The 142,617-nt window shown below is 50.4% G+C and overlaps 1 protein-coding gene across 1 annotated transcript; it reads left to right on the top strand.

The window, feature by feature from the left end:
- Positions 1-3,384: 3,384 nt before the first annotated feature.
- On the top strand, positions 3,385-120,943 carry ZNF516 (zinc finger protein 516). Its single transcript, XM_078060165.1, is given in 7 exon segments — positions 3,385-3,457; positions 49,551-51,483; positions 101,558-103,012; positions 108,229-108,328; positions 109,120-109,192; positions 116,760-116,775; positions 116,778-120,943. Coding segments are annotated over 6 exon segments (3,444 nt in total). The 5' UTR covers positions 3,385-3,457; positions 49,551-49,724; the 3' UTR covers positions 116,819-120,943.
- The last annotated feature ends 21,674 nt before the right edge of the window (positions 120,944-142,617 follow it).

The following is a 142,617-nucleotide window of genomic DNA, read 5'->3' on the forward strand; positions in this document are numbered from 1 at the left end:
CGGGCGGCGAGGCGAGCGCTGGGAGGTGGTTTTTACCGCAGTGGAGGGGCGGGGTGGGGGCCGGGTGGGAGCGCGGAAGAGGCTCTGGCTTTGTACACTTCGTCAAAGGCGACGCGGGAGGAGGGGAGCTCGGATGCGCTCTCCATCCATTAGGAGACAAAGAGCAAATTGCCTTACTTTAAAGTAAAACGCTCCGGCTAATGAAGGTGGGTGATGGGGCTGCGGGGCCCGAGGAGCCGCTTCAATTATTAAGGGTTTGGCTGATGGGATCGATGCCTGTGGGCACCGAGCGCTGCTGCCTCGGGTACGTGTTGGCGTGTGTGTGTGGGGGGGTGTTTTGCCTCCCCCTCCCCTGGCTGCATGACCATTAGCTGGGAGCGTATAAGTGACCCTAAGATTAAAGAAGTGAGTGCGCCTGGAAGGGAAGTTAGGGCCGGGTGGGGGTGGGGGCGAAGGTTCTCTCAGTGATCGTGAGGGGTAGGGAGAGGGCTCAGGGTGGCAGGGACTCCTCGCAGATGCACGCAGCCTGGCGGGCGTCGGAGTGGGGGTGGGGGAGGTATTGATCGCGATATATACCCGGGTATATAGGAGAAAAGGAGAATGCTGTGGGGCGTGTGTGCTGGTGGGGGGGGGGCGGTGGTTGGAAAAGCGCCTCGTCTGCCATTTCCAGGGAGAACTAACGTATTGAATAGTTACGATCAGTATTTAGAATAAACCGCCTCGTCAAGTTTTAAAGAAACTTTGTATGAATAAGTTTGTTAAAAGCCAGCGGAGTTGGGAATTTAAAACAGCGGTTTATGGAGGAGGTTGGTGTGGGGTGACAATCAGTGGTAGTGGGCAGGGAAGCCAGTGGAGCCTTGCAATTAGGGACCAGAGAGACCCAGCCTTTTACCCGAAAATGTGGGTCTGTAAGTCAACCCCATTTATTATCCGCGTTAATAAGCTCCCCGCAGCAGACCAGGATCAGACCAGGAGCTTCTGGGGTTGGTGTGTCTGCATCTTACTCATTCTGCTGGCTTACTGATAAAGAATTACTTGGTCTCCGGGTGTGCAAAGATCAACTTGCTCAGCCCTCTTTTTAAATATATTCATTCTGTGCCTTATTTAATCCAGATGCACAAAAAGCCATTTGCTGCTTCATTGTTGGTTTACATTTTTTGAAAAGGCGACTGGTGTAACCTGTGGAATTTGAAATGCAAATAGAAGCCTGTGGGAGTTGAGGCAGAACAAATCAGCATTTATAAAGTGAAAAAGATTTAATGTCTTTGAAATCATTGCAGAGGAAAAAAACTGAAGGGGGGGTGATTTTTCAGGGAGTGAATTGTGACGTCAGGTCTTTTTGGAAAAGATGTTATTTTTAAGGTCTGAAACCCGGGTATGTAAAGTGCTTACAGGAAAAACAGATTACAAGATTAACATCTGTTAACATGATCGTTTATCTCCGGCCAAAAATAGGTCAGTTCTTTCTTAAGGAAACACGATTGCTGGCGCATGCTTAAATAATAAAATTAAAATAATGAGTTCACAAATTAGGACTGGCATTTGTTATAATCTGATCTGTGAAAAACATTTTTTAATTTCGAGATCAATAAAGGTCAAAGTCTTTTTTGGGCGTTGAGAGCAACTCTTCACTCTGCGTCCACCCCTCCGGATGACCCCCTCTTCCTCACTCTTAGCTCCTTCTCCGCCCCCACCCTGATTGCTAATTTCCCTTTTCATCCATTGTGGAAGTACAAAATATATTTAAATGGATATTGTCTGACGCCCCCGTCGTTAAAGAAAGCAAACTCTCCGCGCAGATGGTTAACTTCAGGGCTCTGCTGTTGTTTTACCATTAAATGAAACGGTAGGGAGGGAAGGAAAAAAAAAAAAAAAAAAAAAGGAAACAGCCTTGCAAAGTCTCCCTGCCCCCTGGGTGTGAGTGACGGCTCTGTCGGCCAATCCGCAGCGGCTTTCTCCATCCCGGAGGTAATTTGGAGTGTGAGTGTGTGCGCGCGCGCGCGTGCATGCGCCCATGTGTATGCACACTGTTAAGTGCTACTAGCCCCGCGCATCCGCAGGCTCCTGATGCGCACAGCTCTGTGCTGTAGACGTGGACACGCTTTTATCTGAGTCTGGGCCGCTAGATGGGTACGCAGCAGTCCAAACGGAGACCCTGCCTCCTCCGAGTTCTCCTGCAAAGAATGGGCGTTAAGAGGTGCTTTCCGATTCAAGTCGAAACCTGCAGAAGGGGAAGGAGAGAGGAGAGATACGGTTATGCTTCTCAGCAACCGGGGAATCGAAATGTGCGGTTCCTTCCGTCTCGTTCCCACGAGGCGGGCACGCCCTCGCGCGCTTGGGGTCCGGGGGACGGAGCCCACTCGCCAGGCGCAAAGCGTACAAAGAACGGGGATTGTTGAAATTGGTGTGAATCCGTAGAAAAGTGAAGGACAGCATGAACCTTACAACTTCATATTTTATTGTGTCACTGAAAGTTCATACTTAGTCCATGGCAAATTCTAGAATGTGACCCGCTCATGGTCAGTGAAAGTTCTGCCCACCCGACTTAAGAGTGCGGAGCGCCTGCCGGGTCTCCACCGCACAATGGGTACATTCACGGGCAGAGTGCGTCACGGGCCGCCCCACGCTTCGTACCGGCTTAATCTGGCACCAGCTTCCCCGGGAATATCAGTGGTGGTGTGTGGACGTGTATGGACCAGACGCAGTCACGTAGCATCTCTGTCGCGGTGCTCTAGATGCTGTGCTGCTTCATTCTGGGACGGATGCTGCTGCTGCATTGGACGGGTTAAGGACCCACGTGTGACTCCTCCTTCCCCGGAGACCCCTTTAGGGAGACCCCTCGGAGGGACCCCGCGCCCCGCCCCCGTCCACGCACGGTGTGCCCATCTGCCGGGCCGCACCAAGGTTACCCCGAGGGTCCATGGGCGACCCCAGGCGACCTTCGTCGTACCCCCCTGCAAGAACCTAACTCAGTTACAAGGTAGTGTCCGACCCCGATCCTCCTGCTCCGGCCATTTTCGGCTCCCAAACCGGAGTTCGATCCGATTCTGCGCCCCCCCCGCCCCCACCTCAGTGAACTCGCGGCGTGAGGAATGGGCAGCAGGGGGGAGGTGTCGCGGGATTAAATCATTCCTATTTATGTATCTCCTAGCGAGCGGCGCAGGGCCCGGGGCGCCGCTGGGGGAGGCGGGGCGGAGGCGGGGCGGGGGCGGGGGGATTTACCTGCCCGCCCCGGGGCGGGGGCGGTGGCCGCTTGTTGCTGGGCTGCCAGGGGGCGGGCTGTGGGCGGGGCGGGTAGGGCAGAGGGGTGGGGGAGGGCCCGACCCGCGCCCCCGCCCCCCGGCGCCCGCCCCCCGCCCCCGTCATGTGGAGCGGACGTCACTCGCCTGCACTGTAACCCAAGAAGTGAAAGAGACGGGGACCCACGGCCCAACTTCGCACCGTAACAAAGGCGGGGGTCCGTGCGGGCCGGAGGGGGACTAGCTGGGGAGGGAGCAGGCTGGGAGGGAGGGGTCGGGGAGTGGGGGGCCTGGCCGGGGCGGAGGTCTGCATGGGGCGGGGGCGGGGAGTGGGGGGCCTGGCCCGCGGCGGGGGTCTCCGCTGGGCCGGACGGCCGGGGTCTTGGCGGGGTGGGGGCGGGTCATGGGGGTCTAGCCGGGGTGTGTGTGTGTGGATCTCCGCGGGGCGGGGGCGTGGGGGGGGCCTGGCCGGGGCGGGGGTCTGCGCGGGGCGGGGGCGGGGGGTGGGGGGCCTGGCCCCGGCCGGGATGGGTGGGGAGGGTGTCTCCGCGGGGCCGGGGGGCGGGGGTCTGCGTGGCGGCGCGGGCCGCGCTCCGGGGGCCGAGGCGCGGCTGAGGCCAGGTAATTGGTTTCTATTTTAAACTTCACTTTGTTCTGGCGGAGGTGGGGCGGTGGGAAAGGCGTGGCCCCCGAGCACGATTACATAAGTATTCACACCTGATTCGGTCCGGCCGGGGCACCGCGCGGCTGCGGGTGGGCGGCGCTGGGGCGGCCGCAGGCCGTCCCCGCGAGGGGCTGCGCGCGTGGGTGTGGCGTCCTGCCTGCGTGGCCTCTTCCCGTCCCGGCGGCGAGCGGCCCGCGTGGATGCGGGGGGCTGTTCCTGGAAGCCCAGATGTGCCCGAGGGCGTGGGGCCGGGCCTGCTAGCGGGGTCCACTGCGTAACAAAGGGCAGGGGCTGCGGGACCCAACGGCAAGTCACAAAAGGAACTTTAGACGGTGGTCTTAGTTAAACATGCCACGGAAGGCATTTCCCTCATGAACCTGCCGTTAAGTCTGCAGTCCTGATAAAGATGATTTAAAAACTGGTGGGTCTCCGTCCTGTGGCCGTGTAATAAAATGCCATTGAAGTACTGACCCGAGTGGAAGCAAGGCTGGATAGTCCCCCAGCAGGGTCCTCTCCAGATTATTTTTTAAGCCGCCCTATTAATATGATTGGAGTATTTTGGTTTAGGAATGTAAGTGCTCCTTTAAGGAACTAGGCATGCCTGCTATTTGATAGGATACTTTCTACTGCCGCGTAAAAAAGCTCACTTCATCATTTTATCATTTGTTTGTTTCCTCCTTCATTTTCTCTTACATTCTTTGATTGTGGCGTCAAAATAGCTGTGCTATTTATGTTTACACAGACCCGCTAGAATTAAATATGCCACATGCCTCTGCTGGGCAGGATTGGGAGCTTCCCCCTCTTGCAGGAATTGGGGAGCAAGTTGCGCGAGCTGGCCTGGAGCCTGGCTCTGAGGGCTGGTCACCCGAGGAGGACATCTTTAGTTTCACTAGGCTCCCATGCCATCTTGGAGGGGCCCAGCCAGAAGCAGTCGCAAGCCTCAAGGACTTAGAATGTTGAGGTGCTGAGCCCCAAGCCTGTGGGTCTAGTATTTTTCTTAGTTCAGTAGGAGGACTTTGTTTTCTTAAATTAGCTCATTTGAATATACTGAAACATAGGGGCCACATTAACATTCTAAAAAAATAACAGTCCCAAGGGATGTGTAATAAAACCAGCCGGAGAGAGAGTGGGAATGTCTAAGATGAAACAAAGCATCAAAGCAGCATTTGTGGTAGGTGTGGAGTTCAGCGGGGAGAGAGAAGTTTTGCTTATTTTTATTTCTGAAAGCTTTTGCCAGAGTCCTCTTTCCCAAGTGGCCTAGTAACTGAGAGATACCAGATCAAGAACTTTGCCTTGTGTGACTGATACTCGTTGCTGGCGAGTAGAGTTTACATCTTTGGTGTTAATCCCATTGTTACTGGTAAACAGCCTTTAGAGTTGACTGGACAATTGAGAGATTCAGATTTTCCTGGAACTTTGAAGTCCTATGTGTCTTAACTTTGGAGGATGTTGTCCCAGAGACCTTCCAGGAGGAAAGAGAATGAGAGATGTTTTTGAAAGCTGGCCAATGGGAAAAGCATGTTGTTTCCATGTCCATAAATTGAACTTTACCTTCATTTATCTTAATTGCTCCTACATGAAGATATTTGAGTTTTATAGGTGACCCATTTGATGTGGATGTTGTGTCGCAACAATTATGTGGAAAAGAAAAGAGACTTCTTTAGAGGATACTTGAGAATGAGGTATGCTCTCCCAGATGGTTTTCAGTCTTACCAAATAGGGAAAAGTGGTAATGTGACCGAGGACGTGGAGTAGCGTTTAGTCATGGACTGTTCTTGAAAAACCAGCACTCAGTTTAATGGGTCATTGTGGATTTTTATGTATTCATTTTCCAGGATACCTAGTGGTCTTATTTGTAATTTACCAGAAGGAATCTTTTAAACAGGCATTTTGTGGGAGTGGCTCTATGTCTGGCTGGGGATTGTGTGTAGAGTTTCAGGGGCATTATACCTTAATGTCCTAGAATGGGAGACCCGGAGTACAGGCTGGTTACATCCAGCACGAAGGAGCTTGTCCAAATGCTTGCGCTTTTCTTTTATAATGTGCTTGTTTTCACTGTTCAAGACAGGACGCTATTTTGGGTTTTATTCCATTTTCAACCTCGGAGAACAGGGCAAGTGTTAATTATATAATTAAAAGTGGTATTTTGCTTGTAACTAGGTTTCTAACTGAATAAAGCATCTGTATTAAAGGTGCAGGAAACAGAACTTTTTCGTCGGTGTTTGAAGGCCAAATTTAGCTGGAGACATCCAGACTTTCTCAAGGGCATGGACTGAAGCAGGAGTAAGAGACATAATGGAAGAAAGCAAAAGAAAGTTACATTCATTTGATTACATATCTGCATTTTAAATATTTGAATATAGAAGTAACATTCCTTCCTCAAAGGCAGACATCTTATGGGCTGTGTTTATACATTTCAGTGCTTGCATAGAGCTCTTCTGACACGATCAAGTAGTTCTTTCAGAAGTGCATCTCTTTGCTGCCCTCACCCCTCCCCCTCAAAAGGTCCAGAGGCTGTGGGAAAAGTTTAATTAGCTCTCCTCTTCCTGACCGAAGTCCAGAGAGAGCTAGGGGCCGTGCGACACCCTGGCCCAGCTGAGTGCGCCTGAGCGGCCCTGACCCTCGGTGGACTCCTGCTTTGTGCTTGCACTGACCGCTGAACTAGCAGTCAGTACGTAGACCTTCCTGGATTGCTTACCGCTTGGCACCTTGGACCCTTGCTTCCAGAATTAGTGATGTCCAAACGTGCAGAGTGATTGTGTCACTTTGGCTCCCAGACCATGACTCCGTGGATAGGAAATGCCATGCCTTATGGCTTTGCAGTTTTCAGGTGAGGTGCAGAGTCCGGACGTGGGTGGTTCCGAGGTCTGATCAGACTGCATCTACCCGTATGTTGTGGGGGTAGATAGCAGGCCGGAGCGTCTAGAAGGCAGGTGTAAATGTCGGCTGCAGACAGGTGTCGGTGGGCTGCCATTCAGCTGGCCCAGGAGTTTGGGTACCAGCAAGTCTTCACCTCCTGCTCTGTGCTTGGCTTGGTGCTAACTGGTGGCATGGGCCAAGCGGTGTGACTGAGACCCTCTTCTCCTTCCTGTCCTGTCCTTCCTCTGGGGCTCTCACCGCTAGCCTTTCCACCCGATGGCCAACGGCCAACAGAGTGTTGGCGGCAGCCTGTTACGGGTCTGAATGCGTCTCAGGGCCACGTGAGTAACAGCATTTTTTGGATTCAGGCCTTGGCCTCAGTTCTCACTGGTCCCAGAAATAAGGGAGTTTGGGGTGGGAGAGGTGGGACATTTCTCTTTGTTGGAGGGGTGACCTCTGCCCGGAGTGGGTTGAGACCCCCCCCCCCACCTTTCTCACCAGAGTAGAGTGAGTGAGTTAGGGGTGGGTGGGGATACGGGACATCCTCTTTATCATAGGACTCTAGCTGGGATTATCTTAGAGTTCTCAGGAGTATTGGTGATGTCACAAACCCATTTTAAGAAAGGAATCACATCAGATGTTTATTTATGAAGAATTTGCTAATAAAATTAACCTTACGGGAAGAATAAAGAACAACTTTCACTATGAATTTAAAATGTCTCATCCAGTTCTTTAAAATGCATGTTTGTTTTAAAATTAATTTTCTTCGGCAGAGGACTATTTTAGGGGTATGACTTTAATAGCTGTGGGAGGATGCATGTACGGGCCCTATAAATGCATTGCTTGTATTTGAAATTTGTACCCCCCACTAAGGTATATCAAGTATATTTTAGACAGACTGGTAAAAATTAGCAGTTGCAACTGTCCGTTTTGTGTATTCCTTATCCCTTGCATCTGGCTACACGTGATTTGAACAGCTGAAGCTTTTCTTTCCAAAGCTGGAGCTGGTTGTCATATTTATGTCCAGAATGAGATGTTTTCCAGCGGCATACGTTCGAATTGTAAAGAAGTGTAATTTTGTGGCTCTCAACGTTCCTTAAAAGTAGTTCTCCAAAAAGATCTGGTCTTTATTTATTCTTCGAATCCTCTGGTACTGAAAATCACAAAGCAGGAGTAATTAGAAATGCAACTACTTTGAGAACGTAAACATGTAAACAGATGTAAAGTAATGAATAAAACACCACCCGGGAATAGAAAAAATAAATCATTTAGAAACTATATTGGGTTTAGATACATTTTACTGTTTATTTCAAATATGAGTTCATTCTGGTAGATTTTTTTTCTTTCTGGGTGTTTGTGTGTGTGTGTGTGTGTGTATTTGGTCAAGAATTTAATCAAGTTGTTTAATCGAAATTTCAGGGATAGGTATTATATGTGATTGTGAAGTTCAGACAGTTCCTCAGTGGCGTGCTGAACACAGGGTGAGATTTTTAATATATTTTATTTCAAGACAAAATTAATCTGGCGTGTTATTCCTTCAGAAGCAGGTAGACTGGTCTCTTGTGGATCTGACACCCCGGGGAGTTGCTGATGTCAGCTCAGCCTTTGGATACAGCTGTCCTGTTATTTTCTTGCTCATTTAGGGGATGGTGAGCTTAGGCTAACATGTGGTGTTAGCTTTCAGGACATCGTTAAAGAGAGACTCTTAAATGAGGTTCTCTGTTAAAACTCTGCAGTTTTTCCCAAATAGTCCTTAAGGATTAAAATAGAATTTTCAGCATTATTTAGCAACACTTGGAAACCCCTGTCTTCAGCTCTTCCCATGTTAAAGTAAAGGGTATTTGTTTAGGAATTTTCCCCTTTGTTTCAGAAAAGGGCAACATGTGTCTGTCTTTGCCATATGGCACTATTTAACCTATATTGCTCAAGCTGACTTGGCATGGTGTTAGGCATTGATTGATTTCAGCGTTCGAGAATGTTCTTTGAAATTTAGTGCAGTGAAGAATGCATCCAAAGTGGTGTGGAGAGGCTGCTCCTGGCTTTAGCAGCTTCCTGTTCGATTGACGTGAAAGGGTAGTGAGCAAGTATCGCTTCTTTCTTTCCTGAAATAATTTTTGTGGGAAATAGTTTGATATTAAATGTTGACTGATTGTGTCAATTCAGGGAAATACAGAGCCCAGTGGGAGTAGTTAAAACTTCTGTGGGTTGCAAATAGGCTGATACTCCCTGTTTAGTTCCTGATTATTTCAGTGATTTTAAGCTAGACCTAAAAAATGTGTTTCCCCCCCCCCCAAAGACTTGGCTATTTTTTTTTTTTAAATGGATGGTCGGATCAATCAACAGATGGACAATCCCGTTTCATAGTTTAAACTTCTGTGGTGCTGTTTTGGAATGATCTAGAGGCAGAACAGAGATGCTTTCACTTAGTGATTTGTTTACACATACTGCTTTTGAATTTTTGGATAGTCTTGGGTTTAATTCACCAGAGTGGCTTCTTAGGCGACATCCCGGGAATTTATGAACAGGGAACAGCATGAAGATTGTGCTTCCATTGTTAGCGTCCGGAGCTAACGCGTCTCTCGGTACCCCTCTCGTTGAATCTGTCTCCTTAGCTTTCATCGTACTGTTTTTCCCTGTTTTAAGGGAAGAAATAAACACGTTTATACTCTGTGTGTGTGTGTGTGTGAGTGTGTCCGCGCGTGCGGCGTCAGAGCTGGGCATCTGTGGGCAGGAAGGCGGGCCTGGGTGTCACCTCATAGCATTGCAGCTGCGTGCGCGAACACCGCTTTTGGTGATGCATAATTTATATTGACATTATCAGTGACACGGGGAGGACATTTTTATACCAGTTTGAGAAAATATCATCATTCACATTGATAATCATATTCCCACCAGATTTAGATTCATCATACCAAAGCTTTTCATGTCTTTAGCGTGACCATTAGCATAATGACGATAATTTGTCCCTTTGAGTAATACCACGCGTAATTTACATTAGTGTTATTCTGATGAGTACAGCGCAGCCCAGGTGTTCAAGGGCCGTCCTGATTCCAAAAATGGCTTTTTACTTTTTAAAGTAAGAGGCGAGGAAGATGATCTTCGTCCTAAAGCCAACTTAAAAAACATGACTGGTAGTAAATAAGTGAATTCCTCACATAAAAGTCCTTGCCATAGCAACGTAAACTTGGGGACAATTCTGTGGAGTCGTGGGATTAGTGGTTTAGCGGTAGGATTAAAATTGGCCTCCGTAAATTACCCTGGTGACAGAAAAGCAGAATCTGTTAATGGTTTTACAGGAAGATTGGCTTCTCCGTTGTTCTAGATTGATGACAGATCACGGGCTGCTGACACTCTGAACTTTGGGAAGGAAGGTTAATTTTTCTAACAGCTATGCAGTTTTAAGTGTCTGTAGGAATTGGTTAAAAAAGGAGGTTACTGCAGTTCGGATTTGGGATTTGGTTGGAGATGATGTGCAGTCCGTGTTTGAGTTTGGCTGCAAACGGTAGAAGGGCAGTCGTCTGCGTGCATTTCAAGCAGTCATATCGTGAGGTCTTCCGACTGTCTATGGACATAATAGGCCATTTTGGAAAGGGTGGTAGGTCTTCTGGGCCACAAAGGCACCTTTTAGAAGCTTACGGGGTGGTGGTTGATGAAGCTGCACCTCCTCGGCTGGAGGAGAGTTCACGTGGCTCCTCACTCCAGGGTATGGTTTCCATCTCGGTTAGGAGCGTGAGCGTTAAATCAATTCTATAGAATGACTGTGAAGGAAAACGTTTACTTTCATGACTGTTTACCTTTCTTTGTAAATTTATGTTATTTCTGTTTGGGCTTGTTTTAGAAGTTTCATATTGAGGGTTATATATGTGTTATAATTGGTAGGAAACTTGGAGGTGGTTTGGGGTGGATCCTGACATTTTATGGGAACTGAAACGCGGATGGATTTAGTGGTTCAGCCCTGGCCACGGCCATAGAGCAGAGCTCAAACAGGTTCCGGGATTCCCAGTTCCCAGTACGCGCTGGAGGTACACAGCAAGGGGAGGTAGACGCAAGCCCACTTTCGAGGTGACCTTATTGCGAGCTCATTTAGTGCTGCAGAGTGTAGACCCGGCAAGTGATGGGGTATTTAGGACTGTGGATAGTATACTTCCCCACTTCAATTTTACCTTCTGAGGCTCAGCTCTAGCCCCAAAGAGAAGAAAAAATATGGGCTAAATGTTTGCGTCTCTCAGTGGGGATAGCGTGTTAGTGTGAGAACTGGACGGGTCATCCCATTCCAAGGTTCCTGCAGCACTGCCGAGCTCAGACAAGGAGGGAAGGCCAGGTCACCAAAGACCCAGTGGCTGTTTGCACAGTTTCCAGCTCAGCGAGGGGCCAGGGTATAGATTTTCTTGGGAAATCCAGTGGTAGCACCAATAATAACATCCCTTTTTGTGAGACAGTAACTATAGAAAGTAAATGACAAGCATGGGGTAGAAAACCCTAAAAGAAAAAAAAAGAAGCCACCAGAAATTTCAGGGAAAGGGATCAGAGAAGACACATGATAGTTGCTGAGAGACCACCGGTTTCTCCTGGGCATTCTGTCCTAAACTGCAGCAGACGGTGGAGCGCAGGAGTGCTGGAGTGGGCATCTGCATGGTGGGTGCTCTGAGAGACAGGGCCGGGGACCGCAGACGCCCGGGGGGCACTGCTAGCTGGGGTGGGGTAGGCAGTGGAGCACCTCGCCTTCCGCACATCCTTGGTGCCTGTGGGCAACATGGCAACTGAGAGAAAGGAAGGTGGGCACAGGAGTGAGCCAAATGCAGGGAGACATTCATTTCCCTGTCCTCTCTCCGATGGCAGATGAGGCGTGAGGCCACACATGGCGGCCTGTGGTCCTGGCTGGCTGGTGTCTGGTCTGCTCCTGGTTGCTAAATGGGCTCCGGCAGACTATTACCAGTTTGTGGAGAGGTCTCCCTCCCCTCCGCCAGCCTTGGTTAACTCGGGAGCTGGGCCAGGACGCCGCGAATTTTACTTCATTATGCAGGAGCTGCTTAGAAAGCCTACCCGCTTTTGCTTTCTCCAGGTGAGCAAACAGGGCTGATGTTCTAGGTTTTCACTTCAGAGGAAAAATCAGGAAGTTGAGACCCCAATTTAGAATCTGTTTTTCCTTTTCTGAAGAAGATAGTACTGAATACTTTTTCATTATTTACCAAAAACTATACCCTAGGTAGTTTGCTGCCTTTCTAGAATTTTTTATAATATATTATGTCCAACATAAACTCAGAATTGCATAGATCTGTTTGATCAGTGTTTTACTTTATGGACGTCATCCCTTGTGTGAGAATTTTTGCAGGCTTGTTTGAGTATCTGGTAATTGAAATCTTGTTATTTATATGTTGGCAGTAAGAGTTTGCTGGTTTATACGCATCTCATTCCATAAACAAGACGAGGAGTACCTGGGTCACATGTTAAATATATAGTGAAACATTAATAAAAATCAAGAACAAGGAAATGAAATAATAGACCTCAATGAGGGGAAAATAGGATTGTATATCCAGATCACAACGGTCTTTCCAGTAGGTATACTGGAACCAGAATTTAGAATCTGAGCTTTCTGGTGACAAAAACAAGGAGTGAAACATGCCATTTATATGTTGAATTGATGACAAGGGCAAAACTCATCAATTCTCCTGTGGAAGGAAAGCCTCTTTTAGCCCAAACACTAAAGGAAACTTTTTTACGTTGATTCTGATATTGGCTGTTTTTATACAGGGTATGTTTTTTTTTTTTTAATGTGGACAGTGTCTTCAGTGATATTCTTGTGGTCAGTGCGTAGTGCCTTTTGGAAGGTTGTTCTCGTAGTGGCTGTTACAGAGAACCGGTGGCACAATGACAAAGTCCAAGGCACTGGGAGCTGTTTTTTGAATCACCATGAAAATATGATCCAAGTTACTGAGTATTACAGTTTCCCGTTATATTAGAAGTTTAATTTTTATTTCTAATGTCTTATTATAGACTTGAATCAAATTTGGTGAATGCCTGAATAAGCAGCCCCCCAAATAAATAGCTCATAAGTGCTCTGTTAAGCCTCATTTCCTTTCCACAAACATTGATCACAGGCCCATGGTGAGCAAGGGAGTGGCCCACATTCCTTATGGTATTCATAACAGGAGCTAGGGAGTCCTTTTAGCCCCTGTTCCCCCAGGAGCATGCTGAGACCCACGCAGGTGACTTGGTCAAAGCCCCATAGCTGGGCTATCTCAGTAGACCTCTTTTGGGCAGTCACCTTGAGTTTATAACCTTCCTCATGCTTGTTTAAAAAGCGTGTGGTTGGTCTGAGCCATCTGGAATTGTATCTCTGTAGAGATAGATCACTCTATGGAGGACCAGTCCCCCACCCTCCAAGCTCCTTCGCCTTCTAGATGGCTGGGGTTACCCAGGAACCACTGCAGAGAAGCTGGGAGCCAGTGTGTAGGTCCCATGAGTGGGACCCGGCTGCCCGAGCCTTTGGGGACTTAGAACATGGCAGACTCAGTATGTCATCATATCTGCTCTGAGGACAAAGATTTTGAGTCATCCATCAGGAAGGAGAAATTCAGAGGGTGGTCTGAGCATTCGAAGCAGGGAAGCTCCTGCACCAGCCCCCAGCGGTTCCAGCCAGCTGGTGGGGCTCCCCTTGCCTGTTCCCCAGGTCAGCTTCGGAAGGGGACGTGCCGTTGGAGCCCGCGGGGGCTTGAGCCCAACCCTTCCGAGCCTTGGAAACTAGAGGCCTGTATTTACAAGACCGCAGGGCAGGGGTCGGCAGACGTTTTCTGTGAAGGGCCAGATATTAGATATTTCGGGCCCTGTGGGCCAGCTCTTTTCTGTTGTAGCTGCTCTGTCTTGTAGTGCAGAGACCGCCCTGGACGGCAAGTCAGCACATAAAGAAGCTTTATTTATGGACACTGAAACTTGACATTCCTATGATTTTATGTGTCACAAATTGTTATTCTTCTTTTGGTTTTTTTCCAACCACTTAAGAATGTAAAAAACATTCTTAGCCCACAAGCCATACAAAAACAGGTGGTGGGCAGGATTTGGCCCGGGGCCGCTGTGCGCGCTGACAGAGCCCGGACGGCGCGGCCCGATGGAATTATGATGCATCTGTCGTTCCAGAGTTTCCAGTAACCACACGAGAAAGGTTAAAGAAATGGATAAAATCACGTTAATTTGTCTTATATAACCCAATCTGTACAAATTGTTACTTGAACCTGTAAAGGACATAAAAATTATTACTGAGATATTTTTTGTTCTGCTTTTACCCCGAGTCTTGGAAATCGGGCGTGTGTTTAACCCAGCTCATCCGCGTTTGGACTAGCCCCATTTGGCTACCACGTAGGATGGTGCAGCTGTGGGGGGCGACCCGCTCCGCCCTCAACCACGGCCAGTTGCTGAGGTGAGTCAGAAATCTTCACTCTGAAAGCTCAGCTGTTTTTCCGCAAGGACACTAAGGGAAGATGCTCTGGGAATGTCTGTCAAATCCTAGCAGTTTAACGAAAGGAAGAAAGGTCGTTTGTCATCACTCTCAAGACCTGTGCCAGGAACCAGATAGTGGTGGTGGGGCGCTGGGGGCTGAGGGGTACGTCCCGCGGGGGGCAGCAAGGATGGCCAGGAGGCTGGGGCCTGGCCCCGCAGCGTGTCCCTCTGTCGGTCCCCGGTATTTCACCGAGTGTGCTCTTGGGGGGACAGCGTGCTGTGTGTGGGTGTTCTCCCGTGTTCCTGCACGGTCTGATTAGACCCCCGTCGGGGATACGGCGTCTCACTGTTGTGTCAAAGGGAGTTTTGGTGTGAGGCGATGGAGCCTCGAATCCAGGATCCGGCAGTGACTAGTGGCCAGCGACAGAGCCTCGGTGTGCCTTCACTTCTTCATCTGTGAAGCGGGACGAGATGCTGGCCTTTCCCAAGGCCCAGCAGAGGGGGTGTGCGGTGCGTGACCCAGCTCCCGTCAAGACTCACCAGTTACAGAGTGGACTAAATAAGAGATAAGCCTGCTTACCCTGAGACTTTCAGAAGGCAGACGGAAGATTGTCATGGTTTGAGTTCATTTTCTGTCTCCTCTAGCGATAATTTTACATCCAGCATATCAACTGTGTGAGCGACTTGGTTCTTCCCACTTTCTGTACATCAAAAAACATCATCTGTTGTTGTTTTTCTTTTTTTTAGAAAAGAGATAATTATTTTATTCAATTAGGTAGATGTTATTTATATTGCCCCGTAAGATTTAAACCTGTTTTATCATAATTTGCCACATTTTAGTCTTGTTAACCCCACAGTTTAAAAAGCAAATTTATAAAATGTGGCATGGATTCGCTGCTTGGGCTTACGGTGCATCTGGAGTGAGAGCCCAGCTGATTCGTCATGTTGTCATTCATTGGTGTAGTGAGAGCGTATCCACCGAATGCGTTCCTGCGGAGGGCAGACTGTTTCACTAAGACGATGGTTCTGCAGCGCACCCCCACCGTCCTGGTCGGTCCCCTTGCTCCCCCGAGCCCCTGATGGGGTAGGAGTCCCTGCACTTGGGGCTCTGCACCAGAGCTTACCAAAGTAAAATAAAGCGCCTCGCGGAGAGGCAACGCTTTTTTTCTTAGGAAGGGATCTGGAACAAATATATTCAATTAGTCCTTTTTAAATAGGTCATTTAAATATAATAATGTTAATGATAATAAAAATGAATATTTCCCTCTGAAATGGGTAGCAAGAATGGTTCAGAAGAGCTGTTTCTCGGAAGAAAGAAGTCATTCACTCAAAGCAAACGGATCTCCTGTAAGAGGATGCTTCTCTTTAAGGGCATGGAGGTGAGACGCTGCGTCCTGCGTTTTCGGTCCTTCCTTCCGACAGTCCGTTTGGAGTATGATTCCTGTGTCCTGTGCTCCTGGTGGGAGTTCAGGCGAGTACCGAGAGGACTGCGACGTCCCAGCCCTGAGGGACTGCACAACAAGCCATTCTGTGAGGGCTGGCCGGTGTCTTTTTTGGGGGGGGGAGGGGAAGGGTAAGGGGTTGACAAGTGCGAAGTTGCAGGAGGATGTTGGCATACTTATCATGTGCCACACGTAGGCACAAAACCCTGCCTTGTGAGGAGGCAGAGCTAAGCTGGTGTTTATCCCCAGGTGTCCTAAGATGGCTGTTCGATTTGCTTATTCCATTTTGTCACATTTTCAAGGTGAGGCACAGTTAAATTGCTTCGTCATTCTGGGGCCGGTCCTGTTCTTCGTGGCTTACCTATTGTTCCTTGCCTGCAAATCCAGACATTCAGGTCAGCGCGTTTATTATTTTGACTGAGGGTCAAGTTCCATTTCTTGTCCTATCAATCACAGAAATGCTTCTTTTGATAGTTAAATGTTGTTGAGGCACACTAGGATTCTATTTACTATCTTGTGTGTGAATAGCAGTATCAAAGTTAAGAAAACTTAATACTTTAAAAAAAAATAAGACCGACCAGCAGTCAGGTGGAATAACAAAGTCCAAGTCTACATTGTTCCACTGTGATAAAAAGTGCTACTTATCTGTTTCTGTTTCAGAGGCCCAGCAGAAGAGTGCTTTGGGTGTGTGCAAATTTAGGCAAAGGGGTATTTCCGCCCACAGGAGAAATGTAAGTCTTCACTGTTAGGATCACCATTTGCTAGTGTGCGGACCTAAAATTCTTTTAAAGGTTTTGCGAATGCACATGCATCTCGGTGAGTTAGATTTTATAAGTGGACCCTTATCTTGAAAACGATTAAAGCCTCCATAGCTGGTCAACCCCTCTTGGCCATGCATCTGGGGGCTCAAGAGCTTAGGCAGTTTCTACCCAGTCATGTGAAATTTATGTGTGTTCGCTTGCCTGAGGATCTGCTGGGTTGGATGGGATTTCAGTATCGCGATAAAGCCTTCTGATTAAAACACCCTTTCTTAGATGAACCATGGCTGGTTTTGGAGGTTGGTGAATAGATACAGAACTATAGGCTTACATGGAATCACTGAGGGCAGAGTTTCTTTTATATTTATTTGGAAGTCACTTTGTTTAATTCACTTTAAGAAGTCTGAGGTTGGAGGGCGCCTGGGTGGCTCAGTCGTTAAGCGTCTGCCTTTGGCTCAGGTCATGATCCCAGGTTCCTGGGATCGAGCCCCACATTGGGCTCCCGGCTCAGTGGGAGGCCTGCTTCTCCCTCTCCCACTCCCCCTGCTTGTGTTCCTGCTCTCGCTCTCTCTCTGACAAATAAATAAATAAAAAATCTTAAAAAAAAAAAGAAGTCTGAGGTTGGAGCTAAGGATATGGGACTACATCCTACTTTGAGTTGTCAGGGACTGCAGCGGGCTGGGAGCAGGTGCGGTTCCTTTCCGTAATCCTGTGATGCTGATTTTGTGTCTTCTGGAGAAGTCCCTTTGCTGGCAAAGCCTTGATCTAAACATTATTATTCCAGGGAATTAATAGGAAGCTACACGTTAATTATTTAATTACACAGAATTAAATATTGACAACTGGTACCCAATGTCTTACACTATTTCTCTTGCATTAGGGGATGAAGAGAGACATAAGCGCTTTGCTTTTAAGATACATACAGAGATTTAAATAAATAAGTTACATAGAAGTCCACAAAATGGTATGAAGATGCATACTTTCCCTTTAGTGCTGTGAAGGGGGCGTGGGGTGGGCGGTGTGGAATTCACAGCAGGTAACACATTACTTGATTTCTCACAACGCATTTGAGCAATTTAGTTAGAGCCAAAAATGTAGGGTAGTGTTCTGCTTGCCCAAATTAAACTATATTTTTGAAGATAATTATACAAAATGCATAGTTTGGAGACTACAAAGTTTTCATCATTTTTGCCTTCAGGATATTTACAACTTAAAGAGGAAATTGAATTTTGAGAAACAAGAATATGTTAGCCATTTCACAGCGCAGATGATTTTATTGTGTGCCAGTTACTGTTATTGAGTGGCTTCTCTGTGGTCAGCACGGTCTTAGGGCTTGAAATACATGAGCTTAATAAATGTATTAAGATTTTTAATATATAGACTTCAATTTAAAACATTAAAATGGGGCCATATGTGAGTTTTTCTGCAACTCATTTTTTTTTTTTTTGAAGATTTTATTTATTTGACAGAGAGAGACACAGCAAGAGAGGGAACGCAAGCAGGGGGAGTGGGAGAGGGAGAAGCAGGCGTCCCGCTGAGCAGGGAGCCTGATGCGGGGCTCGATCCCAGGACCCTGAGCTGAAGGCAGACGCTTAACGACTGAGCCACCCAGGCGCCCCTGCAACTCATTTTTTTAACGGTTTATTTATTTGAGAGAGAGAGAGCTTGTGAGCACATGCATGAGCGGGGGGAGGGGCAGAGGGAGAGGGAGAGAGAGAGAATCCTCAAGCAGTCTCTGTGCTGAGCCCAGAGCCCAACCTGGGGCTCGGTCCCAGGATCCTGAAATCATGACCTGAGCCGAAATCAGGAGTCCAGCATTTAACCGACTGAGCCACCCAGGCACCCCTTCACTCATTTTTTTTTTGTATAGCATCACAACTTATTCTTTTCAAGGGATGTGTAGAGTGCAGTTCTTTGCACACACCATACTGATTTCCAAATGCCCGGTGCCCAGTGTGGCCCAGCTCTGACCCATCCGAGTGGGCTGTGCTGTGTGGAGCCAGAAGGGACAGCCAGCACCCACCAGCTGGACGTCTGCCGGAGCAAGCTGCCCCTCCTATGTCCTCTCCCCTGTTGCTGGACATTTGCATTGCTCCCATTCTTTCCTAGGATGCAGGAAACCTCTCTGATAATACAGTTTTGTGTACTTGGGGGAATATTTCTTTAGGATCAGTTCCCTGGGGTGGAATTTTGGTCAAGAAGGGGCATTTCATTTCATTTTATTTTTTTTAGTAAGCTCTGTGCCCACTGTGGGGCTTCAACTCACAACCCCAAGACCAAGAGTCGCGCGTTCTACTGCATAAGCCAGTCAGGCTCGCCAAGAAGGGGCATTTTAATTGATATTGTCAGATTTCTCAACAAAGATCAGAATGCCATTTTCCATCAGTGTGAGTGATGGCTTTCTCTTTGTTGGCGCTTGATCTTATCAGTCTTTTAAGTCTTGGCCAACTTGATTAGGTAAATATCTTGTGATAAAAAATTTAAGTATGTTGAGCATTTCTTCATGTTTGCTGATCATTTTATTTCTCCTTTGAATTGCCTGCTTATTTTCTTGGTCAGTTTTCCACCGGGTTATCCACACTTTGTTGCTTTATTAGGACAGTAGCCTTGTGCTTTGTGCTGCAAGTATCTTTGATTATCCCTTTTATAGCTTACACTCTACGTAAATTTCTTCTGCTCCAGCAGCATTGAAATAGCCCCCATCTGAGTTGTTTCTCAAAAGATGTGTGAATTTGACTGATTTTCTTGCATTGGAGTTGCTAGAGGAATATAACAGATCTTTTGATTTTTTTTTTTTTTTAAGATTTTATTTATTAGAGAGAGAGCACAAATAGGCAGAGAGGCAGGCAGAGGGAGAGGGAGAAGCAGACTCTCCCCTGAGCAGGGAGCCTCACGTGGGACTCGATCCCAGGACCCTGGGATCATGACCCGAGCCCAAGGCAGACGCTTAACCGACTGAGCCACTCAGGCACCCCCAGATCTTTTGATTTCTCACATGATTATTGGTCTGGTTACTTTTTCTGTCGACTCCTGAGTAAGTGTTGAACGTTTATATTTTACTAGAAAATCAGGCATTTCTTTCATCCGTCTTATCAAATGTATTCACCCAGAGTTTTGAAAAACTTTGTAGTATTTTAGTTTTCATTCTTTTGTTGGTCCTTACACCTAATTCCCCCAAATCCTGCCTTTTTAAAATGTCTAAATTAGGTTGGCTAGTCATTTAACTCCTTCACTGGGCTTATCGGAAGGATAGTTATTGATTTTATTTATCAGTTTTACTGTTTTTTTTTTCCTTATTGCTACTTTTTAAAATTCAAATTTAAGAGGTTTCTGTAAGAGGTTACTTTTTGAATTGAGTGTTTCATTTGTATATTTTCTTTATTTTTAATTGCTGTAGCTAAACCTTTAGCTTTCTTTGTGTCCCAGAGATTTTGACACAGATTAGTTTCAGGAGAGGTTTTGGGTTTGAGCCTGATTGTACCAGCCATGGCGTTGTTACGGAGACGTCAAAATTTTCCAAACGGCTGCACTTCTGTTAGTTTTGGTTTTGCTCTTACTTGCTGGTGTTTGGTGTCGTGGTACCGTGTCATTCTGGCGCTCATGAGCTCGATGCTGCCGAGTGATGGGACCCTCTGAGGCCCTCTTTGTGCTGGCAGGGGTCCCCCTGTGCTCCTGCTCCTCTGGCAGAGCGGCGAGTGTGGGGGCGGAGCCTACAGAACAGGTGCACCTTCCTCTTCGCTTCGGGTCCTCTATTATTTTTCCTTTTAAATCCGGGTTTTAGAGAGTTGTGTCATCTCTCCCACATCTATTTTCTCCTGCGGGTCTTTCCATATACTCACTGGGATGTGTGTTTTAGATATTTTATTCTGTGTTATTTGACTTACAGCTTTTAGACCACTGTCATCCTTGTGCTTTTTTTTATCCCTTAATAAATATGACTTTTGTGCCATGCAGGGCCTTTTTAAACCGTGAATTAAACTTCTAATGATAGTCTCATTTTCACTGTTGCTCTCGTTTGCATTTTTCTGGTGTAGTTTGTCTCCATGCCTGACTTTTGTTGTGTGTCCCGTAGTTTTCGGGGTCTCTTTAGAGAGTATGTGTTAGATTTTTGTTTTTCACCCTATCATGGAGTCTTCCTTAATAAATTTGTTCCGTTTATAATTTTCCTGGAACAGATGTCCTCTTTTCTAATTAAAAAAAAAAGTTTTATCTTCTTTATGCTTTCTTCTTTTTCCCTTTATTTTCTGTTCATTGATCTGTGGATTATGTTTCCTTTAATTCTTGAAGTCAGGAGGAAGCCTGCAGAAAGTCCAATGTTTTTAGTTATGCTGGTGGTTATATTTATAACTTTTGCTTAACCCGTGTTTCTCAATTTATCAAGTTTAGTAACCATATAATTGGACTTCCTCTTTGGCAAAGATGAAGAAATGAGTTACTTCTATTACCTTCCTCCTCTTTCTCCATCTCCTCCCCTCTCCCCATGTCGCTCTTGCAATTCCTTTTTGGGATGTTGTTTTAGTCTAGTGTTGCTCATTTATTATTTTTACATTATTTTACTTCAAGACATGTAAGAATTACATGTTTATTTTCTGTGTGGATCGCAGTTACTTAGGCTTGATTATATTTATACTTCTGTGCTTATTGGGTGTAGTGATAATTGTCAGACTTCTTTCATTCTTATTTTTTCTGAGTTCTTTGAGTCATCTTTTATTTGGCCCAGTTGCCTTTCCAAGTAGATTATAAAGGACGTGTTGGTGAGGACGCTAGAACCCTGAGCAGGGAAGGGGGTGATGGATGAGAACCAAGCCCGGGAGAAGTTTGGTATTGCTGGAACCTTGAGGTGTGCATGTGTGTGCAAGCATGTGTGTATGCACGTGCAAACACGTATGTGCACGTGCATGTGTGCAGCCGTGTGCAAGCATGTGTGTATGCATGTGCAAACACACATGTGCACGTGTATGTGCGCAAGCACGTGTGTATGCATGTACAAACACGTATGTGCACGTGCATGTGTGCAGGCGTGTGCAAGCGTGTTCATGCATGTGCAAACACGTATGGACATGTATGTGTGCAAGCATGTGTGTGTGCATGTGCAAACACGTATGTGCACGTGCATGTGTGCAGGCGCGTGCAAGCGTGTTCATGCATGTGCAAACACATATGCACGTGTATGTGTGTGCAAGCATGTGTGTATGCATGTGCAAACACATATGTGCATGTGTATGTGTGCAGGTGTGCAAGTGTGTGTATGCATGTGCAAACGTACGTGCACGTGCATGTGTAAGCATGTGTGTATGCACGTGCAAACACGTATGTGCACATGCACGTGTGCAGGTGTGTGCAAGCATGTGTATGCATGTGTGTGCACGTATGTGCATGTGTGATGGATGGCGGGTAGCCAAGGGGCGATGTTTCAGAGGTCATTGTGGGCAAATAATCATGACTCTGGATCATCTGGAAGACTTTGGGCTCTGTCCAAAAGGCAGTGGATGTTAGAGGCGCTGTCCCCAGTGGGCGGAGTGTGTTCTGCATGACCCCTCAGTGGCCTGCTGCAGGGGGCTCCCCAGTGCGGAAACTGAAGAAGGGGCGTGTTCAGGGCAGATGATCCAAGGAGGCTGGTGCCTGGGGCTAGTCCAGAGGCCGAGAGGCAGGGGAAGAGGGGCCGAAAGCGAGTGGTTCCCATCGGAAGGTGAAGTCCTGGGGAGCTGGCCATGAACCAGATGCTGTGAGGCTGGGGGAGGCCCGCATGGACCCTGGATCTCCATGTGCACCTGTAGGAACAGTGATGCCCTCACCAGGTAGGTGGCCCTGTGGGAGGAGGCCATGGGCGGAGATGCGGTGAGCGTGGGGCTGGGAGACGCAGGCCTGGTGTCCTGGGCTGGCCCTGGCGGCGCCCTCTCCTGGACGGGGGTTACAGGCCACCTTCCAAAGCCTGGCAGGGCTGCCGGGTGCTGGACCAGGACTCGGGAGCCCTGGTGGACTTGGGGATCTCCTGTCAAATTCTATCCCACGAAAGAGATGAGGCCACTGAGCCGTTGCAGGAAGAGGCCTGGGTGCCAGCAAGGCCTGGCCTGCGCCCCCGCGGAACTGGCTGTCCAGCCAGGAAAGCCTTGCAGGCTGCCCATTACCAGGTGTTCATTTCCCTGCGGAAACAGTACAGGCCACGGATTCAGATGACACGTCCGAGGCCACACATCCAGTCCTGGGGCGTGGGAGTAAGGCCCCGGGAGAGCTGCGGCCAGAAGTGATGGGAGAGGTGCAGCCCGACCTCGCCGTGGCCCTGGGCAGTGGCCGGGGACTCCTTCCTTCCGAGTCCTGAGGGTTGAGGATTTGGTGAATGTAATAGTATGTGGACTGACAATACGTCGTGCATTCTGCTAACTTTTTCTTTAATAAGAGTTTTTAATAGTATTCTTTTTCCTGTTTCTTATTTCTTCTGGCCAGTAGATTGATTAGGAATAATGTAAATTGTTATCTTTGATGTGGGTGGGATACAGCTTCAGAAAGGTGTCTTTTAATTAATCAGCTTACAGAAATACTTTTAAAGAAGGATACTGCTCAGAGAAGTAAGGAAAATAGAGGGAATTTCTGAAACCAGGCTTCTTGAGCTTTGTGGAAACATTTTCCGGGGCAGGATAGGCCCAACAGTACGTAGGGTTTATCAAAAATCATGTAAGTCGTTCTTAATGTGAACTAAGTCAGAACTTTAGCACTTTTGGCTAAGGCTGGCTGTGAAATATTTGTAACAAAAAATGAAATGGATTAAAATTCTCAGAATAAACCGGAGAGCACAGAATAGGATTCGTATGGAATTTCTAGGCAGGAAGAAGTGGGACATTCCAAAGCTGATTTATAAAAGGGCTCCTTGGATCCAAACGCTACAGTGTCGGTTAAATGCTGCATCTAAAATAACGTGAACTTGGAATTTCTCAAGCAGTGAGTATAGAGCGTGGCCCTGGTAAAACACAGTGACGTGGGATTGAGACACGCCCTTTATGTTCTTTATGTATATGACTTAGAATTGTGTCATGAAACTTTCAGCGTGTTCCAGAGCTCAGTTAAAAGTTGAGGGGAAAAAAAAAAAAAGCAACGCTTTTCTGTAAGTCTGTTGGTGCAGAGCATGCGGAGTGTTACGGGGTGACCCACAGACAGCCCGCTCCAAATCTGGCACACAAAAAATTGGCGGCCTCATCTAGGGGAAAAAAATCTTTTTTAAACAGTCTGTGGATTCTGGTGATGACCTCGGACATCTAAGGATCCAGTCATCATTTAGGATAATGCTGTTTCAAGATTAACAAGATTAGTTCATGTAAGTGTAACCATAGATTAGATGCCTGTAAATAGTATTAATATTTTGTGTTGTGATTTTTTTTTCTGGGAATAGAATATGAAGGCATTTTAAGTGACTTCAAGCGTTTATAATCTCTGTATTTTTATTTTGCATTTTTTATTGTGGCAAAGTAGATATACTATAAAAATTGGCATATTAATGATAATTAAGTGTACAATTCCGTGCCTGCATCGGTTTTTTATAATTAATGATTATCAGTTGAGAGGAACCTAAGTTGACCGTGTCTGGTTTTCTGAGGACAGCATGACTTAACCTGTCATACTCCAGAGCTTTTGAGTAGAAGAAGATAAAAATAGGAAGTGAAGTCTCTGTGTCATCCCAACATTAAATTATGTTTTTTAAAAATATTGAAGTTTCTGGTCAGTTCTCCCCTCACCACCATTCCTTTTATCTGAAGAGTGAATGTCCTCCCTTGGCCCAACCTGGTAATTTTATTTAATTTCTTGTTAGACTGAAAGAAAGCACTTTTACCCTAAATGCGGTAGTGGAAACTATTACCAGGTTTTTGGTTATTTCAATGTAGAAGGGAAAATATGTAACCTAAAATCATGAGTACTTCCTTGTAACTGTCCACTGGGTACAATACATACATTCATACATCTTCACTGAAACGTATTTTTAAAGAGCCCTCTAAATAGAAAGATAGAATGAGCGTCGCTTTCTTGGTAATACGAAAAACAGGACAGCAAATTCTTAATAATTAAGTGTGGGTGTAATTTTGGGCGGGTGACTTCACCGCTCTGCACGGTTTACTAATTTTACGTTTTGCTGGGAGAAGGCGAAGACTTTTTTCTAGTCTGGGGAACGTCAGCCCAGCCGATTCGGACTACGACTGGTATTTCTATTCGGGCATCCAGAGCTGAACCTGTGGGAGCACTAGAACCTCATTAAAAAAACCCCAAGTGTTCAGGAATGAACTTAAACACCTTTATGCGTGTTGTGGGAGCCTTCAAGTGAGGGTGTCCAGTGCATCAGCAGCTCAGTGACCGCGGGCCTGCCCCACATCACCGATGTTGAAGGCCATCGCCAATCTTAATCTTCGTGTCTCTCACTTCAGATAAATTAAACCCATTTCTGTGAAAGTGGGAAGAAGAGCTTCCCCGTTTCTCGACCTTTCTGCTTTCTGACCCGTCAGAGCTTGCTACCGCCAGCCTCATGGTCGGAGGGTCCCAGCGGTCCCAGGACACGGCGGCCGCCCTGTAGAGGATGCGTGCGTGTCCGCGTGGGCCCCCAAAGGGCTGTCTGCGCTAGGCCTGCTGCTGCCGTCTCCGGGTGGGGGTTTGGGGTGCGCTGCCTGTCCGTCCTCTTGGGAAGGCTGTCCCGCACCGCACGGGGAGTTAGAAATCCTCAGCCAGTGGTCAGAGGCACTACTCACCACTTTTCATCCGTGAGGCCACTTTGGGAGGCCGGCAGGCATGTGGTTCCTTTCTACGTGGAAATGCATTTATCTGGTAACAGAAAAATCAGGAATTGAATGTCCTTACAGTTTGAATGTGTCTGCAAATGCAGGAAGTTACCAAACTTCTGCTTCAAACACGAGGCCATCCAGGCACATTGCAAAAGGGCCTTGGGGCTCGGACTCTATACATTGATTCGACGAGCCGGGTCTTTCTCAAGATCACAGTGAGAGGTGGTCCAAGGCTCCAGTGCCCTGGGCTCTGGTTCCCGTCCTGTGTGTTCTGAGCCATGTTGTCACCTGCGGCCGCCAGGGAAGACGTGGCCGTTCCTGCCTCTGAGGTGCTGACTGTCTGGGTGGGGCCAGGGAGAGTGTCACCTGGCTGGGCCGTGACCTCTCTGCTTTTGCCACATTGCCGGTGCTCTGAGGCGAGAGGGGCCAGCCATCCTCAGGTTCGTCCCAGCCCAGAACTCAGAGGCGATGGGCATCCACAGACCCCCGTGTGTCCCGGGGCCCCGGCTCCAGGGCTCCGCCCCACCTGCCAGCCCTCCTGCGGACCTTGAACTTAGCCTCTGTCCTTACGCTCCCCTTGGGAGGGTCTGAGGTTCATGGTCCCTGCCTGTCTCCCTCCCTGTCTTTGCTGTGGGGCTCTCAGGACAGGCTTTCTGGCTCCTCGTCACCTCCTCATGCCTGGACTTTGGTGACTTCCCATGTCCTTTTGAGTCTGATGGAAGGTGTCTCGGCAGTGAGGGCCTTCCTCACGCTCGCCTGGTTTGACTGCCTGTCCCCTGGCCTGTCTCCCTGACTGTTCAGGACCCCCATCCTCCCTGTGTGTGTGGGGGGTGCGCATTCCTGCAAGGACGTCTTCACCAGCCCCATCCCCCTGACTTGGAGTCCCCTCTGCCCTCCGTGTGGCCTGTCTCTAGATCAGCCCCCTCCCGTCCCTGATCTCCCGGAACCCCGCCTCCAGGTGGATTGTCCTCTGGAACTCCGCACGGGTGCAGATGACTCCCGCGCTGTCCTCCGCGTGTGCTGGGGTGTGGCTGCGATTGGCGCTCTGAACCGTGTTCTTGTCTGGTGGCCTCGCTCCCATGCTGGGCTTCCGCTCCCGGAACAGGTCCCGTGCTGAAGAGAGGGGCCTGCACGCCGGGCGCACCTCCACCAGAGGAGGTCACCGGAACCCGGGGGGACCAAGGGCTCTGGCTGAAGTGTCTTCCATCCGTGCTTTTACCGCCTCCTGAATTGTCCCAGAGGCGTCCGGGCCGGCGGTGGGTGGCGGCGGACACACACGACTTTTCGTGGGCCCTCAGGATGGAGCTGGGGTCTCAGCAGGGCCCTGAGAGTGATGTGAGTGATGAAGGCATCCATGTCCTCAAGAAGATGTATTACAGGAGCTGGAATTAATATTCGCTCCCGCGGGACCTTGGGAGTTTCCAGCAGGGCTTGGGTCCCTGGGGACGTGGGAGGTCAGAAGGGGAGTCGGGCCTCAGTGAACACGGGCCCAGGAGCACAGGGGCCGGTGTCCCATTCAGAGGTGGCGCCTGTGCTCTTCTGAGCTGGGGACTGGGTGCTGCGGAGAGCAGCGGAGAGCGAGGGCCGAAGCAGGGGGTTTTGCCTCTTCTTCCTTCGTCAGGACTCTGTTCCTGGCTCTAGGTGTTCTTCCTGCTGGTCCTCCGCCGGCCGTGCCTGCCGCCTGTCTCCCCGCTCCGTTCCACCCCCTGTTCTGCGGGGTGGCGCCTGAAGCGTCCATGTGTGGGGCTCTGCTCCGCTTCCCCCACGAGGGGAGCATGTGCAGGCGCACCCCGGTCCCATGCCCGTCAGAGGGGCCGGGCACCGAAGCCCGCCGTGCAGCTGCCTCCACGCTGCGTGACCTTCGGCAGCGTGCCTGCCCTCTCTGTGCCCGTTTCTGTGTTCTGGGGAGAGGGTGGCCGTGGTCACTGCACTGGGGACCGGGGCACGTGGAATGTGTGCACACGCACAGAAGTGTTGGACGGCACCTGGCCCGCAGGACGCACCGTTCCCCGTGTGCCTAAGTGGCCGCCGCCCGGAGGGGCTCTGGGGGCGCGGGGAGATTTCGGAGCGAGGCCACCGGGCCCGCATGTCCCTGCACCAGGGGCAGCTCCGTGTCTTCGGTTGGCTGCGCGGCCCCACAGCATCACGAACCTTCCTTTGTTTGGGGACTGCTCTCTGCCCCTCATGCGCTGGTCTGGTCTTTTTCTGTAATGTTGTTTCATTTACTTATTCTTTTCTTTAAGATTTTTATTTATTTTATTTATTTTATTTTTTCTTTTGAGGGAGAGAAAGGGCGAGCACGAGTCGGGGGTAGAGGGAGAGGGAGAAGGAGGCTCCCCGCTGAGCAGGGAGCCCGATGCGGGGCTCGCTGCAGGACCCCGTGATCACGACCTGAGCCGAAGGCAGACGCTTCACCGACTGAGCCACCCAGGCGCCCCTCATTTACTTATTCTTAACAGGCAAACACTATTTTATTTAAGGAAGGCAAAGAGCTCTTGTAAAAGCAGGTTACTAATGTTATATTATTTGGATGACATTGGGGGTGTTTGCACAACATCCAGGGAGTGTCCTTTCACTGTAGTTTTGCAATAATTCAGGGTTCCCACAGCCCCTTCGCGCAGCGTCCCCGCGCTAACGTCTTCAGGCAGAGCGTTCGTCGGATCTGGAAGGTGGACATCGGTGCCGCAGTGTCTGTGTGCCCCGGGCCTTGCCCGCGTCCCTCCACGTTTCCCGCCAAGGCCCCTCCTGCCCTCCCAGGACCCCCGCAGATGTCCCTTGCTGTCCTCGCCCTGGACACGTGGAGGAGGCCTGGTCAGGTGTTCTGTGGAGTGTGCGTCCATCTGGGGAGGAAGACTTGGAGGTGAGAGGCTCTGCTCGCCAGGTCCGCCCCATGGTTCTTCTGTTGACTTACGCTTGTTGGTCGTTCCAGCTCCGCTTCCTTCGCCTTTTATGGCTTTAGTGAGTCTGGGCAAGGAGGTGGAAGGTGGCTCTCCCCAAGGCGCCGTCCCTGACATTCCTTCTCTTCCTCCTGCATATCATGGTTGATTCTGGAATTTTCCTCCTGTGCGTTGTCTGGAAATGGGCATCAGAGTGTTTCTCAGACGGACGTGGGCTCCTTGGCCCATGGGGGATGGTAAATAGAGTTTTTCAAAGCCTTCTTTCTCCTGAGAGTTTCCTGGACTGAAGAATTGCTGCCAAAGAATAAAATCTTTTCTGTTTCTTCTTCCTTGTTCCGCCCGAGGTGTCCAGAGGCAGGAAATGGTCTCTCAGCGCTCATCACTCTGAAATGTTGGTTTCAGTCAAGGAAAAACTAAGTCAGAAGAAAGTTAGTGCTTTGTTCAAAAAACCCAAACGCCAAAGACCCGCTGTCCAGCAGGTGGTTTTTATGAGACGGCCCATCGTGCGCGTCGGACTCTGGCATCCGGCACGACCTTAGGCACCCGCAGAGCTCTGGGGCCGGGCCTGTCCTGGGGGTCACCTGCAGGTGTGGAGGCGGCTGTGGCCCTCCAGGCATACACGGCTGTGGTCACATCCCTCCAGTCCAGTGCGGTGTCCCCCTCCACCCCTGACCCTGCCCCTGCCCCAGTGTCCTGAGGGATCCATGATGCATCTCAGGTCTTAAAAGACACATCACTAAATAGTTCTTTAAAAATGGGAAAGATAAAAGGAAACCTCTGAATCTCTCTGTAAGTGAAGTGACCAGGCATGGGGTGAGGAGAGGCCTTGCAAGGCTCTGGAGGCTGGCACGCTCCCCCTGGACCCCACGTTGCTGCTGGGGCTCTGCACTCCTGGTCCCAGGGACCTGGCACCTCTTAACTGTCCTCTTGAGGTCCCCAGCTACCAGCGGGAGACACGGCCAGGGGCTCCAGGAACGCGCCACGATGCTGTCGTGAGCTCCAGGTCCTGAGCCTGGACGTGAAGACACGTTGCATGACCACGTGAAGAAAGCCAGCATGAGATCCGACTTCGGTGGATCTCTACCCGTCTTTACCCTTTCTTAGAAAGTATGTGTCCCTTTGGGTTGAGAGGAAAGACTTCCCATGCACTGCTTATGGCTCCTCAGCAGAAATACTTTATTTTAGCCTCGAAGAGATGTTTGCAAGTGTCGCTGTCGCATATCTGTGGAACGCCTTTCCGGTTGGGTGAGCACAGCGGCGCGCACACTGAACACGCGAACGGCGAGGAAGCTGAGATTTCAAGGAAATGCTTCTTCTGATTAGCACAGCCGCTTGCTGGACAGGTCAGCGTGGTGGTCACAGTCAGCCCTGACCCGAGGGTGTGCTCCGCGAGTTCCGGCGGTGCAGGCGGAGGTAGTGCTGCTGCCCTTCGGATCCATGGTCCAGACGGAAGACAGAGCCATCCGCGGGGCCTGGTGTTCGGGTGGCCAGGGGCGTGAGCCGTGTGCGGAGCGGAGCGCCGCCAGGAGGAAAGCGCCGTGGCTGGTCTTAGCTGTGGATGTGCTGCCGCCCCGTCCAGGCGCTCAGACCCGATGCGGTTAGACGGCCTGCGTGCTGTCTGGACCGGCCGCTGCGTGCAGAGTGGGGAGAAGCCTCCCGTCTGCCATGCTGTGAGCTACCAGAGCTGCCCGAGGTGCTTTTCTCTCTCCTGAAAACATCTATGTCTGTGCATTTGCAGCAGTTAATTTTTTTCTTAAGAGCAATAGCGAGGGGCGCCTGGGTGGCTCAGTCAGTTAAGCATCTGCCTTCGGCTCAGGTCATGATCTCAGGGTCCTGGGATCGAGTCCTGCATCTGGCTCCCTGCTCAGCTGGAAGTCTGCTTCTCCCTCTCTCTCTGCCCCTCCCCCTGCTTGTGTGCGCTCTCTCTCTCAAATAAATAAAAAACTTTAAAAAAAAAAAAGCAATAGCAATTTTTTTTAAGTGTCATCACTTGATTAAAAAACTTAATAAAAAACCAAAAATAAATAAACTGGGAAAAAATAAAAAATAGATAACATCTCAAAAGGAAAAGTGTGATCACCTGAAACCAGAGCTTTGGAGGAGTTCAGGCTCTGGGAGAGGCCTGGGTGGGGGGCAGTTTCAGCTCCTTTCCTGGGAGGAGCCATGGTGACGGGTGCATCAGGAGGGTCTTGTTACTTCACTGACTCCCTCACAGCAAAGTCATATTTGGGTCGATGAGGAGACCTTCCTGTTTAATCCGTGGGACTTGTGTTTTACAGACCTGGGATTGAGAGCGTTTAAGCTAAAACAATAGTTTTCAGTTTGACCTTGGCGTGGGGTCGCTTTTCCTGGCATAGCAGGAAAAATGGCAAAAGGCATCTGATGGTAAATAGGAAAAGAACTCAACAAGAGCACCTGTTTTTCAGGGATCAGGGTGAAGTGGAGCAAAAGCTCTTCAAGGATTTTCCCTGAGCTCGGCTGTGTAGGTAGATCTGTGGGGCACGGGCGTGTGGGGAGGGACGCTTTCGTTTTGTTATCTGGGGAAGTGTTGCTCGAAGGACGCTGTGTGCATGGGAGTGGGGCTGACTTTTCCGCCCACGTTTGCACAGCGTCTGCTCCGTGGTGTTTTGGGCAGCGTGCTTGGGGGTGGCAGGCAGCTGCAGGGTCCCTTGTGGGAGGCGATGCTGCGGGCAGCAAAGCCCTAGTGGGGATCAGTGAACTCTGAACTCCTGGATGTTCCTTTCTTCCATCACTCGTGGAGGAAATGTCCATCTGTGTCCGCGGGGAAAGAGGTTTCGTTTTCACTGGGCGGTTCTGCCACGAGCAGATCCTAGTCTTTGTCTGCCTGCCGTGTGCTGGGACATGCGTGGACTCAGGCTTCTCTGGTGTCTGTGTTTTACCTAAAGGGACATTCTAGAAGCTGAAGTGTGTTAGGCTCGCATTCCTTATAAGGAGATGTATTGTAGTGCAAACTCTTCTTTCTTTTTCTCCGATAATTGTGTGGATTGTCATTTGGTTAAAGTTGTGAAATGGTTTGATTTGAATTTGCTGGGAGGAGCCTCCCAAATTTGGAGAACTGAAGCCCCACGTGAAGTCCCCCTCCTGTGGGGACCCCAGGCACACCACTGAAGCCCAGGGAGCTCTTCTGGGACAAAAACACTTTGAAAATAAGTTTAAAAGCCCAAAGGAAAATACTAAATTTGATTTTAATCTGAAAGATATTTTGATGCCAAATAGGGTGGAAAAGGAACGCTCCATAGGTTTTTATCTCTGGATTTGGGGGAAATCATTTGGCTGGAGTGTCAGAGGAGGGGCGTTTCCTCAGCATCTCCACCTGAAGTGGTGAGGCCAGGACCCTCCCTTTGCAGGCACAGATGCCCAAGTGAGCCAGAGACTTGCCCAGGTGTGAGCAGCATGTGGGGGCCGCCCGGCTTGAGGTGGGCACTCGGTGACTATCTGAGTAATCAGACCTAGGATCGGGCCTCGGGACTCCCACAGCAGAGCCGCTCCTGTGTGGGGACGCGAATCGGGGTTGGGTTCCTTGTGGTTATGACACTGCAGCTGAATTTTGGAATTGGGGCCTCACGGGGGAAGGGACGCTCCCCTTGCTGAGTGCCCACCAGGGACCAGGCATTGGGCTAAGGACTTTATGTACGTTTTTTACTCTACGTTTGGAATGCAAGATGGCGAAAGATCCTCTGAATACGTTTCTGACAACTGTAGAAACTGTATGTGACCAATGACTCGCCCCCCCAGATCTCCATTAAAGGCCACAAGACATAGGGTGATCCAGGGCCCCTCACACAGTGTGGTCCCCAGGTGCCCTTGGCCCCCTCGGTGGTGAGGAGGCTGCAGTTGGCCTCGTCCGCTCACCCCCATGTGCCGTCCTGCTTGGGGTTTGCGGTGGCACGGGGCGCCGGGCACGCAAAGGCAGATCCCCGAGGACACCGTCAAAGTTAGCCGGGTGCATAGAGACGGGGCCTGCTGGTGGTGGGGACAGTTGTCCTGTTAGGACAGGTGCCTCTCCCTGGTTCTGTGGTTGCTGTAAACCATCACGGACTCCTCGAGTTCAGTGGGTTGTAAAAATCAGTTCCTGCCCCTTCCAGAAAAACGGAGAGGGAACCAGCCTTCCGTGCAGGTGTCTGGTTCCGCTTGATGTCCTGCTGCGCTCCAGCCTGAGTGTCCGGCACGGCCCGCCCACGTGCGCACAGCCACCCTCTCAGTCCACGCGGGCCGTGGCCGCCCCCCTCCAGCGGGTCCTCGGGGCTGGGGTTTCCGTGGGGAGCCCCTCCGTGAGAAGAGCCTCTGTGGGCGCCCACGTGCGCGGGGCGAGGCTCCGTGCCTGGAAGGTGGAATGTGTCGCCGGTCTGCGCGCTGGTGAGGAAACCATGAACCTCTAGGACAACGCGACTCAGATGCTCTTCCTGCCAGTGTTTCCTTCTGAGAGGGCTTTTCTGGAAGAGCTCGGCCATGGCAGGGATGGGGCTGCAGGTGGAGGTTAGCTAAATGGGTGATTGTTACGTGCATCCTGCGACAGTTGGCGTGTGCACACGGGAAGCTGCAGTGTGTGTTGGGCACCAGGCTAGACCTCCACGTGGGTGAGAAGCTCACCTCCCCAGAAGGACAGTGGTATTTTCCATGTGTTTCCTAGTGAAGCTGTGTTTTCACTCTGTGAAGAGCGTGACATTGGTGGGAATTATCCCGTGACATGGCAAGACTGGATCAGCATGGTCTCCTGAAAGGAACCGATTTGTGTTTAGAGCCCTCTACTCTAGGCCCCAAGTCAAAGCCTGTGCATCTCTCCCGAAAGCAGAGTTTGACTCTTGGTCCTAATTTGGAACGGTTTCCCTCAGGAGATTTTAGAACTAGCTGGAGGAAACTGTCATTACCTGAGAAAGCCAGTATGGTGTGCTTATCTCAAATGCAGGTAGGTTCAACTTAGGGAGAAAAAGCTTAGAATCGTTGACAAGTCCTGTAGCACCTTTTTGGGAACTTTCTAATAAGCAGGAGGTTAACATGCGAGGAACTCAGGCAGATCTTTGTTCTTGGCCACGTGCACGTGGTGTAATGTAGGGGCTTACCTATGAATGCTTAGAAATAAGCGTCTTTTTGTTTTCTGTGTGTGGTGTCTTCCTGGCAGGGCTTCTGACCCCTTCCCATGAGCTCCGAGCTTCATTTAGGGGCGTGACAAATGTGAAGCGCTGAGGGTGGTGTTTTCCCTTTCTGTGGCTTGCACTGTTGCACAATTAACAGCCAGCACCATGTGCACAACTCACCAAGCCTCCCGGTGCTCTGTAACCGGGCACCTTCCATGCAACAGACCAATTTTGGAAAAAACAAAACAGTGTAAATATAAAGAAATCGAAAGCGATTTGTAGTGTATGTGTGTGTGACTAGCTCGGTATGATTTTAAGGGTAGAGCTGAGAAACCCGTATTTGTAGTTAGGATTGCAGTCACAAACCCCCCACAGTGAATCAGTGAATGGTGCCTTTTCATTGCATCAAACGGGTAAATATGCAGTGGTGCAGTTTAAACCAAATCCTGAGCTCTGAGGGTCAGGGTTTGATCATGTGTCTGGTGAAATGTGTTGCGTGCACTTTCCGGGGTTGGGGGGGTATGGCTGTGTGCAGTCACCTAAAATTATGATGTATGTTGACGACGTGGTGAGAGTCTAGAAGCTTTGGGTCGGTTCCTCGGTCGGTTCCTCCCTAAGTGGAGGTGGTGGTGCCCACAGAGGCTTCATGGGGCCGATCTCTGCCCAGAGAACGCGCCAGGTTATGGGACTCGGCACTGGGAATCTTGTTTGATTTTGTGCATGACCAGATTGTGCTTAGTTATTTATGGGTCCAAAGAGGCACGATTTTGGGGGCCTTTAGTTGAGGAAGGTCTCGACTGTACTTACTCCTTGGCCTGCGTTTCTCAAACAGTAATCCGCGTTTCCCCGAAGAGGTGCGGGTGTTTGTACCCCCAGGGTTCGGAAAGGCAGAAAGGTTGTGCGTGGACAGCGTGAGCCGCCCGAGGAGTCTGGTAGGGAGCGGAGCCGAAGGGAGCATCTGTTGTCTCCCGTAAGTGGAGAGAGGAGTCCCACTGTCCTTACCTGCGGTGACAGAGTGTCTGCTTTTAGGAGTGAGTGCCTTTCATGGCATCTCCACTGGATGGGCCCTGCCCTTCCTCCTGGAGCAGGAGACGGGAGGCCCTTCTTGGGTCGCGGGATGCGGAGGTAAAGGTAGCCTCTGGTCGTTAACCGTGACTACGAAGTAATGGAATAGGAGCTCATTCAGATAGCTGAGTTGGAAACATACTTCAGAGCGATTGTGTTTTGATTTTCCAGTACTTTGTGTATTGGGTGGGTGAGCCCCACACGTTCCCGTTTTCTCTGTCCCGTGGAGGTCTGTGCTCATGGGGGACCCGGCTCGTGCGGCGCAGGTGCGCTGTCATTCGGCGGCTCTGCGACAGCCTCCTGTTGACGTGGGTGTCGTGTGGGTATCCCACAGTGAGTTTACAAGTAACTGTCCCTTTTGCCGAAGAGGCGTTTCTAGAGTTGGTCTCCGTAAACGCTAACTCCTGAGTAATTTTCGTGAACCAGTAGCCCCAACTCGGATGTCACGGTCCCTAGAACACAAGAGCAGGCCCCCAGGCCCTCGGCCCCCTCACCCGGGGCCACGCCTGCACTGAGCCGAGCCCTGGGCTCCCACCTGGGCCCATGCGGCCCTTGGGAACCTTGGTCTGTCGCCTCGCACTCCGGGCCTTGCTCTGAACGGATGGAGGAGGCATCTAGAGCTTGCTGCTTGGGTTGAAAAGAGACAGAGAAATGACCGTCTGACAGAATCAGCATACGTCGGGTTGCATGGGCCCGCCACCATTCTGACTCTAGGTTTCAGTGTGGACTCTGCGGGAACCCAACGCAAGATTCGGTGGAGGTGGGCCCTGCGTCCACGTCGTGGTCTTCGGGTTCGTGGACACCGTCCGCAGCCACTGGTGGGACTGCTGTTGTCTGTGAGCACCAGGGGACAGTGCTGTACCCTTTCTCCCCTCCCCAGGCCGGGGGGGTGGCCGTGGGGCCTGCGAGCTCTGGAATCCCCAGACCTGCCCTCTTGTATTTTTTTTTTTTTTTTTTTATTTGAGAGCGAGAGAGAGAAACAGCATGAGAGGGGAGAGGGTCAGAGGGAGAAGCAGGCTCCCCGCTGAGCAGGGAGCCCGATGTGGGACTCGATCCAGGGACTCCGGGACCATGACCTGAGCTGAAGGCAGTCGCTTAACCAACTGAGCCACCCAGGCGCCCTGCCCTCTTGTATTTTATATTCACTTTTCCCCAAAAGCTGCTGCTGGGTAAGATGTTTTGGCTTGGAAAACATCCCGTCCTCATTTCTGCAAGATCATTTATGATCACTTCACATACAGCATTTCCTTAACTTCCGTGGCCGAATAACATGGTAACATTCTTCTGGGGAGTTAGAATGGGATTTTGCATGTTTATCCTTTTTTGTTCCTTGCAAGAAAGGTAGAGATGGTCTTTTATCTCCAAAAGTTAGAACTTGCAGGGATGTGTCATTAAGCGTGCTTGAAAATATATTTTTAGACAAGCAATGCAGGATAAATCCTAGGGCAATGTGACATCATGTTCTTGTCAAGAATTGCTCTTTGTAAACATTCTCTGATAGATCACTCTTCTTAAGAGGCTGAAATGCTCTCAGAGGTGCTGTGTGTGTGAGTGATAAACTAGGTCATGTTACAGTAGTTATTAGCAGTAATGGATCTGGAAAATTTAAACTGGTTCGACTGTATGTGCCTTAGATACTGAAGCATTTGGGGAAGATTTGTCCTTTTCTAATTTTGATCCTCTTGAAGTATTGATTGGTGTTTGTACAAGGGCCAAGAAAGTCTTAATTTCTTGCATGATATGCCTTTCAGCTGTCCTACCAAAATAAACTCCACTCAGGGTATCTTTACAGAAAATGTTTTGTATGCAGTTACTTAGAATTCAGTAAAATTGATCACTGAAGTGTTTATTTTTCCCGTGCGCTCTTAATGAAGGGATTTTTGGGGGCTAACTTCTGTGCTCAGCAGTCCTACTTCGGAAGGTAATGTTTAACAGAATGTTTTATGGCTTACCGCACATAATTATCTCTCTTTGTATTCTTGGGCACAGTTCTTTATTTGATGGTGGAGACTTCCAGGCTGTTCACAAAAAGCACAGAGGAAAGCGATAATGTCAGATAGGTATTCATTGCAGTCTGTGTTCTTACACAGGGAGAAAAACGTTGGTTTTTGGTAAAAGTCTGGAAAATAGGTCACTGTCAATGGGTTGGGGGGCAAACACTGTCCTTTGTTCTTGGTTTACTTGGAGTAAAATACAGCTTATTTGTAGAAACGAATTTCTGTTAAAATATGTTTTGCAATCCACTAATACCGATTTCAAAAACGTACATCCAGTCGACCAGGAAGTGTGACACAGCGAGAAAATACGGCAAGTTTCTACATGGGATTATTTTGTTTTCACTGTTGATAATTTCTTTAAAAAAATTTATATTAGGCACTGAATTGGTGTACACTTTTGAGTTTAGGCTCAGTAAAAACTTACCAGCCGCTCGTAAATGGGATTTTCCCCTGCAGTGTATCTAAAGCCTTCGGATCTTCCATGTCTGTTTTAAAGCTAGAAATTTATGAGTCTTGATTTTCTCTGGGATTCTCCAGGTTTTCAGTATTTCTGAATTATTCGGAACTTAGGCTTTCATCCTCTTGAGGCAGCATGGAAAAAAGTCAGAGTGAAACTGGACTGCTTTTGTGGTTCGTGTAATGAAGCGAGTGATTTGCTCTCTCTTTTTGTAAAATGCCGAGCGGCCCGGGTTGGGGGACATGGTCTCTTAATGGAAACGTTGACTAGATCATTAACTACGCTGGCCGTGCGGGCGGCTCCAGGGCGCTGGATGGACCCCCAGACCCCCGTTCTTTGTGGCCGACCAGGGGCCCCAGGAGGACATTTATCTGCAGAACATTACAGAGCAAGCCCTGGCTCCTGTTAACTTTTCTTTTTTCCCATCTTTCCTTCTCCCCCCCCCCCTTTTTTTTCCAGTTTAGAGAAGTTCACTTTTTTTAGGGACAAATAGATTGATAAAGTCAATTTGTAATACAAGCCTTGGAAATCATAAATGGCCAGCAAGAGTGATGCATTGATTTTGGAGAGCAAAGGAAAAAAAAAAACTAGTAAAAGGGTGCGTCTTTCCTTTTGATCTTAAAACACCCAGCCCCTGCTTGTTTTCACATGGATGCTTCCGGATGAAAGTCTCCATGCCTACTTTGGATTTTTCTGGATCTGTTATTAGTGACTGGGGAAGGAAAATTCCTACATCCTCCCTCATCTATTCTAGGACGTTCCTGAATGTAATCAATAATTAGATGGTGTATTCATCTGCTTTTTTTGTTCCCCCGGAGGGTCAGGTTTGACTTACCAGTCTTTCTATTTCAGTCAGAGGACGTATGGGCAGCTGTGATGCTGATGTTAATTCATATTTTCTTTTGGAAATATGTCGGCAAACGGTCGTTACTGTTCTCTTGTTTCCGCCTTCTCTCTGGAGGTGAAGATGGGTTCTCTCTTTTCCGGGACCAGGACTTTATTTGCGTGTGTGACAGATCGTGGTAAACAACTTCATGAACGGGAGCCTGCTTGCAGAATCACAGCGAGGTCCTCAGGCGTTTCGGCTGTAAATGGAGCCCCGGCCGCAGCCGGGGTCTGAGCTGCTCATCGACCCGGGTCTTGCTGAAAGATCGTGCAGTTTGCATAGTAAAACCTTATTAGGGACAGTTAGTTACATTTGGGGACTACTAATGTGTTGGCTTGATTTTTGGGGGGTTTCTAAAGATATTTAAAGGAAACCTTTGTTTGAGAAGGTGGGATTTTGTCAATGTTGCGTTGATGGTTTTTTCTCCTACTCTGTGTTCTGAACAAAGCCTGTTTGAGACGTACCTTTAAAATGAGTGCTCTTGGCAGCAATCTCTGAGCACATTGTTCTTGGCCGTTTGGAAATAGGGCCTGCCTTGCCTGTGGGCAGTTGTGCGTTCCTTACACCCGGGGATACTGGGTTTGTGTCCTTTTTCCCCTAGTGGGGGAGGTGGGGTGGGGTTTCTTGTGAATGCTGCTGATTCTGGTGGCCTTTTATTCATTTCTTCTTATTAGAGTGGAAATGTAGTTTGCTCATAATGGATTATTGATTGGCCTGAGCGAGGGGGCCTCAAGGCCTTGTCAGCCTGGGTCCTTAACTCCCCAGCAGTGAATGCATCAGTTCATGGAGCAGCTCGGACCCGGGCTGCGGACTATAAGCCGGGAATTGTTAATCTGGGGCAGATTGGTGTGTGCAGAGAGGAACTCCTCATTGTTGTTACGGAATTTCTCCCCATTTGTTCAAAGAATAGGCTTTTTGTCTCAGCCGTAGATAAGCCTGTGCAGGATGTTAATGATGTATTTTGATTCATGGCCCATAATACTACAGTGTAAGGAGTAAAGCCCATTTCATTGTCTGCAGCCGAACAGACGGGCAGTATACTGCGCCGCCCGGCCCGGCCCCCCAGGGCCTGTGTTCCCGGGCATGCCCTGGAGCGCTGGGCAGCACCCACGGCCCGTGGACAGGCCTGCGCAAGTGCCCCGCCGGGCCAGCCACTCTTCTTCTCATTTGGGGACTTGCCTTTTGGAGCCACAAGACTCCCGTAAATACCCACAGCGTGTCTGCAGAGAGCTGTTTTCTTTGTAAGGGCATCCTCCCAGCCTGCCTGACTCTTCAGATTTCACAAATTCTCCCGTTACCAGAGTTGCACACACAGGCTGGGGGAGCCCCCGCTGCTCCCGCCTCCCTCCCGGAAGCCTGGGGCTCCCCCAGAGGGTGGCCAGGGGAGACCGGAGGCGGGGCCCCAGTGCACCCGAGGAGAGCAAACCTACTTCTTAGGAGCGTGATATGGCTAATTAATGAACCAGAACTGAAAAAGAACCCAACTAGAGAGTTCTTTGAAAAACAGGACGAGCTCCGGGTTCTGCTTCCCTAAACTGAAAACTCTCCCTGAGAGCAGGAAACGCCCCGGCCCGCTCTCCTGCAGCCCTCCGGAGCCTCTGATGCCTCCCGCTCTGGTTTGGGTCAGTTTAAAGAAACTTGCAGAGTTGTTTTGTTAGGCAAGTGGCTCAAAATATTAGAGGTTACTTGAAAATTAGCCTCGGGATTCCTTGTGCACGATAAGATGTTGATAGAATTATTTTTGATAGTTTTGGGGAAATCAGTACAAAATCATTCGGCTTCTGCTTTGTGTTGATTTACTTCACAGAGCAGAAAATGGCAAGATTTCCTGTAGGTTCAGAGAGATGCTTACTGTTTAAAAGGCAGGATATTTTACCTTTTCCCCCTGGCAATGCCATAGTTAACTGGTTAGGAGATGGGTGTTTAAAATGTGGGAAAGAAACCTCAACTGCATGACCAGTTTTTTTGCCTTGGGAAGCGGTGGACTGGGGTCACCAGGAGCCCCAGGACGAGCTCGGGCAAGTTCATCTGGCTGGAGAGGCCGCTGCAGGGACTGCAGGAAGGCTGTGACCACGCTTTGGGTGGATTCCTGAGCTTCTCAGCATCAGTGAGCAGTCTCTTAAGTACTGCTTTTCATTTGAACAGTTTATTATTCAGATGATTTTTTTCTTTTTTTTTTTTTTTTTTTGAATTTTTGAATACTAGAATTAACAAAAAGTAATGTTCTCAAACTGCATTCCTTGGAGCCTTCTGAGCTTCCTCCAGGCCTGGCGAGCAGGACTGTGGGGGAGGGGGGAGGGGGAGGAAGAAGGAGAGGGAGGGAGAGGGAGGGGGGAGGGGGAAGGGCCCACCAGAGCCCCTCTTTCAATTGTGTTCCTTCCTGGGGTTGCAAATGGGAGGTATTTTTTTTTTTAAGCTTCTTTTGTGAAAAACTTCCAAAATCCATAAAATTTGGAAGAATAAGAAACACACATACATTCACCATCTAGATTCAGTAATTAACATTAAAAAAGTAATGTTAAGGTGTTTTATTTATATTAATTTATTTTTATTTGCTTCCTTTTGGCTGAATAATATTCCAACGTTCTATTTTTTTTTAATGAGGTGCAATTGGTCCATAACGTTCTGCAAGCATCACGTGTCCAACATTATAACATGACCTCTGTATTCACTACTCTGTGATCGCTGCCAAAAGACTAGTCACCATCTGTCCGCATACAGTGACCCCCATTTCGCTCACCCTCTTCCCCTGGAGCTACCACTGATCTGTATCTATGAGTTTGTTTTAATATTGTTTTCTTTTTTTTCAGATTCCACAGGTGAGTGGAATCGTATGGTATTTGTCTGTCTGACTTACTTCACTTGGCCGATGCCCTCAAGGTCCATCCGTGCTATCGCATAGGCAAGATTCCGTTCCTCTTTAGGGCTGCGTAGTGTTCCGTGTGCATGTGTATATACACCACATCCTCTTTATCTGTTCATCCCTCGGTGGACACTCAGCTTGCTTCCGTATCTTGATCACTGTCAGTAATGCTGCATGAACATGAGGGGTGCAGGTATCTTTTTGAATTAGTGCTTTTGTTTTCTTCAGGTAGACACCCAGAAGTGGAACCAGGTGGGTCATATCGTGGTTCTGCTCTTAGTTTTTCGAGGAATCTCCATACTGTTTTACATTCCCACCAACACTTGTTATTTCTTGTCTTTTTGATAATTGCCATTCTAACTGGTGTGAGGTCATATCTCTGTGGTTTTGATTTATAATTTCCTAATAATTAGTGATGCTGAGCACCTTTTCTGTACCTGTTGACACCTGTGTGTCTTTGGAAAGATGCCTCTTTAGATCCTCTTCTCATTTTTTAGTCAGGTTGTTTGTTTTTTTATTGTTGAGTTATAGGAGCTCTTTATATATTTTGGATATTAACCCCTTATTGGATATAGGATTTGCGAATATCTTCTCTTAGTAGGTTGCCTTTTTGTTTTGATGATGGGTTCCTTCACTGTGCAGAAGCTTCTTTGTTTGAAATAGTCCCATTTGTTTATTTTTGCTTTTGTTTCCCTTGCCTTTGGACTCAGGTTCAAACACACTGCTAAAACCAGTGTCACGGAGCTTTCCACCTATGTGTTCTTCTGGGAGTGTTATGGTTTCAAGTCTGACATTCAAGTTTGTAGTCCATTTTGAGTTAATTTTTGTTTATGTTAAGATAGCGGGCTAGTTGCATTCTCTTGCATGTGGCTGTCCAGTTTTCCCGACATCATTTATTGAAGACACTGCTTTCACCATTGGATGTTCTTGGCTCCTTGCTGTAAATTAATGGTCCGTAAACATGTCAGTTTGTTACTAGGCTCTCAGTTCTTTTCCATTGATCAATGTGTCTGTTTTTATGCCAATAGCATACTGCTTTGATTTACTGTAGCTTTGTAGTATAGTTTGAAATCAAGGAACATGATGCCTCCAGCTTTGTTCTTCCTTCTTAGGATTGCTTTGGCTATGTGGGGTCTTTTGGATGCCATACAGATTTTAGAATTATTTGTTCTATGAAAAATGCCATTGGAATTTTGATAGGGATTGCATTGAATCTGTAGTTGCTTTGGGTAATATGGATGTTTTAGCAATATTAATTCTTGTAATGCATGAGCACAGGATATCTTTTAATTTATTTGTGTCTAAACATTTGTAATTTTCAGTGTACAGGTCTTTCATCTTCTTGGTTAAATTTATTCCTAGGTATTTTATTCTTTTTGATGCAATTGTAAATGGGATTGATTTCTTTTTCTTCTTTCTTTCTTTATTTTTTAAAGATTTTATTTATTTATTTGACAGAGAGAGACAAAGTGAGACAAGGAACACAAGCAGGGGGAGTGGGAGAAGGAGAAGCAGGCTTCCCGCCGAGCAGGGAGCCCGACGGGGGGCTCGATCCCAGGACCCTGGGATCATGACCTGAGCCGAAGGCAGACGCTTAACGACTGAGCCACCCAGGCACCCCTTTTTCTTCTTTTTTTAAAGATTATTTATTAGATAGAGTCCATGTGCATACATGCACAAAGCGGGGAGGGGCAGAGAGAGAGAATCTCAAGCAGACTCCATGCTGAGTTTGGAGCTTGACGTGGGCTTGCTCTCATGACCCATGAGGTCATGACCTGAGCCGAAACCAAGAGTTGGCTGCCCAACCAACTGAGCCACCCAGGCGCCCCTGGGATTGCTTTCCTAATTTATCTTTCTGATAGTTATTAATGTATAGAGATGCCACAGATTTCTGTATATTGATTTTGTATCCTTCAACTCTACTGAAATTGTTTATTCTAATAGTTTTTTGATGAGTGTTTAGAGTTTTCTTTTTTTTTTTTTTTAAAGATTTTATTTATTTATTTGAGAGAGAGAGAGAGAACGAGAGACGAGAGCATGAGAGGGAGGAGGGTCAGAGGGAGAAGCAGACTCCCTGCTGAGCAGGGAGCCCGATGTGGGACTCGATCCCAGGACTCCAGGACCATGACCTGAGCCGAAGGTAGTCGCTTAACCAACTGAGCCACCCAGGCGCCCGAGTGTTTAGAGTTTTCTGTATATAATATCATGTCATCTGCAAATAGTGACCGTTTTATTTCTTCCTTTCTGATTTGGATGACTTCTTTTCCTTTTTCTTGCCTTATTGCTCTAGCTAGGACTTCTAATACTAGGTTGAATAAAGGTGGTGAGAGTGGACATCTTTGTCTTGTTCTTGATCTTAGGAGGAAAGTTCTTAACGTTTCCCTACTGAGTATGATGTTGGTTGTGGGTTTGTCATATATGACCTTTATTACGTTGAAATATGTTCTCTCTATACCTGCTTTGTTGAGTTTTTATTATAAATGGGTATTGAATTTTGTCAGCTTCTCTTTTTGCATCTATTGAGATGATCATGTGATTTTTATCCTTCATTTTGTCAATGTAGTGTATCACACTGACTTACTTGTGGATGTTGAACCATCCTTGCATCCCTGGAATAAATCCCACTTGATCATGGTGTATGAACCTTTTAATGTATTGTTGAATTCAGTTTGCTAATATTTTGATGAACATTTTTGGATCCCTGTTTATCAAGGATACTGGCTTGTAATTTTCTTTTTTTTTGTGGTGTCCTTGTCTGGTTTTGGTATCCGACAAATAAACATACCTGCAGCTGCTATCTAGATCCAGCAGTTGTTAACATTTTTATATATTTGCCTTTCTCTTTTTTGTAAACCACCTCCAAAATATTTCATCAACATTGCTAAAAACTAAGAATGTTCTTCTGTATTACCAACCCAACAAAATAGCAGTTCTCAAATATTATTTAATGTTTAGTCTGTTTCAAAGTTTAGTTTTTATGAAGAGTTTGGGAGCTAGAATATGTTTGAGCATGTTTGCTGTGGATGGTTGTAGCTGGTGGAAGGCATTATAGTTGTATTAAATAACCTTTCGTAGTGGGCCTGTGAGAGCCCACTGAATACATAGGGGTCACTGGTGACTTCTAATTTAGTTTCCTAAGCTTCTATTATTTTGTCCTTTTGAATTTTTTAAACCAAATACTGTCACTCTCAGTGAGTAGGTGTCCTTGGGTCCTGCAGTGACCTTTCATTTACTTATTCAGCAGTTATTAATAATAATATGTAACATGTTAACCATTTACCGTGTGTTAAACATTGTACCTAGAATGCGTTAACTTAAACCTCACAGAATTACTATACTATAGTTCTCATTACTATCATTTACATTTAAAAAGTGAAATGGGGGGCTTCTGGGTGGCTTAGTCATTAGGTCATGATCCCGGGGTCCTGGGATCGAGCCCCGCATCGGGCTCCCTGCTCAGCAGGAAGCCTGCTTCTCCCTCTCCTACTCCCCCTGCTTATGTTCCCTCTCTCACTGTCTCTCTCTGTCAAATAAATAAATAAAATCTTTAAAAAAACCAAAAAATGAAAAGTAAAATTGGCCGGGGAACAGCGAGGTTAAGACGGGTCACACCGCTGATCCAAGTGAGTGGCAGAACTGGGTTTTGATCTCGGGTCGTCTTGACAGCACCACGATGCCCAAAATGTGCTGGGCTCTGTGCTAGTGGGGAGGAGTCTTGTCCTCTAACGCCCAAGTGACCAGAAAAAGAAGCAGTCCAGAGGTGTGCTAGGATAGGGCCAGGGCCATGCAGAGAGCTAGGGGAGGGCCCCAACCGAGTCACAAGGCTGCCAGGGGTCAGGTAAGATATCGGGTGCGTAGGTGGGTTGGGACCTGCATGCGTGAGTCCCGGAGGCAAGAGCGAGCTGTGTCTGCCTGGGCCTGGAGCAGAGCACACAGTCATAGAGGTGGTCCATCCTGGATAGTAGGTGTCCGGGTCTTGCCCCTATGGGAGTCACTGTAGGGCAGGGGACTTGACCCCCCGGTCCTCGGCCTCTCAGGGAGCTGCTGCAGCAGGTCACCAGGGCATGCTTCCAGAAGTGACTTCCCTGCTTTGTATGAGGTCAGAGATGCAGTCCCCAGGATCCTCACTTAGAGAAGTGATTTATGAGTTGGAACATTTACCCACAGAGTAAATTTGCCCCAAATCCAGTGACTGTAAGCGGTCTTGAGAAGGTTGTGCCGTGCAGGTGACAGAGACAGTCTCTGAAAGGTAAGGCAGCAGCCTTGCATCTGTGTATTCAGGCCTCGTGGTTTATTTATTTCTGTGTTCCCACGGTTGCATTTTAAAGTTTAGCTGCATATTTTATTTTCACAGCTTTTACATATTGCCTCTTAAATCCTTCCCCATCTCCGCTATAATGCATTTTTTACATTATGAATATACACTTCTGTTTTCTTAAAAACATTTTATCTTTACCTACTTTTTTATAAACACGATTAAATTACCTTTTACGAAATGCCATCTCTAAAAACGTAGAAGGCATTTTTAAAGAGTAGCTTCAAACTGTTCTCTCTAGAGAAACATGCACACACAGTGAGCGATCCATTGGAAATCTATTTTAAAACCCTAATCAGCAAGCCGTTTTATGCATAAACAATTAAATTACTTGCCAGACAAGTTCCCAGTTGCCGCCGTGGACAAAGTTTGTGATACAGTGACAACAGAACCGGTTCATCATGGACAAACTGTTCAGGTGGGGCCGTGCGTTGTCGTGGGTCGGCTAAAACACATCCGTGTGTCTGCTGTCCCGCCACGTCCCCCCCGCATCCGTGTTCCTGCTGCTGGAACCCCGCGCGCTCTGGGCTGCATGAAGAGCTAACATTATTCACACATTTTATAACACTAGTTATCTTTAGGTTAGCGTGTTATTGTAGGAAAAGTTGGAACAGCAAATCCCATGTGGTGCGTGCTCGTCCGTCTGGGAGAGTAAAAGGCCGCTCAGGACGAGAGCGCATCTGGCCAGAGCAGAGCGGTCTGACGCTTTGTCCCGCGGCGGCGGCGCGTGACCCGCTCCCCACTGGGGACCGAGATGGGTGTGGAGAGACCGGTGAGACCGTCCAGGCTCAGGGGCGCTGGTGGGTGGTGGTTTTGGTCTCGAAGCTAGTGGTGCTGGAGGGCTGCCGGCGGCTCCGCGGGCCTCCTCCCTGGGCCGCCTCTGGTGCGTTTTTAAGGTGAGAGTTCTGATGACAGCATTCCTGTTCTTTTTTGGAAAAGGAGTGATGACCCTGTCTTACATAGCAGTTTTTGCCTGTAGCTAAAAAGAATATCACCAAGATCTGTTGATTGGGCTGCGGACGAAGGAGGGCCAGTGGCTGGGAATCACTTTCCCACTGTGGCTTTAAAGGTTCGCAAGAAACTTCGTTAGGGGACCGTGGGCGTCAGGAAGGGGCCGCTTGGTGGAGCTTTTTCACGTGGAGCCCGTTTTGTTGATGTTGTGATTTCCTTACGATAGTGGTGTTTGGGGCTTAAATAGTTAGTACTGTTAGAGCATTTTGTCCATTTCTACATTGATCTCTTTTCCCCTTGGTAATATCTCTAGGTTCTTGAAAACGGCGCCCCACGCCGCTCTGCCCGGCATTCACAGCGGGGCTTCGTTTTGAAAGATGGGGGTGGGCAGAGAAGAAGTGGAAAACGAGAGAAAGAGGAGCCTGTTTGCGGATGGCGGGGGCGCTCTTAACGGCCTTCCTTGAGAAGCCGCCTGCAAATTGCAGGGCCCCGTTGGCCTTGGGGAAAGCTTTTCAGCTGGTTTTGGAGGAAGCCCGAGGAAGAACACTGTATTCTCTGGCGTTTGGGTTCTTGACGGAAGGTGCCCAGGCCTGGGCTGGGGTCAGGGGCGTGGGGGAGGCGGACACTCGAGTCCAGGCTGTGAGGAGGAACGTGGATTTCTCAGCCAGCCAACATGGCAGCGGCCTGCAGTGTGCAGAGGACTGAGGACCCCCCTGGAAAGAACGAGAAGTGCAGCCGCATCCCCTTGGCCCAGCAGCCTAGCTGCTGGATGCTCTGGTGGCCTGGGACCGCCTGAGCCACTTCCTCCCGTCCCCGCTGTGGTGGCCAAGCTGCGGGCACCCCTGCTCCCCCCCTTTGCAGCTCACCGGAGCCCGTGGGCTGCAGGGCAGGGCGCCGTCTGGTGTTACATGTGGGCCCGGACCGGGCAGGTGTTTACTGTGTACAGACGTGTGCAGGGATCTGGGGGCGCTCCGAGGACAGGCTCTGCAGGGGCTTACCTGACGCTAGGCTCCTGAGAGATGAGGAGAGGAGCCTGGGCTGTGAGGGTCGCCCCCTGAGACCCACCTGGCTGGTTAACGGGGGACCAGGGCTCCTAACGGTGCATCACTCCGTGCTAGCGCTGGGGTGGAGACCCCCGACCTGCCACACCGCATCCTTGGAGCTGCCCCGCAGCTTGGGAAGCATTTGACTTTCACGACCCCTGGGGGTGCTGAACACGCAGTAGCAAAGAAGGAGGGTATAAACCGGCCACAGGGCATGCATTGGTGATGGTTTGAACAAGTCTTCTCACTTGAAAAATCCACTTTTATTTCCAGGTGCATTTGTAAGTTGCCTCTGTGGTCCTGGACTGGTTGAGCACGGGTACTCCGTGAACCTCGTCTTTGTGGCTGTTTGATCCCCTAGAATTGGAGAACTGTCTGACTTTAATACTCTTCGTCGACCAACTGAGAGGTCTGGTGGACTTTGTAAAATTATTTCAGAGCCGCCAATTTCCAGTTTTTTTCTTCATAAAATTATTTCTTTATGATTCTTTAAACTCCTAAGATCTTTATGTCCAGATTAGATCATTGAGCTAAATATGAATAGTATGTTTCATTCATACTTTTGTATAGTATTTCACATTCATCATTTTGAGGGGATGAAATAAATCCTGGGATAGAAGGGGATGCATGCAAATCATTTGCAGTATAACCCATAAGTAATGTACAACATACACAACCATCCAAAACTTGTGCCAAGACCAAAGCGGCCTGAAAAGATGATTTAAATTAGCTTAAATCATCATTAAGAGGTGTTCTTGTTAACCCAATTTGTCCATTTTTATGGGGAGTTTTTATTTATGTACTTTATTGGAGTCCTTGATTTTTGGAGGCTCTCTCTCGGCAGGAGGAACTCTGTGCACCTGTTAGCGTCGAGAGTAAAGATTACCTGTGTGCCCCTCTCCTTTCTGCCTCTTTCCAGACTTGGCTGCTCTCACTGCATTGGTTTCTTTAGGTGCCTGGGAACCCCGCTAGCACGGGGCTTTATCAAAAGATGTTTCAGAATACATAATTTTAAGTAAGATTTCTTCTAACAGTCTGTGGGAGGAGGTGTTTGGAGAAAGCAGGAGGTGTGTTGTCTGTCCAGAGGGCATCTATCACGATGGCTTGTGCACCCCTGCCTCCAAGTGGAGGACAGGCCGTGCCATGCGCCAGAATCCCTCCTGGTGGGCAGGTTCCCCTGCGCTCTTCACTTCCCTGTCCTCTTGTCAGTACTCTTTTCTGTGTCTGCTCTGGTGAAGCCGTGTCGGGCCAGACGACCAGAGCAGACAAGGAGTCGCCGCCCAGGGTCTTTTGGGAGAGAACCTTTCATTTGTGAGCAAAAAGTGTGTATTAGTACATTGGTTCAAAATCAGAAACCTATAGCTTCTTCATGTTTTGTAAATTTTATAATACGGGTTCTTAGTGTGTATGAGGTTGTGAGTTTGTAAAAACATGGCATCCTTTATATATGTCATGGCTATTTTTAAAGAAAATCTGCCCATCTGGGTGCCTCTCGGTGCAAGTCTGGAGCCCCCCTCCCATCTGCGCCCCCGTAGGGAGACCCTCAGAATCCTGTCTCAATTACTTCAGCTTGGAGGTGAGAAGGATAAACAGACCGTGTCCCAGGGGAGTTGTGGGGCCGCCTTGCCTCCCTTTCTAACCCATCAGAATGCTATTCTGAAAGATGCCCTATCTCTCTCCCATTCTTTCTAATTGGCTCACTGTTTTGTTTATTCTACTTATCACAAGTCAGATGGAAATTCCTGTTTTTACTGCAGATAATTGCTTTTTGGTGTGTGCTGTCTTGGGCCCGTTTGGCGGCTTGCAGGCATTCGGGTTGGCTTCCCTGCTGTGTGGCTGGTTGCCCGCATGTGCCAGGCACGGCGCTGGGCACCTCCCTTGTCTGGTTTGTCTTTGCCTGTGCACAGGGTGCCAGAAACAGCCGGACACCTGGAGGAGTGGCTCTGACAGGGCCTGGAAGGTGTGACAGCTGCTGTCACCAGGGAGAGGCATACCCAGCCTCCCTGGAAATGCACCGTGGGGATGAGACCTGTGCAGAAGGGTGGGGGGTGACGCGTGACGCCCGGGGTCCAGAGGGTTTTCTGCACTGGGGCTGGGACTTAGCCCTACAACCGGATCCTAGGGGGCCTTTTGGGGATTGGGGTGGGGTGGTGGTGCGGGAGCGAAAGGACGGGATGGGCCTGGGTTGGGGCTTTTCTAAGAGGCGGTGGTTCCATGGCCCTGTGCACCTCGAGGTGGTGTCAGCTGGGGCCGCCGTGCTGGCCGTCGGTCCCGAGCAGCCGGCTCCAGGCATAGACCTTGCATGAGCTCGGGGTCAGTCGCCTGCGCTCTTCGCTGAAGACTTGTTTCCCTGGCATCTCAACACAGGGCACATTTGTCAACTGCCTTTGCGGCTCACTTGGCCCGGGCACGAGCTGTGCCTCTCTGTCCCTTACCAGCCTCTCCCTGGCCCTTTCTCCTTGTTCCTGATCCCCACCCGCTCTTCTGGTCTGTGGCCTGTATTTTTCACACTCCGCAACTTCACTCACCTCAGACTGTCCTTAAAGATTTGGTATCTTTTTGAGAAAAATTATTCTAGCGTACAATCATGTAAGGTTATTTGTTTTAATGATTGAGCACACAATTATCAATAACTGTTTAAATATTGATCTCTTAGAGGAAAGCAGCTGCTAGTACATCTACTTGAATTTGTGTTGGCGTCTCCTTTGATGTGGACTGGCCTGCTGTTTTTCAGGAGCGTGCCCGTCGCTCCCCGTGGAGGTTGCTGGTTCCCTGCGGATGTGGGAAACCTCGTTCCTAAGATCTCCATGTCTTTTCTGTTTCAGGTGCTCTCTGCCGTCTGCCATGCTTTCCAGGTAGGAGATGCCGGTTGTCCTGGCAGGTGCGTCCGTGCAGCTGGGAAGCAGAAGCCTCTGAAGATGGAGAGATAAGACGTTGTCAGGCAGGCCTGTGCGACAGAAAGCCGTGCCCGCCCCGGCCAGGGAGCCCTGGTCCTGGAGATGGATCGCAACCGAGAGGCCGAGGTGGAGCTGAGAAGGGGCCCGAGCCCCAGCAGGGCAAGCAGGAGCCCCGAGGCGGACGGAGACAAGGCCATGAGCCACAGCTGCTGCATCTGTGGCAAGAGCTTTCCCTTCCAGAGCTCCCTGTCCCAGCACATGCGCAAGCACACGGGGGAGAAGCCCTACAAATGTCCCTACTGCGACCACAGGGCTTCCCAGAAGGGCAACCTGAAGATCCACATTCGCAGCCACCGCACCGGCACTCTGATCCAGGGCCACGAGCCGGAGGCTGGTGAGATGCGCGTGTCCGAGGGCCTGGACGGCTGCACCAGCCCCACCAAGAGCACGTCCGCCTGCAACAGGATCCTCAACGGGGCCACCCAGGTGGACAACAGCAAGATCCTGCTGAGGAGCAGCAAGAAGGAGGCCGAGGGGGCTGCCTGCGCCCCAGAGGAGGGCAAGGCTGCAGCCCAGTGTTCCTTCTGCAAGTGCAAGTTTGAGCGCAAGAAGGACCTGGAGCAGCACGTGCACCAGGCCCACAAGCCGTTCCGCTGTAGGCTGTGCCGCTACGTGACGCTGCGGGAGGAGTCCCTGCTGAGCCACGTCGAGAAGGACCACATCACTGCGCAGGTGCCCGGCGGGGCTGAGGCCTGCGTGGAGAACGGCAAGCCGGAGCTGACCCCCGGGGAGTTTCCCTGCGAGGTCTGCGGCCAGGCCTTCAGCCAGACCTGGTTCCTGAAGGCTCACATGAAGAAGCACAGAGGCTCCTTCGACCACGGCTGCCACATCTGTGGCCGAAGATTCAAAGAGCCGTGGTTCCTCAAAAACCACATGAAGGCGCACGGCCCCAAGACGGGGAGCAAGAACAAGCCCAAGAGTGAGCTGGACCCCATCGCCACCATCAACAACGTGGTGCAGGAGGAGATGATCGTGGCTGGCCTGTCCCTCTACGAAGTCTGCACCAAGTGTGGGAACCTGTTTACAAACCTGGACAGCTTGAACGCGCACAACGCCGTCCACCGCAGGGTGGAAGCCGGCTGGACGCGGGCCCCCGCCGGGGAGGGCGCGGTGCAGGGCAGCCCCCCGGACTCCCAGCAGCTCTTCCTTCAGTGCCTCAACCTGCGGCCCGCGGTGGCCAGTGCGCCCGCCCACGGGCAGGCGGGGCGGCGTGTGGCCGAGCTGGACCCGGTCAACAGCTACCAGGCCTGGCAGCTGGCCACGCGGGGCAAGGTGGCCGAGCCGGCTGAGTACCTCAAGTACGGGGCGTGGGACGAGGCGCTGGCCGGGGACGTGGCCTTCGACAAGGAGCGGCGCGAGTACATCCTGGTGAGCCAGGAGAAGCGCAAGCGCGAGCCGGAGCCCGGCGCTCAGGGGCCCCCGCGCAAGCGGGCGGGCGCGCCCGGGGACCCCGTGCCTGGACCCCTGGACCCCAGGCCGGCCGCACGGCCCAGCCGCCGCGCTGCCGCCCCTGCTGGCCACGGCAAGTCCTCCGAGTGCTTCGAGTGCGGCAAGATCTTCCGCACCTACCACCAGATGGTGCTGCACTCCCGGGTGCACCGCCGTGCGCGCCGAGACCGTGACGGCCCCGGGGATCGGGGGCCCCGTGCGCGCTGTGGCTCGCTCAGCGAGGGCGACTCGGCCTCGCAGCCCAGCAGCCCGGGCTCGGCCTGTGGTGCCGCCGCTGACTCCCCAGGCTCGGGCCTGGCAGACGAGGCTGCGGAGGAGAGCGGAGAGGACAGTGCAGCCGACCCTGCACCAGGTGAGCGTGCGCCTGGGCAGCTGGGCTCAGAGAGTGAGGGCCAGAGGGCTCTGTACCTGGGTGACCCGTGCCCAGGTAGTCCCGGCTCCGTAGCCCTGCACCCAGCTGATCCCCTGTCCGGATATCCCAGAGCCCAGGTATCCAGGTAACGCAAGTCCAGGTAGCTCTGTGCCCGTGAGGCCTTCCCGAAGTATCCCTGAGCCAGGGAGGTCCAGTGCCCAGGTAACACATGCCTAGATAGTCCAGGCTCAGGTGGCCCACTGACCCGGTAGCCCTCAGCCCAGGAGGTCCAGGCCCAGGTAGTCACGGCTCAGCCCTGCGCCCTAGGGGCCTGGTTTGCAGACCCAGGCAGTCCCAGACCCAGGTAGACCCTGCATCCAGGTAACCCTGTGCCTGGATAGCTCTTGCCTGTGTATCACTGGCCCAGGTAGACCCTGCATCCGGGTGACCCTGTGCCTGGATAGCTCTTGCCTGTGCATCCCTGGCCCAGGTAGACCCTGCATCCGGGTGACCCTGTGCCTGGATAGCTCTTGCCTGTGCATCCCTGGCCCAGGTAGACCCTGCATCCGGGTGACCCTGTGCCTGGATAGCTCTTGCCTGTGCATCCCTGGCCCAGGTAGACCCTGCATCCGGGTGACCCTGTGCCTGGATAGCTCTTGCCTGTGCATCCCTGGCCCAGGTAGACCCTGCATCCGGGTGACCCTGTGCCTGGATAGCTCTTGCCTGTGCATCCCTGGCCCAGGTAGACCCTGCATCCGGGTGACCCTGTGCCTGGATAGCTCTTGCCTGTGCATCCCTGGCCCAGGTAGACCCTGCATCCGGGTGACCCTGTGCCTGGATAGCTCTTGCCTGTGCATCCCTGGCCCAGGTAGACCCTGCATCCGGGTGACCCTGTGCCTGGATAGCTCTTGCCTGTGCATCCCTGGCCCAGGTAGACCCTGCATCCGGGTGACCCTGTGCCTGGATAGCTCTTGCCTGTGCATCCCTGGCCCAGGTAGACCCTGCATCCGGGTGACCCTGTGCCTGGATAGCTCTTGCCTGTGCATCCCTGGCCCAGGTAGACCCTGCATCCGGGTGACCCTGTGCCTGGATAGCTCTTGCCTGTGCATCCCTGGCCCAGGTAGACCCTGCATCCGGGTGACCCTGTGCCTGGATAGCTCTTGCCTGTGCATCCCTGGCCCAGGTAGACCCTGCATCCGGGTGACCCTGTGCCTGGATAGCTCTTGCCTGTGCATCCCTGGCCCAGGTAGACCCTGCATCCGGGTGACCCTGTGCCTGGATAGCTCTTGCCTGTGCATCCCTGGCCCAGGTAGACCCTGCATCCGGGTGACCCTGTGCCTGGATAGCTCTTGCCTGTGCATCCCTGGCCCAGGTAGACCCTGCATCCGGGTGACCCTGTGCCTGGATAGCTCTTGCCTGTGCATCCCTGGCCCAGGTAGACCCTGCATCCGGGTGACCCTGTGCCTGGATAGCTCTTGCCTGTGCATCCCTGGCCCAGGTAGACCCTGCATCCGGGTGACCCTGTGCCTGGATAGCTCTTGCCTGTGCATCCCTGGCCCAGGTAGACCCTGCATCCGGGTGACCCTGTGCCTGGATAGCTCTTGCCTGGGTATTCCTGGCCCAGGTAGCCTTGCACCCAGGTGGTCCCACCCCCAGGTATTAGGTAGCCAGTGTATACTTAGAGCTCAGGCTGGTGGGTGCGGACACAGGTGCCTGTCAGCTCTGCTTCAGGCTCCTTTCTTGCTAATTTGCCCGGATGTGTTTGCATTAATTAACACCTTTGGCCTGTTGAATTCACAGTTTCTCTGGGGCATCAGTCATTTCTGAGCAAAGGACAGGTGATGGGACACCTCCGAGGTGTGCCCTTCTCTTTCTCCACAGGCCCAGAGCCTGCTCCGTCCCCAGGCGGCAAACGCATGCACACGCACACTTGCCTCTGCTCACCTCCTTTGCACCAGACAGCTGAGTAGAAGAGTAACTTCCAGTCGGTGTGCGGTTATAATTAATCTCCTCGGATTCAAATACCCTGTGGGTTTAGAGACGGCTCATTGGAACAGATGACTCTCCGAATAGCAGCTATGTAAATATTTAAAGATGCTTGACTAACTTTGTTTTCGTCATTTTCCTACTTTTTAGAAGTCTTAAGCGTTTTGATATTTTATTCATTATTTTTTGTTTTGGGTAATTCTTTTTAGTAGAAGGTGATGTTCCAGTGACGGAACTTGTAACATTCTCCGCATCACCGGGACTGTTTTTCTCTTCTCCCTGGACACTGGTTCGTGGATGTTGCTTTTACCTGAAAGGCCAGGGGTGTAGGGGTGTAGAAACCCAAGAGCTTCAGCAGGGCTATTTATAATCTGTAGTAAGGAAAACGACCGTAGTGCAGTCCTCCAAAACAAAACACAGATCTGTGTCCTTTTTTCTTTATGAGGGGTTTAGCCAATCCTTTGAAACAAATGATATTGAGTCAGTAAAAGTATGGAAGAAAGTTGTTTCTCTAATCCTGTAGAGAAGCCTATGTTGACCCTGCGCATACACTTTGCAAGGGTCCATATAGATAGATGAGCAGTGACACATTATGCACTGACCCTTGTTGTTTCCCATTTCATTTCTTACCCATTAACCTGTGGGAAGGAGCAGGGGAACACGCTACTCTCTGAAAATACACTGCTCCTTCTCTGAGCTCAAGATTCCTGCAACAGTTTATCGTCGTAAAACTTGGCGAACCCAACTGTGACCTTTGGTTGGCATTTTTGAAGATTAATTCTTGGTTTTTCTCTTTAAAAAGTTTTGATAATTACAGATTTTACTGATGATATTCCAATAATACTGTTTTTGGAGCTCATTGGATAAAATGTTAGGTTAGAACTAAATCTTTTTTCTTTTTTTTGAAGATAAATATTTTTAACATTTGGAAAAGCTCTTGAGCCTTTCCCTCATCTATGGTGATGGTGGTCAAATGATAATAATCTAATTCAATGGTACTTTGAAAATGTTGGAAAGAAAAAATGTTTTTCACTATACATTGGAATTTACTTTTTTTCATCTCAAATTCATTAAATTTGAGATTATCATTTACCTCCTAATGAAATTATATGTATTTTCTATATGTGATGTTTTTTTGAGAGACTTAATACATCAGATTTTTCTGTAACAAGTTCATGTATCCTAGTTGAGTTCAACAAGTTGACGGTAGAATTAACAGAATACTGTAGCTCATTGAGAGACCGGAAAAGGAAATTTGTCATGACGGTGGCATAAAGTGTTGAAGAACACTGTGGGTCTGCATGGGTACCTTTTGTGACTCTGTAGGGCAGAATCTTTCCTTCTAAAACTACAGACTTCCCAAGCTCAGCAGGCCTTTAATGGTCTAGGGTGGGCAATAAACCACTGCTTCATAGATATTCTTTAAGGAGTGAGATGTGCATTATATACATGTAATACTCAAAGGCACTCCCATTTGCAGGGTTTGGCTAAGGACTTTGGAAAAGCAAATGAGTATTTTGAATCCTCTGTTTCGATCTGCAGCGTGCCTTTACTATTACTAAAAGATGAATTACGTCTTTATGCATATAGGCAACTTAAAATTCTTACAGAACTCTGATGGGATGGCTGGCTAAAATTGTTAAAGGAAATATGTGGAGATTCAGAACAAAGCACCACAGTAGGCCCCATAAGAATGAATCTGGCTTCTGGTGGAAGCAGGGTTGGCATTAGAATTCTATCTTTGTGACCTTGCTTAGCAAGCCCCCATTGTGCCGTAATTTTACCCCAAGATTTCTTGACGTCTAGGAATGGATTTGAATGCTGCTTTTGGCTCTAGAGAAACTCTGCATTATCAGATTAATTAAAAGAAACTTTTTTTTTCATGAAAAAAAGCTCTGTTACATTTGTTTAGAAAGCTCTGTTTAGAAAGCTCTGTTGCATTCCCTTTATTTCCATGGAAAACTGGGTCTTACCAAAAATGGGAGAAGAGCAACCTTGTGAATAAAAGTCAGTCAAATATAAAATATGTTACTGAGCTAGATTTCAGCCCTCCACCGAGAAGGTGACATAGCCCTGATAGAGAAAATACACTTTTGGAGCTCACGAAGAAATGAAACCTTTTAATTAGGGAAGAGAGGAGCATTGAAAGGGCATGTAATTCAAGTTTACAAAAACGAGCATTTCCAAGCACAAAGCAGAGTCAGGGTGCTTCCAGGTCATCATGAGGACAAGGGAGTGTTATTTCACAATAAGCTGAAGCAGGATTCTGCTCAGAAAGCTTGTAGGCGATTTAGGAATGAGGGACCCCTGGTGAGCATGTCTTGAAGAGGTCGGTTCACAACCCGTGCGATTGTGAGAAGCACCTTTGGGTGGCCTGCCTTTTCTCAGGCCGTGAGAGGTGTGTCCACCTGCCTTCAGGCAAAATGCCAAAGACCCCATTCCCACCATTTATCTGCATATCGTTTCTTTGCAGAAACTTATGTGACTACCTAGGTTTTGACTACTTCTTGTTATTCTCAAGGCTGCTATCACATTAAATCCGTGTTCTATTGAGCCTGCCTCTCAGTACATCTTTGCATATTCAGTGCAACTTAAATGATAGTAAAACCACAAGTTTTAGTTGAAGTCCTGTGAAATTGCAAATATTTGTTTCTGACCCACAAAGATGTTAGACTGCTCTACCGGACAGAGGAACAGGTTCTTAGAACAAGTGGCACAATATTACATGCAGTTTGGAGAATTAAGGAGAGAGTTTCCAGAACTGAACAATATCATTGGAATGGAAAGGCAATTGAAGGAAGAAACGGATTTCCTTCAGAAAGTGTCTGTTTTCCCTGCTTGGCCACAGCCTCGTACATCGTGGCTCATCTTGTTTCCATCCTAGTTGAAGGAAGGTCCCCCATCTCTTCACCAAGAAATGGTAGCTGAGCATGCGCCTTGAGACAGAGCGGCGGTCAGCGGCGGTGCCAGGGTGGGTGAGGAGTGCCCACCGTGGTGGGGCAGCTGGTGCAAAGCTCCAGCAGCCCTTCTGCTTTCTGTTTCTTAGAGCATGGACAGTCATTTGGATGGATCGGGAAGAACATGTCCTCAGACGTCCGCCCACTGTAACAGGATTTCGGGTGAACCTAGCTAACAGAGATCGATGTGGAACATGGGGTGTGCTGGGGAGGGGCATCTGTCCCAGGCTGGGCCTGCTGAGACAGGAGGCTTTTATTATCACTTCTGTTAGAGTTTGCTTCGGTGTGGATCCGAAGGGGTGCACCCAGAGCGCTGTGTCCTCATTGTGCTTCTGGCCAGATGTGCTCGAGATGCTGCAGCCCCCGTGTTTCTGGTGGCCACAACGATGGAGTGGCAGGAGGGCCTGCAGCATTGGCCCCAGCCAGAGGCTAAGCATGAGCCAGCACATCAGGGGGGTGTGGGTAAGGGCAGGGAGAAAGCAGGGGGGGAGACGGGAGCCCCAAGTGCAGATGGGCGGTGACAGGATGTGGTTTGCCCGGGAAGCAGAGCACGCGCATCTGGGGACAGTTCCACCCAAGCACCAAAGCCTTGCTGGGCGGAGCTACAGCAGGTGTCCTGGGGGGGCCGGGGTGGTCGGGCGCCCTCTGTCACAGATGAGCCTGTGGAACTGGTATCAGGAAACCCCAGGACCGGTTTTGAGTCACCGGGCAGTTCGCTCAGGCTTGCTTTGTCCAGTTTCTCTGTCGCTCTGGCAACCTGGAGGTCACTGCCAGCAATATCTAATAAATGTCCACACACAGACTGATGTCCGCTCCGGAGGGGCCCCCGGGGCACGCCCCGACATTGGTGTCAGGTGCCACACACAGACTGATGTCCGCTCCGGAGGGGCCCCAGGGGCACGCCCCGACATTGGTGTCAGGTGCCACACACAGACTGATGTCCGCTCCGGAGGGGCCCCAGGGGCACGCCCCGACATTGGTGTCAGGTGCCACACACAGACTGATGTCCGCTCCGGAGGGGCCCCAGGGGCACGCCCCGACATTGGTGTCAGGTGCCACACACAGACTGATGTCCGCTCCGGAGGGGCCCCCGGGGCACGCCCCGACATTGGTGTCAGGTGCCACACACAGACTGATGTCCGCTCCGGAGGGGCCCCAGGGGCACGCCCCGACATTGGTGTCAGGTGCCAGGCTGTACGCGCAAGATGCTCTCCGCCGTGTGGCCGGTGCCAGGCCCTGTTTCCACCAGTGCCAGATAATGCCCGTCACCTTAGAGCCGGAGATTAGGGAAGAGCAGGTCTTTTCCAGGTTCCGGAAGAGAGCCCTAGAATGCCCAGCAGATCAGCGCCACGCGAGTGGAGGCATTTCTGAATACTGAGGAATCTCAGAGTTGGAAACCCTCCTGTTAACGTCTTACTTAGTATGGAAACGCAGTGAAGGTCTTTAAGAAAGCTGTTCAGATGTACTTGGCAGTCGAAAGCTGGACGCCCTACGGTTTTAGCCTGCGTCTTAGCAACCAGAACCCGCCGTGCGTCTGCGCAGGTAACACATACACCTGTGGGGTGACTCTTCCCGGGGCACCCCGGCACCCCGCTACGCTTTCTGAATTATCGGAGGACAACTGAATTACAACGAGAAGGGCGTCTTTTAAGTATGTTTTCTTGTATTTTGATTCTTCAAACATTGGTATCTCTGCATGGCACGCAGGCTAATGTTTGCTTGAGCGGGATGCCCATTCCCTGACCTCCCAGAATGAATTTATTATCGCACGAAAGGCTCAGACTCTGGAGATTAGACTCTGGGGTTTTCTTCCTTTCACTGAGAGACGCGTACGGGTTATACGCACCCCGACCGCACAACAAACACCGCGCAGACATTTGGGTTTGCTAGCATCATCCACACACTTGATTCGATCTCTCTCTCTCTTACTTTCTGTCACAAGATAGGATCACAGGATTTTAGAGCCGGAAGGGAGCAGGAGGTGTTGTCTGTCCCCATTTTATGCGGGCAGGGACTGGGGTACCAGCAAGTACTCTTAGTTTGCCGGAAGCGGTGTGGTGTGTGAAGTGGGGGGCAGCATGGTTGGCAGATGCCAGGTACCAAGTCACCTTGTGCACTGAGGCGCAGCGTGCTGCCCGCTCTTGATCTCCGCAAGGGTCCAGTCCCCCAGCAGCAGCATGGGGCCGCGATGCCCCCGCTCACGGGCTGTCACTGCTGCACTCCTCTGGTGCCTGGCATGGGGTCGGCATCCTGTGGCCCACATCTCGTGTTGGGCCTAGACTTAGACCCGAGCCGGGGCCTCAGCGTCCAGTTTCCAGCCTAGGAAGGTGTCCCCGTGCTGTTCTGTCACCGAGGCACAGGATGGCCTGGACCCCGTGCGGGGTCTGGATGCCCGGTCTGCACGGAGGCTGGCTCCGAGGGAGGGTGGGTGGAGGCTGCCCAGCCGCATTCTGCGGAGGCCGAGCACCTGTCACACAGGAGCCTGCTCAGGGCGAACACTCGGGGCGTCCTGTACCCGCAAAATCAACCGTGTTCCCGCATCTGATAAACAGTGGACGCGCTGTCCCTGCAGAGTCTCACTTGATGTGTAACCGCTTTTCGACCTTCTCTGCCATCGCTTCACATCCTAAGTTCTATTTCAGTCCTTGCCCTGCTACATGGAGGGTTTCTCGCTCTGCCGGAGGGAGGACGCTGCCCGTGGTTTCTGGCTCCGCCCTGGGGTTTCAGCGTCACCTTTGCCATTTTGTCACGAAGAGAGGCTCTTGGTCTTCTCTAGTTCAGACTTGACCTTGTTCAAAGGGCTCCTTTTTATGGCTTTTATGCGTCGACGGGATAGAAGTCATTTTGGCTTCTTCCGCCCTGGTCTGTGAGTTGTGGAGGTCCACGGGAAGGCGTGGATCGTGCCCCGTCTGGGAGCGTCTGCAGAGCAGGCTGCACTGAATTTGCTTCCGGACAATCAGCGTTGGCTGGTTGCGGTGGGGTAGTTCTGGTCAGCTCTGGAGGAGGGGTTCACCCCGTGGGTGGGGGGCAGCACCTGCTGGTGTGGTGTCGCCCCGAAGATGTCGCCTGTCTCGGGGCCGTCCTGGACACGTGCCGGGCATCCCTGCTCCCCCCTGCATCCCATCCCTGCCGAGTGTATATCCTCTGCAGCCACCAGTCATGTGGCACCTGTCGCCGTGTCCACTTCTTCACACCGTTACCAGGTATTTGTTGGAAGCACAGGTCCCGCCAGGTGGCGAGTGGAAGCGTGCAGCTCCTTAGGCGGGCCTTCCCGGACCACAGTCCCCGGTTGCACCTTCACTGCACCCCCACCCGCCCTCTGTGTGGCCTGAGCGTGCCCTGGATCCTGGAAACCCCTCCCTGCCCCCTGGCCAGTGCCGTCCTCCCTGCTGGGTCGCCCCAGAGCCTCAGCATGTCACTCCTGCTCCGTCCTGGGAACTTCTGCCCCGTTGCTGTCCCGTGCTGCTCGTCTTGTGCCAACGTCGTCCTTACCACCCGCGTCTGTCCCTGTTGTGATCTCATCGAGGGCAGGGTCTCCTTGCCCAGCCCGCCAGCCCCGCGGCATGCACGACTCCAGCCGTGCACGGAGGAGCAGGTGCGCCTCGGTTTGCAGTGAGCCACACTGAGAACTGTCTCCGTGGGGGAGATTTTCCGGAGCGTGTGCGCACCGGCTTCTAGATGCCCGTGACCTGTGGTAGCGGCCCGGACTGACAGTGAAGGCTCGGGTGAGAGCGGATATTCACACAAACCTGTGCCTCGAGGTTTTGAACCGTGTGCACACGGCCCAGCGCTGTGGCCTCTTGGCATGGCAGGAGTTGGCTGCTTCTGCGGCCTTTCCGGCCAGCGTCAGGCTTGGGACCGGGACTTGGGATGTTGCCTTGCTCAGGACTCCGGCCCTCCCGTCCCAGGCTGGTGGCCAGCGTCCTGAGTGTCGCTTCTGTGCAGGGGGAGCAGAAGCGGGCTGGCCTGTCCGGTTCCCAGCACCCAAGGACACGCAGCTCGTGGGCTCCCCCGGACCTGGCACAGCTCCTGGCCCGCGTCTCGGAAAGCAGGGACCGAGGTCACCACGTGGTTCCTGCCTCCCTGCCTCGTGTCCCCAGCACTTACCACTCAGCGCAGGTGGTGGGCACAGCGCCCTCGACCCAGCCCCTCCGGGGCCATCCTGTGCCTGTAGGTGGCGCCTGGGCAAAGCACCGCTCACCCGTGTGGCCCGGGACAGGCATGGCCCTCCTGTTCCCCCACGGTTCCACCACGGAGCCATGGTTGTCAGGAATGCCCGGGAAAAGGATGGCGCGGAGCCCGCGGTGGCCCTCCCTGCGGGGCCTGCGTTCTCCCTCCCCGCGGCCACTGCTCGGTCGGCCTTCTCCTCTGCGGCCTGTGCGTGGTGAGCACACCGAATTACTCAGTGAGTTTAGCCTGTCTTTCTTCAAGCATTTAGTCTTCATTTGTAAGTGTTTTTGTTGTGTGCCCATCTCTGGCACGGATTCGTAATGTTTCACTTATAAGTTTAGTTTTTCTTTTCTTTTGATGTTTCTTAATATCCTGTGTGCTGGACCTAATCTGAGGCCAGTTCTTGGTGAAACCTTTGTAGGCTGCTGATAGGGTCAGGATTTGCATACCCAGTTGGCATAAGCCTTTGCGTGTTCAGACAGATTGCAGTTTTAGGTCTATATTTTACTAGAATTAAGAAGTGAGGCGTGGTCTTCTCCAGATGAAGGTCAGAAGGTCGCGGTTTCCTTCGTGGAGTCTTACCTGACTCCGCGGGAGGCGAGGGCAGTCCTGTCCATCTGCAGGCTGCCTCGCCTCCTGTTTTATTTACCAAGGCAGATGTTGATTTGAGACAAGTATTTTCACAGATTAGTAAGACATTTGGGCTGACTGCAAGCTGCCAAATACGTTCTTGTAAAAGTGTGTCAGATCTGAGTCTTACTCCTATTCTTTCTTCTGATTGCAGAATAATTACTTTCAGCACCGTGATTAACCGGTTCCAAATGTACTGTGATCGTCCTTGTCATTCAGGGACCTCACTGGCTATTGAGATCTCCCATCTAAAATGATCACTGAGTGGTACCCTCTGGGGAGTTGGCCATCTTACAGAGAATCTGGTGTGTGCCCGAATCTAGCTCTGACACCTGCCGAAGGGCGTCAGCTTCCTCCCGGGTCACGGGATCAGGCTGTTCTGCGCATGAGCATCCAGTGATGGATTCCAGGGCACGAGCACCATGGGAATAGTTCGTTAATTGGATTGGACACCTGGAGAATGTTGTTTGTGATATTGAAATGATGATCATTTCCGGTTTTCACTTCTAGTTACCATAGTTCCTTTGATACAAGACCCGTTTATAATGTTGCTGGGTTTTAGAACATTAATGATTGCACAGTTCATGGCATAGGACTTACACAGATGGTTTCGGTATTAGACTAGAAATTGATAGAAGTGGGGTGGATTGAACATTTCCATTTTAAGGAGATATCAGGTACTGTGTTTTCAAAAATGACGAAGTGCGGTAGGAGGGGTCCGAGAGGTGGAAAACAAGGCATAAACCCTTAAAAGCTGTTTTTATCGTAAACCTCCTTTATTGGTGGTGAAGTATCGGTGAAAGCCTCAAGAAGCAGTTCAATGTGTCACCTAAGGATGACTTGCAAAGTTCCTGAATAGGTGCTAAAGGAATTGCAAAGTTCTGACAGGAGATTTTTGGAAACTCTGAACATGAAGATTCTGGACAGGTTGTATGCAGAGTATCTGCAGTTTCCATGGTGATAAGCCTACACACCACTTAGAAACAAATTCTTGATATTGTTTTGAAACCCAGTTACAAAAGGGCATCATGCTTGCAAGTTAGTTATGAATAGGATAAAATTGCTTTTGCAGAACTGCCTTGCGAGCTGGACAGCACTTGGCAGACCACTCACGTCTTCTAAATAGGCCCTGTTCTGAACATTTCTTTTCTATTCTAGGTCAGAATTAATTTTTCTTTTCTCTTCTATCCTCTCCTCTCCTCTCCTTTCCCTTTCTTTCTTCCTTCCTTCCTTTCTTTTTTTCTTTCATTCTTTTTTCTTTCCCTCTCCCTCTCCCCCTCCTCCCCCTCTCCTTCCTTCCTTCCTTCCTTTTCTCTCTTCCTCTCTTTCTCTCCCCTGCCCCCATCTTGAGTGAAAGATCTTTTCCTTTGAATTTTAAGATCCCATGAGGGGGTTGCTGTGGATGTTTGCAGGCGTTTTCAGAGCTATGCCGCAGCTGTGAGGAGCAGAGCACGTCTGGGTGGAGATGAGGCGCTGGTGGTGACTTCCTGTCACGCACTGGTCCACTCCCACCCACCCACCCACACGGCTGGACACTGGTCGTGGTCTCCCCCTTCCCGTTCAGCCCCTCTGCCCCTCCTTCCCTCCTCTTTCAGTCAGAAGGGTGAAGGGCAGTGTGGAGACAGGGCATCATATAACACCGAATACCTAGCCCACAGGTAAGTCATGATGTTGGGGAGCAGTGGACCCTGGGGCTGTAAGTCTGATCTTGGAGGACAGCTGTGCTTGCCTTCTTTTTTCTGTCCCAAGGCCAGAGACAGAATCCCAGATGGTGGCCATTGGCCATAGAAACACCCAAATGGAGCGCCCGGTGAGCTGCCTCCTGGGAAAGCCCACCCCTCTGCCCTGGCTGCAGTGTGGACTTGTCACATCTCCGCTCCTTCTGGTGCCCTTGCGGGGGGAGGAGGGTCTTCTAGGGCAGGGTTAGGGCCCCTGGACCCGGTTTCCTTTCCTTAGCACTGCTCAGCCCACACTCCCCAGGCTCTCCCTTCTCCCGAGGCTGCCTCCCTGGCCCCGCGTCCCTCACGGGCACAGCGGTGGGAGTTGGAGGAGCAAGGACATGGCCTGGGCCAGACCATGCTAGGGCTGTGCTGCTCGTTTTAGAATTCTGTTCCATCTTTTGAAAATCGATGGGTCTCTCATGGACGACACATGCTGATTGCAAATAATCCACCTTGTCTGAAAGTGCATGAATGAGAAACCATCTTGATTGCTCACCCTCACCTGCCAGAGAGACTTTGACTTTGTCCTCTTCGGTCCTTTTAAATGTGTTTACATATGTTAGGATATACGCACACATACGTACATTTTTCTTGTTTGGATACCTAATTAGACTATCCTCTTTGTTCTGTTCTGAAACTTGCTTTTTCCATATAATGTCTTGGAAATCCTTCATGTCGATAAAGGTACCTGCTTCACTCTCGAACCGCCTAAAAGGGGAATATGATCATATTTTATCTGCCTGTTGATGGGCGTTCAAGTTGCTTCTTTACCAAAAATGTTGCAGTAAAGCTGCTGGTAACGTGGATAATTGAGAACGCTAAGGAGTTTTTCAAGGCGGATTTCTTTAAGTGAAATTGCTGGTTTGCAGGGGGGTTTGCACATGTTACATTTCAGTAGATGTTGCCAGGTAGGCTGTAGTAATCCCCTTGTCCACCAGCAGCTCGTGAGCGTAGCCATTGTCCCACACCTTCAATAATGCCAGGGATTATAAATTTTCTACGCACTTGCCTTCCTGAAAGAAGAAAAATGTTATTTATTTTTTTATTGCTTTATTTTCCATCTTTCTGGCTTCTGTGAGAGTGAGCATGTTTTCATGTTTGCTGGTCATTTGCATTTCTTGTGTGATTTACCTGTTCATGTACTTTGTCCATTTTTATAATGTGGCATTTGTTCTTTTTTTTTTTTATTTTTAAGATTTTATTTATTTATTTGAGAGAGAATGAGAGACAGAGAGCATGAGAGGGAGGAGGGTCAGAGGGAGAAGCAGGCTCCCCGCCGAGCAGGGAGCCCGATGCGGGACTCGATCCTGGGACTCCAGGATCATGACCTGAGCCGAAGGCAGTCGCTCAACCAGCTGAGCCACCCAGGCACCCTGTGGCATTTGTTCTTATTAATTAACAAGAACTCGGTACATCGTGGGAATGAATCTTTTGTTGTTCGCTTTATTTTCTTCTCGCTTTCTGTTTGACTGTATGAAGTCTTCTATTATACAAGTTCTAGAATGTCAGAACTGTTCATTTTTTCCTTTATGGTTTTTACACATGACTTAGACATTCCCTGCCCTACTGTTAAAATATTTTCATTGAATAGAGCGAGTTTGCTTTATTCCATGTGCTTATTACTCCACATTGCATGAATCCACATGGACCATTTGGTGGATCCTGTGAGGCGTTTTTAATTTTTTCCCATATTGCTATCCAGTTTTTCCAACATTATTTATCCAGTCATCAGTCTTTTTTCTACTGATCTGAAATAGCAACCTTACCATATATAGACGTTCATGGGTCAGCTTCTTCACCCAAACATTTAAAGGCTTGGTAAACCCAGCAGGTGTAGGTGTTAGTCTTAAAATACAGATAGGGTATCTGAGGTTTAGACTTTCTCAAGATTGTGCTGATAATCGTGTTGAAGCTAACGTGTGAGTCCCGGGTCAGTGCTCATTCCGTTGCAGTGTTCAGGCGGGGAGGGAAGGCAGGGAAGAGGTTTCCAGGAGGGGAGGACGGGGACGTGCCCTGTGCTCCTTGAGGTGTACCTGGTCTCTCTTAGGCTCCTGGGCAGTCCTGACCAGCCTCACCTTCCCCTTTGCAGCCAAGCGCTGCCCCAGAGCCCTCCCAGCCGCAGCAGGGCCTCAAGCAGGGCTCAGGGATGGCTATCTGTGCAGCTTGCCCAAGGAAGATGAAGGGGCATGGCTGGGTCCTGCAGGTGGACCCTTGCTTGCATGCATGGGACCTTGAGAGCCCCAGAGGATCCTGGAGGCCCCATCCCACTGCAGTCATTAACGGCCTCTCCTCCGTTGCCTGTGACTAGAGTCACTCTTGTCAGTGAGTTAATGACACCGCGTATGAATGAAAAATAATTTTTCTCTTTGTACATGATGTTTCCATGAGCATTTACACATTTTGGACCGTGTGTCTCACTCACATTGTGCTTCTTTTGAAGTAATTCATTCAGATAATGTGTTTCAGATAAGAACAAGTCAGAGTTGCCAGATTCAGTAAGTAAAAATAGAGGACACCTGTTAAATTTGGATTTAAGATAAGCCATGAATGGTACTTTTTTAGTCTCTGTGTGTCCCGTGTAGTATTTGAGACATCCTTGTGCTAAAAATTACTTGTCGTGTATCTGAAATTCGGGTTACCTGGATGCCCTGTGTTTCTTCTGGAGAGTGTCTCTGTGATAAATCTCTTTGGGCAGGATGCTATTTTCATGCATGCGGGAGATGTGTAGTCTCGTTTCCCAGCCTACTGGTTGGCTGGTTCAAGCCTGTTTAGCAGCTCTCTGTTTGTTTACTACGAGACAGGGATGCTGGTTTCCTCACACCAGTGAGTGTTCCAGGAATAATTAGCTGAGGAGGAGAAGGAGAGGACCCCGCAGTGGAGTTTGCTGTCTTTCAACAGTTTACACTTCTTGATGATTTAAGCACATGTATTAGGCCTCTTGAGGGTCCGAACAGTGCTTGCAGAAAATGGGATTCAGGAGCAAATAAAAATTAACCTTAGTCTTTCGGCTTGATTAAAAAAATAACAGCAGTTTCTGACAAACACAGTTGTGTCGTTTCTCGAATCAGAATGGTTTGCTGTATTTGAGCATAGCATGTGGTGGGAAGGGGCGCCGGGGGGTGGAGTTTCCTCCCAGGGTCCGATGCCCTGAGGGACAACGCCACAGACCGCCTCTCTGACACAGATGTCCGTCATCGGCCTGGAAAGTTCTGTCCTGTTTGGAATTTTGTAGGTGACGTTTCGGTGCCAGGGCCCCCTGGCATCCCTCGAGTTGGCACTGTTGGTGGGCAATGTCAGGATCCCTGGGGTGGTGTGGGGCCTGCAGGCTCTCCCTGGCTCTGGGGGGCTTGGCGAACCCAGTGAGGGTTACACTGTTCTTAAAAGACCCGAGCCCTAAACACTGAAACTGAGGTCACATGTATGGGCCTCTCGCATTAATTCAAAATAAAAAGAGACACGAGAATCCTTTATTCAGATCGTGCTTGAGACATAGAGGGATGCTTTGTGATCACGGTGGTCCATGATCTCTAGGCTGTGATTTTCTCGAGTAATAGTGAGTGAGTGGTTCAGGGTCGACTCTCTTGCCCCCAGAGTCGTATGAGGAAATCCGTGTGGTGTGGTTCATTTAGTGGACATATTTCCGCTGGTTCTAAATTGATTTTGTCTGTGTATGATCTATCCTTATTTAGGTTTTTTATCCTTATTTAGTTTTGGTTTAAACAAATACTAAGTAAATATGTGTGGAAAAAAAAAAATCCATGGCAAATCACCGTTCCCTTGGGGATTCCTTGTCCCTTGTTGAACTGTGAAGAATGACTGACATCAGCTGTGGATTCCACGGCACAGAGCACAACGTTGCAGAAACTCTGGCCTCCTCCCGTGCCTCCAGCTTCATGGGACACGCAAAGAGATCTTAAGTTTATTTTAAAGAGATGGGTCTGTCATTGACATAGAAGGTTTTGGAACCTGGTGTTCCTTTGAGATAAGGCCTTTGTGAGTCGGAGGCAGGTCCTCACTTCCCCTGAACGCCTTTCGGAGGTGAGCCTTATTGCCTGCCGGCATGCGTCTTCTCCGGTCCTGTTGCTCACAGGGCGTCTGAGCCCAGGTCCTGCCGGTGCGCACCGAGGACGGACTAGCGGGGACGTGTGTGCAGCAAGGGCCTCGTGCTGTCTTTCTGTCCCCGGCGGTTGGTCTGGGCGACTTTCCTCTTTTGAGCTTATTAAAAAGCCTGCAGTTAGTCGTTTTCCTTCTGGGGACTCGTAGGCATCTCCTCCCTTGGAAAGGCCGCAGGGAAATGCTGTCGCGGGGGTCGTGTTGTGATCGATCGCGTCCCGTCGGTGCTGCTTGCCGTCGGGATGGGAGCCTGCCGTCCCGAGTAGTCCCTGGACAGTCTTCCTGTGCTCACGGCGGGCGCAGGCTTTCCGTGCGGGCTCCAGGCAGCCAGATGATGAAATATTTAGAGTTGTAGAAGTCAGTCGGATTTTGGGAGGACATCTTGTCTTTCAGTAGCTAAAACTCCACGAACCAATTACAGAAATGAATTATGTTTGCTTTTTAAAGAAGATCCATGCAGAGGAGAATTGCTATCATTTGTTTTTCTTATCTCTCCCGGTTCGTCACTTGTCCCGTAACACAGGCTGAGATTTCTTTCTCGCCTTTACTGCTGCGCCTGAAACCTTGTGGCTCGTGCCTTCCTTGGCGGAGCTGGGAACATGTCTCCTCTCTGCACCCCTGGAGGTCGTCCCACTCATCCTTCTGGGCCCCTGGCCGTGCCCTCCGCGTATCCGCCTGTCTGCTGGGTGTCCCCGGTCCTGCGCCTCCCGGACGCCTGGAGGCCCATGCTCCTGCAACCTTAGAACGGCCCCCCAGTTTGTTACTTTAGTTCGCGATCGTGCGTGCCTTAACCATTGCAGTGACTGACATGTCTGAATCCTGGGTTTCCAGGAAAAGCGGCTGCCCAGTCTCGTATTCTCAGGTTGGGCCCTGCTTCTGTGTGTTGCCCACACTCTGAGGGGTGGACGGACAGTCCAGGCCCTCGAGCCGAGCCGGGGAGTTGCGGGGACACAGCCCCGCGGGTGGAAGACAGCTCTCGGCGCGGCGGGGACGGAGCTGTCTCCGTCCCTCCGTCCGTCCGTCCCACCAGGGGCAGCACTGCCTGAGCCTCCTTCCGGGCGTCCGCTGCGCATCTCCAGCTGACTCGCTGAGTTAGTCTCACTGAGTTTAAGCAATGCCACCAAAGACTGATTCGGCTTTATTAGCATCGACAGTAACTGGGCTGAATTTTGCTGGGATTTACTTTAAATTGCTCACGTAGTCTTAGCTTTACTTAAAGTGACCCTAATAATCATCGATAGTCTGCTGTATTAATCAATTTTCATGATTAGAAAGGCCTTAAAATGGCCAGAGTTCTATAATTTGATCCGCGCATGACACAGAAAAGCCCCTGGTGACTTGGGTGCCAGACCCTTGTGTAACTAAGATCTGTGGAAATTTCTTCCCTATGGAAAAATCCTTTGTTCTTTTAAAATACATGTTCTGTACTTCTGTGCTTGTTGACGGTGAGTAAAATCAAAGAAATGTGAAGTGTTGCCCAAATATGAACATTACCTCATGCAGCTTCTAGTAGTCCTTTCTGTGCCCGTGAGAAAGTACGTTTGGGAAGTCTCGGCGGGCCCGTGTGAGGATGTGCTCGCCTCTCCGTCCTGCTCCGTCTGGCTGGGGGCTGTGAACACAGCAGCGGCTCAGTGTGGGCCCGGCGTGCCCAGCGCGTCCTTCAGGCCAGCTCTTGAGCCGTCGGGCAGGTTCTTCCCGGGGCAGAGGTTTACCAGTGGCTCAGACGAGCCTGCCAGCCCAGGACAGTGCCCGGGGACACGTGCCCTGCTTTGTACACCCCGAAGCCCTGACCGAGGACCGGCCAGCTTTGTCTCCATCACCCACAGGTGCCCCTGATTTCCTGCTTGGACGGGGGGACGGGCTGTGTGCACGGGGTGGCCAGGAGCCCAGCGGCTGGACCAGAGCTGTCCTGCTGGCATTTTCCTGTGGCCCCTCCTCTGTCTTTCAGGGCTGATGATGACCTGATGTCACCTCCGGCTATGACTGCAGCTCCCTTTCCTGAACTTTTTTTTTCTTTAAAGATTTTATTTATTTTAAAGAGAGAGCACATGTGTGGCCGGGGGAGGAGCCGAGGGGGAGGGAGAGGGAGGAGGGGAGAGAATCTCAAGCAGACTCTTCACCAAGCGCAGAGCCCGATGCTGCCTGACCCTCACCACCCCGAGACCGTGACCGGAGCCCAAACCAAGAGCCGGACGCTCATCCGACTGAGCCGCCCAGGTACCCCTTTCCTGAACTGCTTCCGAATCACCCTCCCTTCTTACACATTTCTGAGTCCGTAGTCGGCCCAGATTGTGGGTGGCGCACGGGAGGAGAGCGGGGCTGATGCGTGTATGTCCGGGAAGGGGACGGGGAGCTGTCAGACGCTGTCCGTGGCCAGCAGCTCTGGTCGGCGATGGAGTGCTCACAGAATCTTGCCTCTTTGTTCTCTTTGGTTTGTCTCCTTTGGGAGCCACCAGCATGCGCAACTTGTGGAGCAAACCTATGTGCTGACCGTTCTCGGTGTTTTCCAAAAGATCGCCGTCTGTGGACACGCAGTGACCCTGTGACGCTCCTGTGGCGCAGGTGCCCGTCTGCGGGCTAGTCTGGGAACCTCACTGCAAGGTATAAAATCTTCCGATTAAGAAAACGCGTTTTTATTTTTGAATAACTAGCTTGTAAATGCTTTTTTAAGGAAAGAACGTAACACATCCAGGAGGTGTAACCACGTGAACGTTCTAAGGTGCGTAAGGCTCGGGAGGCGCAGACTTTCTAGGCTCAGGAACTGACTTTGTGGCCAGTTCTCCGATCATCTGTCAGGTGCAGAACATGGTTGCAGGTATCCAGGGTTCTCCACGATGTGACACGAGCCTTGTGCCCCGCCCCCCACTGAGTCCCCCCAAGAGCGTGTCCTCACTTCAACTGAGAACTGCGCGTGACCCTGACTTGGCGGGTTGCGCTTCCTCCAGTGTCTGGCACTTTCCCGCCGTTCGCAGCTCAGCAGGCCACCTTTCTGGAACTCACGTGTGTGGCTTATGCAGCAGGGGGCGGGCCGAGGCGGGAGGCTCCGGCGGGAGCGCCCTGGCTGCTGTGGGGTGCCGCCGGGAACACGCATCCCCAGCAGGCTCGCTTCAGCTCCAGCCCACCCAGGTGTCAGCAAGTGGGAGCAGGGAGAGTGACCGCTAAGAAGGGGAGGCTGAGGACATGCCGGGTCTGAACAGATCCCGAACGAGACCGTAGCAGCCCCTGGAGCTGTGCCACGTCCCTGGGCCCCTGGCTGGGTTGACCTTCACCAACAGCTCCCTTGTGCCCCGGGCCTTGCACCCAGCAGCGATGCCCTGGCATTCTGGTAAGGAACGGAGGTGAACAGGTCAGCGTTTATGAGATGATTAGTATTTTTATTGTGCATGTTCCCATGGGCATTGTGTATAATTTAATCGTTGTGGAAGATGCAGATAAGGAAGAAGAAAGGGATCCCACTACTCAGAGATGATTGGGCTTGATGTTTTGGTCTAGCTGTTCCTTTCTAGGCACATCCGTAGTCTGTGTTCTTCACGTACATTCAGCCCCTTCGTATCTCGCGTGTCGTGTGTTACACGCACACCTGCAAGTGTCTGGAGAATGGTGGTTTCACAGACCTTTGTAGAACTTCCTGCGTTACGAGCCCCTGTGTACCGCCCAGCGTGCAGCTCTGGACACTGGACTCCCCGGGGTCTCAGAAAGCCGAGACGTCACTGATCGATCTCTGGTGATCAGAGAGCGAGGTTCACGGGGCAGGACGGCTGTGACCTAGTGGCGACTTCTCCCAGAGGATGGGCTTTTTTCGTGAGGCTGTGTGAGATGCACGTCATCAGGAGCTGGGCAAGCGGGGTCCCCCGGGTCCCCACCTCCCTCTGCCGTACTCACGTGCGTACGGCGTGCATCTCTGTGTTTGTCTCCAGGAGGAAGGCATTTCTGTCCTCAGGTGCTGGCAAACTGGGCCTACCATTATTTGTTCGATTTTGGCTTCACAGCTAAATTTTTTATATATTGTCAAGTGATTGTTCATTTTCTTCTTGCTCAGCACTGTGCTATAGGTTTCCAAGGGGAAAGTAGAGATTAATTACATTTCAAATGAAGCTGTTGCTGAAAGATTTTTGTTTCCATCTTGATTTTTTTTTCCATGTGTAGGGTGAATCAGGAAACATCATCTTTTTTCTATTTTTCTTTTCATATCTTAGTTTATTTTAATCCATGATCGGGTGTTACTGTTAGTGAAAGATGTGATGCCCAATGGTGAAATATTGGGGACAACCCTCCCAAAAGCATTGAGAAAATACTGTACTTTACTGAGACATTTATTTTCCCAAGAAACTGTTTATAGTTTGATTTTAAGAATTCACAGTCATATTTGATTGTTAGGCTGATCTACATCTTTTTAAAAAATATTTTATTTATTTATTTGACAGAGAGAGACCCAGCAAGAGAGGGAACACAAGCAGGGGGAGTGGGAGAGGGAGAAGCAGTCTCCCCACGGAGCAGGGAGCCCGATGCGGGGCTCGATCCCAGGACCCTGGGATCACGACCTGAGCCGAAGGCAGACGCTTAAGGACTGAGCCACCCAGGCGCCCCTATGCTGATCTACATCTTGATAACTAGCAGAACTGTAGGATTTCACGTTTAATAGGTGACCACCCTTTGTCTTTTGTATATTTATATATCACTCCTCCTCAGAGGTTGAGCTTTGTAAATTCTGACCAAGGAATTTCTGACACTTCTGCAGAAAATCAGTGATGTCAGTAATCATAAAAGGGACTGTGAATTTTTTTTTAGGAATAATAAAATGTTTAATGCAGTATTCTCTCTAATTGAAGGCTACCAAGTTAATATAATGAATTACATCAAAAAAGGGAGAAAAAATCCTTTCAAGTTTTATTACTTCTTGGCTTGCAAGCAGCAAAGAAATAACAGAGATAAATCTTGAGGTAATAGAATGCAGATTATTTAAGGTGATAGCTGAAGATAATGAAATTGTCATCAGATCATGCTAACTATTTCGACAAAGCACGTCCGGAGAAATTGATGCATTTTGCTCACAGATATGCTTGGGAAAGACAGAAAGTCATGAGTGTTTTCAAATTTTGTGAAGACAGAAGAGTTTTCAGATTTTAAAAGTTTCTTGAGGTTCCTGGAGTCGTCCTTATGGCTCCGGTCTCCACATTTTCACGGGTTAATAAGATGTTGAAAGGGCTGGAAGCGTAGAATAAAAGGTTTCAGGCTAAAATCGTGGCCCTGGATGGGTGCCCTTGGGGGACGAGGGAGAGCCTGATCTTTAGAGTCGGGAACAGGGACCAGACGAACCACACAGTACTTGTACTGGAGCGTGGACGCATTCCGAGTTCAAAGGCGCCTCGCACAGAGCGGTTGCCAAGTTCCATCAAATGGTTGCAAGCTGAGGAGCGTTGTGAAAATCTGTTTATTTCTTTGTATCACAGACCGTCCTGACCCTGTATTCTCCGAGTTATTTATGGAGGCCTTTCGGGCTGTGTTCGCTGAGCATGAGAATGGCTAGAGATTTCCTTTTCTTCTTTGTGTGCTTATTCAGGGCAGCTGTAATTGAGATTAAAGCCCACCCCTCTCCCCCTTTAATCTGGAAGAGGGAGAGTGGAGAAATGAAGTTTGATCTATCTATCTATCTGTATTTGTCTGGAGTCAACCTAGGAGGGAGGCAGTATTTAAGAAAAGGAGGGAAATGGTTTTTTTCCAAGTTTTTTTTTTTTTTTTTTTTTTTTTTGCCAGCAATAAAGTTAAGTTTCATATGAGACTTTAAACCTTTGTCTCAATTTCAGTAGAGGTTCAGGTGTGTGGTTATGACTTATTAAAGACGGCCTTCCATTTACTTTTCAGATGTTCGGATGTTTCAGGTGACCAAGTCTGAATGGTACATTTTGGGAACTCTTGGTTTCGGTTTCTTGAGGTCTACAGAACAATCTAAATTGCAGTGTTCTAATCTGGCATTTGGGCTTGGGTTACGTTTTAGGATTTGAAACAGGATTAAATATTTGACTAAAAACCAGAAATCTGCAAACAGTACGTTTGGATAGCTTACGGATCTTGTCCGTGGTCGTGGAGAGGTAAGTTTATGGCTCCTGACCTAAAGCAAGAGCACCGCTCCACGATGGCCGTGCCCAAGGATGGACGCGTGGAGACATGACCGTGGATCTGGGCAGCTCACCAGCTTTGCCTGAACAGAGGAGTGGCGTGGTTCTTTTCTAACGTGTGATGCACGAGAACACGTTATTCCTGCGGAACTGGCCGCCTCCAGCGCGGCTCAAATGTGGTTTCCAACTGTGACGTTTTTAGTACTTCCATAAAATGTCTTCCTGCAGAGTGCCTTTCACTCCTGAGTTAGCATTTGTCTTTTTCCGTAGTCTTTCCTTCCCTTTCAGTAAGATGTAGCAATTCAGTGTGCACTGCTAGAAGGTGACCTTTTATTCAAAATAATCCCTCATTTAGTGATAGGCTGTAGCGGGGGAAACAGTTTATTCTGTTTGTATAAATCAGTGAATTTAATTTCCAGTTATTGAAGAAGGTTGCTACCAGTATATTATTGACTCATTTGCAAACTGACCTGGTTGGTGGTTGGAACTGAAGCGACTACTTAAAACCATACCTTTTTCGGTTGGATGGATGCTGGCTTTCCTAGAAGTGCTTTTGTTCAAGGCTTCAGGTTTCACTTTGGGCGTGGAAGCCGAGCCAGGAGAGTCTGAGCTGAGTCAGAGACTCTGAAATGAACTTGGTCTTTAGGACAGAGAACGCACGTTCCTGTGGCTCTTTCAGCCAGTTTCTCTGAAATGAGAGAAATACACTTTCCAATAAGCCCACCAAAGCATTCTTTCCTGGGCGTGTGGAGGTCCGTTGGCTCCAAGGGTCCAGCAGAGGCTGTTCCTTTTGTAGCGACTTTTCCCGACCAGCCCCGACTCCTACCAGGAAGCCTTCCTCCGAGTCTGAAACCTCAGGGGCGGCCCCTGCAGGAGTCGCCGCCCGGATCGCATGGGTCTGTGCCGCTGCGGACGCAGGCCCTGCCCCGTCTCCCTGTGACAGCGGCGGATCCCTCTGCGGTCCGTCCACGGCGAACTCTGCCCTTCCTTGCCGCGTACAGTCCTGGTTCCCAAAGCCGCTCTTAGCACTCGGGACGCTGATGTTGAGAGACACTAGCTAGTTTGCTGTCGTCAGGGAGGCGGTGAGCACAGGGCTGACTTGGCCTGCGTCCTTTCGTCTCAGACTCCTGACTTCACGTTTCTTGATCAGTTTTGCTGTGTCAGAGTTCCACTTAGCTAGCTCGAGGTTGTGTGTTCCTAGTCGGTCACAAAGTTGATCCACCTCGGTGAAGCATTTCAGAGCGTGGGTGTGAGCCTGTGTGTGTGTGTGTGTGTGTGTGTGTGTGTGTGGCATGTGAGGATGATCGTGATTATTTGTGTGTGTACATATATGTGTATGTACATGTCATTTCATTTGAAAAATGGATCAAGGGCCAGATTCACTGTGGGTTTAATACGGAATGTTTACTGGGAACATGAAGAGTACATGTGGTTTACAGCATCCTTCTCATGACATGTCGTTGAAAAAAAAATTAACACTGTAATTTAAGAACAAAAGTGGAATTTACTAACTCATTTTACCTTTCACTTAATTATTCTAAGCCAATTTAGCAAGCATTCCTTAAAAGTCCTTAATTCCAGAGTCCTTAAAAAAGCTTCAGTGCTATGAAGTAGGTAGTCTTTTTCGTATGAAACAAATCTGAGAAACCCTAAAAAGAAAGTTCTGATTGATGGGACTCCATCAGTTTGGGCAGTGGGCTGTGACGCAAGCCCTGAGCCCTTCTGAGAGTCGCCACATCACGGAGGCTGATCGCCGCACCCGTGCCGCCGTCTGCCGGTAGAGACGGCGCGAGAGCATTTGTCCTGCCATCAGCCAACTTGTAAAACCTTACTTAAACGTCCCCAAAAATTCCCCAAGTGAGGAAAATCACCACTATTATGCCAATTTCAAATTAGATTATTTTTCAGTGAAATCCCACTTAAGTACATGCTAGTAGGCTTCTCCAGGAAAAAGCACAATGACTTGTTTCAGAATAAATAGGATTTTACACAGCAGAATTGTAAGCCATCAATTAGTAATGCCAGAAGCCAAACAATGAGGAATGATCTAGCTTATTTAATTTAAATATTTAACAATACGTGTGCATATGTACACAGAAGTCTTTAAACCCTGTGAGAAATAATTTTAAAGTGAATTTGTTCAGAGTAAGGGCAAAAGATAATACGGTTTTGATGGCATTGGGAGTTTATCGAATAAACCTTCCTGTTTCAGTGTTTCATTTTTTAGAAGTAAAAGTTAATATGAAATCCTTTAAGTGACTTGGTAGTTCTGTTAACTTAAATATTGTGTCAATTTGAGAAACCACATAATGAAACCTTATAAATAGGCTGATTTTCCTGGTTCCTGGCTGATTCAAAATTGTGTTGGAGCGTTTTTGTTCCTGGAGTTTCATGAAGACTTTGACTTGCTCACTAATATTGTGTGCTTATGTCATTCTTCAAAGGCCCGTTTCAGTTTTAGTTCTATCCAGTCATACTTAACTCATGCCGGAAGTGAGTTAGATTAGGGAAACATTTTCTGTCTTAGCATAAAATCAGTTTCTGGGGGCGCCAGGGTGGGGACGTGGGTGGGTGGAGTACTTGAGAGCATAAAATCAAACCTGAGTCACATGAAAGGATAAATAACTCGGGAATGCCTCAAAAATTGTTAGGAAATAATAGGATAAAAAGGATAAAAAATCGAGGCAGTTAGAAATCCCAGTCATCCTGCAGTTTATTTTTTTAGAAACTTGCCCTCTATCCTGTCCACACAATCCTGAGTTTAGCTCACTGGTACGCATGTGATTGTATAGAAAACATGGGTTTTTTTCTTACTCTGGTCTTAGGATCTGCCTATTGATCGATCGATCGGTCAATCAGTTGATCCAGTGACCCCTCATTGGCCTTGGCACTGCAGAGAATCAAAGGCGAATGAGGTCCAGTGCATACTGTTAAGGAGCTCTTGACCAGAAGTGAGGAGTGTGCCTGTATTTATCCACAGAGTGTCCACCTCACACTCACACAAACACACACACACACAGATGTAAATGCACGATTATGTTTTACGTACCTTATGTTCTATGTGCACATACGTATATGGAATTTTGAAGTCACGTAATAGCAAGATTTAGTTACTAAATTCTATTTAAAGGACTTGAGAAACAACTTTTTGATTTGAGGTGATGGGAGAGGGCAGAAGGGAGCCCTCCACAGGAGGAAATCTCGTGCATCTGAATCTTTGGCCCTATTCTATAGCATGGCAGTTCCTCAGTCCTTCTCGGAGGACCTGGGTTTGGACGCGCTTGGCTTCCCAGATGCGGTCAGAGGAGGGAGCAGTCCTCCCTGGGCCCCTGCAGAGCGGGGCATGTTGGGGCCGCGGGCATGCCTGACCCCCGCTTGACCACTGTGTCGCTGGCAGGAGCCCAGAGACGGGGCTGCGTGCAGATAAGGGAGACGTTGGACTCAGCTGGGGCTTTTCACCACGACGCAGAAGACTGGGAAAGAGGCCCAGAGTTCTTAGGAACACCCGTGAACCGAATGCAGCCCAGGCCTTTGTGGTCATCCCGAATTGCATGAAGGTGTTGAGACAGAAGGATGCCCTTGTCCCTGTGTCACTGCACCTGCCCCCAGGAGTGGGCCCACTCGGGGATCAGTCATTGGAGTTGCTTCTTCCAAGGATAATTACTTGGTGACATCTGGCTGCTTCCGTGCCCCTGTTTACCGCTCTGTTTGGTGGCCTTCCGGCTGCTGGCGCATTCTGTCCTCTCAGAAACTCTTGGGTTTGATGCCCTCAGGTTCAGACGTTTTCATTTCAAGGTTATTTTGAGGCTAAGCTGGTCTATGTGCTTTGCCAGTTTCCTTATCTCAGTGTCTGATAATCGAAAGTGATAGCTAAGATATTTTCTTAAGCGTTTTATGCAGGAAGGATGGGGCAGGCGCTGTTCTGCACTTTGCCCGAGGGCAGGGACACCCGGATATTGCAGGAGGTACACAGCGGCGCCCCTCGTGCACCTGACAGATGGCCTAGAGCTCAGAGCAGACTCCTCATTCGACGGATGAAAAATGAAGTGCAGGACTGGGTTTTTGGGCTCCTGAGACCAGAGTAAGGAACGGTCTGAGAACTTGTATTTGGTGCTTCTGGTTTTTCCATTTTGTAGGTTGATTAGAGTTACCAACACCTTGCTTCTCCTATTCTGTCCTTTCTGTGGATCAACAGCCTGTGATAATGGTTCTGTGATTTGCTTCATCTCCTTCCTCTTCCTGCTGTTTTGCACTGTCCTGGAACATGGTCTTGTACGTCAACTCTGATATCCGTGATCCCAGTGAAGAGCTCGAGCTTAGAATTACTCTTTGGTTAACATGTACTTAATTAAAGCAAGGCCCTGCCTCCTGCATTGTTTGGAAGTGTTCTTGTGTGAAATCTGGGGTGCTGGGGGAGGTCTGTTAATACTTGTATTTTGGACGATACTCCTCTAGAATCAGGAGGAAGGGCAGTGCCGTCCGTAGTTGGCACGCTGGTGGATGTTTATCTCGGGGGCATTAGGAGGGTGGCCGAGCATGTGTGTTTACCCAGGATGACACGTGTCACATCCAAGGCCGCTCTGTCCCCCGTGCGGGTGCTTAGCCCCTGGAGGCTGCAGTGCAGACCGGCAAGATGACGGCGTTTCCACCCCGGGAGAAAGTTTACTGGATGGTGCTGACCCACGGGATTCAGCGTGCTTCTCGGCTGTCTCAAGAACACAGCGCGTCACAGAGGCGAGCCTGTTACAGGATTCTAGCTGCTCTTCTTTGGTCTCGACGCCTGACAGCGTGTGTTCCTAGCCGCGCACGCTCCTCTGGCTGATGTGCCCAGAGGGCCAGGAGCGCGCCTGGGCAGGTGGGTGGGGGTTGGCGCGGGGCTTGGCGCGGGGCAGGAGCCAGTGGGCCGGCCCTGCAACCCCTGGGCGATGTCTTGCCGCGTGGGTGTGAGTCGTGCGGGGTCGCTGCCCGATGAACGTTGGCAGATGCGCGGGCCTGCCCAGGAGCCCCGAGTGGAGAATCCCTCCTCCCTCCCCGTCCTGACTCACACAGCACCCAGCACCCATTTCACTGATTCCAGTGGTGAAATGCAGAAGAGTTTCTGTTCTCTCAGAACAAGCTGAAGTTTTCAGAGGCATCGGGCTTTTCCTCTCTTGCAAAGCAAGGCATTTTACCTGTCGGGGTTCAGGCAACGGGAATTGCTGTCCGTATCTTAGGCAGGAGCATACATCGTGCAGGGCTTTACAGAATCCTTGGGTGGACTGAGAGGGCCTGGCACGAGCTGGGCCTTCTGGGGTGGCCCCCGGAACGTTCCAGAATTGTCTCCCTGCAGAAAGCAAGAAGCCACTGTTCCCAGTCCTAAAACTGCTCTTGAAACCCTGGACGCAGGAGAATGGATGCCTGGATCTGAGACCCGAGAGCGGGAGGCTCTGTCCAGTTACCGCTGTGGCCCTTCTGGGACAGGCAGGGGGCCGGCTCCGGGGACCCACGCGCCCCGCCGGCCTGTCCACAGTGCCAGCCACATGCCGCCCCTGCAGACCCGGGCGGGGCCTCTGACCAGAGGACGCGGGGCTCACACCAGACCCGCCGTGGGTCCGCTGCGGGGGAAGGGTCTCCTGCCCAGCTCCCCGGAGCAGCGGGAGGCCGGCCCCTGCACCCTGCACAGACACCAGCAGGTGTCTCGGGCCCGCGGGGAGCAGAGTTCCGTCGTCCTACCCCTGTAATTAATTCTGGTGTGTGCATGGCGGTGTTTCTACCAGCACAGTAATCTTTCCTGAGGTGAAATTCAAGTGCCTGCTTTTTGGTTTTTGGTTTTCAAAATCAATTTTTACTGTTTACTTCAAAATCTTCATTTTTTTTCTTTAAAATTTCATTTGGCAGAAGTGTCATGTGGGTGGTAGGCTTTCCTGCAATCTTTTGGGCACAAGTTGAAGACCTTAGGGTTTTATTAATTTTGATAATGAAATTTTTGTCATTAATTAAATTTCACAGTGGAACGTTGGTCATCCAAGAGTTCTTCTTTGGGATCCCTGATCTTACAAAAATAGGGTTTTTGTGAATTTACAGTAGATACTCCTGCAGGGAGCGAACACGGTAAGGACGGTGTTAATTCTCCCGGAGCCTTTCCTCTTGGCTCCCGTCTTCTGGCTCCGTGTCTGTGTTTGCTTGTGTTGGGAGTGTGTATGTGCACGTTATTTCCGGTCACTGGCTGGATATGTGTCTGAAATGGTAACTTCTGTCAGCTTCTTATCATACAGCTCTCCTTCGTGTTCTGATGCACCAGGATCAGGATGTGTTGGACTCTCTGTGGGTTTGGCTTCGGCTGGTGAATGGGAGGTGAGGCCTCTGTTTAGCCGAGCTCTGTTCAGGGTCTTCGGGCCCAGAGTTTTGTAGATTTCTGTAAGTAGGCTCCAGGCCCGATGTGGGGCTTGAACTCACGACCCCAAGTTTGAGAGTCGCACGCTCACTGACTGAGCCAGCCGGGCGCCCCTTGAGGCCCGGAGTTTAGGTTGACTTTGCTTCAAAGTGTTAAGGAGATAAACATCTAAGTGTTGGCCCTAAACTTGTACAGGAACGTTTCTGCACGGAGGCGGTTCCTCACTGGGAAGGCAGGGACGGCTTTGTGGAGGTTGTTTTCTGTGAATGAGAGAGAACAGAAAATACTCACCATGCACACATGTGCACTTACCAGTTTTGCAAGGCGCCCCTTCCATTTCCCGTGTGCCCCCCACCCCGCCGTCTTGTTCCCCTGGTTTATGGGGGTCACATTGGGCACATCCTTGAGAGCAGCGTGCCTCCCCTTTCCTACTTGTGGTCATGAACGCGTACGCTTCCCGCCGTGGGACTTTGAGCGTGTCAGCTCTTGGAAGCCGCCGTTTCTGTCTCGCCGCGTACCGAGTCAGAGTTCTTGGTTGTCCCTGGCGGCTGGTGGACGCGTCCCAGGAGGGGCGTTGGTGTGGGACCAGAGGGAGGCTGCTCGCGCAGCCCGACCTGAGTGTGCTTACAAGCGTGTTCCCCTTAGAGTAATTGGTCCAACTGTGCCTTGGTTTTATTTTCTGAATCTGTGTTTTGTTTTACTGTAAAAAGGCCATGGGAATGCAGGGGAGCTGTAGCACTCTCTGGGATGGCATTTCCTGCTCGCGGGGGGCCAGCGTTCACAGGGCCGCTCTGTGCGGGCGTGGTGGTCTTGCGCTCGGTTGCGATTTATTCTCAACTTCACAGCACAGGCTGTTCGATAGAGGGGTTAACTCAGAGTTTACTAACCCGTCCTCCTCGCTTGTAAATGAGAGCACCAGGGTTCCGACAGGTGGGTCTGGTGAAGCCAGGAGAGCCCCCCTCCGGCTTACACACCTGAGCCCGCACCAGGCAGGTGTGAGGTCGGACCGGGAGGAGGTGCTGTGTGCTGTCTGCGCTCACAGGTGTGCTCTGTGTCTGTGTGCCCAAGGAAGGGAAGACCCCGTTTATTCCTGGGTTTCTCTGTGTCTGTGTGCCCAAGAAAGGGAAGACCCCGTTTATTCCTGGGTTTCTCTGTGTCTGTGTGCCCAAGAAAGGGAAGACCCCGTTTATTCCTGGGTTTCTCTGTCTGTGTGCCCAAGAAAGGGAAGACCCCGTTTATTCCTGGGTTTCTCTGTCTGTGTGCCCAAGAAAGGGAAGACCCCGTTTATTCCTGGGTCTCTCTGTCTGTGTGCCCAAGGAAGGGAAGACCCCGTTTATTCCTGGGTCTCTCTGTCTGTGTGCCCAAGGAAGGGAAGACCCCGTTTATTCCTGGGTCCCTCTGTCTGTGTGCCCAAGAAAGGGAAGACCCCGTTTATTCCTGGGTCTCTCTGTCTGTGTGCCCAAGAAAGGGAAGACCCCCTTTATTCCTGGGTTTCTCTGTCTGTGTGCCCAAGGAAGGGAAGACCCCGTTTATTCCTGGGTCTCTCTGTCTGTGTGCCCAAGGAAGGGAAGACCCCGTTTATTCCTGGGTCCCTCTGTCTGTGTGCCCAAGAAAGGGAAGACCCCGTTTATTCCTGGGTTTCTCTGTCTGTGTGCCCAAGAAAGGGAAGACCCCGTTTATTCCTGGGTTTCTCTGTCTGTGTGCCCAAGAAAGGGAAGACCCCGTTTATTCCTGGGTCTCTCTGTCTGTGTGCCCAAGGAAGGGAAGACCCCGTTTATTCCTGGGTCTCTCTGTCTGTGTGCCCAAGGAAGGGAAGACCCCGTTTATTCCTGGGTCCCTCTGTCTGTGTGCCCAAGAAAGGGAAGACCCCGTTTATTCCTGGGTTTCTCTGTCTGTGTGCCCAAGAAAGGGAAGACCCCCTTTATTCCTGGGTTTCTCTGTCTGTGTGCCCAAGAAAGGGAAGACCCCCTTTATTCCTGGGTTTCTCTGTCTGTGTGCCCAAGGAAGGGAAGACCCCGTTTATTCCTGGGTCCCTCTGTCTGTGTGCCCAAGGAAGGGAAGACCCCGTTTATTCCTGGGTCCCTCTGTCTGTGTGCCCAAGGAAGGGAAGACCCCGTTTATTCCTGGGTCCCTCTGTCTGTGTGCCCACGGAAGGGAAGACCCCGTTTATTCCTGGGTCCCTCTGTCTGTGTGCCCAAGGAAGGGAAGACCCCGTTTATTCCTGGGTCTCTCTGTCTGTGTGCCCAAGGAAGGGAAGACCCCCTTTATTCCTGGGTCCCTCTGTCTGTGTGCCCAAGGAAGGGAAGACCCCGTTTATTCCTGGGTCTCCGTGGAGTTGTTGGGACTTGCCGCGAAGAAGAAAGTTATCGTCCCCTGGGAATTTGTGCGTCTCGTGGGTGTACAGAAAGGTTCTGCCCGAAGCCTAGAAACCCTGCGTGATGCACACAGGCTGGCAAAGCCGAGAAGGGTCACGTCGGAAGGGGAAGGGCTCGTCAAGACAGGAAAGCTGTGTTCACAGGCTTCCTGGTGTGCGTTGGAGGCTTCCTAGGGCGCAACAGCTTGGAGTTAGGTGGTGGCGAGGTCAGTGTCAGCGTTCATGGACGTTTGTCACAATTCCTGCGTGTGTGTGGATGACGCCCGCCCTGATGGAGAGGCCAGCACAGAAGGGACAGAGTGTCCTGCATCACGTAGGTTCAACTAGACTTCGCAGGTTCTTCTCCCAGGAATGGCCTGCTGGCAGATTTCAGTGCGCCTCGTGTCCATATTTCATGGGGGCAGAAGGGACAATGGCCTTACTTACTGGGCCAGAGCGTGGTGCTGTCCAGTTGGAGTGGACGCCACTCATGCCGATGCATCCCCAGCCTGTCGGACGGGACACGGCCCGCCACGTGCCCGTCACCGGATGGGATTGCAGGTGGGCATCCAAACCATGGCGTTGTCTTTTGACCCCAGCTGAGTGGGGAAGGGGCTGGCCGCCATTGTGTGATGTGGCACTGAAGCAAGACCTGCGTGCGTCACGCGCTTTCTAATTACGTCACACACTAACGTGGGATGTTTTGTAAAAATATGAAAGGATTTATGACTGTGGTTGTCTGTGTAACTGATGAATCCTTCATCGTGGTTTTTAAATTAAGACCTGCTGTTGGATCATCACAACATACTTGAGTGTCTGGAAACTAAAAGGGGACTGGGAGCCTGGGGGCTTCAGGCTATCCTGGCCTCCTCTGCGGACCCCTCCCCTCTCGTCTGGACGCCTCCATGGATGGCCTCTCAGTCCGGGTGCCTACCTCCTCGGTCTGCGTGCCTCCGTGGACCATCACCTCCTGGTCTGCCGTTGGCTCACCCTCCTGGCTGCTCTGTGTGCATCTCATCACTCTGGGAGGCCTCGGTGACCCCCTGCGCCCCGTCAGCAGGCCAGGCTGCCTGGCACTGGTTGAACCTTTGCCGGGGTGCCAGTCCTGCAGAGAGCTCTGGGTCACCCCACCTGCAGTCGGGGCAACCCGGGCCCTAGCCCAGGGCTTCTCAGCCTCGTGCTGCTGATTTCCGAGCTGGTGGCTTCGTGGTGGGGCTGCCCTGGGCTCTGAGGGGTGTTTTGCAGTGTCTGTGGTCTCTGCCCCTAGATGACAGCAGCCCCCAACCCAGAGACAACGCAGACTGTCTCCAGACGTTGCCAGACGGCCCCTGGGGGCTGGATCGCCATCAAGACCCAGTGGTAAAGTGTGTGTGTATATAATAGCTCAGGATGGACAGAGTAAGTGGGGTGTGGCGGAGGGTCGGGGCGAGTGGGGGTGCGGCGAGGGTCGGGGCGAGCGGGGTGCCCCGGAGGGACAGAGTAAGGGGACGCTATGCTATGCTCTTTGTTCACTTGGAAGGTATTTCATTTACCATTTTGTAGATTTCTTGAGCACATTTTAGTTTCTACCCAAATCCTGAAGTTTTCGCATAGATGAGGTGACATGCATACCCACATACTCCTTGAATGATAAAGTGAGTCTTCTGGTCCCTGCTCTTCACATTTAAACAGTGCTGAGACCCTGTTGGAACGTGTTGACGGTGTGTCTGGCAAGGGGTGGTCGGGCGTTGAGGTGTCTTCTGACCTATGGTGGCTCCGCAGACCCTGTTCCCTGGGACCTGTGTCCCTGTGAGCTGGTGGGTTGTCTCGTTGCCGTGGCTCAGGGAAGCCACTTCGCCAGGCACTTTCAAGGAAAGTTAGCATCCGTGCATCCTGCTTCCCGCCCTGCAGGCCTGAGCCATGGGTTTGGAATCTATGCAAGAAGCAGGGCCAGGTGTGTCCACTTGTCCCACAGAGACACAGCATTTGCTGCCAGGGGACCATGAGGGTGGACGCAGTGTCTCCCATGGCCTGTCAGACTATGCTCTCCTGGACGCCACCATGCACGTGCATGTACCCCCCCATGCACGTGCACACACATGCACACTCACACTGCAGTGATCAAAGACATGGGCTTGTTGGGGGTTGGAGGGAGGTTAGTAGGGACAGTGGACCCGGGGTCCCCCGTAAACTGTCCTCATCGGCCTCCTAGCTTTGCGGTGATCGAGGAGGGGCGGCATGCCTCAGGGGGTCCTTACCTCACTCCCTGCATTTGCTTAGCTGCTTTTCAGTAACCTACCTTCATTACCAAAAATTGGTACCCGCCCACTGGGTGCTTTGTAGAAGCCCCTAGGGAGGAGTGGAAAGCCCAGGTCCTTGTTCTTGTGACCTGATGGCCAGCAGAGAAGAAATAGCGTGATTTCTGTCCCAGGGCTGGTGAGCTCCTGCGTGGGAACGGGCAAGCCGATGGCGAGTCAGCACTGTGGAGTGGAAGCCGTCCAGGGAGGGCGCAGAGGGCCGCTCGTGACCCATCTGGATGCTGGGCGTTTGAGCTGTGGTTTTGAAGACATCAGGATGATTGCATGTGACTAATGGGAGTTTTTAGCCAGATTCTAAACATAATCAGCATTTCATTTGTTGCAGTTGCATGTTTCAGTTTTGGTGTGGGTGTGTTCTGTAAGTCATGAAGTGGACAGAAGTCTGTGAATGGGGGCAGGAAGATGGGACCTTGTATTTCTGCCCCTCGGCTCCTGGTGGCGCTGGAGATTGGTCTCTTGACATTCTTAAGGGTATGGATTGATGCTCTCAGTTCTTTAAAAATAGCCTCAACACACATTTTCTCCTTTTAAAGAATGGTGTGTTCGTGGTGTTTTCAGTTCTGGACTTTGTAATTGTCTGGCTGTGGGAAAATGAGTGCGTTCTCAGGACTTAGGGTCATGGGTGTAATTATTGTGTTGGACAGCCGCTGACCCCTGCGGTCCTCCTGACCCGGGCACACTGTGGTTCTCTTGTGGGAAGTTGTGTGTGTGTGCGTGTGCGTGTGCGTGCACGCGAACGCCTGGTCGTGTGTGTGCGTGGTCGTGTGTGGTGGGTGTGCGGTGTGTGAGTGGTCGTGTGACCGTGTGTGCAACGGGGTGAGGCCAGACAGGCAGACCCAGATGCGGTGGTGAGGGAATGCCCCTGGTCGGGCCACACGGAGCCCGGTGATCTCCAGGGCAGCGAGGGGATGGCTCAGCAGCGCAGCAGATAATTAACGTCCGTGAACACAGTCTATTTTTAGATGTGGTTTACGGCTCTCGATGCTATGGCTTCAACTCTGCCACCACAACCAGTGGATCTTTCTCGGTCCTGCATGAAACTGTGAGTTGCCAGCATTTTGAGAGCACAGGAGGTTATAAACGAAGGGGAACGTAGTAGCCAGAGAGGACCTTTTTAGGTCAGGAAGACGCGGTGTCCGACGTGGAGCTGGTGGGCACTTGCTGTTCTCCGGTGACTCCAGGTAACGGGATTTGGACGCTCACACGAGTTTCCATTTTGCAGGTCGCAGCCTTGCTCTCTGCCTGAGCGCAGCTCACCGTGCCCTTGGGAGGGTCTGGTTCTGCTGCGTTTGCAGCCCCTGTGGGGGCTTCGCGGGTCACAGGGACCCCGAGCACAGGTCATAGACTCTGTAGAACAGGTCAAGTGCAGGGAGCTGGCAGAACCTTCCGGGCTCTGGAGCGCTGCTCAGGGAGGTCCCGGGCCGACTCAGGGCTGTGTCCACGCCGCTGGCTCCCGTTTGTTCCGATCGCTCTGATTAGCTCCCGTCACCTGTGTCGGGGACAGCCGTGTGCGCCTGGCTCAACTCTGAATCAGCCGGGGGACCTCTGGCCACCCCTGAGCTGCTTATTCAAAGAGCAAATACATCAGTTAGTGTTGACTTCGATGACGTCTCTAGCAAATAGGCGGCATGAGGCTGAGGCGTGACTCGTGCACACAACGGATGTCCTCGGAAGAGCCGCCCACAGCTTGTCCGCTCCCACGCGTGTGCACAGACATGCATGTGCACACACACACGTGCCATCGTCGTGGCTGGAAATTGCCCACATAGGGTCAGTGCTCCAAAATACAGCTTTTCTGGGCCACTGTGCAGAGCCAGCCGTGTTCCTGAATGTGGGAGAAACGTGGTGGAGGTGTGTTGCCAGCCGGATGAAAAGCCGGAGCCGGTTCTGCTTCTTGGCCCACTTGCCCTGCCCCTTGGCCCCAGATCGCTGGCGTCCGCGGTGGGCCGAGGTCCGGGCTGGCCCCCGTGTGACCCTGCAGGGCCTTCTCCGCACAGGGGACACCGGGCGGGGTGGGGGACAAGCAGAGCCACAGGGCCCATCCTTTGGTGTTCAGCTAACAGAATTTGATGGAAACGCTTTCCTTAGCTTTAAGAAAGTTTTAATTCATAGATTGGGGCCTCTGACTTAGTCACCCAGCTCCTAGTAAACAACCTCAGAAATCCTATTTTGCACCTCTTTCTCAGAATAGCAATATGACTGAAATGGCTGAGAAAATACATGGAGTAATCGGGGCTTTTCCAAGATCCTCTGAGCGGCATTGTTCCATCAGGCTTGTGACTCTCTCTGTCTTGACTTTCTAAAAACTGGGGAGGTTGACGTGAGCCGTCATTTAGGAGCAAAACTGAAGATCCACGGGAAGGGGGGCGTAGTTACTGCCTATTTATCAAAACAGGAGAAAAAATGAAAAGTAAGGGATAGAGAAGTTCATGAAGGAGGAATGTCCGTGAGCTCTTTTTTTCCTTTTGCATTTTAACGAAGAACATTCTAATTACAACCCCATGGTCACAACTCATAATGTGGTTTAGGCAGCCTGCCTGAGATTCCAGAAGAAGTTTAGTGATGTGATTTGGGAAGAGCTGCTTAAATTATTAAGTGAAACATAAAACAGTTCTTTCCACTAAGTATCTTGGTGGAGTGGAACTGTTGAGATTTAATATTTATATAATGGTTGGAACTCTTCGCATGAGATAGGAAGTCTGTATGTGTTTCATACTCATTTATGCATTTGTAACCGTAAAAGGCTGTAAGATCACCGACTCAGCGTCCTGGTGTGGACAAGACCTCCGGCCACACAGGCTCTGGCCGGCTTAGTTAACTTTCTCAGCGGCTGCCTCTCCGCTCATGGCTTTGTGGTTCACGCTTCATCCTAGACCAGGACCATCTGTGTCAGGAATCAACTAGAGCCACAAGAGAAGGAATGCTTGATATTTATTTTATATATTTAGCTTCATGAAATAGTAATGTTTTAACTTTGTGGGCATTTAGATGGTGAATCCTGGCAAGTGCTCAGAAAAAGCCACCCCCAGAGCTAATCGATGCATCTCATCAGAAGATACGTAGGACATTACTCAAAGAATGGAAGTGATTTTAATTTTGACATATACAATATTCTGTTTGTGGAAGGACGTAGGAAATCCTGCCACACCATGCATACAGTGGACCATGCTCCCCTTTGACGTGTGCCCATCTTTCCAGATGCCTGTGGCAGGTGCCCCCCAGCCCCCCAGAGCCAGTCCCCCGAACCCGGCCTTGCATGTGGTTGCCCCATACGGCCCCGGTTGGGTCCTCCTGCTCTTCTAAAGTGAGGGTGGGTCTGGAAAGTCTAGAAGCGTGGCGGCTTTGCGCCAGTCCCACACGGCATGGGGTGCAGTCATGATTCTCCTGAGGTGCTACGTGGTCGGTCACCTGGGCAAGTGCAGGATGGCCCCATCTGGGGACCCAACTAAGGGAAGGACCAACTGTGGAAATGCTTTCAGTTTATCACCTACTTCCTACACACAGTCTTAAATGCCTATTCCTGGTTTTCTAACTCAAAGCCCTGAGGCTGGTAACTTGTATCCTGCTCAGAGCAGAATGTGGGACACATAGAGATGTGCAGGCCTTACTTGTTGGATGAGGGGCTGTTGCCCGAGCTGGGGTGCACTGGAGGACGGAGTTTCCCCAGTAGATACGGCGGCCTTGCGACTAGAACTCGGCCTTCAGACCTGAGTCTAGAGGGACAAGGATCCAGGCCCACCTTCTTAGACTGGATATGGCGCTCACACCCCTAGAAACTGCCTCTGTTTTAACTTTGAAAGGAACTGCTTTGAAGTGAAGGTGAAAATACCTGCTGATGAAAATTTTCAAGTCATTTACTGAAGTACCGAAGTAGTTTAAATCAATTGCTAGATCATTAACTTTCAGCAAGTTGGACATTTGAAGGTGCAGTCCCCCAAAGTCTAATGCATAGAGAGATGTTACTTCTTCTGACTTCATGTTTGCCAAATAATTCAAATGCATCATTAAAGACCTCTGCATTTTAACCTTCTGAAAGTATTGATGAACAAACACAAACAATGTTAAGATGCTTAAAGACCTATTGATGAACTACTTTCAAATGCTGATTTAGCCCTTTCAGGAGAAATGGGCACGGTTGTGTTGACCAGAGTTTAAAGCACGTTCCTGGTGTGCATCTTTTGCTAATAAATTGTGTTGTTTAAAAGTCGATACCTCTTCAGTCCCATTTCTGAAGTCCAGGGACCACACAGGTAGCTGGGCAGGAGCGTAGGGGTTATAGATTGTGAGCAGGTGCCATCTAGCGGCGGATGGCCCGCACAGCGCCTGGCGGCCTGAAGCAGCTGCTCGAGGGAAAGCCGTCTTCCCCAAGGCTGGGAGCACGGACCCTGTTCTGCAAGTCGGACACGTACCTGGTTGTGGCTCTGAAGACTATACCGATAGATAATCCGATTTTTTAAAAAAAAATCATTATAATTTATTTGTAAATACACAGAATTTGGGTTTTATGCTCCTTCTCAAATCTTACTCGTTCCTGATGTCCTGAAACACTTCTTGCGAAAGAGAAAGCAGGTGGTTGAAGTTAGGTGCCTTCTTGGTTCTAGACTCCGTCCCATGAGCAAGGAGGACCGCCGGGGGTGATGGGGAAGAGGCGCCCGGTGCCGAGCTGTCCTGCCCCTTTCCTTCCTCTCTTCTCCCATGGTGACGTCCTGAAATCCAAAAGTGGTGGAAGGACCTTCTTTCCAGCATTTATTTGACCGTTCTTGGAAGATTTGATTTACTTTCCTTCTAGTTGTGTCAAATGCAAATGTTTGTTGCCGTGCAGAGCATGGTTTGTAAACTTTTGTTTCATGATTTCTTTTTGCATTTGTGTGCGTTTTTTCAAATGGATGAGTTGTAGTTTGCGGTTAGATTTTGGAGGTCAAGGAGGGCGTGTAAAATGGATAGCGGCTATGAAAGTAGACTTGGATTCTGTTCGCTTCAGCAAGGATGGGATTTTTATTTATTTATTTTATTTTTATTTTTTTAAAGATTTTATTTATTTATCTGACAGAGAGAGAGCACAAGTAGACAGAGCGGCAGGCAGAGGGAGAGAGAAGCAGGCTCCCCGCCGAGCAGGGAGCCCGACACTGGGCTCAATCCCAGGACCCTGGGACCTCGACCCGAGCTGAAGGCAGACGCTTAACCGACTGAGCCACCCAGGCGCCCCTGGGATTTTTTTTTTTAAACACAGCAGCCCCTGGGGTGATGTGTTTTCATGGTTGAGTCAGGAAGCAGTTAGTGAGTTCTAGATTTCAAGAATGTGATTGAGCTTATGGCGGGACAGACTGCTGGTTAGGAGCTGAAGCTCTGTGGAGACTTAAGATGTCTGATTAACCTTTAAAACCTGGTTTTGGGAAAATTCTTGAAAAAGTTCTTTCCCAGATTTTAAGCTTTAGGTTTTCTTGTATAAGCTGGTTAATTTGTTCAGTCAGAAATCCAATATTTAACTTGTAACCCCTTTTCTTCAGAAATCAAAATATGGCTTCCAAAGTGTGAAGATTCTTACCTATTTTTCTATTAATGCAAATAAGTTCGTTTTACAAGTTGTTTATGTTAATAGATCAATTATTTAAAATGAAAACTTGAGGGGACTTGGGTGACTCAGTTGGTTAAGCGTCTGCCTTCGGCTCAGGTCATGATCTCAGGGGATCGAGCCCCGCATCGGGCTCCCTGCTCGGCGGGAAGCCTGCTTCTCCCTCTCCCACTCCCCTTGCTTGTGTTCCCTCTCGCGCTGTCTCTCTCAAATACATAAAATCTTTAAAAAAATAAAATGAAAACTCATATACTGTACTCAGTCACAGAGAGAAAGTAGCAGGAGCAACTTGGGGAATAAAATACACATTCATTTATAAAAATTTGAAAATATTATTTAGCTGTCACCCATTATTTTAGTTCCTGGCACTTTCCTTATCATTTAGGCTTTCTTCTTTTTGTAGTTCACATTGCGTGTGTAATGACGTACATGAGAGAGCTTTAGAACACCTAAGAGAAGTTTTCCTGGCCACAGGACTAAACTTGCTAGATAGCGGACCGTTGGAAGCGGTTTGCATTATTGTTCGTGGACACCAGAGGCTGTGGTCTCAGGACGCGTGGAGGGAACCACGCTGGTGCTCTGTGTTCAGTGCTGGGGTCCAGGTCCCGGACGGGCTCCCAGTCTCCGTGTTTGGTCACATGGCCTCGGCCCCGCTGTTCCCCACTGTTCCCCTGCCCTCCTGCGTCCCTCTGCGGACGGCACATTCCAGCTGTGTCTTTGGCTCTTGGTTATTTTCCCTTCGTTTTCGGGAAGAAGAGCTTCCAGGTTAAACCAGCCCGTGACAGTGTTTTCCTGTGATTCCTTAGCTTCACTTGCACCGAACTCCTGAGTTGTGTGTCTTAATTGAAAAGCCCCGTGGTTAATACGGCCAAAAGTTCTCTTGAGCATTTTCTATGTCCTATCCAAAACCTCTTACAGCAATAATGCTTCTGCATCTCCTCTCCAGCCAAGTGCTACATCTTCATCACTTTTCTTTGAGAATCAGTGTTCCTGTTTCTGAGCTTTTTCTCATTGAAACATCTTTCCAGGGGCTCTTTTTTTTTTTTTTAAAGATTTTATTTATTTATTTGAGAGAGAGAGAATGAGAGAGAGCAAGCACATGAGAGTGGGGAGGGTCAGAGGGAGAAGCAGACTCCCTGCTGAGCAGGGAGCCCGATGCGGGACTCGATCCAGGAACTCCAGGATCATGACCTGAGCCGAAGGCAGTCGCTTAACCAACTGAGCCACCCAGGTGCCCCAACCATATTTTGATTTCTGAAGAAAAGGGGTTACAAGCTAAATATTGGATTTCTGACTGAACAAATTAACCAGCTTATACAAGAAAACCTAAAGCTTAAAATCTGGGACATGTGTGCTGTTTTCTCTTTGTTAATGTCTTGCATGTCAGTTGTCTGAGGAACTCCCAGGCTTCGGCTAAACTTCGATGCCTGGTGGCTCCCATCTTACCTTTACTCTGGCCTGTTTTTGGTTACCAGTTGACCTGTTAAGACAGGTAAAAAGATGGTAAGAGAAGAATCTGCTGAGAAATATTATTTAAACACTGTAATGTTCTTGCTATCACATCAAGGTTTTTGTAACTGGTGATATTTATTATAAAAGTTACTGGAAATTCACAAATACTGAAATTAACTGCTGAAATGTTAGAGTTATTTTTTTCCTTTTTTTAAAAAAGATTTTTTTAATTTGAGACACACATGCATATGCACGAGAGCACACACGTACACGAGTGGAGGGGGAGGGACAGAGGGAGAAGCAGACTCCCCAGCGAGCAGGGAGCCCGATGGGGGACGGGATCCCCTGAGATCATGACCTGAGCTGAAGGCAGACGCTTAACCCACTGAGCCACCCAGGCGCCCCTAGACTTATTTTTCATACAGTAGTTCTCAGTTAATAGACTTCTTCAGGCTTGTAGTAGTTGGGATATTTTATCTTTGTAGGAGGGTTACTGTATGTGCCATATAAAGCTCAGATCACTAGTATGGTTTAGGATAGAAGCTGTTTTCTGTCTCGATTACCCACACTTCCCCCATACACTTCTGTGGAATTGTTTGTAGATTTTTTCTTTTCAGTAAAGAGGCGCAAGTAGGAAGAGGTGTGAGGACTCTCCGAAGTCACAGCTGCTGGGATGGGCCAGCCAATTACCTGAATGTGCAGTTTGCCATCAGCCCGGGCGCAGCCGCCGTTTGGGGTCATCACTGAAATACTACGTCTGGATTTTAATTAAGAGCATGGGGCTGCTGATCGAATCCCATACTTGGGTTGCACAGGGCTCCCCGCGGGTGGGAGGAGGGCCCCGGAGATGATGCCTCTCCCTGCGCCCCGGGACGCGCTGGGGAGGAGCCGGCTGCCGTGGGGCTGTGGCAGGAGGACGCATGGACTGCGCGGCCACAGCACGCGGACCTGGGGGGTGCGCTGGGCTGTCCTCGTCATCCGCCGCAGCTGGCCAGGGTAGATCCGTCACTGGTGACGGCGTTACCGTGCGGTCATTTTTAATTTTTCTTTATCAGCGTGTGCTCGTGCTTCCTATCTTGGAGAGAAAGATCCTCTTCTAGAATTGCATGACTTGAGAGCATTTGGGTTCAGTATGAACAGTTCTGGAAATTTGCCACTCATGTGAGGCCCCATGCTTTACCCCGAGCGCACCCAACCTAAATAGAGTTCTGTCCTAGGAGAGGCCACGCCGAGCTTCCCCCGCGTGGTATCTGCTTCTCCTCCGGCAGATGCTCAGGACACAGCCAGGAGGCGGCCCGCCGACCCCCTCCTGAGGTAGAGCCTCTCACACCCCTTTCCTCTGAGTGCATTTCCATCCTGCACTTCACTCTGCGGGCTGTGTGTCTGCACGGTGCCCCGGTCTTAACCGGAAAATAGAAAAATAATTTTTTTTCCATATTCAGCTCACATTCATTACAGAAATCTTGTTTATTTTTCAAAAGAGGCAGTCTTTGGGAATAGTGGAGGTGGAGTAATTGGTGGGTTCAGTAGTTTGCCCTCACAGCTCGAGTACGGATGGGTCGGCGTTACCTGGCCCGATGGAGGACACTGGCAGAGTTCATGGTAGAACACAGCCTGACTTAGGTCTCGGCCCGTGTTAAAAATCAAAGTTCGGTTCTCAGGGCTGTGGGAACTTGGCAGTGGGAAGACGGCCTTAATAATAGGAAGTCCTTATGTTTTAGCGAGACAAAGGATATTGCCCCAGCCGGACCTTTCCTCGTAACGTCCGAGCAGGTGTCTGATTTTGTTCATGGACTGAGGAATTCCAGAGGGTGGGTCCCCTTAGAACTCTCCAGGTCTGAGCAGCGTGGGGTCCTGTCGTCTTACACCGGGAAAGCCGCCGTGCCTGCCCCCGCTCCCGTAACTGCGCCTTCACTACACTGGCCGTATTTCCAGGACCCGTGCTTGGTAACTAGGTTGGTAACTAGGTCGGTAACTAGGTCGGTAACTAGGTTGGCAGTTTTGCTGCTCGTTGCTAGGACCGCGAGGCCTCGCGACTGCCCACACGACACAGGGTTTACTTTTCATCTCTACAAGCCCGTGAGAAGTATTTGCTGAATTGACTAATTCATATTCCACTTCGTACTTCTTGGGGTGCTTTCCTGTGCTCAGTCTCCATACATATGACTCGACGTTAGATGACTTGTTTTATTCATTCGTTACTTCAGTGTGCGTTCATGGAACGTCTACCTCGTGCCACATGCGCTAGATGCTGGTGATAACAGTACTTGCATAAAACCTGGTTTGTGTTTTTGGAGCTCAGATCCTTTTGGGGAGAGGCAGAGAGGACACATACCCGCACCCGGCAGGGAGGAAGACAGATGCCAGGGAAACAGAGCATGTGGCGGGAAAGGGTGTGCGAGGGGGCTGTTATTTTATGGAGGGAGGTCTGGGAGGTGCTCCTTGGGGACGGAGCAGAGCCTGGTGAATTCCTGGGGCCTGTGGGGGGGCGGGGGCTGTCGGCGTGTGGGAAGCCCACCCCGCTGGTCAGTGGATGTGCTGGATGAGGTGAACTCCGTTCTCATGGTCAAGCGTTTGTTCCATTACGGCCCAAGGAGGTGTTCTGCAGACCATTTCAGTGACTTTGTTACGTACATTGTAAAATATTCCTGCCGCACCTTAGGTGACCAGGTGCTCATTCACATGTTTTTTTAGGGCAGAAGAGTGTAAAAGAAAGGGAGGAAAGCTTGAGACACACAAACCTGGAATAGAGTCTCAGTGCCCCCACATGGCCCGTAGCTCCGTTAGGGGGAAAGTGTGGTGGTTGGACGGTGGCCAGGTGTGGATCAGCACTCCCTCCGGGCACCACTGCGCCTCTGCTCAGGCCTGCAGGGTCTCCCCATGCTCCATGGCCCCCCAGGGGAGCTTTCTTATCTTGCTTTCCCTGGAGCCTACTTTTAACCTGTTGAATGCCGGGTTCTGGCTGAAGAGCCGCGTGACCCCCAGAGCCTTGTTGACCAAGAGATTCAAAACCTGTTCCCCGCGGTCTTGCAGTTTTGTCTCCTCTCGATGCTGGAGCTCCTTACCCTCTGCTTTTCTGTCCAGCTCCTCATTTTCATGTGGACACAGTGCAAAGGATCACACACGGTCTGCCGTGACCCGGGAGTGTTCCTGGCGTGTGCCTGGCGCCGCCCGCTCCCCGCACCCACGGTCCCTGGCTGGCGGGCAGTGAGGACCCGGCCTGGCCGCCAGCGGGCCCCGGACACGAGCGACTTGGCTCTGTGGGAAGGCTGCTGAGGTGGGGCAGTGACGCAGAGCCAGTGGACAGACCAGCCGTACTCCCACCGTCTCCTGGGCTTCCGTGACAGACGGTGGTCGCTGATAACGTCCCGTAAGATCCGCCGATGCTGGAATCCGAATCAGTCCTCTGTGTTCACAGCCTAGCTCACCGGGGTGAGACACGGGGAAGACCGGCCACACGTCCGCGGATAATGGGGGCAAGTCAGTCTGCGGGAGATCTGCTGATGCCTCTCAGCACACAGCTGCTGGCAGGGACCATAGCTTCCCTGTGAAGGGTCCACTGCGGTGTTTTGGACAGAGGGAGGCCCACCGTACGGAAGGGTATTCCTGGTTTTGTGCTTAGCGAGGAGTTTGTTTTGTGTTTTGTTTGGACCAGAAGAGTGGGAAGGTAAGAAATTATAAGAACCCTGGAAAGAGAGGCAAACAGCCGGAGTCCTCTAGCAGACAGAGGAGCCTACAGGGGCCCATGCTCACGAGTGAGCGACTGTAGGAGACCTGGGGCTAGAAATAGGCCCCATTATAGCGACCCCCCCCCCCAGACGCCACGTCCCCGGGGCACTCCCCCGTTACTGAGTGCGCGCTGCATAGCTGCTCCTGGGAGAAATCCTCAGTGCTAGTGTTCAAGTTATAAATCACACAGCGACAAAGCGTTTTTTACAAGGTGATGCTCTCCCCTTAACCTCCCATGTACCTGTGCAGAAAAGGGGCTCGCACGGAGAAATGAGGGTACCGGAGACGCACATGACACCAGCGGCTCGAGGTCCCTTAGAGCCTTGGGGCCGGGGGCAGGTGGCCTTGTGCAGTCACTCGGTTCCTGGGAGCTGACTTAGGCTTCTGCATGCCTGTCCCCGAGAGGAGCGGCGGCACGTCCACCTTGGCCTCCCCTGCGGCCAGGTCCTCTGTGACTCACAGGTGTTCGTCCTGTGTTGACCCCACTGCTCTTCAGTCTTGGCCACAGTTTGAATCACCCTGAGGTTTTTGTAGAAAAGGCTCCTCCCCTGAAAGGCTGGCTCTTGGTCTGGGCTTGGGAATTTCTTGCCAGTGATGGTCTGTGTTATTACGGGTGATTCTAGTGTGCAGACACAATGCTGCCCTTGAATAAATCTTTCCTTCGTTCATCCTATACTGAGCGAATGTCAAGGTTCGGGGCAGTGTAGCCACCAGCCCACTTTTCTAGGTAGAAGAGTCCAAGATGCTGCAAGCCTTGTTCATATTGCTCAGTTTCCAGAAACCTCCCCCCAGTAGGCCTGTTCTGGACATGCTCCCATTCATCTTCTTTCTTCTTGGTGTGTGGCTCAGAGCCGGGGTTGGGCTCTTCCAGCTAGATGTCTGCCTGAGGATGCTTTCTTGATCTAACACACTGGGCTTGTGGTCCCCTAGGACCCTGGAGTCTTTCCCAGCATAGCTCTTAAGCCAGACCTTTCACTTCCTGTGCTTTCTGTTTTTCCTCCTGGGATTTCTTGTTATTTTTCAGCCTTTGTTCCATCTTGTTGAAAACCTCTGAGTCTTTGTTCTGTTGCTGAAGGTTTTGGCTGAGTGTCAGTCTCGGATCTGATAAACTGGTCTAGTCCCATTTCTTCATCGAGGCCCCTGGTAGAAATGATGGTGGGAGCACGGACACTGTAGCATCCTTCATCCCTGTCGGTCCTGAGCAGGGGCATTGTTTCAGCTCACAGTGCAGCTCAGAGCCCTCGACGCAGCCTCGCATCGTCTGGTCCCCGGACTGTCAGCTGAGGCCAGGCCCATGCGCCGAGTGGCCAGTGTCGTAAGCCTCGCCACAGAGGGAATCGTGCCGGACAATCCATGGGCTGTTATGGTGCTGGGTGGCTTTTTTTTGCCAAACCTGAGATAAAATATTTTGAAACACATCCTGTTTTATAAACAAAAACGCCAAGGCATCCAGAATTTCCCTAATCTTAGCAGGTCAGTTGCAAAATACGTTTTGATGGTGTTAAGGTTTGCACAAAGCACCTCCGCGGCTGAGGAGCGCAGTGAGGTCCCGCGGATGTGCGGTGGTGAAGGGTGAGGGTGTTTAAGCATCGCCGTGCAGGGTGGTGCGCTGCGGCCTCCGTCTTCTGTCACGGGGGTGGAGGGCATGGAGGAGGACACGTTCTCGACAGGTGTGGCCGAGCTGAGCGCGCTGCAGGCAGACGGAGGTCCTGCTGAGCCTCTTCTGGCTCCGTAGGCACCCCGCCCCCCCGCCCAGGAGCGGAGCCCCACCACAGGCGCCGTCCGTTCCCGGGAGCCGGGCTGCGCGGGCGGCGGGCTCTGTTCTCATAGAAGGCAGGGCCCCCAGCAGACAGCCTGGGCCGGGAGCCCGGTGAGACTCCGCGGCACAGCCGCCGCCCGGCCTTGGTGCTCTGTCCTCCGTCCGGGGAAAGAAGGGCCGATGCCCGAGCAGCGTTGCCGCTGAGCTCCAGCCGCTGGAAGGACGGGAGAGGTAGTAAAGGTGTTTGTCACATGTGGGCGACGGTCACAGTGGAAAATATGAAGAAGTGAAACTTTGAATTTTTCTGTTAAAAAGGAAATTATAGTGCTAATGAGTTGGAAGAAATTAGATAAAGTCTTTGCAAGAAACTATAGTACAGTTGTTGAAGGGCCTTGTGGTGGTGGTTCCGGTAAAGTCATTTTGGGTTTGGGCGGAGGAAGGTTCTGTTTCCAAGACTCCTTAGAATTAGGGCTGCGTCGCCAACTTTTTTTTTTTTACTAAAGAATCTCAGTGATGGATCTTAGACTTTCTTCCTTGTGAAATTTTAATAGCTTGGAAGTTTGACCCTTTCTTAACCTTTAAGACAGCCCCCCTCATTTTTCCCGTCAGCCCGAAGTATGAGGAGGCTGGCACTGAATGCAGTGTTTGCGGTTGCCCGTGTCGTGCACTTGCTGTCGGGGAGCCCAGCGTGGGACGTGCTGGACTTGGCTGCACCTGGGTCCACAGCTCCGGCGCGCGCGGGGCTCTGGGTCCCCTGGCAGCCCTGCCCTGGGTCCCCAGAGCCTGCAGGGTCCGAGCACCGGGCAGGACCTGCAGGCGCTCCCTGGGACCTGGAGAGGCAGGGCGGCAAGAGAACCCTTGGCCATGTGTGGGACTACACACGTTATAGTCGTTATTCACAGGGATCGGTAACGGCCGTGATGCAGCAAGTACGGGGTGGGGGGAGAGTGGAACGCATCCTTCCCTGACGCACCTGGGCCCAGCAGCAGCTCAACCAAGCACCTGGCGTAGAGAACGTGAGGAACAGCGCGTGAGAGCGTGAGTTGGAGAGCCCGAGTGCAGGAGTGGGAATGCACCGCGGCCCGCGGCCCTGTCGAGCATCCCCTGCACCGGGGCCAGGACGGAACCCGGGTCCTCGGATCCACAGGGCCGTGTCCAGGGCCTGCTTGTCTCCGCGGGGTAACAACACAGAGGTCTGCCTTTCAGTTGTGGGTTCTTAATTGACAGAGGAAAAGAAAAGAGGCGGTAATAGGTACTAGTGAATGGTTTCACATACATGCACACGTGTTCACATGCTTGCATCAGTGTGTACACACGTGGGCATGTTTTCACATGCACACATACATGAGTTCGCATGTGCGTGCCCCTGTGCATGTTTCCATGTGCATGCATGTGTTCACATGTGCGCCCCCGCGTGCACACGTGTGTGTGTGTGTGGCCGCGATTACCCTGTCGTAGGGTACTCGAGGTACAGGTGTCAGGTGGTGACCGAGGCAGGCCTCCCGGGGCCGCACGGATCCAGCTGCTCTGCACAAGGCACGTGCTTCACGAAGGTCAGGACGCTGTGGCTGGGTGTCCTGGCCACGGCGCCTCTCGGAGCCTGTCCTCTGCAGACACTCCGCTTAGCCTCGTGGTCAGGGTTACACGCAGCTGTCTACGGGAAATACATCAGGCCCCACACTCAGAGCACACAGCCCTTTGGTGGAGCCTCATAAAGTGCTTGGTTCAGGCTGCCCCCGAGGGCGTGGCTCACGGAGCAGGTGGCTGGGGAAGTGTGGGTGCCCCTCGAGCCCGGTGGGTGTGGCCCGTGGGAAGCCCACCATGTAGGTGACTTGCCCTTGTCAACAAAGTCGGGGATGGTACTCTGGAAGCCGGGAGCATGGGGCCCCAGGGTGGCCCCTCTGCACCTGCTTTGGCCTGGATGCCCTGAAGCTTGGCAGCCTTGAGTGACCCCGCTGGCTTCGTGGGGTGGGCTGGAGGTGCCAGGGCCGCGGGCTGGCTCGGTGCTTCTCTGTGGTGACCTGCGGTTCATCAGACCCGTAGTGGGGACCCTCACGAAGGAAAGGGGCGCCTGGGGCTGAGAGCTGTGGGCTCCTGGTCTGAAGAAGCGCCTGGTTCCTCAGCTGCTCCCCTGTCCCCTCCTTCAGCGTCAGATTGTCCGTGTCCCTCGTTCCGAACTGTCCTCCGGGAGTCCGACGGCCATTGTCCGTGTCCCTCGTTCCGAACGGTCCTCCGGGAGTCCGACGGCCATTGTCCGTGTCCCTCGTTCCGAACGGTCCTCCGGGAGTCCGACGGCCATTGTCCGTGTCCCTCGTTCCGAACGGTCCTCCGGGAGTCCGACGGCCATTGTCCGTGTCCCTCGTTCCGAACGGTCCTCCGGGAGTCCGACGGCCATTGTCCGTGTCCCTCGTTCCGAACGGTCCTCCGGGAGTCCGACGGCCATTGTCCGTGTCCCTCGTTCCGAACGGTCCTCCGGGAGTCCGACGGCCATTGTCCGTGTCCCTCGTTCCGAACGGTCCTCCGGGAGTCAGACGGCCATTGTCCGTGTCCCTCGTTCCGAACGGTCCTCCGGGAGTCCGACGGCCATTGTCCGTGTCCCTCGTTCCGAACGGTCCTCCGGGAGTCCGACGGCCATTGTCCGTGTCCCTCGTTCCGAACGGTCCTCCGGGAGTCAGACGGCCATTGTCCGTGTCCCTCGTTCCGAACTGTCCTCCGGGAGTCAGACGGCCATTGTCCGTGTCCCTCGTTCCTAACTGTCCTCTGGGAGTTAGACGGCCATTGGGAAGGAGGGCTTCGTTTTTCTCATGACAGGTTTCCTGTGACACCAGCTTTGCCCCCACCCCCATCGATGGCTTCAGTGACCGAGTGCAGGTCGCAGGCATCTCATGATTTAGTGTCTTGGTCAGAGGTATTGGAAGTTCTGCTATGATGTTTTATAATCCTTTCTGGGAGCATAAAATGTGGGGACTTGGACAGATGTGCTTTGAAACCCCCACAGATGTACCGTGTCAGGTTACACTGTCCTCTCTTTCAACTTTGGGATTCGACTCATAGTCTCTGGCATGTGTTTTCGTAAGTCCATATTCCTTTAATACAGGAAAAACTAGGGCCCCCAACCCCTGGAGTTTCTCTCTTTGAACATTTGAAAGTGACTTTGACATTCTGAGCATCAGTGGGAATTGAACAAAGGCCACGAGTTTTCTGCACGTTTAGTCCCAGGTTAAGTGCCCTTTAATCAGCAGAGATTCCCGGGGCTGCTCAGTGTGCCTTCCGGGGAACAGGACATGATATTCAGGACAGGCAGACATCCCCAAAGTGGATCACGTGTTAGCATTTTGGTGCCGACAGGAATCTGAACATTTATCCCTCCTGTGTCGTCTTATCTCCTCACCCATCCTGCTCATCACTACGTACTGGTCACCTGTTTTATGTGGGACATAACCCTTTAAAATTGCATAGGAGTGGCTCATTAACTACCTACTAATTGAAACAGCACATTGGTTACTCTGCTCCTTCTGATCTCTGTCAAAACGCATTCTCTGAAGGATGCCTTCCTGCTGCCATGAATATCCCTTTGGAATACATTTAAAAAAAATACCAATTTGATGGGATTCCTGAGCCTTAACTCCAGAAAATATACTTAGAAAATTTTTAAAGAACATTTTTTTTGTAAATAGATACCTACATTCCACTGCAAATGTTTAAGTCTGTAAATATTCTTAAATGAAGACCAGCGATATTGGGCCTTGCCATAAGTGGGCACCTGACATTTTAACCCATTGCATCGGTGACAGGTGGCATTCACTGTCGTGTCCACGATGTGAACTTGTGTTCTGTAGTTTGGAAAGTTTTGAGATATCCAGAAACATTTGTACACCTTCCAGATGTTGAGCTCACTAACCCAAAGTCATCAGTGCAAATAAATGTAAAATGGAGTTTCTCTCAAGTTGTGTTGAATCCCCTTGGGGTGTAGTCTGGTCTCGCTCGCAGAGGCTTTAGCATGTCGGTCTGAAGGGCACGGAGCCCCGCTCCCACCTGCCACTGATGCCCTCCATGCAGCCTGGTTTGGGAAGAGGCGGGCCTCCCTGTGCCAGGGCATCTGGGCACACCCAGGCTGCCTCTCTTGCGGGAGCACTGCAGGCGGGAACTCCAGGGGCAGAGAGTTCAGGGTCCCCGTCCCGGGCATCCCTCCGGGGAAAGGTGGGGATGAGTGGCCTCACTTACCCTTCCTTCTCATGCCTCTGAAGGGAAACTTCAGTTGTCAAGCCTTTTGGACTGTAACAGTGGACCTTAAGAGAGAGAGTCATTAGGGACCGTTCTGGATCCGTCTGAAGTCGACCTATAGCCCAGACATTTCTGGGGCAGCCACAGGATCCCCCGGGCAAAGTAAGCCATTTTCAGGCCCAGCCTCGTGTGACCACGGGCTGCCTCTCAGCGTCTCTGGTTCTCCTTGCCTTACGTCCCCGGGACCCCTAACTGTGACTGCATTTAAAGAGTTCCCTGAGAGTCGTGGGAAGCCTTGTGCTAGTACAGAGCAGGTATTTCTTGGTGTTTGGTATAACTACTTACCCTCTGTTAACGAGTAACTGCGTAGTTACAGGCAATTAGATTTTATTTCTCCTGACGATCTACTGAGTTAATCAACTGAAGAAACCAACCCCACCCCAGATACCGTCCTTTTGCCCTTAAACCTGGCCCGCTGTTGAGCGCGTTGTGGGGAGCAGCCCGTGGTGTCCCGAGGACCCGTGCTCCCTGCGCGGGGCCACAGGGCCTTGGGTGTGCTACTCTGTCTTGTTCTGTCCTGATGAGAAATGGTAACGTCACGTTTTACATTCTGATCCTCCAGGGGGAAAGCCACTCCGCTTCTGCTTTTCTGAAGAGGTGGCATCGACAGTGCTCTCCAATGGAGAACAGAGTCACGCGCCTGGGAGTAACGTGCCAGCCACAGGCCCCGGGGAGCCCAGAGCGGGGAGCGCAGCTTCCGTGTCCGTGCTCGAAAACAGGAGCCGAGATGCTTCCAAGAGATCAGAGCCGCCCAGGTTTTCCGTGGACATCAAGATGCCTGCATTTCACCCGAAGCAGGAGGTCTCCATCTCCAGGGACACCGCAGACTTCCCTTCACATTCGGTTCAGACTTTTCCGGAAGGAGCAGACCTGCAGCTCTTGTCCGCGAGCCCGGCTCACCCCCTGAAGGAGAAGCTGTCTGATTTGCACACGAGGGAGCACGCTGCGGGGGGACGGAAGGTGCCGGCCCCGGACCTGGTGCCGCTAGACCTCAGCGAGCGGTCGAGCCGGGACGACCCCAGCCACAAGGAACTGGCCTCGTCCGTGCAGGCTGCGCTGGCCGTTCACCCGTGTCCTTACTGCAGCCACAAGACGTACTACCCCGAGGTCCTGTGGATGCACAAGCGCATCTGGCACAGGGTCAGCTGCAACTCCATGGCCCCCCAGTGGATTCAGCCCAACGGTTACAAAAGCATCAGAAACAACTTGGTTTTCCTGGCCCGGAGCGGACGCACGGGCCCCCCGCCTGCCCTCGGGGGCAAAGAGTGCCAACCTCTGCCCATCGCTCGGTTCACGCGCACTCAGGTGCCGGGAGGGGCGCCGGGGCCCAAAGGCAGCCCCTCGCCCCTGGGCGTGACCCCGAAAGCCGCTAGCGTGCCGAAGAGCAAGGAGAGCCATTCCGGGGGCCCCTGTGCGCTTTGGGTGGCCGGCCCCGACGGGCCCCGGCAGACCAAACCTGGCCATGGCCCTGAGCCACACGGCGGCCCCACGCAGCTGCCCCTGCCGAAGCCCAGGCAGGAGGCCAGCCCCAGACCGGGGCCCGCGGCGGGCGGCGGTGGCTTCAGCCGAAGTGCCACCCCCACGTCCTCCGTCATTGCCCGGGCAGGCACCCAGCCCCCGACCAGTAGCAGGCCAGGGGACAAGTACGTCACCCCTCCGGCGGGGGCCAGCCTCGGCCCCCCAAATAAGCACAGTGCCCCGGACCCCCTAAAAGCCAAATTCAGCCCCCAGCCTCAGGGTCAGCCACAGGTGAAAGGCGACGGGGGCCCCCCTCTACCTCCCCGCGAGCCCCCCTCCAAGGCCGGCCCCGAGCTGCGGCCGCTGGCTAGCTGTGGAGCGGGCCCCAGGGGGCACGCAGCCCTGCAGGCCCAGCCCGCCCTGCACGCCAGCAAGCCCGCGTCTGACGGCCACGAGAAGCGCCTGGACATCCTCAATATCTTCAAGACGTACATTCCAAAGGACTTTGCTTCTCTCTACCAGAGCTGGGGTGCCAACGGTCCTGCGCTAGAGCACAGAGGTAAGACGAGCGGGCCCCTCCCTGCCCGCCCACGTGAGCGCGGGAGTGATCGTCCTTGGCGGGCCGCACGGAGGAGCCTCTCCTCCGGGGGTCGGGCAGCTGCCTGCCCCATGGCTGTGCGTCCGAACGCAGAACAGAGAGGGTGGGCCAGATGCACCCCTGTCCGGCCCCCACGGCTCTGCCTTCTAGGGCGCAGGTGCCTGGTGCCGGGGGCATGAAGCTGCCGGCCCCGCGGGGCTCCCTCCTGGTGATGTTAATTCAGACATTGCTGAAATTTGACAGGGGCAGGCAGCCTTGATGCCTCTCACGTCCTTTGTCTTTTTGTTTTTATTTTTTAAGTAAGCTCTTTGCCCAGCATGGGACTCGAACTCGTGACCCCGTATCAGGCTCTACTGACTGAGCCAGCCGGGTGCCTTTTCCTTTGTCATTTTAAACATAGAATCAGTAGACGTTCATTGTCCCTTTTCTCTCAAAAGGCAGGAGTGGTTATTTGAAGCAACTATGTTATTTTTGTACATATGTAATTTAAAAATACATAGTTCACTGGCATTAGTAAGCAAACCGTGCGGAGTATGAATGTACCGTACAAAGTTTGGGGGACTGGCTTGTGCCAAATTGCAGAAAAGATAGCCTTTAGTGGCCATTTTCCTTTCCTGCCAGTGTCTGGGTACTGACGCCTCGTCGTAAGCATGATGAGGAACCGCCAGGGACGGCACATGCCGGGTAGGATGCCCTCGTCCTTGAGCGTGAATTGTGGGTAGCTCTCCCTTAAGAGAACATTAGGAGATCTAAGGATTTGCTATTAACCAAAACCAGGCATATGAAAACCCCGATGGAGCTGTGTCTCTCTGTTCATTACCGTTCTTTGAACTGAATTGTTCATCATGCCCCTGTCATTAAAGTAGGTTACCATCAAAAATGACCTTTGAGATCCGGCCCCTCAAATTCCAGCAAGTTGGAAGCGCTTTGGGGAACGTAGTTCAAGGTTTGGTGGAAGTGGTGAACAGTGTGTGAGATGTGCAGTGGCCGTGGGTGCCTAGCGAGAAGGCGGGTCTCTCCCTCGGTTCCCCGGTGCCTCCGGGGACTTGGGCACCTGCCCGGATCCACGGGCACGCTGGGGCCGTCCTGGCACGGTGAGCGGCGCCTTTGGCTCATGAGGAAACACTAAGGTGTTTTTCGACTAGGAAAACACTCGGGGGTGCCACGGTCTTGGAGATTTTGCCAGTGGGGTCCTTATTCAAGGTTGGCATCTTTTTCTCCTCGCTCAGAGCCAGGGCTTCTTGTGAACTTTCTAGAAGGAAGCAAAGGTGCAGATGCCCGGAGGTCGTTGAGACACACCGTATGCCGAGGTGCTTGCACGGCACAGCGAGCACCCTTGTGGCTACGACTCTCGTCCCTTCGGGCACAGGTGCTCCATGCCGGGGTGGAGCTGGGCACGCGCCCCTCGCAGGTGGCAGAACCCAGCTGGTGCGTGGCTTCGCGTTTTTGCATTTTCAGATTTCAGTTACATTAAGTGAGCTTTGCACGGTCTCAGGGACGTTCTCCAATCACGGAGATTATTTGCTGTGAAACGGAAAAACGATCTATCGGCTGACCTTTAGACCTGATGGCAGATCCATCTCTTTAGGTTTGGGTTGTCTTGGCTGCGAAAGCCGAGACGTTGTAGGCGCCCGGTGGGTGAGTTTCAGTGGGTGCCCGTGTTCCCGGCCGCCGTGACCCTCTCTGTCTGCTCCTTCCGGTGACCGTGGCCTCAGGCGCCCTGACCTAGGGGCTCGCCTCGCTGTGTTAGTGGCTTCTGCCCAGCGCCCAGACCTGGGGCGCGTCACGCAGAGCGCCCCGGCCGGTTCCCACCTGTGAGCGGCTTTCCCTTTGTGCTGCCGTGGGTTGCTGCTGTCTTTGCTTTTCCCCCCAAAAAAGGAGAAGTGAGTCTCAAGGTAAGGTTTTGAGAATTTCAGATGACAGATGAGAAGTACACAGTAGCCTGAAATGTTCTCCTTTTCCTTAAAAATTTTAAATGGTCTCAGGGTTTTGTGTGTGTATTTTTAAGAGAGGTTACATATTTTTCTTTTAAATGTGAGAAATGCTAAATTGTCCGTAACGCATGTGTCCTCCTCTTGGGTTATTGGCTCTGCCCGTGTATACACTGAAATACAGCTAGGTGTATTTAAGGGTGTTTAGGCTGTTTAAGTTCGCGCATACTTGGGTTTCTTAAGGGGAGTGTTCTAAACTTTTCAGCTGTGATATACTATTAAGTGCATTTCTAGAAACCATGGTTTCCCAGGTTTAGGGAAGAAGGGATCAGTTTGTCTAGGTCCCTTGGCTGGTGTCCGTGTGGTGGCCGCATGGTTGGACGGGATGCTCCCTTGCATGGCCCTTCCCTTGCGGCTCCCCTTGGGCTCTGATCTTGACTTTGGGGCCAGGCCTGGGCTCTCTCGCAGGAAGGTCTGTTGACTCTCCGAATGCCTTGGCTGGTCTGCGCCCTGCTCACGTCTCCCGTCTGTAGCCACCAGGCCCTTGCTGGTTCCTTTCTCCTTCTTGGAATGTTTACTTACGGCTCTCCAAGTGTTGTAGTGGAAGGACATCCAGCAGGTTTGGGGCCTGAGTGTCTGAGAGGTGAGTGGAGTATTAATGTTTCCTGTTGTAGAGGCTCTGCTTCCACTTTTGCAGCCTGGGAAGTATGAGCAGCTCCCCAAATCGTTGCCACTGACGCATTTCTGAATGTGCCGGTGACTCAGATTCCTAAGGTTTTTGTCTTCCACTGGCTGCCGTGCGTCCACAGCCTTTGTGTGCTCCACAGTTGATGTTTGCGTCACGAATCTAGAAAGTTAAGTTCATCTCTAGTCCGGGTCATGTTTTTGGCCTGTCTTACTCTACGAGTCTGTCCGTGCTGTTCGGCTCTCGTTCTGTGGTCTGATGCATTGGCTGTGGGCCTCCTCTCTGGGGGTGTCCCCTGCGGAGTAAAGGTCTCCACTCCTCCACACAGGCCTCGGGGGAACGTGCCGCCCAGCATCAGCTTGCAGTGGGGGAGGCAGAAGTCTGCACAAGAGAATCTTCCAAGAAGAGTAGCCATCTGTTTACATGTGGAACATTTGCGGGGGGCATGTGACTCAGATCTCAGGGCCTGTGATTGTTCACACAGAAGCCCTGGTTTCTGGAGGTGCCTCTGAGGCATCGGTCTTTCCCGACGTGAGGGCGGAGAATTCTCAGAGGTCTTTTCCCCACGTGTGTTTTGATGGATTGATGTTGGTGTGGAAGCCTGCCAAGAGAGAAAGGATGTTCTGGGGCGTGACCACCGTCTCTTGCTGGAGGGACTCAGACTACAGCCCTTAAAGCCCTGGGGTTTCTCTGCGTGGCTGGCGAGTCTGGAAACTTCTATCCGTAGAGTAGGACTGTTCTGTTGATGGAATAGTAATAAAATAACACATTACCTATATTTTCAGACTTCGTGCTCAGCCTATGTTAGGTGAGAATATGGATTTTAGAATAAAAACTTGAAGATGATAGGAGGAGATTATTCTAGATAGAGTAAGACATAAGGTCTCTGTTGTTGGGACTTGACAAAGTCACTTCTACCAAGGACACATTGATTGTGATGATGATGAGGGGTGCGTGCTTCCTTTGCTTGGTTCTGCGTGGAGTCCCGCAGAAGGTGTCCAGGCTCCTTTCCCCCTTGCAGATGGCATGGATGTTGCAGCATGATCGGGTTAAATTATCGTCGCAGGGCTCAGGAGCAGAGTCTGCGTCTGCCTCTGGAAGGCTCTCCCCTGCCTTTCACTCGGCCTCCTTTCCCACACAACTCTAGTTTCTAGGTCAGAGTGTTAGAGCTCTTTGCTCACCAGGCAGTCTTCAATTCAAATGAAGTTTATAACCTTTTTGATTAGCTCAGAATTTTGGAGGAGCTTGGGCACAATATTATTGACCATGAAGGGCAAGGATCTTTTCTTAAAAAGTGAAGAGAAAATGATATGGCAAAACACACGGGAGACAGTGTGTGTGTGTGTGTGTGTCCGTGTGCGCACATGCTGAGGCATCCTTAATTCAAGGAAATATAGTCGGCTGAGCAGAAGTGCTGGGTTTTTCTGCTGCCACTTGGATGGGAGATGGGCAGCTGATAGAGTTCCTTACAAAAAAGTCCTGAAACGATGTAGTGTGGGAGGACGCAAACACCATGCTGCTTCTCATGATCCTTAGCAGGTATCTGGTGTAGGCATCGTTAGAATCCACATGGGTGAGCCGTCCCCTTACACCCAGGGGAATCCGCGCGACCAAAGTGATCGCCAGGGAAGGTTCTCGTAGGATGAGACTGGGTTGTTTCTCTAAGACCCATGTTCAAGGCTTGCCCCGTGAGAAATGGGACAAGGTCTGCCTTAACAGCGCACACATGTTTTTGAGGATTATGTCCATAACGTTGTCTGCAGTGCAGAAGCGATTCTGTGTTCTTTTGATCTGTGGATGCACTCTGAATTCAGACAAGAATTTGGTTTCAGCTGATCTGATGGAGACCATTTGTCATCCTTTCCATTTGCCTTTTACATTCAAATATCAGATGTTAGGGGCAGACACACTCAGCTCCATGAGCATCATTTAAAAACATGTGTTACTCCGGGCAGAACTTTTTCTGGTTGGTTTTTTTGTGTTGTGTTTCCGTCGAGTTACCGTTGAGCCCAGCAGCGAGAATGGGGCTCAGGGGGAGGCCCTCTGGAGCCGCTCCCCTGACGTGAGCATTGGCCTTTCTTCAGAGGGACGCAGGTGAGGGCCGTCTGCACCCCCGTTCTCACAGAAGGGAACATGGGGCCAGGGCCTATGCCCAGCCCGATTCCCAGGTGTCCCGTCTGTGCCCCGGAGGGCATGCGGGCACACAGGTAAGGGGCCAGGCGGGCGCTGTCAGTGGCGTGGTGGGGACAGGTGGCCAGACCGCAGCGCCCCCGTCCCTGCCCCGGCCGTCTCCACGGCACCACCCGATCTCCAGGCAGTGGATGGCGGGAGGGCGTCCAGTTGCCCTGAGGCCCCGCACCCCCCTGGGGCCGCAGTATGGGTTTCAGGTCCCGTGGTTTACGTCCCCTCGCCGTCCTGCGTGTACCCGCTGTCGGCAGGGCCTGGGGGACGGCTGCTGGTCGTGCCCCATCACCCCGTTAGACAGACTAATGATGTTTTCCTCTCGCCCCCACCCCTGCCGCCGCCCCACCTACACACCACCCACGGCCACCGCCGCCCAGGGACGCTCCGGACGCAGGCCCGCCAAGGAGACTTCGTCTGCGTGGAGTGCGGGAAGCGTTTCCACCAGTCCAGCCGCCTCAGGGCCCACACGCGGGCCCACACAGGTACCCCGCCCGCCACTGGGCCTGGGCCCGCCGCGGACCCCGGGGGGGCACCTGGGAGCCCAGCCGCCTCGGCCCTGGCTGCATCCCCGGCCGCTGGCACGCGAGCCCCGGCCCGGGGGGCCTCACGCCCCAGCCTCTCCCGCCCGGGCCCCGGCACGGGCTTTCCTCCACATCCGAGCACCGTGCGGTTTAAGTTGAGATAAGCCTGTTTGCAGATGTCCCGTTAAGAGAGTCGAGGCCTCAGCAATGACTGTGTTCATGCGTCCCGCTGCCCCCAGCACCACCTACGTCACCGAGCCCCCGTCAGCGTGACACGCGGCGCGGGGTCTCTCCTCCCGGCGCGGTGTACCCTGTACTGTGCCCCTGCGCTGGTCAGTGCCGTGGCAGGAGCCCCGGGCCTGTGTGTGCCGAGCTTGCCCGCGACTGGGGGGGCCGAGAGCCGTGCGTGGGGACCCCGCGGCCCGCGGGAGGAGGGGCCGGAGGGCTCCGTGCGGGAGTGTGGAGGATGCGGGCAGCAAGCCCGTGTGATGCAGACGACAGGGGCCGAATGGTAAGTAAGGCAGGAGGAGGCCCCCCTCCACGGACACTGAGGATTAGCGCTGTCGGTGACGGCTTTCTCCAGCAGCGAGGGCTGCGTTAGAGAGCCGAGGCCCAGGCAGCTCCGGCCCCGTCTCTGACGGCGAGTGTTGAAGCAAATTGGTCTTTCCCGGCCCCGGGCGAGGGCAAGTGCTTTATCTGTAAGGGCCTCGCTTCGTGCGCGAGACGAAGCTGGTGCGCTCCCGTTCCCACCGTGGCGTTGGAGTCTAATGACCCCCGGGGTGCGGAAGCCCACGTCACCTCCGCAGATGCCCCCAAACAAGTAGGTCCTCCGGTTAACTGGATGCCGGGTTTTAATGTGGTCGCTGGGAAGAGGCGTGCCCTGATGCTCAGCACAAAAGCACCCAGTGGTTTTTCTTTTTGCCAGAAGTGTCAGTAACTGCGTTGCTTTGATGTAGACCCAGCCCTTCAGGACAGTCTGGGGGCAATCGGCAAACCCCAACGGCCGTCGCGGCCCTGAGTTACGAGGACGCGGCAGGTGCACGCAGCTGCTGTTGGTCCTGCTGGGGGCGAGGCGACTGGTGAGACCCGAGGTGCCTCGCCACACTAGAGAGTCCTGCTTTTCTACCCAAGGTGTCATTGCACAAGCTTGCTCGAGAACCAGTTTCGCCAGCTTCTTCCGTAGCATGGCGTGTTGGTATTCCTCCGTGAGAAGCGCCGGGCTGTGTGTGGCGCTCCACGGCTGTGTCTGCTCCTCGATCTGGTTCCCTGCCTGACACACTCGGCCGGCACAGTCACTGTGCACGGGTACCCGTGTGCATGCCTGCCTCACGCGTGTGGCCCGGCACGTGTGGCCTTCGCATGTTCACTGCTGTGTCCACACGACGTGGCCGCGCTCTTGCACACGCTGATGGGGGGATTCGGTGTGAGCTCCTCAGTCGCGAGGCACACGCCGTCCTCAGTGGCCTTGCAAGTTGTCCTGGGCTAAGAGCTCTCCCCCCTTCTGTCCCCTCACAGATTGGCACTCCGCCTCTCCTCCCACGGGCATTTTCCGTTGACATTCTGGCTTTCTGATGGGATTCCATAGCTGCACACTGTCCCCTTTATGAAGGAAGAGGCATCTCTTTGCCTCCAGAGCAAGCATCCAGGCCCCGCGACCGGGTCAGCACAAGCTCGTGGGTCCTGTCCCGATCAACGTAACCATCCGCGGGACTCTGGGCTGTTGAGGGTGGTGAGGGTGATGGAGGCTCCACGGGAAGTGCAAGAGCCCTCCTGGTCTGTTTCTCTAGAAGAGAAGGTTCACGGTGAAGCCACCAGTGAAACGGCCACTGCCACGCAAGGGTGGAACTTAGCACGGACGTGGCCTCCTCAGCACTTTGTGCTTGTGTTTTATTGCAATTTTAGAATTCCTTTTTGTTGCTAAAAAGGCTTTTCTTCATATGTCATGGACCAAATGCCTTGTCGTGTGTTACAGTTTTTCAGTAAGTGATTTGTCTCTCTCAATAAAACCGATAGTTTTAGAATAGAAAGAAGTTACTTCACAATGCCGTGACGGTTTCTGAAATAAGTAACATCTCTCCGAATGTGGAATTAAAAGATCTCCAAACACATGTGACCTCAGCTTGAATTAGGTAGCCCTCTCCTTTTTCACAGAAATAAACCCCCTTGCAAAAAGAGCCCCCACGATGTGTTTGCGGGACGTGGTAACAACAAGGTCGCGCCCTGATCGGAGAACACACGTTGAGATTACAACTGGAGTCAGTGCAAAGTGTTTGTGGTGCATAGGCGACCCGTTAAATCTGCCTAAGACATGGCTTTTTGACGAGAGTGTTTGGTGAGGTGGGAAACGCCAGGCAGATCCACAAAGAGCTCCACGAGATTCTTCAGGAACACACGTCGGGTCTGTTTCCTATGCTATGCATTCATTCTACTCAGTCTCTTTAAAATGTTCCTGTCACAGGGAGAAGTAGGTCAACAAGGCACATCACTAAGACTGCATTTTAAGTTATTTCTGTGTCACTTGTAGGTATGCTGGGAATTCATAAGACTTGATGCTCATCCTTGATTATGATCAAGAAAAGATGTATTTATATTTTTGTCTTTGTCTCCGTGAACTCAAGTTCTGCAGTTCTATACTTATTACCAACTGACCCGTTGACTTCACGTTTACAGGGATGCATGTTACGTGCTCTAAGTGGTTGTTCCCTCTCGGTGCAGGGCCCGCAGTGGGTCAGCTGTCTTTCTGTCCGGCCTTGGGACAGCGCTCGCCCAGGCCTGTGACCCTGATGTTGCACTGGATTGATCTGCCCCTCCCACTGTGGCCACTAGTTTGCTTAATTCCACATTTGAGATCGTGGCCCCTGGTAGTACTTTCTGTCCTTTGTTACATTTAAAATAGCTTTTTTTTTTTTTTAAGATTTTATTTATTAGAGAGAGAGTGAGAGCGAGCAGACCACACAAGCAGGGCAGGAGGGGCAGAGGGAGAGGGAGAAGCAGACCCCCCACTGAGCAGGGAGCCCGATGCGGGACTCGATCCTAGGACCCTGGGATCGTGACCTGAGCCGAAGGCACGCTTCACTGACTGAGCCACCCAGGCGCCACTAAAGTAGCTTTTGTTGATGAATCAGTGAATGTTCTGGTTCTCTAAGAAGATCCCATTTCTTTAGCATACTCTGGAATTTAAGAATTCCCAAGGAGGTATGTCTGCCAAGATAATTGAAAGCCAGTCACAGGTACAGGCTTAAATCTTGGCATTTTTCTTATCTTGTAGTTCTCAATGTTGCTGTGTTAGCTTTAGGGTATGACACATATCCATGGAACAATTCTGTGGTTATTTATCTGGAGTGGGAGTCATGCTGCTCACCAGCATGTTCTTCCTCATGTTTTGGTGTGCTTTACTAACGTTAAATAATTAATATTTAAGTCAGATCCTTTTCTTGGGAACTTTAGAAGCTGCAGATCATGGGCTTTTTTTTTTTTTTTTTAAATCATATAACATCTTATATTCATGCAGAAATTATTTGATGTGATACTTAAAGTTAATGGACTTTTACAGATACTCATAATGGAAATTCAGTTTTAAAATAAACATTGATTCAGTCATTAACAGTATTTGTTGAGCACCTACCATGTGCCAGGCTCTGTAATTCTAGGGAGACAAGCAGAGTACTGGGTATTTATTTTTCCCGCTCTGCTGTTTCTTTAGGTCCAGGGGCGGTTCAGACAAGGAAACAGAGCAGAACAGCACAGCGGTGATGGTCCAGGTGGCCATATGGTGAGGGTCCTGGGACCTGGACGTGGGCATTTAGGAGACCAGGGGGCCGTTGTGGGGGCCGGCATGGTGCTCCCTGCAGGAGCCCACCCAGGGGTGGAAGTGCATGTTCCCGTGGAGGAGGAGCGGAGCAGAGTTCGGCGGCGCTGGGGGATGGAGAGCCTCCTGAGGGCGGCGGAGAGCCCTGAGCCGGGGAGGGCGTCATCGGTGTCCTGTCTTTAGAAGGAGTGTTGGGCTTGATGATGTAAAGATGGGTTAGGGCGGGTCCAGACAGGTGGCTGAGCACCGCTTTGGCAGTGCTTGGGGTAATCTGCGAGAGACGTGGGGGCCCAGGTTAGGGTGGGGCTGGCGGAGAGCAGGTGTTTGGGCACAGGAGGTGGGGTGTGAGGGAGGGGAAGAGATTGAGTTGACCCCGGTTTTGGCTGCAAGCACCAGCTCTCAGGAGGAGGCCTGCCCTGAGCCCGGAACTTGGTAGGACGAGCAGGGCAAACACGGGTTCCTGGTCCCATCTGAGCTGCGTTTGGGGGTGCCTCCTGGGGATCCAACTAGGAGTGTCCCAACGGGAAAGTGAATATGTGGGTTTGAAGTGGAGAAGAACAGGAGGTGACGTGTGTTTAATAGCTTCCAACGTGGAAATCCAGTCGCACTGAGCGAATTCTACTTTGGGAGAACTAAGTGATATAAACTGTTGAGATCTTGGGGTCCTGAGTAGAGGCTCTGATCTGACTGTCCCCCTCCCCCTGGGCGTGTGGCTTCGCGCAGGTTCCCAGGTCTGTGGACCCCGCGCACGACCGCTGTCCGTCGTGACCGCAGGGGACTCGGGCGCGCACACACGTGGACGCCGCTGCCCGCAGGCTGGGTGCGGGACCTGCCCTAACGCCGTTCTCTTTCCCCGGCCTCTCCGGCTTGGTCAGAGCCCGCAGCGTGCTCGCACAGGCTCTCGTTTTACGGACGAGTCGTTCCTTAGAGGGAGGATGTGTCGTTTGAGAAAAGTATTGTCGCCCAGACGCCGGGCCCCGGGCCGCAGCTCTGGGCGCGGAGGCCTCAAGCTGCCAGGCAGGCGCCGTGCCCCCCCTGCAGCCACATTGCGGCCGCCCTGACTTTGCCGGAGTCGTACCCGGATTTTCTGTGTTAGCTGAGTCGGACAGGTCACGATGTCCTGGCTCTCGGAGTGAAACAGGCCATCAGGCACGGCGTCCGGGTCCACGAGACAGAATGGGTCTGATTCCGTTGGGTCAGAATGAACAGAAACTTTGAGGAGAAGTGAAATGATTCTCTTTTGATGTGTTTTTTGGCAGCGCTCTCTTTCCCGTGCGTACGCTGGTCAACGGGCCTTCCTCCCACAGGTGGAGTGGGCAGGATCGCTGGACCCTTGCAAGTTATGGATGTGGATTCAGTAGTAGAGTTTCTAGAAGGAGGCTCGTGGCCACCGTGTCTGTTCGGCAGGCGTTTACTCTCGCAGGGCTTGGGTGCTGGAGGGGAGGGTCCGTCCTCACGAGTGAGGCATGACCACGCTGTGGGCGCATCGTCCCCACCCTCAGGAATAAAGGCCCCGCTGTTTGTGCTTCTTGTAATATGCATTGAATTCCAATCATGAGGGTAGCTAATATTTGAAGCAAAATTCTAAATGAGAGGAGGGCTTCATGCATATTGTCGTTTCAAGATGCTTTGTCATAGATTTAGCATGACTGAGTAAATGTTTAATTTCTAGTAATCACCAGTATTCATCATTAGAAAGAATATTTTTTAAAAATAATAGGCTGAGGTATGGGTATCATTGTCCTATGGATGTTAGGGGGGAAGAACTAGGAGGTTTTTTTTGTGTGTGTTGTGAAGAAATTGTTTTTTTCTGTTATGTGGTTAAACATTAGAAATTAAAATAATATTTAGAACCAAGAAAAATGAACCCTCTTTCCCTGCAACCCCCTGGTTTTTGGATTTAAAAGACCAGACTGACTTTTGCTGAAATAGGAAATCTGGTGTTTCCAGTGTGTTTAGACTCCTTGCCAAAATTTAAAGACTATGATTAATAGTTTATTTCTTATTATTCTAAATGTTATTTTAAAATAGTTAAGCCAGAGAAATAATTCCATTAATCAAAATAAGGGGAAATGAGAAAATAAATGGGACCCTAATCTATCTCCTGTTTAGCTGTGGATATTATAATGCAGATGATGGAGAAATCACATAGCGGGCGTACTTGAATACATGTACAGTCAGATTTCAGATCATGGTTAGATTCTTAGCATCACAGATCAGATTTCAAAATCCAGCTCGGTGTCTAAACAGCTTTCATATTCATAAAACCAAACATCTTAAAACACATTATCCATTTTTCTCTTAAGTCAAACGTACTGTGAAAACTTGTGAACAGGTTGAGTGATTCGTGTAAAGTGACACGCGGTCACGTGAGCCGCCACTCACCCGCGGCTCAGCGAGGAGAGGTCGTGGTCAGGAAGGTGCTGCGTGCGATATCGTTAGGCAGTGAGTGCCACACACGTGTGCCAGATGCTAGTCGTGTGCCCCTCCGTCTGAAGGCTGAGAGGTCCGTGTGTGTCCTGGGAGGGGTTTATGTCATCGGCCCCCCAACACGTGAGTACATATACATCCCCTTACCTTATAAAGACAAAAGGGAAAAAAGTAGACCTCACAAAGTTCCAGAAGTCCATATCCATCTCTAGAACATTGAAATGCATTAAGGAAGATAATTATTTCTTTCAGCATTACTGAAAAGCCCACAATTCACACAGCAGCAAAAAAAAAAAAAAAAAAAGCCAAATTTTCCAGAAACGTATTTCTCTGAGTACTCTGTCTTGTAGGGGGGAGAAAGCAACCTGCGTGTGCTCAAAATACTGTGTGCACTTAAGTATTTCTGTAACTCCTTTCTTCCGTGACTACATTTCCCCTTTGCCTGATTTCTCAGATGAATTTCTTTCATTTCCTAAAAAGCCTGTAGGACAGCTGTATTGAGTAATAAAATGTGGTCCCAATGAATCAGTAAGTCAGAATGACTTCCTTAGAGAACGAGATGCTATTTGAACATATCCCTTCAATTTTAAAGCATATTTTTGCATCTCTGTGTCTAGATTTATGGACTAAATTTAACAACCTGGTTATTAGGGTTCCCATATTTTGCAGTCCTTCTGAAACATTTTTAAAACTTTCTGAGCTTTGCAATTTAAAACTTCTGTCCTTTATGGACGAGGCCTGTCCTCCTGTTACCTCTCTATTGGTGTTTTTTTTATCTGCCCCGTGCAAGTTTGTGTATCCTGGTCCCAAGGAAGAGAGGTCCAGGTGACTGTTGGGGGTGCATCTGAGTTGTGTGTACAGCATCCACACTGTTTAGAATCGCCTGCAAGTTTGTTTGCTACGTACAGTTACTTTGTAGAGACTTCCAAGGCCATTCATGTAACAACTAACAATAACTCTCATTTTTCTCTTGGCAAGCACAAAGGCCATTTTCCTTCCTCGAATGTATCTAGAAGCAGTTCTGAAAGCACCCTGTTGATGAATCTCTCCGTGGTGTGATGTCGCGGTGCAAAAGATGTAAAACCTCGCTCTCAGCTTCCTGCAGGAAATTCACCATCTACTTGATGTCAGATAAACTTCTGCTTGTACCACTGTGCCCGCCCTCAACCCCCCCTCCCCCAGAATTTTTGTCGAGTATCTTACTGGACCTCCTTCAGTGTTGATTACAGGATGTCATGAATGTAGGGCTAGTTTTAAATAGGAGCTTTCTGAAACTATTAACTAAAAAGAAGCACTTAATTCATGATGTCAACCAGACCCCCCCACCCCTGATTTCTAGGGTTCCTAGAGGCATAGCTGGAAACCAGTTAGAATTGTACGAGTGCTGTGGTTTGTGTATGCATGTTAATTTCAAGCGATCGGTCTCACTTCATCAAGACTTTAGCTGAAGGTTAATGCAGTTTAGTAAGATTAATCTTGCCCTGTTGTTTTTGTCCTCAGATCGTGAACTCCATTGTTCAAATAGTGATGCTTCAAATGTCATTTGAGAGCCTTCTCTAAAAGCTACAGCTCACATTTATTCCCATTTTTATCTTGCAGTGCACTTGACTTTAGAATACCCCTTCTGTTTTTTGAACATGGTAATTATTTATGGAAATTGGTAAAAGCACTCTGGATTCTGACAGACCTATGTGAGAGCTGTCCTTTTCTTACTGTGTTTGTATGACCCCCAAATTCAGCCTTGTTTTGAAACTATCATTCACCTGTAAATCTGCTTTGTACTACAAAAGTCTGCTTTTTTGGGAATCCTCCCCCAATTCCATCTTGCCACCCTTTGACCTTCAGAGATCGTTCAGACACTATTATTTGCCATTCTTGTATGTGAAACAGAGAAGTCTAAGGATCCTCTCTGAATCTCTGGAAATGATTGTCTAAAGCTGCCTCGTAAGGCAGGAAGGCCCATTTAAAATCTCTCCTGCTCGAGCACAGTGACCACTGAAGTCAGGGGTCTTCACCGGCCTGATGGGGTTGCTGCCTGAAGGTCATTGTTTGTGTTCTTGGGTGTTGATAAGGAAATTAATAGGAAAAATGCACTTAGGCTCCAAAAGGCAGAAATGAGTTTTTCTGTTGTCTGCTTTCTCTCACCCAGGGGAGAGACCATTCTAACCAGACACCGTCCGGACAGTGCCTCTCGGAAAGGGAACCTAGAGACTCCCTTCCAGCGTACCCCGTGCCCCGCGACAGCCGTGCACAGCCCCCTCGTGGACATCCCAGCAGTGCCCCCAGCCACCCCGTGGAAGAGCAGCTGCAGGACTCCCGCCCGGACACCTCCGATCCTGGAGCCCTGTGCTGGAGTGGAGACGGAAGGGAGATGCTTCTCCTCCTTGTGAAACGTTTCAGAATAAATGAAGATGGTCTACTCTAGAATCCCATGTAGATATTCTCTATGCATCTGTGTGCTCATCCACCACAGTCCCCTATTTTCTTACAATGAACAGTGGTGTTGGCAGGCACGAGAGCACAGGCATGTGTGGTGTTCCAGACACGTTTGAGACACTGGAGAGAGATTCTTGTGCGTGTCCGAGAGCCTGAAGAGCCGAGCGCCGTGCGGGAGCCGCCGACGCTCAGGAGGACTGGCGGGTAATGTCAGGACACGCGGTGGTGGAGCTGAGGTTGGCAGAGTATTAATACCACAGCCTCTCTGTGTCGTAGGGGGTCTTTAAGGTAGTCCGTACGAGAGCCGAAGGAGGTAGCGTCGGGCACTGTGGGAAGCGGGCTCGCTGGCGCGGGGCCGCGGCCACGTCCTAACTTCTGGGGTGGCCTTCGGGGGCCGTGGGCATTTCCCGTTTGCTCTTTCCGTCCTTCCCATCGTCTGTGCTCAGCGAGCCCACAGAGGAAACACGTCTATGGGAGTGCTTATATTCTGTTTCGGAAAAGAGCTAGTTGAACACTAAGACAAGCAGGCTTCTTTGTTTATTCTCAGGACCTTTTTGTAACAGGGCTACATTCTGCAAACTGCTCACCAAGGAAGACTGCCCGTAAATTCTCTAGCCACCGAACCCTCCTGGTCTAGACCCATTTTAGTGATGGCGGGAGAATCCCTGAGCAGGTTTGGGGGCCCTGGTGCTCTGGAACCCTCTGCTCCCCCTCTCCCCCACTTCCATCTGTCCCTCCACCAGCCCAGCAAGTAGATAGATGTCTTTTCTTCTGGGGCCTGGGGACCTCCGCAGGATGAGTACCTTCATTCCCAGAGCGTGGAGGTCCCCAGGCCCCTGGGTGGCGGCGGCTTTATATACCTCTTCCTCAGTCCCGTAAATGCAAGTTTTTGTGGTGGGGGTTAAGGCCCATAACAAAGGATCTTAAACCGTGCAGTGTACGCAGTTAAAATTGTATTCCACAGATATAAATATTTTCTTTTCCTATTACCGTGACACTATGTGTGATGGTAATATTTCTGAGAGTTTCAGATTTTTGCACATATGATTTTATGCATTATCAAAAGTTACTGCTGCCTTGAATGAAAATGTTCTGTGAAATTTTTTGCAAAAGCTTTACTAGGTTTTTTTTAATTGTGAAATTTTGTAAAGGCAGGAAATGGATTAAAACGAGCATGCTAAATATATTTTTCAAAAAAGCAATAATTTTACATGTACAGAAATTATCCTAACCTTTAATACTGGTGAGAGCGACAGTTTACTTAATACAGTAATGGATTAGTGCAGTTTTTTGTAGAAAATGGGCTTCTGATACAAAGATTTGTTTAAACACGTGCGCACGCACACACACACAAACCCTAAAGTGTGGTTTTCCTGTTCTAATGATTTGTTGAATTATTATTATATTATTATTATTGTTGTTAATGTTGTTATTAGTTAATGTTTGGTTCTGGATTCTACTTGTTACTGAATTTAAATTACTTGAGGTTCCGGTTACGTGGCAACACTTGCAAACAATGCGATGTAACTGACCAGCTTCTCCATACATATGGATGTGCACACACGTATGTATACGTATGTGTGTGTATGTGACGTCTTTACTTATTTTTTCCTGATACTCTTACACCAGATATGTACCAGAATGATCTGTTGTGTCGGTGTAATTAGGAATGTCACGGAGATTCTATCGAGCAGCTGTAATTGACTGTTCTGTATTTTGAGCAAAGTTGCAGAGACACATTCCTCTGTTCACCTTAGAAATCAGAATGCCTTTCTGTTGACTTACGTTTGATCATTTTGATAGTTTCCCCAAAGTAATAACTTCCGCATTTCATTTTCTGGGCTGAAAGTGAATAGTGACAGTTCAGGAATGCACAGGGGCTACTGATCCGGTCCTGTCTTTCTCTGTGTTCTAGCGATTAAAAGCAGTTCTGTACCCAAAGTGACACGGAGGTGTCGTGTCCATTCTTCCTGTTTCGGAAGCGGCACCCGGGAGCCCCGCCGGCAGTCGGAGCTGCCTGGTGGCAAGAGGGGGGCGCGCCGGGGGTCCCATGGGCCGAGCGCGCAGCCCGAGTCCGCTTACGGAAGCGTGTGCCGTGCAGAGCGCAGAAGTAGGTTTGCACGTAACTGAGCAGATGGAGGAGGACCCTCCGAGGACGCCACCCTCCAAGACATGCCGTTCTCGGGCCTGACTGTGGTTTCTTTCTCCCACTGGCCATCAGTATTGTTGGGTTTGTTAATGCGTTGATGTCCGTTTGACCATTGTATTTAATATGATTTGTGTTTTCTTATTTATTTAGCCAATATGTTTTGATTCGCTTTTTTTCGAATGATAATTCCCGCACGATCTCTCCTGTGAGTCCTCTTCTGACTGTTACAGACTCTTCCTGCTACCTCTACCGACCTGCTGTTTCCTCGTTTCTTAACAGGATTTTTACAGTGTTGGCGTCTAATGTAACTTAGACAATAAAGGGTTTGGTTGTCTACACTGCAGCTTCTCCGGGTATCTCCCCGCCCCGCCTGCGCTCCTGGCGCGGCTTCGTTGGTCTGGCTCTCCTCCTCACCCTCTCCTCCTCCCGGCTCACGTCTCTTCCTCGTTGTCCAAGTCAAATAACGCAGAAATAATAGCTTATAGGAATCTTTCAGGTTATTCACTCATATTCCTTAATTTGAAGAATGAACATTTAAATTCTCTGAAAAATCAGCTGGTAAGCCTCTTCCCTGGGACACACTCAGCCCTTCTGCCACTTTCCTGCCTGCTTTGGGAGGGTCTCTTGGCGTCTCAGATGGATACATTTCACGTTGGTCAAAACACAGTCCAGATCTTCAAGGCACGTGGATTTTGCCTTTCCAGTTTTGAAAAGTATTAAATGCTTTGAGAGGTCCCTCCGATACGTACTTATTTTTGAAACCAAGAAAGACACTGGTTTCCTGAAATGCACGTGCCCCAGGAAATTGCTCTGGTTAATAATTACGCGTGGCCGCAGGGTCAGGTGAAGATGTGGAGTTTGCCCAGTGTGTCAAAAGCCATCTTCAGACTTGGCCACCCTGTCACGGGTTATGTAACGTTATAAAAACATCTAGATAAGGGCACACGCACACATAGATTGAGTAATTGAGCACTGCTTTAGGATGGATGTAGTGTTGAGTGCAGCAAGTAAGAGGTGCCGTCTCTCTCGGTGCCTCCCAGGGAGCTGCTCGTTCTTCCCCCTGAGAGAGCGAGAGCGAGTGAGAGCGCTCATAACCCATGGGATGAGTGTCCCCTGTGCCCCTGGATCACCAAGGGACTACACGTGTCAGTCTGTGTCCAAAAGACACTGCACCTCCTGGATTCTCGTGGCCAGAGTCCCTTTACCAACACTCCTGCTTTAAAGCAAAATACGATCACCCCCCAAACCCCGAGAGGTTTCAATGATGTACAAACAAGAGGGACTGTATTTGTCTAACTTTTCCTTCCCACTTTCTAGACGAAGTAGCATATGCTGTTTTACTGCTTTTAACTTTGGTGAGTTCTAAGTGCAGAGCATTTTGTTCACTGAGAAAAAGAAAAATCACCGGCCAGCACTCCCAGCGGTGGTGTAAGTGCACTCCCGGGCCCCCGCACGCCCGTGTCATGGGACCGAGGGAAGATGTTCATTCTTCACCAACTTTGCTAATTATTCTTTGAGGCAGTAAAATGCAAAAGACCATAGAATTTGTATTTCTTTTTTTTTTTTAAATACAATTTATAACATTATATTTTGTACTCTTTATATTAGAATTTGTAACTAGATTGATGTATTTAACTCTATTTCTGAAAAAATAATTCAATGTTTCAGTTATGTGATAAAAATATTTAGATAAAACATATTCATTCTATTGGAATTTGAAATCAATAAAAAGATCTTGGAGTTCTTGAGATTTGTTAAGATCTTTTTCCCTGGTTTCAGGAGGTGGCCTAAATCCTTTGTCTTGATCTGTGGTTTTCTATATTTGTTGGCAGAACACAAAGCCAAGTGTTGGCACTCTTTCTATAAGCAGAAGAGTTTTAAGCATGATTCACAAGATAATTCATCTAAGACTATGTCAAAATGGCCAGAGTGTTTTTTTTTTTTAAATCTTTTGTAGACTCCAGGGCATACACACTGTTTGTTTGTTTTGGAAGGTGATGCTATAGTTCTCGTTTTCTCCTGAAGCTCATCTCTCCATTCCCGCACCAGACGCACACACCATTCTCGCTCTCGCCGTGTAAGCCACGCGGCGTGTACAGGATGGACTCAGAACGAACCCCCAGTCAGATGAAATGATGGCATCAGGAACTTGGGGGTTCCGAGGCACTCACGGAACTTGAATTTAAAAAGATGTAAAGTGTTTTCAAGTTAGAAGGTATGACTATGTCTCCACTGGCAGAAAAGAGAGGAGGTGTGGGTGGGCCCTTGCACATGGCCTTAGGGTTGTGCCATGGAGGAAAGGAGAGGGCCGCACGGCGTGCAGCGCCCCAGGCCTGCGCTGGCGTCTGTCTGGTGGGGAGACAGCACGCCGAGTTCATGCCCCTCTGCTCGACGATGGGAGCACCATCTGAGGGGTTCCCCGAAAGGCCGTTAGGTTTCATAGTGTGCAGAAGCAGACCTCATCGCAGGTGGGGTTTATGGCTCACACTGCTGACAACCTCTCATCCTGGTGGGTGGCTGGTTCTAGGACAGGGTCTTGATTTTAAATGAGGACCTGGCAACACCAAAGTCTGGAGAAGGCAGCTGACATTAACTGAAGAATGAGAGCCTGTGCTAGGACCAAGCGGAAATCCCCGGCCCGAGTCTCCTGGTACCCTCTGATGCAGGGAACTCTTTCCAGAGGACACGGGCGTGGGAGCTCAGGTTCAAACCCAGAGAGACACCTTCCCCAGGCCCGGGCTTTCTACAGGTAGCCATGCTCCTTCCTCCAGGAAGGCACTTTCATTCCGTCTACCTGCTGTCACCGAAGAGCACAGTGAGCCACGGGAGTTGGGCGGAAGGTGGCCAGTGAACATTGCTGTGCTGTAATCTGCCACGGAGCTCCGTGGATGCAGGGACTGGGCGTGGCCACGCTGCACGCAGATGCGCGCACACACCACAAGCACACACCACACACACTTGAAAAACAAATCCCGCCGCTTACGACAGCACCTTCTTCCCCTGCTGTCTTGCTGTTTGAAAACAACGGTGTGCATTTCTCATCTGGGCTGTTCATGTTCTCAATCTTACCTTTTAAAAGGTGAGTTCTCATTCAAGAGGTTAGCAGAATGATTGAAGGAAAATGGGAAAGCTCTGGTCTCGGCCCGTGTGACGAGTTCCTGGACAGTCTCTGCCCGTGGACACACAAGGCCGTGCAGGGCTTCGAGGCCGGGGAAGGGCCATGGGGACCTGGCAGCAGTGATGTCAGGTGACATACCCCTCCAGGTTCCTCTGTGGGAAGAGGAAAGAGTGAAATGAAGATTTCAACGAGAACACTCTTTTTTCTTTTTTCCGGCTGAAGAAGCTAGTACAGGGAGTCTCTTCCCACGCCCTCTCCTGATGGGACACCGGGTCTCTACAGGGGGCCTCAGACTAAGCCCCGAGCGCATGGCCACCATCCCAAGTTTCAGAGGCCAAGAGGAATCTCGCCTTTTTCTGGAGCCAGGTTTGTCAGTGGAAGAGCTGTGTTCAGGGCGGGAGAAACGTCATCCGCACTTGACCTGGGGCTTCACTGTGTGTCCTGATGTCATGCTCACTCCAGTTCGGGGAATTACTGTTAAAGAGTGCTGAACTAGAACGTGTCCAGGACGGGGGATCAGGAATCGAAAGGGGTTGTCTTTTAAAGAAGAAAACCTTCACACAACACGGGTGAGTGGTTGTGAGGTCTTGGAGGGTCACCAAGAGGAAGAGCAAGTGAAGACTCAGGAGTTCACACCGTAGAGCTGCCCCTAGTCAGTGGAAGGCACGGACTGTGGCTCAACATGGAGAATGACCTGAGGGTCAGGCCGTTGAACCGTAAGGCCATCTGCCCTTTAAACGGACAAGCTCCCTGACCCCGCAGAGGTCAAACAGAAGCTTGATGTTCTTTTTTGAGGCAATAAATATCAGGGTTCTTGAGCAGAGAGGCAAATTGGAACCAGATGAACGTGCAAGTCTCATCAAAAGATTTCAGACTTCTTGAAAATTGTAGAAATTGTACAAGACATTTTTGACATTATAAATCCATCCAACAAATCCTGGGCACCTGCCACGGCGAAGCGAAGCCCCAGGTGCCAGGTGGGAACGCTGCGCGAAACGGAAGGTGCTCTGGCACTCTCCCACCGGGGGAAGGAGGCGGCATCTGGGGATTTCCATGTTGGGTGGATCCGGGCTATAGGGCGCAGGTGGAGGAGGCATGACCCAACTTGGGGAGAGAGGACAAGGATCTCCTAACCTAACCAAATGCTTATGTGTCACTGCGACCCAGTGGCACCGGCCTGAAACTTTAGAAACAATTTTATAAAATCATTGGGGTGATGACTTGGAATTAAAATTTGCATCTGATCTCAAGCCTTAGTGGGCTTGGGTAATCTGCAAGAAGATTTCGGTGCAGGAGAAAAGAGTGACATGGGAATTTCAGTGAGGAAAAGCCACAGAGAAGTATTTGGGGAAATACCCCACCGTACCTTTAGAACATATTTTGAATTGTCAAATTTGATAGAAGAAAGGGACTGACGTCATTGTCAATGATTCCTTGAGGATATTAACTCCAAGTGAGGCGTCAGGCAGAGAGATTGGCAGTGGGCCTCCTTGGGCACGATACCGCGACCAAACCCAGCACCGGCTGGACGGCCCGCGCTCCTCAGAGGTAATGTGCGTCTGTGCCGAGTCACAGATCTGCTGTCTTGCAGGTTCGGAGAACCGGAGAAGCCAGAGGTCGACAATCCAGTGGTTGATGGAGGGGAAGCTCAAACATGAGGACAGGGTTGAGAAAGACCTGGGTCAAACAGTTTTGCACAGTGATTCGTCTCCGTGGAGATCTGGTTCATCCCGGAGAGGTAAATTCAGAACCAAGTAACAGGGCGCTGATGTTTGAAAGGACAGCCTCTGTGCTGGGAACGTCAAGTCTCACAGCACTCTTCAAAGTCGGCATTATTAACTCCAGTTTACAGGTGAAAACACAGAAGGTCCCGGGAGGGCACCTTCCTCAAAGGGACACTACCAGTAACTTGTCGACACATGACTGGGGTCCAGGCCTGTTGGGCATGCACACCTTCTACTCTTGTTTGCCTCGTGCTGTGCATGCAGGTGAGTAATGATGAGGATCTCTATGTGACCTGTTAACCGCTTTCCAAAGCACCAAGACATCCTTACCCCATGGACCACGTGGCAATCCCGAAAGGTAAGGGGTATAGACAATATCCCCCATGTTCAACAGGTGGGCAGACAACCATCAGAGGATCAGAACCAGATGTTTCAGATTTCTGAGCTCTTGTTTCAGGGTCAAAGAGTCTCTTGGTTGACTTTGTGTAAGTTAAGAACTAACACATAGGGATGAAAACACGGATTGGGATTTCTGAGAACCTGGGTGTGAGTCCCAGGTATGTCCTAGACGGAACACGGCATCCATTTTCCAATTTCTCCCAGATTTGGTCTTTCCTTCCCTGTTGGGTCTTTCCTTCATGCTCAAGACATCCTGTTCCCACCAAAAAATCACCACCTTGGTCCCTTGGTCCTCTCTTCCCTCTCCATCCTGTGTGTCCTGCCCTGCCTTTTAAGGCCAGTCTTCCAAAAAAAGTGGTTCATGGTCACTTTACTGTTCCGCATTCTAGCTTTGAAGACCATCACCCACTTTATTGAATTGTCTCCCATTAAGGTTATGAAGGACGTTTTGGTTGAGTATCGTGATTTTTTTCCCTTTTATTCTACGTGTTATTCAAATCTCCTTTGGAAAACACACACATACATTCTTCATAAAACATTTACAACATTTTTGTTTTGTTGCTACCTTTCACTTTGTTGTTATGGTTGTTTTCTCTTGGAATATTTTAAGGAATTCCCAGACATCATGACACTTCAACGGTAAATACTTCATCTCTGAGTGATGTGTTTTCAAAAATCATAAAATAACAGGAACGTTGCATTCCTTGTATTCCATGACGCTTCCATGGGATTTCTTCTCCAGCCCCACCCCCCACTTGGTTTCCCGCACCAGCAACCCTGGTCTTCCTGGCCAGTGTCCTGCCCCTCTGTGCGTCTTTCACCCTGGCCCCCCCGAGGGTCGGGACACGGGTCACCTGCCTCTGCAGTGAAGGCGAGTGCCATGCCCTGGGAGCCTTAGCCACCCTGGACTCAGCCGGAAATTGGGTACGGGGACTTCACATGCTCCCTCTCTCCTCTCAGGCCTTCCTCCTGCAGATCCATCTCAGTAAATGGCATAGCCACCTGCTGGCTGGTCACCCGTGCTAAAAATAAGTGCATTGTCTTGACTTTTCTCTCTCTCTGTCACACACCTGCCCATTCTGCAGACCAGAATCTGGCCTCTCCCCTGCACTCACTGCCCCAGCCCCAGTCTCTCTCTTCTCTGAGCCCTAGGGATGACCTTGGTCAATTCACTCTTCCTCTGTGGCCACCACAGGAATCTTCTGGAATGCATGTTGGATCTTTCTACTCTCCTGATTGAATTCACCATTAATTTTCTGTATCCTTTAAAAAAATGCTGAATTCATTTGTGTGCCATCGTGCAAAGTATCCTACAATACCAAGTGACTTGCGTTTCTCAAAGGTGCCCGGCTCTTGCATACATTCTTTGCCTTCTTTCCTCCAAGACTCAGGTCAAGGAGACCCCCTCCCACCCCCAAGGAAGCCTCTGCTGGGCCCACCCTCTTTTCCTGTACCCCCCATCCCACCCCCAGGTGGGCACCTGCTTCTCCTCTGGGTCCCCTGTAGCATACTGGGATCCCTTCACTGTTCTTATCATAACATTTGAAAGTAGGTAGACCCCCTCCGCTTCTCCTACTGAGCCCTGAGTTGTTGGAAGGCAGAGAGGTTGGGCTGCTTTAAAGCCAAGTCCCTAGTAGAGCCCCCGTGTTTGGTTCTTCAATCAGGATCCAACAGTTAGTGTGTGCCTCAGTTTCCACAGCCATACAGGGATGACCCATCTCAATCCGTCTCCCTCCCACTCCTACTGTGCCAAGTGGCATTATGGGCTGCATTCTGTAACCTTTAATGTGATACATAAATGCAAGTTGGAATTACTTTCCAGAAATTTACATAACAATGATTTTTCCAGTTCCGTAAAATCGTCATTAAATAACATGGTCTCTCTGCACCAGCTTTTTAAAAAGTCGGTATTGCATTTATGAATCGGGAAATTTCCATTACTTACTTGACACACTTAAACATGGGTCGTTTTCCCTTGCTCACAAAGTTTTCTGACCAGCCAAACATAGTTGTATGCCTTGTATCCACAAAGGTTAAGACTAAAAAAAGCAAGCTGATCACACTCTTAATGAAATATAATGTGTTTTATGTGTAGTAGTATTTAACGATAATTAAGGAAGAGCTGACTACTCTCTGTAGACAGAAATCACTTTGCGAACACCAAGTGAGCAGTCCCAGAGGCTTAGATCTGCATTTAGGTCCACCGCTTGCCTTTAGATTTGTCTGCTGGGATGCATTCCGTCATCAGGCTCTTACTAGGGCTGTTCAAGAGAGAAGGTTAACTAATTTCTACACATTTCATATAGGAAGTGAGCTAGCTCTTGCTAGGGCTTGTAAATTAACCAAGCCCCTTCAGGTATGTCCTGGTCATTCAGCAACGGTGGCAGACTCTGAAAAAAGGGTTTTTTGTTCATTATCCTGGGCAAGAAAGGTTGGGCCTTCCCAGGGGAGACTGGGCGCAGCTCCTGGGACCTCTCTGCGCGTCACTGGGGAGCGTCAGGGGCGGCTCTTTTCTGGATGTGCTTCTGTTCGGTGGCGGGCAGTGGAGAGAGCAGTGGCTTTGGGGCCAGAGGGCCAGTACGAGCTGGCTCAGGCTGTCAGGGGGCGAGGGGCGAGGGGGCGAGGCTGCCCAAGCGACCTCCAGGGGTTCGTTCATGCCCTCCGAGGGTTTCAGTGCCAGCCTGGGATGGGCTCTCCAAGGATCCTGTAGGAGATGGCCCTGTTCTGTGGTTCTAGCACCAGGACATGTGTGAGCAATCACCCAGCTTGTAGAGCGTGGGCGTGCGGGAGGGAAGGGCGGGCAGCTCAGAAACCCCACTGCTTCCTGCTAATTTCCCGAAGAAGAAAACTGGCTCCTGTCCTTCGGTTATCTTCGTAGCCTGAAGTCAAGTAGATGCCTGGGATTTATTAACACACAGGCTGGTAGATCATCATGGAAAGCACTTCTCCATGCCTCTGGGATGCGCGGTTGGCCTTGTAACGTGGCGGCCACCTACGTGGGCTCGCCGCCCATCGCGCCCCAGCTCTACTCTCAAACATCCGCCCCGGATCCCCGTGTGTTTTCAGCTTTGCCGAAGCTCTGTTAGGTCTCCCCGGAAGCTTGGTGCAGGCTAGCATGGTCATGAATCGTGTAACGCTTCATCCCCATCACCACCCTTCGGTTTGGGATGATCCGCTATAGAAAGAAAGCCAACAGTTATTCAAGGACATAGTGAAAAACCGTGTCCCTGTTACGAAGATACATTAAGGTTTGGGTTAGGGAGTTGCCTTAAGTTAATTTAAAATCAGACCGTCAAAGAACTTGAAGGTTGAAAGACCTCTTAGAGACTGTGTTGTCCAAAATTCTTGTTTATCCGGCTGGGGACCGGTCTGGAGGGGTTATGGACGGCCAGCCGTGGCGGTCTGCCGTTTTATTGTGTTTTGTGGTCTTAGGCAATAAGTGTTGTCTTGGTCCTTCTGGCTTCATGCTTTGGGGGTCTTTGTCATTTCTACTGCATTTTATCCTCTCCTTTCCCCTCAGGTTTGCACTCCTCACTCTTCTTGGTTTAACTTCCCCCGAGTGATCTCGAGGTGTCCTGAGGCCGTTGGGAACACAGTGTTCCTATGTTCTTCAGTTAAAGCTTCTGTACGGATCTGGTCTCTGACAACGTCAGAAGCCAAGTACAAGCCCTAGACTGACTCTGAAGTAGGAACACACGACCTCCCCATGGACCCCCTGGAAGCTCACATCCGCATCGCACGCGGGTGTTTCTCATCCTTCTCAGCTGTCCTTTGCTGCCCGCTGGTAACGTGCAGGATGTGGCTCCGGGGCCGAATTCCCGGAATCTGCATAGATGCGGCCACAGAGCCAAGTGCGGGAAGCCGGCCACCCCGCAGCCGTGGCCCTGCTTCTGTTCTCCTCCCTGGTGCTTCTCCAGAAGCAAGTCGCCCTGAAGTTGCCCTCTCCCACCACTAGATGGTGGATGGTGGTCAGACATGAATGTAAAGTAACCCCGTTTCAGAGTCATCCCTTCTTCATTGTTGTGTACCGCGACCGAGTACTGAGCACCTGCCACGTGCGGGAGTGCGGGCTCGCTGCCGGCCGAGGCGGCCCCAAGGTGAAGGCAGATGAAGGGGCTCAGGCTGCACCGTCCTTGGCCGGGGAGCAGGGATGGCATTCCTCCCTCCCATCCTCTGACACGAGCACCTGCTGTGTGTCTCGCTTGGGTCCCGGCACCTGGGATGCCGGGGCACATTGGAGGCTGAGCTCCCATCTCTCGAGGGCTTTTACATTCTTCTGGGGGATACATGGTGGCCGAAGACACGCACAAACCCCAGAATGCGAGAAGTGCAAGGAGCAGAGAAAGGCCAGGAGTCAGGAAGAAGAGAAGACAGGAGGGCTGTCAGGGCCTCTGTTTCTCCCAGACTGGGAGGATGACGTCCATGAAAGACATCAGAGAGCCCCGAGAAGAGGGTCCAGACCGAGGGAGAGAAGAACCAAGGGCTGGAGGGGAAGCCATTTGGGGCAACAGCCCAGGAGGCCAGAGAGGCTCAGCACAGCTGGGAGGGGTGCGGGGTCCGAGAGGGCACAGGCAGGGGAAGGCCCCAAGAACAGTCACAGGTGGGGTGAGGCCTTCCACCTGTGGGTTTTGGGGACACAGTCTGTCTCCCCACGAAAAGCCTGGGGAAGGAGAGAGAGGGCAGACTTTGCTGTGGGGGGTGCTGGTCCTGCAGAGACATGACCCAGGGACAGTGCATGGGAACGGAGGGAGGCAGAAACAGCTGCTTCCATTTTGCCTGGTGTCGGCCTTCCGAGGACCGGCTCTGCCAGACGCTGAACCTTTCAGGTGCCGCCATGAGCTGCACCCTCAGCGCCTTACGATCCGGGGATGTAAGGACCTGCGGGGGCTGGGCAAGGGCATCCTCGGCTGAGCGCAGAGTTGACATGGGTGACAGGGGTCAGGCCGCTGATTTGCTTGTCACAGGCTCTGCGGCTGTTTACTCCCAAATGTTTCATGACGAATGTGCGAGTTAATGAGTTGTGTTAAGGTGAAAGGTGAGAATTGACCATTGAGAACAAGTGATGGCAGAGAAGAGCAGGCACCAGGCTGGGGTCTCAGGGTCCTACGTCGTCTGCTGTTCCCGCCACGCAGGTGTGGTGATGCTCACCCTGCCCGCTGTGTCCACTTGGCTTGGCCAGCACCCAGGATCCTGGCCAGGGGAGTCTGGGGACTGAGGCAGAGGCCCCTTTGGATCCCACTAAGGCGAGGCAGGAGGGACGGCCGGTGTTCCGGGGACACGTGGTTGGAGGCCCAGGGGCAGGACACAGCCCCCTCCACAGCAGACAATTTGTCTGTGATGAGTGACTCCAGACAACTGTGGGTTTTCCTCACTTTTTTAATGGTAAAATCACTGGAAGATTCTGGAAAACAGCTCTTTTTTTTTTTAATTTTTTTATTGTTATGTTAATCCCCATACATTACATCATTAGTTTTAGATATAGTGTTCCATGATTCATTGTTTGTGCATAACACCCAGTGCTCCATGCAGAACGTGCCCTCCTCAATACCCATCACCAGGCTAACCCATCCTCCCACCCCCCTCCCCTCTAGAACCCTCAGTTTGTTTTTCAGAGTCCATCGTCTCTCATGGTTCTTCTCCCCCTCCGATTTCCCCCCCTTCATTCTTCCCCTCCTGCTACATTCTTCTTCTTCTTTTTTTCTTTCTTAACATATATTGCATTGTTTGTTTCAGAGGTACAGATCTGAGATTCAACAGTCTTGCACAATTCACAGCACTTACCAGAACACATACCCTCCCCAGTGTCCATCACCCAGTCACCCCATCCCTCCCACCCCACCCCCCCACTCCAGCAACCCTCAGTTTGTTTCCTGAGATTAAGAATTCCTCATATCAGTGAGGTCATATGATACATGTCTTTCTCTGTTTGACTTATTTCGCTCAGCATAATACCCTCCAGTTCCATCCACGTCGTTGCAAATGGCAAGATCTTATTCCTTTTGATGGCTGCATAATATTCCATTGTATATATATACCACATCTTCTTTATCCATTCATCTGTTGATGGACATCTTGGCTCTTTCCACAGTTTGGCTATTGTGGACATTGCTGCTATAAACATCGGGGTGCACGTAGCCTTTCGGGTCCCTACTTTTTCATCTTTGGGGTAAATACCCAGTAGTGCAATTGCTGGATCATATGGTAGCTCTATTTTCAACTTTTTTTTTTTTTTTTTTTTTTAAGATTTTATTTATTTGCGAGAGAGAGAATGAGAGACAGAGAGCATGAGAGGGAGGAGGGTCAGAGGGAGAAGCAGACTCCCTGCTGAGCAGGGAGCCCAATGTGGGACTCGATCCCGGGACTCCAGGATCATGTCCTGAGCCGAAGGCAGTCGCTTAACCAACTGAGCCACCCAGGCGCCCCTATTTTCAACTTTTTGAGGAACCTCCATACTGTTCTGGAAAACAGCTCTTAATGAATGAGTCAAATGTAAGTGATTAAACTTATAAGATCTTTCTAGATTTTCAAACTTAAGTATGTTTCTAGATAAAAGCTTGGCAGTGAGTCTACCCAGAAGCATAATTAATTCCACTAACGCTAGAAATATTTCTGAGTTGGGGAAGACTCATATCTAATATTTTTGGTCATCATTTTACAATAATGCTGAAGCCCAACCTAAATCCTGTATTTTTCCATGTATTAATCAGTAAACATGCAACATCATCTACATCCCGGGAAGTATGCTACCTGTATGTGGTGGATAAAACATTATCCTTGATGAAACATTTGTGCTTCTGGAAACTTCTTTCCTTAGATCTTTCTCAGCATGTGTCCTCACTTCAGTCAACTCCTGGCTTGATGCCCCTTTCAGAGGTGCCCCCACAAGAGACAGATCCTGATGCTATCACCATCATCACCACCATCACCATCACCATCACCACTATCACCACCACCATCACCATCACGATCCTCATCATCTCCATCCTCATCATTATCATCACCACCATCCTCATCACCATCCTTATCACCACCATCACCATCATCACCATCATCACCATCACTATCACCATCACACCATCATCACCACCATCACCACCATCTTCCTTCTCATCACCATCATCATCACTACTACCGTCACCATCACCATCACCACCACCACCATCACCCATCATCACCATCCTCATCATCTCCATCCTCATCATCACAATCACCACCATCCTCATCATCATCACCATCACCACCATCTTCCTTCTCATCACCATCACCATCACCATCACCATCACCACCATCAACACCAGCACCATCAGCCTCCTCACCATCATCACCATCACTGCCATCATCACCATTATCATCACCACCATCACCACTAACCCTACCATCACCACCATCATCACCATCACTATCTCACCACTATTATCATCATCACAATTATCACCACCACTATCACCATCATCACTGCCATCACCACCATCACCATATCACCATCACCATCATCATCACCAACACTGCCATCACCACCACCACCACCACCATCACCATCACACCATCACCATCATCATCACCATCATCAGCATTATAACCATCATCACCGTCACCACCATCATTCTCATCATTGCCATCATCCTCATATGTAAGTGAGCGTCCTAGATGAAAATAAAATAGCTGGAAAATTAGAACGCAGATTTAGGGAGGAGGTAAGATGGAAAATGAAGATTTGTGTGTGACTAATTACTCATGGCTAAAGCCAGGAAAATGTGTGAGCTCCCTAAGGAAAAAACAAAAAGAAAAAAGAGGTCAAAGTGCCAATAGGTGATGATGCTCCTATAGGAGTGAAGGAACGTAGCCAGTCTCAGGTTTAGACAGAGCTGCCAGGGAGGGGAGCATTACATGCCGAAGTGAGGTCCAGGCAAACATGAACTCCGATGAGGCCCTTGTGATTTGAAGAGACCCATCCTTGTTGGTGTGAGGGTGGGGTTTCTGTGGGGCAGTGGGGTGGGTTCCCCAGGTGGAGCACACCCCATACAGCACCAGATGGGATAGAACGTCCAGCACCCAACTGCCTGTGCAGCTCCGTGCAGCGCGTGGACGTCAGGCCCTTTGCTGGACATCTGCGGGCTTGTAATGAACCAAAGTAAGGAGCCCCTTCTGAAATGTTTGCTTGGAGACATAGAATGTAAACCTGCACTGTTAAAGGGAAGCATTTAGAAGCCCCTTAAATCAGTTCTGTAATTTGGAAATGGTCTCTTGGCAGAGGGTTGTCACCGGGGATTTCCAGCTTCTTTTCTCAGAGTGCTACTTTAGGAAATGACACAGAAGTGTCCATTACAGTGTAACACCGCAGGGGGGAATAGTGACCTCGCTGCAGGGATGATAGGGATAGGTGTACCTTGGAGAGACTGCTGCAATAAGCTGCATATTGCCATAAAGTGAGTCAAATGAACTTTTTGGTTTCCCAATGCATATAAAAGTTATGTTTACACTATACTAGTCTATAAAGTGTAAGATAGCATTATGTCTAAAAAATAATGTGTATACGTTAATTAAAATACTTTATCACTAAAAAATGCTAACCATCATCATCGCTTTCAGTGGTTCACAATCATTGATCACAGATCACCATAACACCTATAATAGTAATGAAAACTATGAAAATAGTTTGAAATACTGCAAGAATTACCAAACTGTGACACAGAGACACAAAGTGAGCAAACGCTGTTGGAAGAAATGGAGCTGATAGACTTGCTCAACACATGGTTGCCACAAACCTTTAATTTGTAAAAAAATGCACTATCTGTCAAGTGTAATAAAGCAAAGAACAATGTATCCTGATGTATTGCAATGAGTTTATATTGTCACTGAAATATTTTATTAAAATAATTGCAAGGCAAATAGGTAAAGTGATTGTAATATAAAATGGCTGGCATTGATAAGCTTGTTTATTATTTTTGTTATATAACCATGAGCTGGTATGTTGGGAAAAGCTTCTGGAGGGCAGGGCCATGGGTCGGTGTCTGATACCTCACAGCAGATGGGCTCTCTGGTGAAGGATGGGCGGAGCAGGGAGGGGTGGGAGGGAAGGAGAGGAAGGAGGGAAAATGAAATTGTAGTGTCTCTAAAATATTTGAAATGTGCTTACATGTCCTACGCTGGATCGATTCCATCTGGAGATTTGGAAACACATTGCAGATGAGAAGCACTGTCGGTGACCTTAGTGGGGTTGGGAAAATTGAGGAAGTACCAGGAAATAGATGAATGTCACTCTAGTTCTCAAAAATAGTAAGGTAGGAGATCCGCACAGTGCATACCCGTTTGCTTGAGGAGACTTCTGGAAGACATAATTAAAGAGATGGTCTGTGAGCACCTGGCACAGAAAACAGTTCACGAGGAACAATGTCACGGCCCCTCTGGATCTTCACCTATCTGTCCCGAGCTGCGGTATAATGGCATTCTGAGAATGTCTGATGAATAAATAATAATTGTTGAAACAAGCATTGTGAGTCTAACTGCATTTCCCCCTTTGAAAACTTAAAAAAAATTAGTCAATGAAAAAATTGAGAGGAATTATATATCTGGACTGCAGCAAGGTAGTCTTGTAGCCAGCTAGTCTTGTAGAAAAATAAAAAATGTGAGCTGGGCTTTAGTACGGATGAGACCTCTTCATGAGTTATATATTTGTTCATACAGAATATATTTTTGTTTGTTTTTTTTTTTTTTTAAAGATTTTATTTATTTATTTGAGAGAGAGAGCACATGAGAGGGGGGAGGGTCAGAGGGAGAAGCAGACTCCCTGCCGAGCAGGGAGCCCGATGCGGGACTCGATCCCGGGACTCCAGGATCATGACCTGAGCCGAAGGCAGTCGCTTAACCAACTGAGCCACCCAGGCGCCCCATATTTTTGTTTGTTTTTAAAGATTTTATTTTTTGGGGGGCGCCTGGGTGGCTCAGTCGTTAAGCGTCTGCCTTCGGCTCAGGTCATGATCCCAGGGTCCTGGGATCGAGCCCCGCATCGGGCTCCCTGCTCAGCGGGAAGCCTGCTTCTCCCTCTCCGATTCCCCTTGCTTGTGTTCCCTCTCTCGCTATGTCTCTCTCTGTCAAATAAATAAATAAAATCTTTAAAAAAAAAAAAAAAAAAGATTTTATTTTTTTTTAAGCAATCTCTATACCCAGGATGGGGCTTGAACCTATCATCCCAAGATCAAGAATCGCATGCTCTATCGACTGAGCCAGCCAGGCGCCCCAAAAAGATATTTAATGGATACCTATGGAAATACATTTTTAAGATGGGCATCCTGATTTAGCTCTGGAGGAACTCTTACCTGAAGTAATGTTGAAGCTGAGCCCAGAAGGATAACTAGTAATTTGCAGGGGGGAGGGTCAAGGAAGAGCATTCCAGAGGGAAGGGAAATGAAAGGTTGTGTGTGCAGGGGGAGAATGGGGAGGTAGAGTCAGAAATGGAGCATCCAGAAATGAAGGACATATGGGTGATGGTAGGGGCAGGACTTCTGGTCTTCATGCTAAGTGAAAACATGAGACACTGACTTTTTTTAAAGCAGATTATGACATGAATTATATTTTTTAAAAGCTCAGCATGCTGCTGGGTGAAGAGGGGATTGGAAGGAGCAGACCCCTAAAGTACGGGGCAGAGGGAATGACAGCTTGGCTTAAGGAGAGACAGGGAAGAAGCAAGAATTGGCCAATATTGCCATGCGCTGGGAGGCAAATGTGGCAAGATTTTGTAATGGATGGGACGAGATGGGGACCCGGCTGAGGGAAGTGCGAGGCTGACTGCCCAAAGGGCCACTTTCTGAGTAGGGAGTCCCCGAAGTAGGAAGCTGAAGGGTGGGCTGTTGCTGGAGTGCGGGGGTGGGGTGGATGGCGACACTGTGGGTGGCACTCTGATGGGCTCTGTGTTCTTCGTGTTCATCTGATGACTCAGATGAAGATGTAAAGACATGGAAGTCAGATTTTTAGGTGACAGATGCTAAGAGAGATGAAAAGGATCCCAGTGGCAAACAACTCGAGGACAAGCACCTTGCTCCTGGGCCTTGAATGGCTCATCCCCACCTGCAGGCTCCAGCCCATGAACGTCACCGCACTGCTCTGAAGTGGAGAAGGAAAGAAAGACAGTATGTGAAGGAAAAGGCCCTGATCCCTTGTAATCCTCACCCCAAAAGTCCCACCCTCGATAGGGAGGACCCATTGCATTGGCTTAACAGCCCAGGTGTCTGTCAACGCCCCCTCCTAAAGTGGGCTGGGGGTGGGGCTCCCAGAGGAGGCGAATTAACTAAAGCATGCTGTTTCCATGATTCAGGTGTCTGGAACTTTCCAGCCCCTGTCATGGCACACGCATGTTAATGGGGACATACTGAAACAAGCAAGCGACATCGGGCGCTTGATTGCACTCCACACTCTTCACCGTGCTCTCACCCTGCTCTCTGCAAGGCTCTGGGCGGCACGGCAGGGGAATATGTTTACCTCCGCTTTACAGTTTGGAAAACTGGAGGCATGGAAAGGGTGTGCTTCGCTGGCAGCCCCTTGCGATGAGCGGGAGCTGGGGCTGGCAAGTGCCCAGGTTCTCTCTCTCTAGGCTCCTGCTCTTTCTTCTTGACCACACTCATCTGCTTTGGTTGTTCGCCAATATGCCGTTTTCCCTGGGGTTCTAGGATGGGCTGGGAGGCTCCACCCGTGTCTGGGGACTTACGGATGCTGGGCCAGTGAGACTGAGTGAGGAGGGAGGGGTGCCTCGTTGTCTGCACGCCCCCCCGGGACACGGACGCGTGTGCACCTGCGGTTGAGCGTGCAGGTCCACCTCTGGCCGCAGACATGCTCCCCCTGTGCCTCCGTAGACAAGGAGATGGCACGCCACATAAAGCGATGTTGTCCAGAAGCCACTGGATGATGTCTGTGATTCTTCTGAGATAGTGTGTCCTTCCTTGCGAGGCATTCACCTACACACACTCTAGACAAGAAGGAAGTCAAAGGTAAAGCAATTTAAGTGAAGCAATTGTTACAGCCCTCTGTTCTTTGTGTTAGATACATGCCCGTTACGTATTGTCATAAGTTGCTTGGTGTTTGTTTTCCCACATGAAAGTGATTTCGTGTCACGTTTGTAGCAGGACAGCTGTCTGGTGTTAGGGTCGGGGGGAAGCCAGGCTAGTTCTTCCAGGGACGTTGGGGTGTTATAGCCAACACGTGTGGGAGCACAGGCAGGTTACAGAGTGACACAGGGACAGGAATCGTTCCCACGACCTGAGGATAGGGCAAGGCTGACATCTGGAGCCTCTGTTAGAGATGCTGCCCGCTCCCGGGGACTTTCCCGGGGAAGCACACCCGAGTCCCTGTTACATCCATTCAAGTCCTTTCTCTTTTGACAAATGATCCTTTTATAGGTTTGTCTTGGCAGCAACACCCAAACCATGCAAGTGATTTGGAAAAAAAAAAAAAAAAAAGTGGACGTTTCCAGTAATCCGGCATGGAGAAAGCACGGTTACACCAGCCTGCTTTCGGTGCACTTGATTTCACCGTAGAAATGAGGTTAATGAAAGAAATACTTTTCACAGGGGGAAATGTCATGGAAGTGGCCTTAATATCGATGAGGATAAAAGTGATGAGAGGAAGCTCAGCCGGCGGGCGAGGTGTCCCTGGCGGGGCCATTGTCACGGGCTGGCGTGCTCTGAGCCTCTGCTTCTCCTCACGAGATGCCACCAGGTTCCCTGGGAGGCGGGCATCCTGCGTCTTCGGAGAGGCCACCATCTGCGAGTGCCTCCCCGTCACCCTGTGCCGCGGAGGTGGCTCGGTGTCCCTCAGAGACTAAGATGTCTGGCCTCCGCTACCCAAACATCCCCGTGGTCCCCCAGCAGCCGTCTTGTTGTAGATGGCGCGTGGCCGCCTTCACAGCAGCCCCCCGGTTATTTCGGGACGTGTCACCGTGGCGAGTGCCCGCCGGGCTAGTGAGTAACCACCGTCCAGGCGGTGTCGCGTCCCGCTGTAGACTGAGTAACAGTGTTCTCTTAAATGAGTTGGTAGAAAAGCCCATCAGTGGGTGGGGTATTATGTGTGCCCTCTCTCCAGCTAACGATGAACTGTTAAACCCTTGAACGTGCCCCTCAAAGTCAAGCACGTTCTCCCATCTCCCGGTGGCTGGTAGACAGCATTTTTTTTCTGTTAGGTTCAGGAACGGAGCTCGGTGTCAGGCTTCGGAAACAAATGGACGGGGCCGATCACAGGCTGATGGAGGAAAACCCGCTCTCATGACCACAGCTGTATGTCTCCATCTGCCTTCCTCCGCTGTGGGCTTGTAGGTTTGTTTTGTTTTTTTTTCTTCTGCTGCTTCTTCTTTTTTCAGCTTTCACTACTAGCAACCATTTTTCCTTTTCAGTTTATTTTTTATTCCAAATGGCTTCCCTTTAATATCGGGCTAAACATGTTACTTTTTAAAAAAATGAGAAAAGACAGGTAAGCCAGAGAAAAGGTAACAGCCTGAAATCCTATAATGAAGAGACGACTGCTGTTAGCATTTGGTAAATATGACTCCAAGTGGTGTTTATATATGATATGGTAACATATAATAGGATACAATGTACTATATTCTCCAAATGAGATATTTTACATACTGGTTTATAACCTGTTTATTTCATCTGTTATGTGAGCATCTTCCATGCTTATAGATTTTTATCGACAATATCATTTTTAGTGGTGGCAAAGCGGTTTGTATTGTGGATATATTATCCACGTACCCACTTCTGTTTTGACGGGCCTATAGATTATTTCCTACTTAAAGTAATTAATATCAACAAAGCTCTGAGGAGCACCTTTGCTCCCCCATCTCTGTGCAACACTCCATTCTTTCTCTGGTAGGTTCCCTGGATACAAAACTGCTACCCTTTTGTTAAAATGCTGCCGATACGTCGTGTCAAGCGGCCCTTCAGCAAGGGCTTTCTCTGCTCTGCTTGGGTATGGAGGGCCCGTCCTCACAGCTGTGCCAACTGTCTCCCCAAACACCGTCATTCATGTCCTTCCTTTTGCATTGGGTTTTTACTGACCATGTCAGTTACTGTCTAATTGCTACCCTGGTTTGGGGCCAATTCTCTCATCTCTGGTTAAAACGTAGAAGGCACCAATTCGAATGGTACAGCCATGTCTGCATTCTAGTGACCAGGAGTGAATCCTGCCCGAGAATCTGAAAATTACCTCCCTTCCATTCTCTTTGCCTTGACATTTGTTCTGAGCCTCTGCACAGAACCACTTGCCATCTGCGTTGTCAGCAGCGTGGAGATGGTCTGCGCCACCCCAGATACCCGCGTTGTATAGGAGCGTGTTGTGTCGGCCGCATTCTTGCAAAACCTTGCCTCCCTGATTGAGCCTTTCATTTGTGTTCAATTCATTTTTCAATCAAATTCCTGAAAGTTTCCACTGTTTTTCTCCAGGTATTAAATGCTGATGGTGTGGTAGACATTCGCCTCTACCCCATAATTTGTTTAGCGCTTTGTGCAATAGATTTCATTAAAAAAAAAAAAAAAAGGTTTATTTGTTTTGACAGGTCCATGTGCCACCATCGTGTTGTGGCATGAACATGTCATAATATAAAATAGTCCCTGCAATTAGCTCGGTGGTACAATGACGTAGAAACGGCTGCCTTATAATTTCTGAGAATTCGAAACTCAACCCCAGTGCTCCCTATAAACACCCTCATTTATGAGATGGATGTTTTCTCGGGTTTCAGTAGGGACAGGAGCCAAGATGAACTGCTGGCCTCTTTCACCAGCAGGCTGTAGAGGTGGCCGCCTCGCAGAAGGGACAGCGGGTCCAGCAGGACAGCGCCCGCGGTCAGTGAGCGCCCACGGGGTCGCCTGGCCACGGCGGGTCGGGGGAGGCGTCCTCCCGCCGGCTGCAGCAGGGAAGAAAGGCTTTGAGAGTCTGCATCCTCCATATCTTGGCCACGGTTTGGGTTTATATCCACACTATATACTTACTTGTATTTCTACTAATTTCTTCCAGAATAGTAATTCTTTCTCCTATTTCGTGACATTTCGGGTTCCATTCTAGCTTTCGTTGGAATATTGTTTTTAAAGTTATGGGATAAAGATTCAGCCAACGACAAGTCTCCTTATCCTCTTCGTCCCCCACGCACCCCGGGTTCTCTGGAGGAGGTGCGGTAGCTCACTGACTTTGCGGACATAAATCACGTGCCACGTGAACAGCAGAAACAGGGTTCTTCACTTGCTTTAAAGCACCATCGAAACATCTGACTGTTTCAGACCATTGGGAGGCTTGTTTTATGTCTTTGCAATTGTTAAGTAAAAGTAGAGACCATATTATTGTCTGTGTTTGGTAAAATGTCTTACTCACTTAACATGCTTTATAAATAATAACATTAATAATAGTGCAGTTGGATCACTAAATGTCTTCTGATTTTTTTTTTTTTTTTTCCCTCACCAAGTTCAGGGCTGGCTTTTCATTCTGTCCTCTTCCCACTCACCCGTGCTTTTTGTGGCATTTTAATGAGTTATTTTAGTCTTAAACATATTGTTGTGCTCTTCATATACCCATCTTGTTTTTACCTACCTCTTAAGGATGATTTTATTATTTACACTTTGGAGATTCAGAGATACTAGTATCACCACTCTGAGGTTCAGAGAGGTTAGCAAACTTGCCAAACTTCACCCGATTAACAGGTGGCAGAAACAGGATTTGAACTTGGGTCTGTCTGATCATCTTCGTGGAAGCGCTTTGCGGCTGTGACGCCCCAGGGGACCAGGCTGGACAGCTTAGAGCTGCCGGGCTTGCCAGTGTTATGGGGCACTTGGCTGCTCACAGGGAACCATCTCGAACAATATGAATATCACTTTTTTTGGAAATCAAAGGCATTGTTAGTCAATGCAACCGCCATAATCCTTGTCACTTTACTATTCGTTTTACTGGTGGGTTCTGTGAGCCCACCACCTGCCACGTGCTCAGTGTCATGTGGGCTCAGGGCGTCAGACACGTGTAGGTGGCCTCATCCATCCATTAAGACAACTGGCACAGAGAGAAGACAGCTGTGGTTTCTGACTCAGGGAGCCCAGAGTCCAGAGAAGCGGGGACAGGTAGGCCTGTCCTTCGTCCATGTTGTGATCCTGGAATGGACGGGAAGGTGGAAGGTGTCATAACAGCCCAGGGGGCTTCCCGAGGAGCACTCCCCGAAGGCTGGTGCGAGGCGGCCATGGTGAAGTGGGGCAGAGCAGTAAGAGAGGAAGAGCACTGTATGGGGCATTCCAGCTCTTTCCAATGAGTTCTGTGGCTTAAGAAAACCAGAAAAAGAAAAAGGAAAGAAAAGAAAACCAGGCCCACCTTGTAAAACCTACCCCTCTCGAAAGGTAGATCTGAGCATCTGATGGGGCATTTTCTGAAAATCATAAGCCAGTGCACAAATGTAAAATCGTTTACTCTTATCATTACTGACGTAGCCATTTGAAAACTTTAAAACATTCACCTTTGAGTAGACCTGTATAACTAAGAAGTCTAACAGTTTGAGTCTTTAGAAAATATCAATGAAAGTAGTTGAACAAAGTTTTTTTTTTTTTTTTGTACCAGTTGAGACCTGATTTGTGGCCCAGTATGTGATCTATTCTGGAGAATGTTCCATGTGCGCTCGAGAAGAATGTGTATTCTGTTGCTTTGGGATGGGATGCTCTGAATATATCTGTGAAGTCCATCTGGTCTGGTGTGTCATTCAAAGCCCTTGTTTCCTTATTGATCTTCTGCTTAGTTGATCTGTCTATTGCAGTGAGTGGGTTGTTCAAGTCCCCCACTATTATTGTATTGTTGACGATGTGTTTCTTTAATTTTGTTATTAATTGGTTTATATATTTGGCTGCTCCCAAGTTAAGGGGATAAATATGCAACGTTCTGACTCCTAATGTCTCTTTGTCTTTGTTTGGTAGATTGATTGCTTTTCTTCAACAAGGGAGAACTGTGAATAAACTCTTCCTCAAGGCCAAGTATTTCTTGATGCTTTGGTCAAAACTCCGGTGTTAATATAGGGATCCTTGAGCTGCTTCCATGTTGGTTACCCTTTTCCATATAAGTAAGAGCAGAGTTCTGTACTAGCAAAACTTTAGAATGTAAAACACAGACATACAGCCTCTCAAATAATTTCCAAATAAAGCCACTGTGCAAATGTCTTGCTGCCCTGGGTCAGTCTCGATCCCCGCTGGTTGCCCTTTGTTCCTGATTGTGAGGTTGTGGAAAATGCCTACCTTTGAGCTCATACTTCCTATCATCAACCCAACAGGAGAAAGATGCCTGTCTTGAAGGGTTATGTGAACCGCACTGACTGACGTTGTACCTCATAAAGACAAAATATGACAGCACGAAAGGCGAGGTGGTCACATTACTATCTTTTGATTTCAGTGTTGTATTTTCAAGAGGCCCTGGGAGTGAGTCCTGTGAGGCTGCCTGGATTTCTTTTAAGTTCTGGTCAGGTGAATGAGAGAACTTGAATTATTGAAGTAATAAATCATACTCAAAATCTATCACTTGGACCTGAAATGAGGGTCAACATGTCCAGCTGCTGAGGTGAATTTTCTCACGTGGACTTGACTGTGGATGCATCTCTGTGTTGTGTGTTACAGGGTGGACAATATGATAGGCCGTTACTGGGCCGTTACTGGGCCATCACTGGGCCTGCTTTCCTTCTCAAATGGTCCCAGAAAATGTAAGGGTGACCCGAGAGGACCCAGGGTGGATGTTCTTAGTATTGAACACATTTCTGTTGGATCATTTCTTTACTAGCCTTGCCACTATGGCCACAGAGATTTAAATTTTGAAGCAAACAGAAACATAACCACCCAACTCCATATAATCTGCATCTGTCTGTATCTATAAAGGGACGTGTAATGGTGTCTATAACTAAGTCTGTATCCATATTGTATTATGTGTGTATGAATGTGACATAGATACGGAATATGTATGTTTGACAATAGAAGAAAGCAAGGAGGAGAAAAGTAACAAGAAGGTTAGGATGCTGTTGTGTTTTAAGCATTTGAAAGTGAAGGTAAATTTTTGCATTTCCCTTTTACTGGATTCAGAATTGATGAATGTGAATTCTGGGCGTGATGGAAGCTTCTGTGCAAAGAGTGGATTTGTGGAGAGTCACTAACAAGTGAGCTGGTTTGGAAAACCTTTGCGATTCTCTGTCTTC

Source organism: Halichoerus grypus, chromosome 13 (genome assembly GCF_964656455.1).
Source record: "Halichoerus grypus chromosome 13, mHalGry1.hap1.1, whole genome shotgun sequence".
NCBI lineage: Eukaryota > Metazoa > Chordata > Mammalia > Carnivora > Phocidae > Halichoerus > Halichoerus grypus.